General features: G+C 38.6%; 9 protein-coding genes across 16 annotated transcripts; 6 read left to right on the top strand and 3 right to left on the bottom strand.

Annotated features, from left to right (window-relative positions):
• The first annotated feature begins 3,734 nt into the window (after positions 1 to 3,734).
• LOC129764741 (pyruvate carboxylase, mitochondrial) lies at positions 3,735 to 36,028 on the top strand. Of its 4 annotated transcripts, none has more exons than XM_055764184.1 (10): positions 3,735 to 3,885; positions 25,238 to 25,590; positions 25,658 to 25,914; positions 26,062 to 27,314; positions 32,982 to 33,026; positions 33,573 to 33,970; positions 34,039 to 34,298; positions 34,357 to 35,386; positions 35,450 to 35,525; positions 35,582 to 36,028. In XM_055764184.1, the coding sequence occupies exons 2-10, from the start codon at positions 25,495 to 25,497 to the stop codon at positions 35,752 to 35,754; spliced, it is 3,588 nt and encodes a 1,195-aa protein (XP_055620159.1). In that variant the 5' UTR covers positions 3,735 to 3,885; positions 25,238 to 25,494; the 3' UTR covers positions 35,755 to 36,028. The 4 variants fall into 4 exon arrangements, with proteins under 4 accessions (XP_055620159.1, XP_055620163.1, XP_055620161.1 ...); XM_055764186.1 differs by lacking the exon at positions 3,735 to 3,885 and adding an exon at positions 17,579 to 17,681; XM_055764187.1 differs by lacking the exon at positions 3,735 to 3,885 and adding an exon at positions 17,746 to 17,875.
• A 5,673-nt stretch (positions 36,029 to 41,701) lies between these two features.
• On the top strand, positions 41,702 to 42,771 carry LOC129764742 (collagenase-like). The gene is made up of 3 exons (XM_055764189.1): positions 41,702 to 41,824; positions 41,894 to 42,350; positions 42,406 to 42,771. The coding sequence occupies exons 1-3, from the start codon at positions 41,771 to 41,773 to the stop codon at positions 42,726 to 42,728; spliced, it is 834 nt and encodes a 277-aa protein (XP_055620164.1). The 5' UTR covers positions 41,702 to 41,770; the 3' UTR covers positions 42,729 to 42,771.
• Positions 42,772 to 58,379: 15,608 nt separating this feature from the next.
• LOC129768945 (protein Red) lies at positions 58,380 to 93,075 on the bottom strand. Its single transcript, XM_055770896.1, has 5 exons — positions 92,269 to 93,075; positions 59,432 to 59,672; positions 59,171 to 59,369; positions 58,898 to 59,104; positions 58,380 to 58,835 (listed from the first exon to the last, which is right to left on the bottom strand). Exons 1-5 carry the CDS (start codon positions 92,958 to 92,960, stop codon positions 58,624 to 58,626), a joined length of 1,551 nt encoding a protein of 516 aa, XP_055626871.1. The 5' UTR covers positions 92,961 to 93,075; the 3' UTR covers positions 58,380 to 58,623.
• Positions 79,306 to 80,478, top strand: LOC129768947 (chymotrypsin-like). The gene is made up of 4 exons (XM_055770898.1): positions 79,306 to 79,448; positions 79,508 to 79,671; positions 79,730 to 79,989; positions 80,059 to 80,478. The coding sequence occupies exons 1-4, from the start codon at positions 79,401 to 79,403 to the stop codon at positions 80,352 to 80,354; spliced, it is 768 nt and encodes a 255-aa protein (XP_055626873.1). The 5' UTR covers positions 79,306 to 79,400; the 3' UTR covers positions 80,355 to 80,478.
• On the top strand, positions 91,003 to 92,102 carry LOC129768946 (collagenase-like). The gene is made up of 4 exons (XM_055770897.1): positions 91,003 to 91,144; positions 91,201 to 91,364; positions 91,421 to 91,680; positions 91,737 to 92,102. The coding sequence occupies exons 1-4, from the start codon at positions 91,097 to 91,099 to the stop codon at positions 92,030 to 92,032; spliced, it is 768 nt and encodes a 255-aa protein (XP_055626872.1). The 5' UTR covers positions 91,003 to 91,096; the 3' UTR covers positions 92,033 to 92,102.
• Positions 93,076 to 98,377: 5,302 nt separating the features above from the next.
• LOC129766284 (uncharacterized) lies at positions 98,378 to 100,932 on the bottom strand. Its single transcript, XM_055766804.1, has 4 exons — positions 99,834 to 100,932; positions 98,700 to 99,790; positions 98,425 to 98,600; positions 98,378 to 98,381 (listed from the first exon to the last, which is right to left on the bottom strand). Exons 1-4 carry the CDS (start codon positions 100,930 to 100,932, stop codon positions 98,378 to 98,380), a joined length of 2,370 nt encoding a protein of 789 aa, XP_055622779.1.
• A 2,312-nt stretch (positions 100,933 to 103,244) lies between these two features.
• LOC129769732 (rhomboid-related protein 2) lies at positions 103,245 to 112,216 on the bottom strand. 5 transcript variants are annotated; one of them, XM_055772171.1, is made up of 9 exons: positions 111,916 to 112,216; positions 111,758 to 111,804; positions 111,390 to 111,517; positions 111,073 to 111,328; positions 110,947 to 110,997; positions 104,573 to 104,681; positions 104,401 to 104,508; positions 104,131 to 104,344; positions 103,246 to 104,067 (listed from the first exon to the last, which is right to left on the bottom strand). In XM_055772171.1, exons 3-9 carry the CDS (start codon positions 111,492 to 111,494, stop codon positions 103,762 to 103,764), a joined length of 1,149 nt encoding a protein of 382 aa, XP_055628146.1. In that variant the 5' UTR covers positions 111,495 to 111,517; positions 111,758 to 111,804; positions 111,916 to 112,216; the 3' UTR covers positions 103,246 to 103,761. The 5 variants fall into 5 exon arrangements, with proteins under 5 accessions (XP_055628148.1, XP_055628146.1, XP_055628145.1 ...); XM_055772170.1 differs by having other exon boundaries at positions 103,323 to 104,067; positions 111,390 to 111,586; XM_055772169.1 differs by having other exon boundaries at positions 103,326 to 104,067; positions 111,390 to 111,634.
• Positions 112,217 to 113,408: 1,192 nt separating this feature from the next.
• Positions 113,409 to 121,413, top strand: LOC129769733 (tectonic-like complex member Mks1). The gene is made up of 4 exons (XM_055772174.1): positions 113,409 to 113,751; positions 120,141 to 120,738; positions 120,800 to 121,085; positions 121,139 to 121,413. The coding sequence occupies exons 1-4, from the start codon at positions 113,678 to 113,680 to the stop codon at positions 121,198 to 121,200; spliced, it is 1,020 nt and encodes a 339-aa protein (XP_055628149.1). The 5' UTR covers positions 113,409 to 113,677; the 3' UTR covers positions 121,201 to 121,413.
• A 3,884-nt stretch (positions 121,414 to 125,297) lies between these two features.
• LOC129769452 (tectonic-like complex member Mks1) lies at positions 125,298 to 127,589 on the top strand. Its single transcript, XM_055771737.1, has 5 exons — positions 125,298 to 126,115; positions 126,177 to 126,462; positions 126,516 to 126,579; positions 126,662 to 126,821; positions 126,882 to 127,589. Exons 1-5 carry the CDS (start codon positions 125,867 to 125,869, stop codon positions 127,110 to 127,112), a joined length of 990 nt encoding a protein of 329 aa, XP_055627712.1. The 5' UTR covers positions 125,298 to 125,866; the 3' UTR covers positions 127,113 to 127,589.
• Positions 127,590 to 140,578: the final 12,989 nt, after the last annotated feature.

Genomic DNA, 140,578 nt, shown 5'->3' with positions numbered 1-140,578 from the left:
ACTGAGCTTCTTTTCGATATATTACCTTTTTTGGGTATATACACTGAGTCGTTTTTTACGCGGGGGATACGTGCCGCGTAAACAAAAATCGTGTAAAAATGAACCGCGTAAATTCCGAAATCCGGGTAAGAAAAAAACCGCGTAAATTCCAAAATCCGCTTGAAAATAAACCGGATAATTTTCAAAATCCTTGTAAAAATCTAACAAACAGTGAATTATAAGTTCAAATTGCAACTCATATTCCAACAATTGGTTAACCGAAATTTTTTGCATGCTACAATCATAACATCTGTTTCTTCTTTTATTACTCAGTGATCCAATACAAACATATTTCATGAAAAGTCACATTAATTAGCATATTTAATTTTTACGCAGTTGATACGTGCCGCGTAAAAAATCCGCGTAAATTTCGAAATCCGCGTAAATTCCGAAATCCGCGTAAAAATAAACCGTGTAAATTCCAAAAACCGCCTAAAAATCGACTTCAGTGTACCTGATTCCTCTCCACTCACGGACTCGCAATGCAAATTTGTTGCAAATACAAAATAATGGATAAGCCTTACTTTGGTTTTATCACTTCGCTTCTAAATCTTTCTTTTTTTGACTTGATACTTTTTTTGACTCCAGTACGTGTGATAGTCGATGCTGCCAGGAAATGAATTCTTCTGGCAGCCATCATTTAATTTGGCTTGTACCTTATCTCTTTCTCTCTTTTGCTTTTCGCGGTCAGTTCTCTCAACTTTCCCTTTCTTTATCTTTTCACTTTTATTATATTTTACATAAATTACATAAAAAATAAAATAAAATAAAAAATTACATTTTATATAAATTAACACTATGGACTAATGAATAAATAAAATTAACAATACAAACGATAACACGTTTAGTCAACCACGTAATGGGTAAACACTTTTTCTAAACGAATGTTAATGTCTAGTGAACCTGTTCACGAATTAACACGGAGTTTCTATGAATAATAAATAACGGTACTCGATTTAAACAGAAGATTATTAGCGTGGAAAGATAAAAGAATCTCCATCATTTTTCAGTGTATTGTTAAACTTAAGTTTAAATAGCTAACTAGCTTATGGTGGGCCGTAATAATTATCGCCAGATGATTCAGATTAGGTATTTTTTAACTGTGAGTTTTCTCTCGTGAAGTTTGTGCGGCTTCTGTAGTAAACTATCTCAAAGGATGCTGCTTATTTCTAGGGATGAGAATAGGGAACGGACAACTGAATTTGGGATTTGTAGTTGGCTAAATAAAACCGTTAATATCAAAGATTTCTCTTACTAAAATCAATACGCCCTATTGAAAAGTTATACTTGTGTCAAAATATTTCCAATTGTTGTGGAAAACTCATATTTTCACCAACTCAAACGGAATACAAACTTTGATTCGAATCGAAAATACATGTTTTTAAAATCTGCATTTTTAGGACGATTTCATTTGAAATTGCTCAATAGAGGAGTCGTTTCCAGTTACCTGACATCCTTTCAAACCCCTACAGTAGTTTCTGGTTTCACGCCAGCAATTTACACCGTATGAACAGACTAAGGGAATCAACCGACTGTCAAGCGATTTCCTCGGGTCAGTAGCTGTTACCTGTCAAATAAGCAACTAGCAACGTATAAATGGGCCTTAACTGTCTGTCGGATAAGATCATTGATGCCAACCGGTGGAGTAGCGTGACGGGGTGACACCCGGGGGGAGGTCTTCGATATCACACCTCCAATCAACCCTTGATATCAAGTCTTTGTTCTCGTTTATGATTGAAAATTAAATTTAACGAACCAAAAACTGACAAGGTGACCACGGATAACACAACTTACTTGGATGGCACTCACGTTCTAGTGGAACTTTTGACTTCTCAGCGTAGCATTACTTGCGTCATTTTTATTAGTAGTACTTGGTTGAGATTTCTATGCCGAATACTCTGGAGTGGCAAGCTCTAGAATACGCGTGACCACAGTGCAAGCCGGAAGATTTTTTTTTTGACGAAAAATCCCCCGGCCCGAAACTGAAATCGAACCCGAGTCCCGGCATGATAGTGTGGGACGCTAACCACTCGGCCACGGGAGCACGGATAACACAATGAAGGGCTAACAAGGAAAAATATATTCCAGCATGAAAACTATGTATGTATCATTAAATTGTCCATCTGTGAGGTCATATACGCCAGTATTCAGACAATGTGTAAGCCATAATTAAAACTTTGTTGCAGTCCGATCGTCCTTAGAGGCGAATGAACTGCAAAGTTTGAAGTTTCTTAAAAACAAAGAAATGAAATGGTATCGTTCAGGCTAATTTCAGCAGTCTTCAAATGTCTATAGAAACTACAGCAGAAACTCCCGAAACTTCGGGATAGATACGTTTTCAATGAATTGTTTCAAAAATTTTAGCTACTCCTCTGAACGATTTGGATCGCTCTTATGATTTCAGATGTAAACAATCAATGCACTCCAAAATATTCGCCTTACTTTCATCCTCCATTGTGAGTCCGGTGATTTGAGCTTGAAACTAAAGAAAACGAGTAAACGAGTTCCATACAGCATATAATTTGAACAACAATGGAAGCTTGGGCAAATTTGTAAGATTGAAACATCCACTGTCAATATGGAGTCGCATGGTTTATTCCCTGCAAATGCCAAAACACGTGTCTCCAATAACTAGCTATGCGCCAACATCCAATTTATTTGCGTCTCATTCAGCACGTGAGGAGATGCCATAAGCAACAACGCAGCACATGTTTGCCTCAGAAATATGCCGGCATGCTTTGCGTCATATAAACAAATCAATCGATGATAACTTTGACTCTGAGAGCAGCAGCAAAAGCTCTTCGCTTTTCTCCACACAAATCATAGTCGTATTAGTAGACAAGCGTTACCCCGTCTGTGTTGAGTGTCTGGCGATGTCTGCTTTCGCGAAATTTTGAACTTCAGTTGTAGGTAGAACGTGTCGGTGTACGGTTCATTGCTCGGAATAGTGTGCGTCCTTGTCGATGTCGATTCTCTTTTTATAAACCCCTTTTTTGTGCCTGTTTTTCTGTAGTGCCAAGTGATAAAACGGATTTTTTATTCTACTATACTAACATCACCTTCGATTGTCGTCGTTCACGCGTAAAACACCTCAACGCAAGGTTATCGTCTGGTGCACAAATCTCGACATAGAGTATTTAGCAGATATCTGGCAAGTATTGAGAGCGGCGATATGCAAGGATACATTTTATCAATTGGACACAATTGATTTTCTGTGGCTAAATCCTTAACAGTTATGCCCAATAGCAGATTAACAATGGGCTCTGTGTTTGGAATACATCCAATAGCTAATGGCGATCGAAAATTAATCCATCAAGTGTCAAGGAAAAAATCATTGCGTAATGCAGATTTCAAGTGCGGGTATAGCGTGTGGATGTACTTCTTATTTCGGAAGAATGTCTTAGCATCTGTCGTATCACCAGAAAGCAATCCAACTCACGTATTTGATACTATCACATGCTTCGGATTTAGTGGTTATTGTTGATGGGTTCAATAGGAAATGAAGATGTGAGTGCTATAAAAACCCGCGGTGACCATCGGACGTGATCTAGATTTCAGATGTTATTTGTAAACTTTTCATTGATAGACAATTTCATGATCCAACTCTACATCAACACTCAATAACAAAGTTCATCATAAGTTGCTTATCAGTACGCCACGGAAAAGAATCATGCGAAGTCGTGAACTACCGCTGAAATCAGACATCTGTTCTGTTCATCTTTTTATTGCATTAACACGTATTCAGTTCGTACGCAAAACCGGATTCAGGATTAATCGTAATAAAATATTCGACCGAATTACATAATACAAATAACAATATGTAAATACCAATTTATTGGCGAAATTGTAAGTGTAGCAGTTTTTTTCCTGGTGTATATTTCCATCTCCAACTTATACCTTTGAAAATTTATTCGGAAAATGCGTTCATTGACACGATCTACAAACATATATCCACATCGAAACTATAAACAACAAGTAGTAGTGATCCCTGCTATAAAAACAATCGTGCGAATAGTGTCACATGTGAGTGATTATCATAATAAACACAGCTATATGAGAACCGGTTTACCTTGAGAAGAGTCATCGGGTCGTGTTTTGTGTAATGTAAAAAAATATTGTTGAACTCGTTTTCTATCTTGTGGAGAAGGTTAACGATTATTCAAAAGGATTGGTACCGCCAAGCCATTTGATTCGTCCTCTTCAGAGAGGTTGTATGAATGTTGCTAATGAACGAAAATTAAAACATGAACATATAGATGTGAAGTGCTTCAATTATATTTCTTATTTCGTTGCGATTTAGGGAATTAAATTAACAGCAACCAAAAATGTATTGTGTTGCTATAAATAATGTAACAATTTGAATTTGGTAATATTGAAGTGTTAAAAAAACACAATGTTCGTCCCACCCATTAGTGTTTATTGTAACTTTGGTGATGCCGCTTCTGATTAGTTTTCCTTTCTGGAGGCGATCTGGCGTAGCGGTATCATCCATACCTCTCACGCAGAGATCACGAGTTCAATTCTCACTCCCGACATTCTTCCAAAAATGGAAGTAAAAGTGACGAACCAGCCGAATTGTGTTGAAAATCACTATAATAAAGAAAAAAAAAGTTTTCCTTTCTACTTATCAATTAAGAGGTTTTACGTCATTATAGGATGTTTTATAAAAATAATAAATCAGAGCAGCGAAATACCCGGCCGAGTGGTTAGCATCTCACATTATTATGCCGGGTGTTCGGGTTCGATTCCCGTTCTGGCAGGAGGAGTTTTCGTCAAAGAAATTTCCTTCGACTTGCACTGTGGTCACGCGTATTCAAGAGCTTGCCCCTCGGAATACATTCAAGGCGTGTTATTTGGCTTAAGAAATCTCAACTAAGTATTAATAAATGACGCTAGTTAATGCATACGTTGAGACGGCAAAAGTTCCACAGGGAACGTTAACGCCATTCAAGAAGAAGGAGCAGCGAAATAAAATTGAATTGAATTGTTCGAATTATTCCATCTATGATCTCGATTTCTACATGGTCATCCAACATTGAGATCAAGGCGAACAGTTAAAACCAGACCAGTTCAACAGCAGCAGTCTAAAGATCATATAAAACCAGCAGTAGCAGTCCATTGCTTACCTGAATCGTGATGTCAATAGAGCATTGATAACTTCTTTTTTTACGAAATATTACATTATTGGTCATACGAAAGTATTGTGGGAATGGAGACCGCATACAATTTTTGAAGTCATACCGAAGTCCACCGTTTAGATATAGTGTCAACAAACTCGAACATAGAGAACGCAAATGATTTTTTTTCTATGAATTATTTGGCGAAACAAGACGGCAATTCAGACACAGTTCGTCGTCGGCTAAAGCTGTAAATAAAAAAAGTGAAACGATATTTGGTACCACCGATGCAGATAGTAAATTTCTAAGTTATGGCTATATAGCTGCACGATATATACAACTACTGTATACTCTTCATGAGTGCGGCTAAGTAGACACAAAGTCAAGGCAATTATCAACTTTTTCAACGCACATATGGCGGTAATCGTCGAAATAATTGACACGAATCAGCCACGGTTGTGTCGATATCATTTATTTTCCGAAGCTATCTCGTTCAGCATAGAAACCTTTATAATGATTTATCGCCGCAAATTTCGTGTGTTTTGTCCTTGAACTTATTAACGCCGCCAACTGGTGCTGTGTTGTGTCACGCTTGATATCGAGAAGCACTATATGGGTGCCGAGCCTCTTGAGTGTTATCAGTCGATTGGGCAACCGTATGCGTGTTGCCAACGCACCATAAATTAACATATTTATTGAAGAAAAGCATAGCAACAGTAGCTTCAATGGTGAACATATTGGCAAATTCACAGTTTTGTCGTTTTCTCGATCTCACAAACCGAAAAATCAATAATTCTGTTTTGAGGAGGATGAAAAATAACTATTAAAACTGAATGATGTTGAGGAAAAAATATTTTCTGGAGATTTTTCAATTATATCCTTTTCTTTAAATAAATACCAATACAGGTCGGAATCGATTATCCGGAGACTCGATTATCCGAGATTCGATTTTCCGGAATTTTAGACTCGACTATCCGGAGTATTTTATTCTTGATTTTCGGAAATTTTGAATAATTTGTATAATAATTCCATATTGAATAGCTAATATGGGTATCAGATGAAAGGGCTTGACTAGTAAAATACAGTTATTTATGAAAAATGCAAATCTAAGATGGCGGCCACTACAAAATGGCGGATTAAATATTTTCTCAGAACCCCATCAATATGGATTTGAAAGGGTTTGAATAGTAGAACAGTTATTTAAGAAAAATGTAAACCCAAAATGGCCGCCACCACAAGATGGCGCCATATATATTTTTTCACAACCCCATCAATATGGGTATTTGATGAAAGGGCTTGACTGATAGAACACACTAGATCATGAAAAATCCAAATCCAAGATGACCGGAGTTGCCAAATAAACAATTACTTTATAATGGTTCAATTCAGCTTGCCCTGTTTGTATGTAGGTTTGAGTGTTTGGTAGGATTCCTCATTAATAGAAAATTGACCCCGTTCCTGTTGAATGATTGATCTGAAATTTGGAACATACATATAATTCAACTGTCATTATAAAACTGCGTATTCCATGATCTTGAAAAATCCAATTTGGCCGCAGCTAAAAATGGCTGAATGGCTTGATTTGGCGAATACACTACACTATAAGCAACATAAATTCGAAAATGTCGCCGCCACAAAATGGCCGTTTATGTATTTTTTGCAATCCTCTCAATATTGGTATCAAATGGAATGATTTGACTAATAGAATACAGTATAGCATCAAAATATTCCGAATAAAGCTAGGTAACAAATTAATTAAATTTAAAAAAAATTGCATGGTTTTAGTGTGAGAAGTATACTAATTATACAGAGAATTTACTAAAAACTAGAAAATAAAATAAGTAAAAAAACTTTTTAAGTTAAACGGATAATGTACTAAAAGCTAGAAAATAATTAGACAAGTAGCAGTTAGTAGTTATCACATCCGTTCCTTTATTAATCCAGGGCAATGATAAGACTAAAATAAAATTGTGGGGTATATGATGAAACAACTATCTGTGGATAATGGAATTCCAACGTTTATTTCTTACATAATTTTCTTCGGAAAAATTCGAAGAAATTCGTGACGCAGTTACATCGTACTTCAAAAAGTTGGACGCTACGCACTTCGCGCTTGGAATAGAAAAACTCATGCCACTCTATGAAAAATGCCTCGAACGTTACGGCGATTGTGTAGAAAAATAGAAAATAAAACGTTGATTACGAAAATCACTTTGTTTTTTGTCCTAACTTTATTTTTCCGCGATTTCTGAGGCACTGAAACTTATGTTTTGAACGACTCTCGTACATAGAAACAGGTCAAGGTGAATGAAACCATTTAAAAAGTAAATAGTTGTTTGTGGACTGCGGCCAGCTTGGAATTGGGTTTTTCATTATCTGCTATGTTCTACTAGTCGAGAACTTTCTTTTGATACCTATATTTATGAGGTTTTGAAAACAAACATATATGGCACCATTTTGTGGTGGCGGCCATTTTGGAATTGCATTTTTCATAAATAACTATGTTCTACTAGTCAATCCCTTTCATTTGATATACATATTGATGGGCTTCTGAGAAAATGTGTAATCCGCCATTTTGTAGCAGCCGCCATCTTGGATTTACATTCTTCATAAATAACTGTGTTCTACTAGTCAATCCCTTTCATTTGATATACATATTGATGGGGTTCTGAGAAAATATGTAATCCGCCATTTTGTAGCGGTCGCCACCTTTGATTTACATTTTCCATAAATAATTGTGTTCTACTGGTCAAGCCCTTTTATTTGATACTCATATTGATGGGGTTTTGGGGAAACCCATATTGATGGAATTTTGAGAAAATATGTACATAATCCGCCATTTTATAGCGGCCGCCATCTTGGATTTTCAAGATCATGGAATGCGCAGTTTTATAATGACACCAGAGATAAAGATGTGTTCCAAATTTCAGATCAAACGGTCAACAGGAAGGGGGTTAAATTTCTATTAATGTGGTACAGCGCTACAGACAATATTACAAAGTTACAAAGTCACAAACATACAAACGGGTCAACCTAGATAATCCGTTTAATAAATAAGTGCAAATCATAATTATATTACGTTTACCGAGAGAAAATTCGTTTTTTTCTAAGACTCGGTTATCCGGAGTGAAAAAAAAACAATATTCCAGATAATCGAGTCCACTTGTAACGCCTAAAAGAACACAATAGCAATATTACAGAGACACGTACGGTCTGTGACACCGTGCGCGAGTATACGAGTTATTGCGCGCGAGTACAGGAAGGTTAAACTTAAATCAGGGTAATATATGCGCAATTAGTGCTCCCTTGGCCGAGTGGTTAGCGTCATAACTAACATGCCGGGTTTTCGGGTTCGATTCCCGTTCTGGTTGGGGGAATTTTTCGTCAAAGAAATTTCCTCCGACTTGCACTGTGATCACGCGTATTCTAGAGCTTGCCACTCAAAATGCATTCAAGGCATGTTATTTGGCATAGAAATCTCAACTAAGTACTAATAAAAATGACGCAAGTAATACTACGTTGAGACGGCGAAGTTCCTCTAGGAACGTTAGTGCCATTGAAGAAGAAGAAGATATGCGCAATTAACACTGGGATAACGATTCGATATAAGTCATCAGAAGTAGTGTGAGTCTGGGAATAACATTCTCATAAACATGTTATAATATTATTCCAATAAACTGATGATATACATTGTATTATGGCTCCCACGGCCAAATAGCTAGTGTCGACCATACCTTAAAGGTGGCTCCCGATATGCATGGGAGATTATTCTTCAAAGAAATATTTTTCTGACGGGTATCTTCGAGCATACCACTCAAAATACATTCCAAGCTTGTCACTCGGTATCAAAAACTGAATTAAATACTTATCAAAACATTACTACATTCCAATACTCAGTCAGTGCTTGACTCAGAGAAAATTCCACTAGGAACGTGAGTGCGGTGTCAAATGCGAAAAAGACTGGTTAAGAAGGTATTTTGCAGCGGAATGTGCTGTGTTCTTCGGTGAAAAACATTTTTTGCGCAATTGTGTTTCTGGAAGTATTGACGATGAAATATTGCTAAAAGGTACTGAAAAACTTCTTTGATATTCAATAAATTAAGTATTTAAGTGTCGTTCTAGATAGTGTGCAATCAACAGTACGTGTTAATGCCCAGAATTAATTTGACAATTTGCACAAGTTGGACTTTCATTGCTCTGCGAATCCTTCGCACATACATTCATCGGTCCTTGTCTGTGTTACTAAAAAATTTGCACTAAAGATTTCATTATCAATTTCGTTAACGTTCATTCTCATCGACAATGATTTCGTAGTCCTTCGTTAACAATGCGATCTTGTTTACCCTTCTTTTTTTCATTACAAGGAAAATAAAATTTTAAAAACTTTGTCTGGCATTGTCTGTTCTTTTTTGACCGCAACGTTCCTCTATCCGTGAACCTGATCAGACACCCACATCCGGTCCAACGTCATCCTCACTAATCTAGAGCAGTGCAAGCTTAGCTATCGTCGCATCAGCACGCCACTGTACAGCGGATACAGGCCTGAAGTATTCTTCCGTCTCGAATTATTATACACCCAACCTAGCGTTGCCAGAAAACATTTAATCTTCGGCAGAAAAATGCTTTTTCTTGTGCTGAAGAGTGAAATGAGCAAATAAAAGCATCTGTTTCGAAAGCTTTAAAAGGTTTGTATGTATGCTAGCAGACATCTCTCTCTTTTTTCATCTTTTTTGGGGTGGCACCCAAAAAATCCAAACTATGTCAACGGGGATCGAACCAAGGCCGGCTAGAATGCAAGGCTGTTTTACACGACCACGATATCCACATAGCTACTGGTGCTGTTGCATGAATGCGTGATAATAGTACACCTCATTATATAATCAAGTTTGAAACTGTTTTCTAAGAATAAAAAAGAGAGCATAAACGGGATCTATCTCGGTGCAAAGTAAGTGAAAAGCTTTCGTGCGTGCTTATTTGCAATGTGTCTTGGTTCGCTCGCTCATGTTGATCTTATATTGCTATACCATGTATATTATACAAATGCTATATTAGTATTTGAGAGTCTTGGTATTTTCTGTTATTTGAAGGCTCATTAAGAGGCTCCGACTCCGGTCTGGAAAGTTGAAAAAAATGTTTTTTGGAAAGCCAAAAAATTTTTGTTTTTTGCATTTTTGAGAAGCCTATGTTGTTTTCGTAAAAGGATTTTTGAATATTTGATTTCGTTGGAAAGATACATCCAAAAGAATGAGGTCACTTCAAGGGATGTAGAATTGCTGTACGAATTTTGGAACACGTATCGATATCTCAGGGTCTATTCGACCAATTCGGCTGAATTTTTTAATCAGCATGTAGAAATGAATTATTTGAAGCGTTACATAGCCGTTTTTTGATATTTAATTTTTTCGATTTTTCATGAACTTGTAAACAGCGATTTTTCATGAAAAAAATTACTCATTCATTGGAATTCGTTCTACGACATTCCGTTGCCTCAGAATCGATACCATCAACAAGTTACCGATTTTCAGACAGTATCTACGTATCCAGCTGTCAACAGCGTAATAAACATTATTCGTGGACTCAATTAATCAATAATCAAAATACCCGAACACTTCACATTCCTAACATCCGAAAAAAGCACGAAAATTCATTTTCTTACAGACTGGGGTCTCCCCTTAGTGTAATGTCGTTTTTCCAAACGGCGTAGAGATCGATCCACTGATTAAATCGGTACCAAAGAATCGATCTTTGGTAAATCAAAAGCATTGAACAGGGAATACAAAAACTCATATTTCTATTCAAACATCAAAAACATTTTGTTCCTCAGCATGAAGACCACAAAAAAAATTAAAGTCCAGAGAAAAAAACCTTTTCCAGGGCATCTTGTACCGTCAATCAGCATTAAATAAATTAATTGAAGAACCATTATTAGAATTTCAACAACTGGTATCTGCGCAGAACTCAACTGACAACGAGAACTCAACTGAGGAATTTCACAGCACTCTCTCAGAGCTCATTTAAAATTAGTAGATGTGGTATGGCCAGTGGTCCCCATGGCCTAGTGGTAAGCGTTGCCCTTGCCAAGATTTGGATCAGAAATTGCCAGTCCCCAAGAAAAGTCACAGAAACCCGGAAACAGCTCCTCTAAGCGAATTGACGCCACTATAAGCTTCTTTGCCCAGTCCTGGTGGTACTCGGGACGTAAAGCAGCAGTATCACGATGGTCCTCCTGCGAGATAGTGGGGTTGGTCGCAGGCCTTGCCAGCCGCACCACTAAAACACCAAGCAACGAACGATACACAAGAAGATTGTGAATCAGGCCATGTTGTAAAGACGTTAAGCCAAAATAAATAAATAAAAGTTGTGGTGTGGCTAATTGAATTCTCTGGAAACGAAAGAATGTTCTCTAGACTAATTAAAAAAAATGGAAAAAGAACTTAATCAGCTAATAATTCTCTATCTATAAAATTCTAATAAGTATAAGTTCTGAAAGGATGTTGTCAAGCCCATAGTCGAGTTGGCACGGAACTCATCAATCATACAGGGGAACTGGGGGTGTGTTTTCAAATGTTTTTGCTGGAATAAAAACAGACCGGAAAGTTGAACATTTTTTGTAGAGCGGGTAAAACAAACAGGTAATGTAATATTTATATGAATCATCGAAGTTTATCGCTCGCGAGAGAAGTTATTTTATTTAACCAGGGTATGAAATCATTTTGAATGATTGTTGAATGTTGAAAAACTGAATTAAAACACAAAGAAAAGATAAAATACACTAGAAATACACGATTCTCTTAACACAGAACATATTTTTCCATATATCCGCAATCTGTCAAGTGATTTTTACTTTTGGCGATTATGGACGCTTCTTATGGACGTGAGTCACTGCTTAGGATAGAATAAAAATATGTATCAAAAACTTTTTCACTGTCTGTATTACTTCAACTGGCAGCTTCCAACCCACCAGTAAAATTATTATATAATTGTTCACACTCCTAACATCCTGTGTATGTTATCCCATGGTGACCGGAATAAATCGCCACAGTAAACAACTGCAACAGAAACAACCGCTTAGAAAAAGTGTAGTAGGCTAGAAATATTTGGCGCGGGAAAAACATCATGTGCCTCACATTTCTATTATAAATTTATTCTCTTGTTCTCGTTTTTCGAAATTTATTCTGAGGACAATGTAATGGGGACGAAGTCCCCATTTGGCGAGGATAAGGAATCGAGGCGGCCCATGCCGCCAAGATGACGCAATCCGAGTCCACCGCCGACCCGCCGTCGGAAGCGGCGGTGTCTCGCACGCAAACCTGGGATCCACTGATTGCCCGGTTAGTTTGAAACATAGGATACGATCCTTTAGCAATGTCCGACCGAGCTCTAGCGAGCGTCGGACGGTATACGTCTGCCCGGGGCGTTACGTTTGCCTGGGGCGATACGTTTGCCCGGTTAATTCTTGTTTTGAAATACAATACCGCGCCACAATATTTATAGCCTACTACACATTTTATAAGCGGTGGTTTCTGTTGCAGTCGTTTTCTGTGGCGATTTATTCCGGGAACCGTTATCCCATATATTATATTTCAATATGTGAAGCGATGATAGGTATGTACCAAACTGGAATATCCAAACCATTTTAGAGTGAATTGAATTTTCAAATTAAACCACCCAAAAATCTTAATATCGAGACCGCAGAATCAATTATGACTTTCTGTTTTTGTTCACCTTTTCCACTTCTAACAAGTTGGGAATGGGAATTGGGCAATTCAAATATGATTCGATTCAAAAATGACTTGTAGGAGGTGTACTTGTTAACATTAATATTAACTTCAAAATGTAACTATTCAAATCATCCGCATGCTCATTCTACCCCAAATCATTACCCCCTAATTAGTTGTAAGCCGTGTGTCAGTCAGAAATTCTTGTCAGATGTTCACCTGGTTACATTTTGTAATTTGCGTCAACATTGTACGTCTTTCATTGGAATTAACACCGCTGCTATTGGAATTTGCGTGTATACTAAATGCAGTTTTGCTGTTCTGAAAAAGAAGTTCAACTTTATACTCATATACTCATATACTCTATAGTTCCATCATATCTAAATCTATTGAATGTTATAAACCTTTATTCCTGCACTCATAGAGTGGTGATGTACCAACTCAAACTTATTATAATGCAACTGCTTGTATGCCTTAAATGTGTTTAAAATTGTTGTCTTCTCTAACGAGATTATAATTATTAGAAGAATTCACGCTTAACTTTCCAATAGGACCTATATATTTTGATCGATTCTCTACCGTTAATAACACATCGGTAAAAGCATTTCTTGTTGTTTTCGATGATCTGGATTCTAGAAGTAAACCTCGTTCATCAAACTACAGGGTCAGATTAAACGCTTACACAAAAAATCGAATAGCTCCTTATAAAAAATTGTTTTCGCTCCGTCGATGATAACACTGCATTCCCCACTTCGGGACGATAATATTCGGCTACTCGTTCAGTCTTATTGGATGGGTTTTAGTGTCAAGATGTACAATTCACATGAGCGTGTATTTTTAGTGAAATCGTATTACTCGAGCAATCGAAATCTTAATGAAACTTTGAATTTCAACATTTCTCGTCGTCGATTACTTCCTCTGGGGATACGTGAAGGACCGTTGCTATGTTAATAAGCCACAAAATTTGGAGGAACTTGAAGGAGAAATAACTCGGATTTTCAACAGCATCGAAGTCGTAATGTTAGAGTTGTGCATGAAGAATTTTGTTCACCGTTTAAATCGCGTTATCGAAAAAAGGGGTGGTCACTTCAAAAATGTCCTAAAATAAGCTTTATTTTGGTTTTTTTTAAAATAAAAATCGGTTCACTTTTGTAAAAGTTATTAAAATTTGTTACGTGAGCGTTTAATCTGAAAGACCCTGTATCTGACAGAAATATCGCAAAATCCATCTACACGGCAGTTGTTATCTAAAGAGGGGGTCAATAAAGAGAATCGATCAAATGAGATAGGTCATACTGAAAAGTTGAGCGCAAATTCACAATTCCAAGCTAACAGTAGGTACCGTTCTGAATCATATTTCAGACAACATCATATTTCGGACACTTTGTTCTAATATCTTGAACTGCTTAATGCACTGATGATATAACTATAAAATTAATATCACAATTGCTTCTTTAGAGTAATCCCTTGGTTTCAATATCATGTCATATGAGAACTACATTTGAATTATAACATAGTCGACAAAAATCTAGCAACACTACTCATCAATATTTAAATTTCTCCCGTGTTTCATCAGTTCTCATCATCGTTAACAGTTTACTGTGATTACTTGGTACCGTTCTGAATCATATTTCGGACACTTAAGGCATATGATGCGTAAAACAGATCTAAGCTTCATGCACAGGTATCATTTGGTTGATATTTTCAATAAATTAGTTCAATATACTTTTAAGCTTTCCATGTTGGTACCTATTTGATTGAAAACATAAAAAACATCGAATAAAATGATTTTCAAATGAAGCGAATAAGAATCAAACTTCGGACACTAAATCAAATTTCAGACAGATTGAATTCAAATTTCGGACACTTTATTGTGTCATTTTTTGGACAAAAATTACATTACCCTTGATTATATTTTATAATCAACTGCGAAACACTTACCAAGCAATCACAGTAAATTGTTAACGATGATGAGAACTGATGAAACACGGGAGAAATTTGAATATTTATGAACGGGTAAATTCTACGTGCTCAGGCTGAGGAAACGTCAAACACAAACGATAATGAGTAGTGTTGTAAGATTTCTGCCGATTATGTTATAATTCAAATGTAGTTCTCATATGAAATTATAGTGAAACCAAAGGATTACTCTAAAGAAGCAATTGTGATATTAATTTTATAGTTACATCATCTGTGCATTAAGCAATTCAAGATATTAGACCAAAGTGTCCGAAATATGATTCATAACGGTATATGTTTCGCAGTTGACTATAAAATATAATCAAGTGTAATGTAATTTTCATCCAAAATATTACAAAATAAAGTGTCCGAAATTTGAACTCAATTTGTCCGAAATATGATTTTTTTTATAAATAGTGTCCAAAGTTTGATTCTTATTCGCTTCATTTGAAAACCATTTTATTCGATGATTTTTTTATGTTTTCAATCAAATAGGTACTAAAGTAAAAAGCTTCAAAGCATATTGAACTAATTTATTAAAAATATCAACCAAATAATCCATGAAGTGCAACCTGTGCATGAAGTTCAGATCTGTTTTCTGCATCATATGCCTTAAGCGTCCGAAATATGAATCAGAACGGTACCTTATTTTTGTATTACTTAATCGAAACGCTAATGCCGAACTACAAATATGTATGTGGCCATGACCTTTTGAATGTTTTTGGCATCGTGACGAATGTTTTTCCACTCACTCTTGAACTACGAAAAGTGTCTTATATGTTGTTGATAATGAATTCATGGTTTTCTAACATAACACTAAAAATAGAACCACGTGAACAGTGCGGAAGTCAATGAAACGTGGTATGCGCTTTTTTGTTGTTTTTTTCCAACTTTCTTTCGGGCACTACTTCGAAAAAAATATCCCACTATCGGTTGTGTTGTAGTGACTGTCGCTGAGTGACCTGATTCGTACAAATAAATACAGTAAAACGCCGATTAACCGCGAACGGGATTTCCTCAAACATAATTTAAAATTCTAGTGATTGTTATGTATTTTATACTATAACGAAAACGAAAGAGTACCGTGAGAGGTGTTACGATGGGAAAATTAACTAAGGTAAAAGGTGTGAGCGTCGGAGCAGACCGCATTACGGGAATATGGAGAACAGTGCATCAAAACAAAGCACCAAACATGCTGAATCTGTGTGAACCGGGGCTCTGGCAACCCTATCCCAACCAACACAAATTGAGCGTAGGCAGCATAAAGCAAGGCTCGCGCTCAGGAGGCTCACGTATTGTTTACTGATTGGAGTCATATATGTTCAACATTTGATTACGATAGTTTCTTTGGCAATCGATGTGCAGATCCGGAAGCTTCCTTGGCGATTTGAAATTAAAATCACTGCTGCATACTCGCGCGGAGCACTCCATTTTTAATTTCAGGTTATGATTTCTATGCTCATGATTTTCTGTTCTGGCTACAAAAAGATGGCCGTATAGGACTCCCCCATGGGCTTGGGAGCTTTACGATAAATTTTATAGTTGTCAGCTGGAACAAAAATTCCTCCGACTTGCATGTATTTGAAAAACGGATTCCCCAAGGCACATTGATTTTGAAGTCCGTGTTAGGGAAACACATCTCGATGTTCCGTCTGCCGGGAACTGGGGGTGGACTGTATAGGTGATGTTACTCTACTCATGGAGACAACGGATGCGTGGAAGGAGCCCTCATGTTCCTCACGCCTTAATCGACGGGTGGGAGCCCCAATGGCTCCGCTCCGTGCATGGAAAAATCGTAAACTCTTTTTAGGAAATGCTTCGGAAACTTTCTTGTGGTCTGGGTTAGAGCATCCCAGAGTGGGAACACATGATGTTCTAATGCTATCAATTGATGCAAACATCGAGTTATAAGCATTCGAAATCTTTCATTTTTTCCTGCATGGAATTCGAAAGGCGTCGTCTGCTGTCGATCGCGAATGTACGAAAAAATCTATTTCGGTAGAAAATTCACAAGACAACTTTTTTGCGATGCGAAGTTCGCCGGATCTGCTAATTCCATATAAAACCGTTAGCTGATATAGGAACATCGTCAGGTTATCATAGGCTATCATAATCATAATATTGAGACATCCCATTGTATTAGTTCTACTTACACCATTTTTGAATGTATGTATTGAAAACATGGACATTCGGCCACCAAAAAGGTTTGATCATAGAAATTATGAAGCTTCCACATAGTTTGATTTGATTTTTTCTTCGGCTGAGATGAATTTAGAAAGTCACAACTAATAACACATCGCTTGAATGTTAAAATTTTTTGTAACAGGTTGTCGCGTATCTTGAAAAATGTCGAGCAACTCTCGTTCATAAGTTTTTTTGAACTTGCTTATCAAAATACAAATGAGCAAACTCGCACTTCAAAAAATACTGATGAGGTAAGCACATCTTCAATAGAATTATGTCGTGGAAAGAAGATAAAATAAGCAGATGGACATGTTATATAAGCCAAATTCCCAATTTACAGATTCTCTGTAGAACACATGCAAAACGTAATGATGCAATCTATAATATGTTTTTAATCAAATCAAAACGGAAATTTTCAAGATTGCTCGCAATGATCATCGACTCATGCGATAACACTCCACTCGCTTCGCCGTCGATTCAACCACTGACTAATCAAAGGGTAACCGAATGCTCACCATGCGTAAAACTGCTCCATCCACCAACAAATGGGTTAGTCTTACGTTCGTTTCGCAATGATGCGCATCATAGTTGGATTCATCGTTGAAACGAAAAAGTCATAATAGAAGTTCACAGTTTATCACCAAAACTTGTGTAACAAGCAAAGGTAGCAAGTTTCGGATGTAACTACTCGAGACTTTGTTGATGAAATCCATTAACAGGTTGCAGTAGTTACGAACGTGATCGGCACGTTCCACGTTTCGTCAGGGGATTTCAAAGTAATAGCGATTGATAAGGGCAGCCGCGATCGAAACAAACAATTTTGTTTTACTACGAGGCTTAACTAAGCCATGTGTGGAGGTGATGTGCAATCTACGATAACAGTTGAAAAATCAATAATTTTTTGCGTGGTGTTTTACTGGAAGTGAAAACAAATAACTACCGAATATTTTCTGATTGTGTATGTTATCTAAATTCAAGAAGTCAATGGTTTGCACGCCGAATATGGACACAGAGCACGTTATGGATGTCATGCGAATAGGTTTTTTAATTTACGATCAACAAAAACACCGCACTTTACTGCTATATGCAGGCGTACTACATGAGGATCGTCATATCGAGAAATAGTTGCAAATCATTTGTTAAATTTCCTACGTGATTATTTTAAAGTGACAAATAGTTACAAAAATGTCTGAATGAATGGTATCTGCCAATAATGGTCGTAAAGATAATGACCGTTCTTTATACACAATGAATGATTCACTTTTTGCCGGGTTGTCTGTAGTAAACACTTCCACGTTGCAGATGTTATTCTTCTTCTAAATTGTTTTTGTTGAGTAATAGCTAGAGAGCGTTAGAGATGAACCAGCCTTTGGCTGAAAATCTCTTTAATAAAGAAAGAAAAAAAAAAAAAAAAAATAGCTAGATACTGACTCTGTGACAACAGTTACATGAATGTGTTTATGAATCGCATTGAGTGGAATAATTTGATTTCAACACAAAATTTTTTCAACCGTATATACAGTGACCGGCACAAATAAAAATCAACCCCGACTTGAATAAAAATTTGAACAATACTTACAACTTTTCAATCCTTTTTTTTTTTTGTTTTTAATGAATTGTATACAAAAATAAAACTCCAAAGCTCATTTTACCATGAAACAACGTTGACTTCTTCTTCTAAAATGAATAAAAATGATCATTTTGTTTACATGGTATGTCGTAAAAAAATCCAATACCGTATGAGTATTTTATTGTGTATTGTTCATTGGTTGTGATACTTTATTATTTGCATTCACCACATGAATTTACGTGTCGTGTGACCAGATGAATTGGTTTTGAAGATGTGGTAAAATGAACGGGCGTAAAATTTAATGCAGGTTCAAAATCTTAGAGCCCCCGCAGACTGCAGATCTTTGTCGGTCGATAGATTGGTCGGCCGACTTAATCAGTGCGGAGCGATATGCATATGTGCACACTACTCCCCCCGATTGCATTTGTTCTGTCGACCAACTATCGGCCGTCTGTTTCATCAGTACTGGCTAGCATCGATCTACGTACACACGACGGTTGATTATCGGCCGACAGTTTAATTCGCTCCTAATTTTGGTGTCCGACACATGTAAGTGTTTTGGGTGATTATTTGAGTCTATAGACGGCACTCGTACACACGCGTCGTCACTCGGATGTCGCCTATAGACGACGCTCGTAGCGGAAGGGTTAATACCGATTAGGATGACTCTAAGCAGAAAGATTTATTTTTATATTTTCGTTAGTATTAGTATTACTTGCGTCATTGTTATTAGTGCTTAGTTGCGATTGCCTATGCCAAGATTCCTATGCCAAGCCTTGAACGTGTTCTGAGTGACACACTCGAGATCAGGGATTTTCGAACAGTGTTCCGCGAAGCTTTTGCAAGTGCAAGTGGACTTGAAAACTGAATTTGGAAAAAGTCGTTAAAGTGATCGTATATTACTGCATTACTAATTTTGAATTAACATTTATGCACGTGTGGTTAGTCCTCGAACGAAGCAAACGAGAGAATGAGCTTGATGAAGTTTCATTTGTAACGTATGAGGATTCAACGCGTTCAGGACAACGTCATTCTGCGACGTCGTGAACTATGCCAATACTTCATGGTCGACATGTACGAAAGCGGTAGAGAGCGATCGGCTGCAATTCCTACGACAGCGATCAAAAAAGCAGTGTGAGGAAAAATACATTCACTTGCGAGACACTATCATGAGCTACGTCGACACAACCTAGGCAAAACGTAATGCATTGTTATGACATTACAGCACAAGTTGCTGGATGTAGGGTAACACGGGGTGATTTGGACCACCCCATTATCTCAAAAAGTACGGCTCAACTTGGATTTTTAAAAATGACATCTTCTTTTCTTAATGAACCGTATATAACTAAGGTAAAAAAAACTTTGGTAAAACTCGACAGGTGGAAGGAGATGGTAGCATGAACACATCAAGCACTTTGATTGTCAAAAAATGTGAATTTTCCGATCGTGGTTCTAAGGTTTTTCCCGCTGATTAAACAAACTTTCCGTGTATTGTGCAGTAAAGTTCTGTTCACCTACAGAAGAGGAACAATTTGATGCAGCGAAACTGTAAGTTTGATAACAAGATTTGAAGTTTTTCTTTGGTTTAATTGATTCCAGATGCCACTGAATTACAAAAAGAGGATGGGCAGACAACGTTGGAAGAAGGAGGAGATTGAAAGAGAAACGCAGGCCATCAAGAACGGATTTTCTTTGACCAATCATCGAAAGTGATTGAAAATGCTCGAACAACAGTGAAAAAAATCCATGCAGGATTCGAGATGGTATCAATCAAATTTTTCCGGTCTGGAATCTGGCCAAGACACCTAGTACCGATCCCAGAATACTGTTACTGGTTGTAACATTATTCCAAAATACTTTACATAAACATAAGTATGTTTTTTTCGATGAAACACACACTGGACCAAATCACCCCATAGATGGTCCAAATCACCCCGCATCAAATTTTAATGTCTAAAAATCATGATTAAACATTATTAATTGAGAGAAAACAAGTGTAGCTTAGCATACAATGTGACAATGACCCCCCTTTTCCCCTATAAGGCTGAATGGTAAAAGCAAGGATGACCTCATATTCACATTTTAGCTTGGTTAGCCGACAAAATATGCCCAGAGAAAATAGATAGTCTGATGATCGAATCCAGATCCATCCACTGATCAACTACTCACCCGTATTCTGAATTCCGACCAAAATTGAATTTTCCGAGCAGATCGTTATTTTCCATTCTGTAATCCTTTCGATTCAAGTTCAATCGAGATGTGTAAATGTAGTAACCTTGCCACGCAATTCGACATAGACAACTTTGAGCTTCGTGTTCTATTTCTGTGAAGCGAAAATGGTAATCGATTTTAGGCGCTTTCGAAACAAAAATTAAATAAAAACAGAAAGGAAATTTGTCCTACCGTGTCAAATATATGTTCTATGCAATAGAGTAACACATTACTCTTAATTTATAAAGCATCATATCATGAAATCTTGAACAAAAGTTGTTTCTGACTATAATTTTTATATTATATAAAAAGGTTTGACGGAAATGCAAGGAAATTAATAGAAAAATATTTATGCCAAGGTCAGGACTATCTTTCATAAGTATTCGCATAACATATTACTGGATATTACACTTGCACTTGCAAAAGCTTCGCGGAACACTGTTTGGAAATCCCTGATCTCGAGTATATCACTTAGAACACGTTCAAGGCTTGTTGCTTGGCATAGGAATCGCAACTAAGCACTAATAACAATGACGCAAGTAATACTACTTATAGCGAAAATATGAAAAATATATTCAGATTTCAAAATGCAAAAATCGATTTCGATCGAATCGTGAAATTCGATGGAAATTCAAACCAATCGAATTTCGGATGTTCGATATTGTTACCACAAACATGGCGATCAGAAACTTTTATCGACTCGACAGATGAAAACGACACGATCACAAGCCTAGGAGGATATCCAATATATCAACGATAAAATACTGATGCTAGCGTACAATCATTGAGAATCTTTGGGTGATAACATATTCTGAGCAAAACATTCAATGCTCATATTAATGTTGAGGTCTTTAATTAGGAAATGAGCAATAAATACAATCGCAAAGCCGGAATGGAGGAAGCAATATGGTTGTGTTCAAAATTCAGAATACTGATGTGAATACTACTCGAATGACAATGACGCAATAATGCGTTGCCAATTTGGTCGGTACATCGGCTCCAATGGAGTTTTCTGAAGTTTTCTCTGGTTCTCTGGTTTACTAATTAATGAACGGACCCAGAAGTTATAAATTTATTCACAATGGTCCCTATAAATAGTATAAATATTCACTCGACTTAATTTATATGGCAGAACAACGTTTGCCGGGTCAGCTAGTTATAATATAAAATTGTCTTCAAAAATTATTATCGCATGAGATTTTTTCACCTGTAAAAAGGTGTTTTTCATTTAAATAGAATACTAATTTGATACGAAGAATCAAATTCAAAATCCTGAAAATCAATTATCAATTATTATCTTTGACGCTTCCCTGAACTCGTAAACGAAGCTCAATGCTGTCAACGCGAATTACTTCAGGGGGAGGCTGTGCTCATGCACTTAATTTACTGGGCCATTCTCTACAATTACGTTGAAGATCTGTCGTTATTCGTGTCTTCACCCTTGCTACAGCATTCCACGTGCTCTCTTCGCTGCACATTTTCGGTGTCACCCACACTTTTCCGAACATCTCAGATATTTGTTCTCTGACTTGTTTTACTCTCTTCGCAGCACACGGTGTCTTCAACCAGAACAATGTCGATAAATATCATTCCGGCTATGACACATACGGTTGGCAACCCTCGGTTGAGACAACGATACCTCATATCCATATCCCTAACCTGGCCCGTCACACAAAAATTGTTGCCCCTCTAGCCTCGAGTAAACCGCGAGTAATCGGTCGAAACCTACTAACCATAGATTTAAGTTGAAATTTTGTATAAACAAATCTTGAATTAGCGGCTCCGCAAAGCTTATGCGATTGAACCCTACAAATAAATGAATTGGAAAAAACACATACGTCTTCACCAGCATTCGGTTCTGTTTGTTGATGAACGTTGCCTCCAAGCTACACAAGCGTATCTTAAAATTGATTTGGCTAGCTAGAAGGCATTTATCACCTACTACTACATCTTATTTTTGTTGTGCTCCACACTAGGAGGATAGTGCGCCTTCGTTAGAAGCTTCCATCCTGGGCGATCCGCAGCTCTCACCTTGACCCGTGCCCAGGTCAAATTTGGGTCGACTCCTCTCATCTCTTTACCTTCGTGAGTTTTCGTGGCCAAGAACTTCTGGGCCTGCTTTTGCTACGATGTCCTTGCTGGTTCCAGTCTAGTGCTTGTCTACAAATTTCAGTACCACTCCTTCGTAATGTGTGGCCGATACACCGCGACTTATGCCAGCCGGGAAGGGATCAAATGCGTGTTTACGTCGACTGTTACAACGGCAATCACGCCTATTTTTGTTTCTGCACTTTTTCGACTATTTCTATGACGTTCCTTTTGGGAACCTAATCTGCAGCTTTGAGAGTCCATGTTCGCTCTCTCACTCACTTCGTCAGCCTGTTGAGGATTTCTTTTTCTCCAGAAGTTTATCAAGTATATCCAAATCGGCCTGCACCATTCAACAGCAGTATAAGTTTCACCTCTTCCGTGTATCAGAGAATTTACCTTCATTCGGATACTTTTGTAGAGTTACTCCGAGCTTGTGTTCGCTTTTATGGCGGCATGTAAAGCCCCGTTAGAGATACCGTCAGGGCATGGTGATTTATTTCCCTTCAATCTCCTCGCTGCAACTTACAATTCTTCAGTGGTCCCTCTCTTGATATCTTCTTTCTCTTGGTCGTATTGTGTATTCGGTTAGTTCGTTGGTTCGTACTCCGGGAAGAAATGTTTGTCATAATCACTCTATACGCGTTTTTTCTGTATTATAGTCACTTTCAACACTTTTTGGCTGATTCGCAATTAACTTCCATTTTTTGGAAAATTGTCGGGAGTGAGAATTTAACTCGTGACCTTTAGCGTGGGAGGTATGGATCGCCTCCAGCTCTATACACGTTGCTCAGGGGTCTTCATCAACGGCGCGTCAGCGCACTTGAAAGCATCGTCTCCCGCTGAGTCTGATTTCGCGTTTCAGTGTGGAGTTTGTCGCTAGAAGCAATTCCTCTAGGCGTTCCTGACCCTCTGTATACTCCGCCTAAGTCGGAGACAGCTGACGCGTAGAGATTTAATCCCTTCACTCCACAAATAAACTGATTGGCGTACGTTTTTCAGCTGTGGCATTTCCGTGGCATCGTAGTGTCACATGCTCTCGTTACAACAGTACTCGATCTTCGGTTAACTTATGGAGCACCTATTCGAACTGTCCTATCGTTCACTTCGACGGTACTTAGCAAGTATATACAAAGATTTTAGCAATCACGAATCCCTCATTGAGAATTGAACCCACCTTTAACGTGAGAGGTGCGAATGTTACACCAACCACTACACCAGATCGCCTCCGGCGGCCCGGCAAGTTCAATAAGTCACAATCACGTCACCACAGGTGATGAGTCATAGATCTATATTTATGATCCGGAAACTAAACAACTGTTGAATTATGGTTCTTTCAAAGTGAACCTAACCGATCAAAAGTTGTTTGCGCTCGAAGCTCATCCGAACGAATGGCCTGTTTAAAAAAAATGTTTATGTAGTCTTAACCATAAAGAAACGTTGAACGGTCAATTCTGAATAGAAGACAGTCTGTTGTTGTTGTCAAAAGTCTTCGGTCAAGTAAGGAAAAACAACTCAAGACGACGAATTAATCTTCTCCATGACAATGCGAGCTCTCAGTCGTAAAACATACGTAGCAGCCCTCGTATTGTTGTTCGATCGAATCCTCAGAACGTTAGATATTCTGTTGAATTCACGCATCATCTGGATCTGTTTAGTTTTTATAATCGAATAAATACAATAATCTTTTTTCATCAATGCCCTAAGGCTAACGTCAAGTATATTTCGTCTGCCTTCGTGTTGGCCAGCACAAATATTAAAAGGTAATCCCCAGAGATCATGCCCCACCCCATCCAAAACAGTTGCATTGTTCCAATAGTAGACTCAGTCCATCAAAACGGTAATTAATATGTATTTTGCACATCTGAGGCGGTTACACATGAGGGGATTCGTTTTTCGTTTATTCTATATTATTTATGGATAGTTCAAACAGTTTTATTTGACGTAAATTTGTTAGTCAATATCCGAAAATATAAAAATAACCTCTATTAGCACCATCCACAGTTCACTACACTCTGATAATCGATTGTTCAAATATTTTCGATAAAATCCAGCCCGCATTAAAGATACTCCAAATACCCACCTCAACATGACTAGGATGCATAGTCCTCTGCAGACCAGCAGAGGCTGCGGTTATATTCACCAGTCGAATAATAATTTTTAATATTGCGTTCGATACAATCAGTATTATTATTTTTCATCTGCATATCTTCTTAAATGTGTACTCTGTTGGGGAATGTAATTTCAGTTTTCCTATCAAATTGAAAAGGCAAACTATCACTTGGGCTGATACCACATCTAGAAATAACTCATACCTCTAGTCATTAATTATTCTTTTATTTTTTTTGCAGACAATCAACATCTTCTGGTCCGATAGCACAAAACAGCAATAAAACCTACGAGAAACCGACAAAGCAACGAAACAGTGAATCCAAGCATCAACAACTGAAACCGTAGTCATCACGTGCCGAACATACCAAAGTGTGCGATCGACAAAAGTCCTCGATATTCCTGGCTGATTGTGTTTTCTGCAAATAGGGGAATCACAAAACGAACAGCAGGGTGTCTTAAACCGTATCTAATATAAGCAGTACAAAACATTTTCATCATGTCAATGTGTGGAGCCCAAATAGCCTTAGCGGCTCTCAAAAAAACACCACGCATCAGAATTTGGTCGATGACCAAAAATGCATATTCCACACGAGTAAGAATAATTGCATTTTTATTATCTTTATGCAAAAACACACATTTTTTCTGTTTCTCAACAACAGGTGGAATACAAACCTATCCGATCCGTGCTGGTTGCGAATCGTGGGGAAATTGCCATCCGTGTCTTCCGAGCATGTAACGAATTGGGCATCAGGTCTGTGGCGATATATTCTGAACAAGACAAAATGCATATGCATCGGCAAAAGGCAGACGAATCTTACATGGTAGGTAAGGGTCTAGCCCCAGTCGAAGCCTATCTTAGCATTCCGGAAATTATAAGGGTCTGTAAAGAGAATGACGTCGATGCCGTCCATCCCGGGTGAGTGTACATTGATTCCAACGTCCTGTTTACGATGTGCGATTTTGCACCATACAATATTGCTCAATTGTTTGATAAATAATGAGTAAGCGATCTCACGATCAAATCGTCATGATATCTGCACGAACTAACTGTCTTCCGTTTCAGCTATGGATTTCTGTCCGAGCGTTCCGATTTTGCACAAGCCGTTATCGATGCTGGCCTCCGATTCATCGGCCCGTCACCAAAAGTAGTCCAACAAATGGGAGATAAAGTAGCAGCACGACAGGCCGCCATTGAAGCTGGTGTACCGATTGTACCGGGTACCGATGGCCCAGTGACTTCAAAAGAAGAAGCCTTAGATTTTTGCAAAAAGCATGGTTTACCAGTTATATTCAAGGCTGCGTACGGCGGAGGTGGTCGTGGCATGAGAGTGGTTAGGAAGATGGAAGAGGTGGAAGATAATTTCCAGCGTGCTAGTTCAGAGGCTAAAGCTGCCTTCGGTAATGGTGCTATGTTCATTGAAAAGTTTATCGAACGACCGCGACACATTGAAGTACAATTACTCGGAGATAAAGCTGGTAATGTCGTTCATCTTTACGAACGTGATTGTTCAGTACAAAGAAGACATCAGAAAGTAGTCGAAATTGCACCTGCCCCAAGATTACCACGAGAAGTTCGAGACAAAATGACAGAATATGCTGTCAAATTGGCCCAGCATGTCGGATACGCAAACGCTGGTACGGTAGAATTCCTCTGTGACGAATCGGGAAATTTCTACTTTATCGAGGTTAATGCTCGATTGCAGGTTGAGCACACTGTAACGGAAGAAATCACCGGCATAGATCTGGTCCAATCACAAATACGTATTGCCGAAGGCATGACTTTACCAGAGTTGGGTTACAGCCAGGAAAACATCAAACCTCAGGGCTATGCTATCCAATGCCGTGTAACAACTGAGGATCCTGCAAATGACTTCCAACCTAATACTGGCCGCTTGGAAGTATTCCGATCCGGCGAGGGAATGGGTATCCGTCTGGACAGTGCTTCTGCCTATGCTGGTGCCATCATCTCACCTTACTACGACTCGTTGCTTGTGAAGGTAATTTCACACGCATCCGACCTACAATCATCCGCCGCCAAAATGAACCGAGCTTTGCGCGAGTTCCGTATTCGAGGAGTGAAAACCAATATTCCGTTTTTGCTTAACGTGTTGGAGAACCAAAAGTTCCTTAACGGTGTCCTAGATACCTATTTCATTGATGAACACCCACAGCTGTTCCGTTTTGCCAAATCCAAAAATCGTGCCCAAAAACTGCTGAACTATCTCGGCGAGGTATTAGTCAATGGCCCCACTACTCCTCTCGCAACCAAGCTAAAACCTGCCGAAGTGCAGCCCCATGTGCCTCTGCTGCCTCTGGGTAAGTACTACATTCTTGTTCAATGTTTAAATGGCTGCTGGTGTGTTATGTCATAAATACCCGGCATGTTCGTTTTAAATGCTTTTAATCGTTGTTATATCGTAAATGTGAAGCTTTTATAAAACATGCAAGGCATACTGTTTATTGGTAGAATTGTGCTTCATGCTGATTACATGAATCCTGATAGCAGGATGCTCAGATGTTTCGAGATTTTGTTGGACATAGTTTATTACATAACAGAGTCTCAGAATTTCGAATGCTTCCCAGACAACGCTTCAGCATAACCGAACCTATGAACATGATTGAAGGTCTGGTGACAACTGTGTCTGTTTCACGAGAAGATATTCTTCAAAGTATGGTGAAACCCTGATTATCCGCGAGCGGATGATCCGCGGTGCATGCTCGTGTCTGGACGTCATTTTTGGACTTTATTGCGTTATCCGCGATTTTCGTTATTCGCGGTGAACTTGCCAGTTTATTCCGCGGATAATCGGGGTTCTACTATATCATTCAATGATACATATAGGTTTTTTTCGCATATAGCGTTCTTTATAAGAATTGATCTTATCGGTCACTCCACAAAATTCGTCGATAAGGCTATCAATAAGCAGTGCTTTGACAGTAAAATTGTGCTTAAGTTCACTTTTTCTTTTTTTCTCCATTTAAAATTTATTTCTTCCAAATGTTAGTTGAAGGTTCTATTAAATTTACTCGAATTCTATTTTCGTTTACATTTCTAACAGAATGTAACATTTAACCTTTTTTAAAAAAATTAGCTGCTCTTTTACGTTGTGTTGACGTGTTCAATCAATCTTATTTATCATCTGGAGATTTAACATCTATTTTTACATATTTTTTTCCTTCATTCGATTCATTTTTTAATAACATTCCAACAGAGTAAAAAATGTATCTGGAATTGAAATATTTTGCTTCCGTTCCAAAATCATGATCCATTGCAAATTTCTAAGTTGAAGACCTTTGCAACAGAAAATGAATCGTTATTCATACATTCTGTCAAAAAGTACCGGAACTGTCAAAATTTCTTTTGTCGCAAAGTTGACACAACTGACTTTTATTATGAAGAGAAGTTCAAGAGCATTTTTTTCACAGTAGGAGAAGTGGGAGTAAAGTGGTCACTCTAAGCAATATACCAATTTTCTTCATCCACATACCGCTCCAATCCCCGTTTTTCAGAGAATATTTAGCTTAACCCTTTCGCGTACAACATCGAATCTCACTCATGGTGTACTTGCATAACATAAGGCGCTAGAACCTTGCATAACATAAGGCACTACCGTCATCGCATATCTCACTATCCCTCTGCTATGAAAGTTCATCATCGACATCACGATATGTTAGATGGTGGTAAAGTGGTAATTCGCGATGGTGCCGACGTCTGGTGGCGACTTCAAATTAGGGCCATAATTGTGCCCCAAACTCGTTAGTGTAATCTCTATCAGATTAAAAGACACGAAGCCGGTTTTTAAATTTTAAAATTTGAATGAAAATTTTCACATCATGTTATTTAATTTGACGGCGCCAGTGGTTGTATGGTTAGCGTAACAGCCTCACAATCCGATCGGCCTGGGTTCAATCCGAGCTGGCGTCGTTGGGATTTTCTGAGGCGAAAAATCTCTGGTTACGTCTTCCTTCGTAGGGGAAGTAAAAGAAGTTGGCCCTGCTCATGAGTTGTTGAGTCTGATAGTTAGGAATGGGTGGAGTCGCCTCCCGGATGTCGGTGATTGGCACCAAAGTGACGGAAATAGGCCGACGAAAAATAAGCGAAGATAAAAAAAATATTATTTAATTACTTGAAACACGTATTTCTGACTGTCATTCAACCATATGGCTATACAATTCCAAAATTGTTACTGAATGTTTTCATTATAATATAAAATTGTCTTCATAAACAATTTTTGCATGAGAGTTTTTCACCAACCGCAAACAAAAATATTTTTAATTCAAATAAAATACTAATTCCATATGGAAAAGCTGATTTTCATTCATAATTTTAATTTTGAAAACGTCCATTCCGACCGCAAATCAGCTATTCGTTGATGCTCCCCTAAACTAGTAAACGAAGCACAATTCCGCCAACGCAGATCGCTGTTTTGAAGAAAATAAATGCTTTTGACGTTTGAGAACATGGCAGGTGTCATACAGCTGGTTAAATCACTTGATGTGTGACGTATTAAATAATACGCTAAAGGGTTAAGATGTCGTACACAAATTACGTAACGCATGAAAGGAAAGGGGTTGAAGTTTCGTTACCTTATGTGACATAGGGAGAATGGGGTAGCCGTAACGGAATGATGTGTGTTTTCTGAGCCAAGACGATAAAGTACGTGTTGTGATGGTCTAAACAGTAGTCGATAGGCGGCACCAATCAATGCATTTCAAACACCGCTTTAATCTTCCAGATCATGATTTTGTCGTGGCTGCTAAACATTATGTTATTCCATCGATTATCGCAGATGCATAGGAGAGCTAGGGCACTTTAAACATGCTGCAACAGTTGGATACAGTGATTCAACGTGCAGTTTGTTCAGGAAGGCGCTGTTCTTCGAACGCATGAGCTCGTTTTTTAAAAAAAGTTAGCCAACTCCCTGAATTCGAATTTATTCGGTATCAAAGACTAATTAAGCCAGTAATCATAATTAATATGGATGGGGATCCGGACTCTAGAATACGCGTGACCACAGTGCAAGTCGGTGGAAATTTCATTGACGAAAAATTCCCCCTACCAGAACAGGAATCGAACCCGTACCCCCGGCATATTAGGTGTGACGCTAGCCACTCGGTCACGGGAGCACAAGCAGTCGAGCAGCTTAGTAAGCAGAACATTGTAAGTCGTTATCCATCACTGACTATTTTGCCCCAAACAACGAAGTAATTTCTAAGCGAATTATTCGCTCAAATATTCGATTAATTCTGCTAGAATATGTGAACAGTCGTTCAAACTGACGATTTGTCAAAGATTTCAAGTCGAATAAACTAAATTTCACGGGAAATTCCTTAAATACGATGCGCACAAAATTACATCCGAATGGCTACCGAGATAGCGATTTCTGTTTTCATTTATTGTTACGATGTAAGGGTAAATCGAGGAAGTAACGTAACAAACGGATAAACCTATATTAAACAAATTAAAAAGTAGATGTACAATTGAATTCTACGTTCTCAGTCGACTGACTATTGTCAATGACGATGACGTTTCTCCTCAATCGCATCTGATCGGTTGACAGCTATTGGGTGACAGCCGTAAGCGTTGGAGCATAGGGTCGCATCCTAAAATTTATATTTCGAGCTATACAGTTCTACTGCAGTACAGGTTGACTCAAATATCATGGAATTTTTCAAATATAATATAACTATCAATACGGTGGAGGATCCGTCGTCCGTGGCGCGTGCCGTTGTTTACGAGACAATCAAGGTCTTCACCCAAACGCATCGGCAGACGCGGCACCGAAGAAGAAGTAGCAACCGCCGATGAAGACGATGACGTGCACAGGGTCCAAAAATTCGAATATTTCGCACTGTGAACATTCGAGAAATAGGAATATTCTTACGACGAAAAATACGACATTAAAATAAATAAGATAGGAATACTCTTACACTTAAATGGCTACTGAGTAATGTGCGATTCACATAGCACGTTACGGAGAAGAAAGTCTACGCTCCGTCAACGTCTCCACCAATTCACACATGCAGTCAATGCTTCCACCAGCACCGTCACGTCAAATGCCAAACGAATGATTTATTTAATTTTATTCATGGTGTCGCCACCTACAACATTTTTAAATTGCAATGCCCTCTTTCAAATCAGCATGCCTAGAATCAGTTCTAAATTTTGAAAAATTCAATAAGAATCATTGAATTCAATTATTTAAATGCTTAAACCCCGTAGTCCGACCCTTATGCAACAATAATAATAAATAGAATAATTCTTTCAACTAGTCGCGAATGATTTTCACTCCGAAATTTGGAGCTAAGAGATATGTTGGCATAAAAAGTACAGTTAGTTACTTATAAAGCGATATGGTGAGGCACCACTCAGTGTCCCATTGGAGTCGGTTTTGACCAGTAATTGGACATTTGCGACTGGTGGCGACTTTCAATGTGGGGCCATAATTTGGGCCCCGAACTCAATGTTTACAAAAATGTCTAGAGAGGTAACTAGAGGTAAAAATGTCTAATTAAACGTGTTGCATCACAGATCTGTTCAATTAGCTTAATGTCGATGTAGATGTAAATTAATGTACAACCAAATCAAAACAAAAACCGAGACTCAAAGCCCAAAACCAAAAACCAAACGAGCCGTCCGTTTCCGTCAATTATTCTTTTCTACAAACCCTGCCGGTCGTTTTCGTTGAACGTATGCTGACGGGTCGTTACGTTGCTGGTGTATTTGAATGTTTTCATGAGAATTGCATTGTAGAATCATTGACGTATCGTGACGTGACGGGACGTGAACGTGACGTGTATGTTGTATGTGAATCGCACTTAATATACAACAAAATTATCGCAAGATAAAAATGTACACGAATAAATTCGGCTCTGTTATAGCTGGATTGCTAAATGAGTCTAATAAAATAAACAGTTGGGATGAAAAAAAAAATCTATGGATCGAATGAATGGATTCGTTTGGGTTGTGGAAGCAGTCAATTACGTCGTCGTTCTGCAACCAAGCCAGCAACGTGATGTAAATCCACCGAATGATATTCGGATGGCGTTTCGTGTTCGAAACCAACCACACACCTTTGTTCGTCAAATTCGGGTCGAAAAAGGCATTCCCACGTACACCGCCAACGTACTTCAAAGTACACTACCTGTCTACGGATGCTTTCGAATACGTGGACCTACTGTCCCACCAATCGCTATATTCGTTCGGATGAGGATTATGTTATTGCCACCGTCCAGTTCGAGAGCACTATCCGGCACATCATAAATCAGTCCCTGGAAGCCCTAACAATTTCCTTCAAGCTCGTTTAAGCCAGACCACCCAAGGATGAAAACCTGCCTCAGGTGATTGAGCACATCAACACCACGTGACCTACCAAAAAACGTACATCACAGACCCGCACATTCAAGAGTTGTTCCAGCTTCATGATCTCTTCTCCGTCACCGTTGGCTGATTGATGATGGTTCTGCATAAAGGTCATCTCGGTACGTCTACTGGTCCCATATCGATAAGGACATTGAAAAGCTGATGTAGGCGTGCAACGAATTTTGGATTGTGACGAAGACGGATCGTCAAAACTCAACAATTTTCCTCAAATAATCACCGTATTCACATGATATGGTTCTGGTTCTCCTTCCCAAATTCAAATTACTACTTCGAGGTACCCGTTTTCATTCGATGAAGGACATAAATTTCGAATAATAAAGCGAAAACTAAGGCCGACTTCACAAAATGCGGTTGAAAAGCTTCAAATAAATAATTTTTTATTTATTTATTAATAATTTTTAATAAATAAAAATATGTTTGTATTTTATTGATCAACTCCCGGTACTTTTTAGCAGAATTTATAGAAAAATCTCATATAATACTGTGCTCTGTATACTGTGTGTTTCCACTAATTGGTAATGTTTTAATTCGTAGTATATCTTATGTTTTAAGACTAATTTTTGTGTTATGCCACACCCTATGACCGTGTTTCTTCACAGATCTCTCGCCAGAAGCACTTGCCGAGGAGGAGGAAGGCAAAAAAGGTATCTGAACGACAGTAACTAACAGGCAGTCGACATAATACAGCTCTCAAATATCATTGCATTGCAAATATCTTGATGGGACACTACAGAAGTTTTCTCAAATTCACCGAAAATATAAGTTCATGCTACTTATATCCTGTAAATTTGCTTCTCGTTTCTTTAGCTTTTAAGTTTGAGAATGATTTCTGATGGTTTGTCACGTCAATTTTTTAACTCAATACTTGACTAACATGTAGATGCATAGTGTATTAAAATCTGTAAATAACTCTGAAAGTGATAATACTTCGATCACGGTAATCGTGGTTAATCTGATGCTTTTCAAAATCCAAACAAATCTATTTGAATAACTGTACTTAATGTTTTCGAAAAAAAATCAGTTTAAGTTACCGTCGATTGAATGAAAATAATATCAAAAAATTCAAAAGTCTCGAGAGATTATAAAAGTCATCATTTGAAAATCGAGCTGACGAGCGCACCGTGAACACCGTGATCGAAGGGATCAGAAAATGTCCAAAGGTTCTAAAAAAAACTTCGCTTTCACTATAGTTACCGATCCACCACGCGGCTTCAAGGATATTTTGCGCGAGCAGGGACCGGAAGGATTTGCCAAAGCCGTACGATCTCAGAAGAATTTGCTGCTGATGGACACTACCTTCCGTGATGCGCATCAATCGCTTCTTGCCACCCGTGTACGGACGCATGATCTGTTGAAAATTTCACCATATGTGTCACATAAATTCAACAATCTTTACTCGCTGGAAAATTGGGGAGGAGCTACTTTTGATGTGGCGTTGCGATTCCTGCATGAATGTCCGTGGGAACGACTGGAGGATATGCGCAAGCAGATACCAAACATTCCATTCCAAATGCTGCTGCGTGGTGCAAATGCCGTTGGCTACACCAACTATCCGGATAACGTTGTACACAAGTTCTGTGAACTCTCGGTAACAATCTAGAGATAACCATGCATAATATATTTTCTGTTTTCCTAACCTGATTCTCCTGCATGCAGGTACAATGTGGCATGGACATTTTCCGTGTGTTCGACTCTCTCAACTATCTACCCAATTTGATTCTTGGAATGGATGCCGCTGGCAATGCTGGAGGAGTGGTCGAAGCTGCGATCTCTTACACTGGAGATGTGAGCGATCCGACCAAAACAAAGTACGATCTGAAGTACTATACGAATCTTGCTGATGAGCTGGTGAAGGCTGGAACGCATGTGCTTTGCATCAAGGATATGGCAGGACTACTTAAACCACAGGCAGCCAAGTAATTCACCGAACACTCATATTTCTCAGTAAATGCTAACTAACCGATTTACCAACAGGCTACTTATCACAGCTATCCGTGAAAAACATCCTGATGTTCCTATCCATATCCACACTCACGATACCTCGGGAGCAGGCGTGGCCTCGATGTTGGCATGTGCGGAAGCCGGTGCTGATGTAGTGGATTGTGCTGTAGACTCAATGTCTGGGATGACCTCCCAACCAAGCATGGGTGCGATTGTGGCCTCCTTGCAAGGAACACCGCTCGATACTGGTTTCAATTTACGGGATATAAGCGAATATTCTGCCTACTGGGAACAAACCAGAACTTTGTACGCTCCCTTCGAATGCACGTCAACAATGAAGTCTGGAAATGCGGATGTGTATCTGAACGAAATTCCCGGTGGCCAATATACTAACCTTCAATTCCAAGCATATTCATTAGGCCTGGGCGACTTCTTCGAAGACGTCAAAAAAGCTTATCGGGAAGCGAATCTACTACTTGGTGATATAATCAAAGTAACTCCTTCATCCAAAGTTGTTGGTGATTTGGCTCAATTTATGGTTCAGAATCATCTGACTGCCGAACAAGTAACCGAACGTGCCGAAGAACTTTCATTCCCGAAATCGGTTATCGAATTTCTACAAGGAGCTATCGGAACTCCTCACGGAGGGTTCCCGGAGCCATTCCGCTCGCGCGTACTCAAAGACATGCCACGCATCGAAGGCCGTCCAGGTGCTTCCCTGGCTCCACTCGATTTTGGCAAATTGAAAAAGGAACTCCAAGAATCTCATCACGACGTCTCGGACCGTGATGTCATGTCAGCTGCCTTATATCCTCAGGTTACAAACGATTTCCTTAACTTTAGAGACTCCTTTGGGCCCGTAGATAAGTTAGACACACGCGTATTCCTTACCGGACCGAAAGTCGGTGAAGAATTTGAAGTCACAATAGAAAAGGGTAAGACCCTAGGGTTCAAAACACTAGCCATGGCTGAAGATTTAACAGTTAATGGCGAACGTGAGGTCTTTTTCGAACTTAACGGCCAGCTCCGATCCGTTCTTATCCGTGACAAAGAGGCTGTCAAGGTATTGTGTTTGATGTGAAATAGAAAACGTAGATTTGTTCACAAATGAAAATTCGTTTTTCAGGAACTCCATATTCACCCCAAGGCAGCGAAGGGAAATAAGGATCAAGTGGGTGCTCCGATGCCAGGCGCAGTTATTGGTAAATATCATTTAATTTTCAATGTTGCCATTAGTAATGTATTTTCTCGTCCGCAGAAATCAAGGTAAAGGTTGGAGATCGTGTTGAAAAGGGCCAACCACTAGTAGTTCTATCCGCCATGAAAATGGAAATGGTTGTTCAATCCCCACGAGCTGGCGTAGTAAAGAGCCTGGACGTCAGCGATGGTATGAAGCTAGAGGGAGAGGATCTAATTCTAACGCTCGAATAGGTCGGATAGAGAACTTAGCCGTTCAAAATGGAATGGAAGTTCAATGGGAATCGTGCTCTCGATAATTGCACCTGTTGTTAGAACTTAAAAATGGGGAAAAGTGATAAAGGGTTTATCTTCTGTGAAAAAGCTAGAAAGTGAATATATACTTAAAGTTTCCGTCGTGTGTCTTTGTTCATGTTTTAAGCATATGCACGACTTTAGGTCTTTACATTTTTTTGCTACCAATGTTTTGAAAAATATTCAAATGTAATAAAAATGTATGCTTATTTTATGCGTATGTTTTTTTCGGTACATAAGATGTTGTTTCATTCTATTTCAGTATCATCGGTCTTAAATTTCTTGCCAGCGAGCGTTCTCTTCAGGTCTGCGAACAGAAAATAGTCGCTGGGGCCAGATCTGGAGAATACGGTGGATGCGAAAGCAATTCGAAGCCCAATTCATGCAATTTTGCCATCGTTTTCATTGATTTGTGATTTTTCCATTTTTTTCACAATAACAAAAGTTGCTTCACTCTCAATGCTCACTCTCAATCCTCACGAACCAATCGACCGATTGCTATCAAATTTTGACACGTATCCATTGAAAGATGGCGCTTTGTGATAGTCAAGTAGATTTTTGCAAGAGACGCCATCTAGACGTCAACCTTATGAACTTTTCAGCCGAACTGTTATTAATTATTCGTCAATGTCTGATGTGTAAATACATAAGAAGTAGACAACACCTAATCAGTTGAAGTTCTCAGCATGGACTTTAACGTCTCCTCCGATGAACCAGAGGACGACGAAACTCTGGAAGAGATAAATGTACTTCTGTAAGTTGATCGTACTATTATACTCTCTAGTACATCAAAACACACTTGACCATCACTGAGCAAACCTCAATGGTCTCTATACATAATAAAATGAACAGTAACCCTCGACAGGGCAGAGAGGGCAATGTGAACAATTTAAACGACGAAACAAACAACCATTCTATCATCGACATTACCACATTGGATAGCCGGGGCCCTGCCAGTGCGGAAGTCTTTGAGAAGCGGAACTGGCAGAAAACCCCCGACATCCATCGGAAACAAGCGAGACGGACAAGCGAGTTTTACCCCCGTATTCCTCGCAGGACAGCGAGGGAACCATAAATAAACTTACCGAAAACTAGACGGACAAGCGGGTTAAACTCTCGTATTCCTTGCAGGACAGCGTGGGACAAAAAAAGACAGACATAGTGGACAGTCGGAGCCCCTCCAGTGCGGAAGTTACAGACCAACCGGAAGTGGGGAACACCCTCCAGCGCCCGGTGGACATTCTTGATTTCCTTGAAATAAATTATCTTCGACGATCTGCGAGAATCGCGGGGCGGAATATCATTCCGCCAAACGCAACAGTTGACGCCAATGAATACGACCAATGGAGGGCAAAGATCGAAAATTACATAATACCAGTTGCTGGACCTTCACGAGTATCTCCCACTTTTATCGCGGCTCCCTCATCTCATAGACCCGTCTTGGTTTACTCCAAGACGGGTCTATGGTACTAGGTGAGGCCGTTTCGTCACTAAGTTGGTTAGGGGAGCGGTATATGAAAACAGTACGGAAGAAAGCAGAAGGGGAATTATTTCCTTGAAGCGTGAAAGAGACAGACTGATCACGAGCGAGCTCCGGCACAAGCGTATTGTGTTTTGTTTACAAACAAAACACAGTAGATTTCCAAGATGGCTGAAGAGTGGTTTTAGCAAGTTGGCCCACCTTAGGGTAGACTTCTACGCGTCTCGGTTTACTCCTCTCTCCGATTCACTCTCGTCTGACACACTCCATGTATTTTTCGCAGTGTTGTGTAGACAATCTCATCAGGAGGCCACTCGGGCAAGCGGGGATAGATATGGAAACGTGTGTGTGTTTAAAAATTGAAACAGAAGTTGGAAAATTAGTGAAGGAAATTAGTAGTATGGCAGAATAAGTGAAACTGAATGGGAGAGAACAAGAAATCAAACAAATGAGCAAGTAGTATTGTTACTCCGTCTGTACCAAGTAGCAATTTTCGATCACGGAGGAGACCTAGAACTGAGGACCTTCATGTTCCTATCCCTGGGGAAAATAAAGTAAATGAGGCAAGACGCACAATTTATGCTGATATGCTGGGGAGCGAGAGATCAACTCCAAAGCAATGAAAAAACAGAGAGCCCTGTAGTGATAGTTCGATCGAAGAATGTGAAACAATCGGCGATAACCACAAAGCAAAGTTTGAAAGAAAAAATCGATCGCTCCGCAAATCAAATCTAGATCAACATGTCAAAAGGGTCTACCTTCTTTGATCGATTCTCTTCACCGTCTTTCTCTTTCAATAACCACGGCCTTTCAGACAGATTTTGCTCCAGTTTTGCCATGTAGTTTGATAAACGAGGTCCCATTTCACACTCCTTGTCGTCGAACACATCAGGAAATCCTGTTACTACTGCTGAGTTATAAATGGAAGAGAATGTAGATCAAGAGAATCGATAAAAGAAGATATACCCTTTTGACATGTTGATCTAGAAATTAATGCTGTACGGGAGGGACGGGATGGCTCTGTCATTCTGGAAGCGAAAGCAGGGGGGAATGTTAACTCTTCAGTGAATTCGGTTAAGGAGAAATATGGGGAAGAATATGACGTCATAATTCCAAAACCAATGTGACCAAGGCTGAAAATTATAGGAGTGTCTGATGAAGAACAGTTGATCAAAGCTTTGGAGGAGCAGAACGATTTACCGAAGCGGTTTGAGTTCAAGTTGATAAAACGCTACAAAAATCACTCCTCATTCATTGTGGAATTGTGGAATTCTATGCCAAGAGTCACGAAACACTTCTCAATTTAGAGAGAGTGAATGTCGGTTGGGAACGATGTCAGGTTGCAGAGTATTTTGGAATCATACGGTGCTTTAAATGATGTGATTTCAATCACAAAAGCACGATTTGTACAAATTCTGAGACTTACGCAAAATACTATCATCCGGTGATCTATCTAAATTGTCATGGATTATCTACAAATTTCGTTGAAGTTCGTTTTCTTGTAGAAACTCTGAAACCCAAACTGGTTATGATCAATGAAACATAGAAGATGATTATTTCCAGATCAATGGATACAAAATAATAAGTTGCTACTCGGACTCAAAACATACCGGTGGAGTCATGATGTACGTTCATTCTAGCTTGAGACATCGACTAATCTTCAGAGAGCAAGCCAACAAAAACTGGATCGTGGCGATTTTGATCCTAGATAGTATGAAGCCCGGTCATCATGGAGTTTTATATCATTCATCGGGAGCAAGCGATTCGATATTCCTGCGAATTTTGGAGGATTCGTGGTTGGAAGAAATCGTTAATCTATCCAAATTCACACTACTTGCTGGCGATTTCAACATCAACTGGTTCAATTCACGAGATGCTTCCCAGTTAAAGCTTGTGGCTGAAGCGAAAGGACTCATGCAATAAGTCCAGCAATGCACACGTTATTTGAATTTATTAAGGGAAAAATTGTCAGAAGCAGTGAGTTTAAGCCACTTCCACGAGAAAGCTAGAGGCTTCATTGATGTAATGAAAATATGTGTTAATCAACTAGTGGTTGTCAAGTTTGTTAAATTGAAAAACACGAACAAGTGGTACACTGTAGTGTTACAGCGGATGAAGCGGAAACGAGATGCTACATATAGAAAATTCCTCCAACAACGCTCTGACAAACAAACATACAAAGTCCACCGCAACGAATATGCATGTACACTGAGGAGAACAAGGCATGAATACGTGCAGTAATCGATATAAGTAAACAAACATAACACCAAAAAGCTATGGAAGATCTTGAAAAAAATTATCAAACCTAAGCTAGTCCACCCTCAAGCTATTAGCTTTAATGGAGAAGAAGTTAGTGACGAGCAGGTCATTACTGAAAAGTTCAACGAATATTTTGTGAGTAGCATCGAAGATATCAGTGACTCAATAGATGAGGTGGAAGAACCTGTAGAACTGACAGAAAATTTCACTGGTAGTAAGCTGTCGAAGTTTCAATCAATCACTCTTGAAAAACTCAAAACGGTGGTGTGGTCGCTGGATGACAAATCAGGATCTGATGAGATCAATTCCAGAATCTTGAGAGATGCATTTGAAGCTATTAAAGTACCCCTGTTAAATATAATTGGCCTCTGGAAATGTGGAAAAAATTGGTGGTAGTGCCCATCGAGAATGTGAATGGAACAGTGAAAGCAGAAGAGCATCGCCCGATAAACATGCTTCCAACGTACGAAAAAGTGTTGGAGCTAATCGTCAAGGAACAGTTGCTGGAATACAATGTAGTAAATAACCTTCTAGTTCCTGAACAATCTGGATACCGTGAGCAACATTCTTGTGAAAGCGCTTCAAATCTAGTCCTTGTGAAATGGAAAGAGACCTTCGATAAGAAGCAAAATGTGATTGCGGTGTTTTTGGACTTGCAAAGGGCTTTCGATATCGATATCGAGAAGAAAACTACTGAACACTCTTACAAAGTATGGTATTACTGACACTGTTCTACAATGGTTTGTATCCTTCCTTGACAGCCGAACTCAAAGGACCAAGTACAATTATGTGATATCCAATACCAAAGAGACAAATATTGGTGTGCCTCAAGACAGTGTATTAGGTCTTCTTTTGTTTATTTTATACATTAACGACTTAAAGAGCATTCTAAAACACTGTGATATAAACCTATTTGCCGACGATACTGTGATATACATTTGTACCGAAAATGCTATTGCTGCTACTGAAAAACTGAACTGTGATCTCTCAAAAATTGCCAAATGGTTGAAATTAATGAAATTGAGGCTGAAAATTGACAAAACAAAATACATGTTAATTAGCAATAAGTCAGTGTATAGTGAAAGCGTGAATGTGACGATTGATGATCGTGTGTTAGAACGTTAGAAAGATGATAAACTAAGCTTCAAAAACCATATTGACCACACAGTGAAAAAAATTGCGAAGAAGTTTGGAGTACTCTGTTGACTAAAGCAAGATTTATCGCAGTGGAGTTTGATTCACTCGTACAAATCCCTGATATCCCCGCACATAGACTTCTTCCCTTCAATCTTGTATTTCGCCAATGATCAGCAAATGCGTCGCCTCCAGAAAATCCAAAACAAGATAATGCGAATAGTCGTGCAATGCGATCGAAGGACTCCTATTCTGTTGATGCTTCGAACTCTCTAATGGCTCTCAGTAAAGCAACGCGTGACGTATCTCACGCTGCTACTGATACACAAAATTGCGAAAGGTTCAGCTCCAGCATACTTGACGTCCAGGATAGTAAGAGGGAGAGACGTCTACCGATATAGTACAAGATCTGCTAATAACATCCGTACGACATCGTTTTTGCTAGCAATCACTCAGAATTCACTCAGAAAATGTAGCAACAGAATCGTTTTAATTATGGTACATTTTGAATTAGAGGCAGATTAAGGCGAACGGAGGCCAAAGCAATAATAGTTCATATCTCTGTTATATTTGAGATTCGATTTTTTTCCTTCGAATATAATCTTCCTTCACTTCTTGAAATATGCCAGTTGAAGTACCTAGTTCCTCCTATATTGTTTTGTATACAATTGTAATTATATAATTGTATATATTTTATCACTTTTCATTCTACCAACATCATTTCGTGGTAATCTTAGTCAGCAATAAGTTTCACGTTCACATTGTCATCCACGTTCATTCACTTGAACCATTGTGGATGACGGAAATTTATAGTGAATTCCGAAAATCGGGAAAACACAATTGAATTTAGCCCAGATCGAATTCACACTAAAGTTAATTGGAAACAAGTGTCTTTTCGTATCTTGGAAAACGAGACACAATTTTAGCATTTAATGAAGCAAAGATAAGATGGAGCAGAATGGGCAGACATCACAGGTGAATGCTATAAAAGTTATCGCATAAACATACGTTCGGATCAGTTGTACACATTTTGCATTAATTCGAACAAACATTACACTGGATACGTGCATTGCTCGTGAAAGCATGGGAATAAGTATATTTTTATGGGCTATGGTGGCAATTGCACATGCTGCAACTGTAAGTGGAAATTAGCTATCTACTAGTAACAATCAGGAGAGCCAAATTCACACTATGGTTTAATTAAAGCACGATGTAATTCCAGTTCCTAGAAAAGATGTTCCTGTTATCAACTCATTTAGCAAGGTGGTGAACGGACAGGCAGCGAACCATGCCCAATTTCCGTGGCAAGTATCAATCCGGGCTACCCTTAGCCATTCGGTAACCGTCTGTGGTGGCTCGCTTATCGCACCACAATGGGTTCTAACGGCTGCTCATTGCGCCAAAGATTATACTGCGTTTCAAATAGGATTTGGCTCTATATATCTCAATGTTCCCCGTCTTACCATGTCGACCGTGACGAAAGTTGTTCATCCCGGGTTTGATCCAGTCAGGCTAAATAATGATCTTGCCGTTATAAAGCTCCCTTCGCCTGTACCGTTCAGCAATGAAATTCAACCTGTACAATTACCACCCGTTTCTTACGCTACAAAAACGTTCCAAAATGTTTTAGGACGGGTTTCTGGCTTTGGTAGAACCTCCGATGGTAAGGGGATTTCCACATACAATTCATGGTTTTTGCAATATTCACTTCTTTTCAGCAATCCAATCCATTTCAAGCACATTAAAATTTGAAAATATGCGAATAATTTCGAATACAGAATGCGCCACTGTCTATGGGACGTCTGTTATCCAGAACTCTACTATGTGTGCTCTTGGCTGGGATCAAACGAACCAAAATGTTTGTCAAGGAGATTCTGGTGGCCCACTAGTTGTAAATGATAATGGAGTATACATTCAAATAGGGATCGTGTCGTTTGTCTCGAACCGTGGTTGCAGTACTGGTGATCCATCAGGATACATCCGAACAGCTTCATATCTCTATTGGATAGCTGAACAGACCGGTGTTAATCTTCGGAATTAGATTCCATGCAGCTGAACTACACATCTTAAATAAATAAATAAACCGCTGTCATTGGATTTTTCTATTCGAAAGCTATAGTGAAATATCACATACGAGGTTGGGCGCTCCCATACACATCTGATCTTCATTTTTGAACGATGATCAATTTGTTTTTCGATTCCATCTTTATGGTGACTTTCGATGACTCGAGCTAGGACTCGGCAAAGTCATATTCAACTGACGGGATTACGAAGAAATCCACCTTCGCATGGAAATGAGTTTTGGCTTCTTCCAGCAGTTTCTCCGTCAACATGATTCAACAGTCTCTATCTCATTACATTTTCCCCCTTCAAACGGAGTTCATTGCATATTGAATTTATTCGCCCAGACTGAATTCGTTTCTCTTTCTCATGTATCATGTACGGATGTATCGATGTTTGAGTTCACGGTGGTTAACAATGGAGCTGTCCATTAATGGTGTAACTACTTTTTGGCATCAGACATAATGTTTTCGTTTCACTTCATATGAACGTTAAAATAAGATTGTGTATGCGGGAAACGAGATTCAAGTCGGGTAGGGTAGTAGTGGTGGATTGAAGTCTGATTGAATGAAGAGGCATGAGGAGCCTTTGAGCCAGTAAGTGAGTAATCACACGTATATTTCTACATCCTTTCAGGCCTTCGTGATCTGCCTGTCGTCATGATTCTAAAGGCTGATTTAGACGATGCCAGTCAGCGCTCTAGTTGAAGTATCCAGTGAACAAAGAACAGACACTCTGTTCAAGTTACTTGTACCAGTATCGAACAAGTAATTGGCCTCTAACTTGAACAGAGTGTCTGTTCTCTATTCACTGGATACTTCAACTAGAGCGCTGACTGGCATCGTCTAAATCAGCCTTAAGTTTTCACCTGGTTTAGGTCAATCCCGAAGAGCAACTACGAAGATTGTTGAAAGAAACAACGAAACGAGGAAACAATCCGTGCATTGCTTTTCCACAAGTTCCTTTTTATGAAAAAATAAAGAAATAAATTTAGGTAAAAATAACACAAATCGATAAACATATTTCCTGAAATGTTCCAATCAGCTAAATGTACCGATCGGCGTCATTGTTTACGTTTGTGAAATGCCCATTCAGTACAAATTTAACCATGTATCGATATGCGTCGGAAGCTCAACAACCGTTATCCAGATTGAGATCCAAAATGGAAACTGGATGTGAAACATTTATTTTGATAAGTTTGAATGTTTAACAAAATCTGAGCTTTATTTCTTTCCGTTTCAACTAGGGCAGTACTAGTTTTGAAAATATGAAACATGATATTTTTGGGTTTAGATAGGACATGTTCAAAAAACCTTGAGAAAAAGACCAATGCTACTCGATTTTAAGGTACTTATTTGTTTCAAAACTTACTAGAAACCTTTAATCGAAATAATTTATACTCCAAACACTATTTCTGTTTTATTTATTGTTAATGCTATGATATCTTATAATTTACGTTATATCGAGGTTGCTTTATTCATCAAGACTAGTGTCAAATGAATTACCACAAATAAATACATAAATAAATAAATAAATAAATATCGAGGCATGACTGTATTTCTGTTCTTCGTTTTTCTTTGCTGTTAACAATGTGATGCTCCATAATTTATTTTTTCGCTTTCTCTCGAGACTACTTAATTTTTTAATTAATTCTTTAATCCTTATTTCAGTTTGAAATCACAAATCATATGGTCCAAAATAATGAAATACATTGTCGGTCCGATTGGTTTTGAAGAGGTTCTCTCGGTTGCATTCTCGGATTTCGCGCGGGAGGCTCTCCGCCGTCGCGATTAGGAATCTAAGGAATGTCTTTGCGGTGTGCCTGAAGGGGTGACCGGGAGGGCTCCTCTGGAACCAATCGGATCGGCGAAAAAATGTACACGCGGTGAATCATAGAACATATCGCCAGGACGATTGTTACTAGAGAGGTTTTCTCGGTGACCTTCTCAGGTTTTCCAAAAATAACTCTCCGTCTTCGCGATTAAAGTGCGATACAGAGGGCCTGATTACGAGCGTCACTTCACGGTGAGTGCGAAATGATCAGATCAGATCCAGAGTAGATGTGATGAATAACGGAACATATCGACGAGTCGATTGGCCTTGGAGGAGTTCTCTCGGTTACCTTCTCAGGTTTTCCACTATTAAATCTCCGCCAACGCGATTGAATTTGTATGAAAAGTACATGCGATGAATACTAGAATATATTAATATAATATGTTATATAAAATGTATCAATTTTACAGGTTTTTCTTTTCAGGATACCTAAAGATAATCTCTGCCGCGTGTTGTAACACATGAGATTTTCAGATTTTTGTTTCATCGAGAGGTCAGTTGTTCGCATTTACATAATCGCATCACTTACTTCAGTGAGTTCTGATTCTTACCTTTCCCCACTAACAACTATCCAATCCATGATAAACACTAGGGAACCACGCTATAGAGGCGACCCTTCTGGCCTTCAGGCGGCGAATATCATACTAACATTCCTTCCCTTCCTCTGGTGACTGTAAGGACGTGACTGGCGTCGTTATTGACTATTCAAAGTTCGAATCACCGAAACTTGCACAGAGAGAATGGTTTCCTACTCTCAAGCGTTATTCGGTGTGTTCTGTGTGCAATTTCGCTGGTTCAGGTCAATCACGGAGAGCAACTACGAAGTGTAGAGTCTATCCAAGCTCAAGCTCGCTGCACTGTTCTATGCAAAGCTTCCACTTCTAGCCGACGACTCGAATTGAAAGGTTGGGGTTCTGTTCAAAAGAGCATGTCTCATTTTTCCGTCGTCGCTACAGTTCCCGGATCCGATTTTCCTCCGATCCAGGCTTTCTGGTTATCGATGAACGTTCATCGAACATTTTCGTTACAGTTGATTTACTACATTTAACAACATTAAACACTGTCTGCTTACGGGATACTACAGGTAAATCACTTCACAAACTCAGCTGGACGGTATCTTAACTTGACCTTCGTCAAGTTGACGTGCTTGAAGAAATAGAGCAACAAACTATGGAGATGAAGTTCGGATGCTACAATTTCCACACATTAAATGCTATTCGATCGTCGGGCGGCAAGGATTCCGACGAAAATGTTATTTTCTTGGACCATCGACGCTATAAACATATCGTCATTCACGTCTGTAACTTCCGTCGATATGGATGCGTCAACCTTCAATGAAAATTGCTTGCAATTCTGGAAGAACATGTTTCTGGTCACGCAAGTGGTGCATCAATGTGAAAGCCTTGGTGAACTGTAGAGCTTCGCCACTTAAGGAACGCGCTTCGGAAAATGAGAAAAGATTCTTCAAGTCGAGAACCACAGTCAACTTGAGCTCTCTCCGTAACATGGAAGACGTAAAAATCTTCTTGCTGAACTCACAGGGTATCTATACAAACTATACCTGAACCATTAATCTTCGAAGCTTGAATTTTAAGCCTGCAGGAAGAGCATCCAATGCTCATTCTCTCTTTTATTCATTGTAAAATTTACTAGTGGACGTCATCCACTCTCAATAGTAAACTGAATACAATCGCTTGAATGTAATTCGGTTCAGTAGAACTTGAGGTATCGTGTATATCAGTTTGAAAAAAAACTAGTTTTGAGAGAAACGCGTTTGAAGTCTATTGTTATGGCCGTATTATATCAATGTTATGAGATAATAGTAACTAAATTTTGAAGAAAAATGATTTAATTTGTGTTAATGAGAAATTATTGATTTTTTTCTTATATTCGGTATCCAACCGGATAGCAAATATTGGTCGGATAGGCCAGATCCTGATAGTTACCGGATATCTGTTTCATATGTAGTACATAATCTGTTTCGTTTGTACTTCATAGTAAGTACTAAAATATTGTGCACAACGAGAATGATTTGCTAGTCCCAAGCGTCATTCTGTGTGTTCTTTGTGCAATTTGGTTGGTTCAGGTCAATCACGGAGAGCAACTACGAATTGTACAGTCTACCCAAGCTCAAGCTCAAGCTCATAGTAAGTACTAAAATATTGTTACATGAAGACATAGAGCATTGGTGTATATTGTATTAGACCAAAACCATTTATAGTAATACTTAGTTTAGGCATGGTAGAGTTTAATGAATGGCACAACTTGACAAACTTGACATAAAAAATTGAAGCCAACTTCTGAAAAGTTGGTTTTCATTTTTGGTAAATACTGCGTTATCGTAGATAATACAAGAAACGTTGTCGCTGCTGGGAATTTACTATAGGAGTCACAATTGGAAGACTACATTAAAATTAGAGGCGACTGAACTGAAAAGTTGAAAGCCTTTATATTTCAACAACTAGCTACATGTAAATTATGAATAAGCCGATTAGGCAAAAAAGCGATTTATCTGTTGACTCACGACGAGGATGACGATTTCGATCAGTTCTATACTATTATTAAGGATTTCAGAATGCATAAGATAAAGGTTCTTCATGGCCTACTATGCTCAAAATTCAGGAACCTCAATCAAATATCTTTGTGTGTTATTCTAGCTACTACGTCCACACAACAATCATCAAGTGACGGCGATCCAGCCCCTCTCTGCTTACTCACGCTCTGCTGCTTGCATCAAGAAAAACCGGTATTTGGTGCTATTAATAACACAACAATGAAAACCTCATTAATGTTCCGCTCCGTATGGTCCAACTGTGAGCAGTGGAACAATAGGAATACTCTTATTCCGAAAAAGCGACATTGTATTATTTACCACATGTTATCGATAAGATAAAAATATACCCGAAGAAATTGGGCACTCTTACAGCTGAAGTGCTAATGAGCCTAAAATAAAATAAAAACAAATAGGATTTAAAAAATATGCATACGATAGAATAAATAGTTCAGTATATGAATGACAGTTCGACAGATGAACTTGACATTGATAAATAAATACATGTATGTTAGAAAATACATCATATTGTCCCTATTAGAGGAAATTTGATAAATTACATTTTTATTTCTGATGATATACAAACTTGTAATGCAGTGTGTCAGCACCTTTGACACTTACTGTGTACACCAAGCTGGGCTGTTGTTTAAATTGTGAAAAAAAACTCTACGTAATCTCTACACGTGTGCAGAAAATAAGGTTCTCATTGTTATCAAGTAATTTCTTGGGGTATTTTTCTTTCCGTGAGTGTTCACATTTCTTCCAGTTTGTCGAATCAGCAGTGAATTTTTCTCATTTTTACTCTAGAAATATTGATGAAAAAAATAGTTCTCCTATCTGGTAAGACGGATACTCCACCGAAGGGCAAGAAAAACATTTTGTTTTGAAAACAATTCGACTATCTCTTCTATCTTTTTTAACAGATATTGTTACGGTTCGCTAGCGAAACCGGAACCATGAAAAAAAACAAATTTAATGAAATGATGAATTGAGAAAAAAAAACAATCTGTAAGTTAAATAAATAAACACTCGTTCTTACCCACTTACCATCAATACTTACCTGTTAAGGCACAGCATGCTGTCAAAAGGAAAAATAAAACCTCTGTGAAATTAACAAAATCTTAACAACAGTTGACCCATTACGGCCCAGGTGTAGGTTATGTTCACTTTGCGACTTTTGCGGGAAACTCAAACTTTGCAAGCTTACACAACAAAACAACAAAAATGACAGATAAAATGATACTGACACAAAAACACTCTTAAATTGGTCATGTGGTATCATTTATTTTATTTTATTTTTTACAAACATCAACAGGCTTAACATGTTTGCGCTAATGACCGAGAATTAATTATTAAATAATAAAACTAAAAATAAAACTATAGAATTAAATATTAAACCTATAACAATTATAACTACTTAAGAACAGCAGAATAGAGCGCTTTGAGGGTCGAACGGGAAAGGTGGTAATCAAAAGACGAACTACAAAGATTGAACACACGACACATACTGGTTACGGGTTCATTGTAGCCGAAATTTGTTCGAGATGGTGTAAGGTACAAGTAATTACGGGTACGCAAATTGCGACGACTAATGTTAAAATTAATTAAGTATAGCAATTCGGGGCAATCGATATTTGATAAAATAATATCAGATACAAAAAGCGCTTTGGTAACATTCCTTCGAGAGCCCAATGAATCCAATCCTATGAGACTACAGCGATCCTCGTAGCTGGGCAGATTAAATGGGTCATTCCATGGCAGATTACGCAAGGAAAATCGAACAAATTTTCGCTGAATCGACTCAATACGTTGTACAATATTTTGGTAATATGGTGACCATACAACGCAAGCATATTCTAGAACGAATCGAACCAATGCACAATATAGGGCCTTGATGCAATGTACATCTGTGAATTGCTTCGTGACACGGAAAATAAAGCCGAGGACTTTGGATGCTTTAGAAGTAATGTAAGCTATATGATCACAAAAGGTTAGTTTAGAGTCTAACATAACTCCAAGGTCTTTAATAATGTCCACACGTCTCAAAATTTCACCGTGTAGTCTATATTCAAAGCATATCAATGTGCGCTTTCGAGAAAACGAAATAACCGAACATTTGGATGGATTTAAAATCATTCTATTCGTTGCGCACCATTCAGCAAAAATATTCAGCTGCTCTTGCAGAAACTCCGCATCTCCAGTGGAATTCACACGAAAAAACAACTTGAAGTCATCGGCGTAGGAGAGCTTCAGGCACTTCAGACGAAAATTAATGTCATTAAGGTATAGCAGAAAAATATATGGGCCGAGGTGGCTCCCTTGCGGAACACCAGACGTTACACGAAAAGGAGAAGATATAGTGTCTCCAATTTTCACCGACATAATACGATCAGTGCGATAAGACCGTAGCCAGAATAAGAAGGGACCTTTAAAACCAAGACGTTGAAGCTTAGCTACAGCGATGTTGTGGTTGATTTTGTCGAATGGTGCGGAGAAATCGGTATATACCGCATCGATTTGCTGTCGCAGCTCAAGTGATCGAGCGATGTATGATGTGTACAGAAGAAGATTCGTGGAAGTCGACCGTTTAGACACGAAACCATGTTGTTCCTCGACGATGTAATTGTTGCAAGCATGGGTGATAAAATCCAATACGATGTTTCGAATAGCTTGGAGATGGCACAAAGGCACGCGATTCCTCTATAATTAGTTACAGAGTTACACGTTACATCCTTCCTAGAGCCTTTTTTGAAGACAGGGAAAACAAAAGAATTTTTCTAGAGCAGGCATCTTGTACAACTTTATGATTAATCGTAGGGCAGGCTCCGACCGATGACAGGCTGGGTAAATTTTTAACGGTTGCAGAGACTTGATCACTATCAAGACTTTCACTGACAAAAACACCACTGAATTGCTTACGAAACAACTCGCAAATGCTTTCACTGGTGGAAGCTTCAGTATCGTTACGTGTCATCACGGTGGGTAAACCAAACTTTCCAGAACCCACTTGGGAGAGTACGCAGATTCGTTTGAATGCCATTTATATAGTCGGCGTGTAAAACTTTGTTCAGGCGTTTGTAGGTTTTGTTCACAAAAGAATACTGACTTCTCCAAAAATCATTGCGACACTTAGCAAATTTTCGAAGGTATGATCTTTTCAGTGACTTCAAGCGTTTGAGATTAGCATTTGTCCACGGAGGGTTGAGCGACTTCTTAGTCTTCTTCTTAGGAACAAACTGTTCAATCGCGTAAAGTAAAACATTGGACATTGATGACGTGGCGTTGTCTATATCCTGGTTCTCCAAAATATCATTCCAGTTGATATCAAGAAAAAAACGGTTCATTGACGAGTAATCAGCTTTTCGATAATTGTATTAAGTTGATTCAGCAGTGTTGGCGAAGACGAGCGGTGGCGAAATAGATATAGATATCAGAAGTGGGGGATGATGTCGACATAATTTCACCAGAGGAGCGGGTGCTTCAATGACTACCGTGTTGTGAGCGAGTTCTGAACTGATGAAACACAAATCAAGAATGTGGTTGTTGTTATTGAAGATATGATTCTTCTGACATAAACCGGCCGTGCTGACACTATCAAGAAGCCGTTCCGACAAACGATTCAGAGTAGAAAGTGAATGAACTGGATACAAGTAATCCGAGGCGCTCTGTGTCCAATCGATACCGATTTAAAATGCGCTTAACATTTTAGTTTCATCAAAAACAGTTTTTCAAAAACGGGCAATTTTGCGTATTAAATTTCATACGCTGGGCACTAATGGGTTAATTTACGATCGGAAAAGAAAGAAAGGAGGAGGGAAAAAGTGTGAGAGGAGAAAATAACTGCGGGAAGAGAGATGAATAGGAAAGAAAGTTTGACAAGAAGGAGGGAAGTCGAAAAAGGGTTCGGATGATGACCGACTCCTTCTTCTTGACTCACGGACAGTCGAAGAAATCGGATCGATCTAGAATTAGCGAAAAATTAGAAGTCGAAGTTACTTGAAAATTTAAAGTAAAAGTGCGAGAGATAATAGGGATTGGAAAGTCGCAACTCCTAGGAGCCGTTCGCGTCGAGTGACATTCGCCCTCCTCGCAGATGTCCGACGGCAGAGGTACCTCGAAAAAGTGCCGTTGGCCAACGAGCCCCGAACGTCATCGTTAGTCCACATGCATTCGGGTGATTCGATCGGAAGATTTGGAGGTAACAGGGCAGTGAAAACCAGGCTGAAACCAATGGGATCGACCACCGTCTGCGAGCACCGTGCGTTAGTAACACCTGGAACGCCATGCCAAACCGATGTAGTGGTTCTCAGATTTCCATGAAAAGTGGTAGTTTTGTTATTTATCGCAAAATATTAGGCCCGCTTTTTTTATTTTTTTCGTAGTAGTTCAAATGTTATGATTTTTTGAAAAAAGGCATTTTTGGATAAAAGAGGAAAAAGTATTTTTCGGACCACCGGTTGACTTTGAAAAATAACATATCAAAAACGAAAAAAATAGCATCTCTGATATCGAAGTATGTCATGTAAAAAAACCTCAGCTTTCAAGAAAAAATATAAAAAAATATATAGCTCTAGTACAAGGCCATGAAAACAATAAAAAAACGACTACAATCTATAATTACGAAAATACATTTTTTTTTTCAAAAGTTCAATATTTTTTCATAAAAGGCTAGCTCATTTACTTCAATTTGATATGTCGATAATCTAAATCGGTTCAGTGGTTCAGAAGTTAAGAACCACCCTAAAATGGAAATGGGCACCTCAATATAAACATTAAAAACACGGGTCTAGTGTTTTGCGATAAAGAACAAAATTACCACTTTTGACGAAAATTTGAGAACCACTATACCAGTTTGGCATGGAATGGCTGTATATACATATAATACTTACCATTCTTTTCTTACTGTACACAAATCCTATGATATGGTAATTCTACCTTCTATCGTTTAATCCGTGAGTCCGCTTCGTGTTCCTGGTGAACTGCCGACCCTGAGGTAACAGTTACTTGTGAGCTAGCCGCTACTAACAATGTTCATTAACTAGGTTTGTAAGAGCAACCAGATGTCATGGACGAATTAGCAGAAAAAAAAATTCTAATTTTTCATCACAGCTAGGACCTCTTCCGATCAATACAGATTTATCTGGAACGGTACAGATTTTTTCGTTATTTTTGGTATAGATTCTGTACGATACAGGGTACAGATTTTTTCCACGTGTGAAATTTCTTACATTTGAACAAAGCAACATCAAGGTACATGACGACTTTTACGTCACAGTATCGCCTGGTGCTGCTGATCATAAAAGCATTTTCAATGCAATAATTGATCAGTTTCAAATGGACGGAATTCTTAACAAGGATCGTCTGAAAGGATTCACGTCGGACGGTGCGCCCGTGGTGATGATGGGGTTTTGAATTCCGCAAAGCGCTTGATAAAAATCGATTGTCCAGATCTATTAGTCGTCAAATGTCATTTGCTGGCTTTGTGTGCTAGTTATTTATGTGAGAAAATTCCTGACTATCTTGAGCATTTATTGAGGGACATATATTAAGGTGCCAATGAAAATGGTCATTTCAAATTTCAAAAAGTTACCCAATGAAAAATGTTTACGATGTTCTCAGTAGAGCCGTTAAAAAACACCCTATGCAAAATATCAGCTCAATCGGACTTAAAAGAGAGCGGCGCAAAGCGGTCAAAATTTTAGTTTTTTGAAAATTGGAAAGTCACCCAAGGCGGGAGTAAAGGAAGTCGGTGTTCCCCATAAAAATTTGTTGATGCCAAATGTCTTAAAATTGCATGAAACGTCGAGATCTAGTGTCATCTCGAAAAAATATTTTTTTGTCATAAATCGACACTCTGGGACTTTTTTTCGTAGTTCGAAACGAAAAGTATGGTCTTGCCAATAAAAATAATTACCCGATTTTGAATTCGGAACTTGCTACGAGATGTTGATTTGGACGATAATATGCCCTATGCAAAATATTAGCTCATTCGGACTTCATTTACTCGTGTCACAAACGTTAAAATTTGATTTTTTTTTGAAAAACTAAAAATCACCGAAAATCGAGGTTTAAGAAAAATTTATGCCAAATGTCTTAAAATTGCATTACTCGTCGAGATTTACAGTTATCTCGATTTTTTTGTCAAAATATTTTTTTTGTCAAAAAAAATTGTTTTGGTGTTTGGCCGTTATTCCGCCTGGAAAATCGATTTTTGAGAATTTTTTTTAGATGACTGTAAATATCGACGTGTCATGCAATTTTAAGACATTTGGCATCAATTTTTTTTTAAACACCGATTTCCGGTGATTTTTCGGTTTTCAAAAAACTCAAACTTTAACGTCTCCGACACTAATAGAGAATTCCGAATGAGCTAATATTTTGCATAGGGTATATTATCGTCCAACTCAACATTTTGTAACAAGTTCCGAATGAAAAATCGCGATAATTATTTTTATGGACACCCAAAACCATACTTTTCATTCCGTATTTCGAAAAAAAAACTAAGTCACAGAGTGCCGATTTTTGACAAAAAATATTTTTTTCGAGATTGGCCGTTATTCCGCCTGAAAAATCGATTTTTGAGAAATATTTTTTTTAGATAACTGTGATTATCGACGTTTCATGCAATTTCAAGACATTTGGCATAAATTTTTTTTTCGAAAACTCCGATTTCCTCGATTTTTTTCTCTACATTCATTGGCACCCTAACATATATATCCAATAGCCCAAAAAGGACTAACGAATTCGAGATTATACAGAAAATTTTGTAACTCAAGCCGCTTAAAATCCTACACACTTCGGCCACCCGTTGGCTTCCGTTAGCGGCGGTGGTGAAAGGATGCATTTCACCATTTTCAGAAATAATTTTGTTTTGACGTAGGACTACGTCTTTCATTTCTATACCGGGGTGTAAAACCAAAGTTTCGAGAACGAAAACATTACGCTGGAGACCGAGATTTTTTCACCATTTAATAAGAATGTGACAAAAATCAGACTGCAGACCAAGGATGCAAAATTTCGAAAGAACATGTTGAAATCGAAAAGCATTTTTTATCAGTGCAAAATATTTCCACCGACACTCTTCTCTTCTTTCTATCGCGGTGCCGCGGTGCCTATGACTGCTGGCTCACCATCACGTTTGTTTTGACATAGTTTTCGTTCCATCGAAAGAAATATCAGTTCATTCTCGATGTCAGTGAATGCTCAAACCGAAAATATCTCCTTTCATTGCGTCCTGATGAAATTTTCGTTGGTCATACACCCATAAACTCAGCACCCGAATGTTCCGTTGCCCATCGATGTGTGTGCAATACGCGGCACAAAAATGGGACCGGGCTAAAAACATACCAGGAAAACATACACACGAACACGCGTTCAAACGTCTGACGCGGTGTCAGTGAGATGATATTTCTCTGGATGGATATTTGTTGCCTTCCCCTGTCAGCTGATCGAAGATGCGTATGAATATTTCGGGTATCCATTCTCAGTGAGACAGTGAAACGAATGAGTGTGTGCTTAATGCTTAATATCTTGCGCTGTCAGTAGAATGAGTGTGAGATTTTGCTACTCTGCTGCAGACTGAAAAATTGACTGCCCTCAAAGATTTAATGACAAAACCTCTGTTGCTTTTTGTTGGAGTATGTTTTGCCCCTGATCTGTGATGAAAATCACGTTGTTTCAATGTCCAACGTCCAATGACTTGAAGGTCATTTGAAAAACGGCAAGAATTTTTAAGTGGAATAGCAGCAGAAGAAACTATCAGAACAATGGACAGCGAAAGACAGATCATTTTCAATGATATTTTTTGCATTTTTTTCGTGAAGCAAATGAGAGAAAATTTTGATTTTGATGATCCGACGCTCAAGACAATTTTGAATCCCAGAAACTTTTCCAATTTTACAAGCATTAATGTAGTATTAGAGACGTTCTCTACAAACTTTACGATGGGAAAATACAAGATCTGGAGAATTAATTCCGTAACCTAAAGATAAAATTACTTCGTAAGGAAATCACAGTTTCAGAAAACGAGCATGTGCAAGCTTGGTGGACAAAAATTGGATGCCTAAAAAGAATTGACGGTTCGCTCGCATTTTCGGCGCTTCGATGTCTTGTTTGTTTCTTCCTCACTATGCCTCACTCCTCTGCAACTGCTTGCAATTGTTGCGATTTTTTTCTGAATATAATCAGAACAAAAATAAGTTTAGAAATCGGCTTAGCAACGATACAATGAACGCTATTTTGAGATCAAAAGATTTTAATTTCATTTAATTTATTCAAAAACGTCAACAGGCTTTACATAAGTGCCCTAATGATCGACCTTACTACTAATCTACAAATACTTCTTACAACTAACTTATTGGTAAACTAAATCTATGTGAGGACTACAGAGTACAGAGCTTTAAGGGACAAACGAGAAAGATGACAATCGAAACAGGAACTACATCGGTTAAACACACGACACATACTAGAAACGGGTTCATTACAACCGTAATTAGATGATGGGAGGAACAAGAAATTATTGGTACGCAAATAACGCCGGCTAATGTTGAAATTTATCAACCGAAGAAGTTCATTACAATCAATGTTTGATAAAATCAAATCTGACGTAAATAGGGCCTTGGCAACATCTCTTCGAGAACGTAATAAGTCCAACCCAATCAGTCTACAACGGTCCTCATAGCTTGGAAGATTGATAGGATCATTCCACGGCAAATTGCGCAAGGCGAATCGGACAAATTTCCGTTGAATTGATTCGATTTGCTGAATGCTATTTTGGTAGTATGGTGACCATACTACACAAGCGTACTCGAGAATTGAACGTACCAATGCGCAGTAGAGTGCCGTTATGCAATGCAAATCTTTAAACTGCTTTGAAACGCGGAAAATGAAGCCAAGCGATTTGGATGCTTTAGACGTGATGTAGGAAATGTGGGCACGAAATGTCAGTTTGGAGTCCAACATGACGCCAAGGTCTTTAATGGTGTTGACACGTTCCAATATTACACCATGCAGCTTATAATCGAAGATTATTGAAGAGCGCTTGCGGGAAAACGATATCACAGAACACTTCGATGGATTTAGAGTCATTCTGTTATTCACACACCATTCGTCGAAAATATCCAACTGTTTTTGAAGAAACTCGGCGTTTACAGTGGAATTCACAGGAAGGAATAATTTGAAATCATCTGCGTATGAAAGTTTCAAGCACTTCAAACATAAATTGATGTCGTTAAGATACAGAAGGAATATGTACGGACCGAGATGACTCCCTTGCGGAACACCGGATGTTACAGGAAATGGAGTAGATAGGGTATCACCGATCTTCACCGACATGACACGGTCGGTTAGATAAGAACGTAGCCAGCTGAGAAAAGAGCCGTTGAAACCAAGGCGCTGAAGCTTAGCTACAGCGATGTTATGGTTGATTTTGTCAAACGCAGCAGAGAAATCAGTGTATATTGCGTCGATCTGCTGTCTCCTTTCAAGTGAACGAGCTATGAACGAGGTATACAAAACAAGATTTGTTGCAGTTGATCGTTTGGGCATGAAGCCGTGTTGTTCCTCGGCGATGTAATTATTGCAAGCATGAGAAATGAAGCCTAACACAATAACCTCGAAAAGCTTGGAGATAGCACATAGGCATGCGATTCCTCTATAATTCTTAACATCCTTCTTGCATCCTTTTTTGAAAACAGGAAAGATGAATGATTTTTTCCATGCATTCGGAAAGGTACCACTAAGGATGGAGCGGCTGAACAAGATGCTCAGCGGTAACGAGAGGCTGTTAGAGCACATCTTCTGTTAGAGCACATCTTGATTTGATTAATTGGTAGCTCGGAAATTTTAATAAATTATATGCCATCAAGATTCAGATAAACTTTGTAAAAGCATCATCAAACACACGAATGACTTGCAAATGTAAATGTAGAATTTGTAGTGAATAAATGAGTACTTTTTCATGCTAATAAAATAGATTTTTCTTTACAACGAATTTTTCCGATGGTACAGATTTTTGATACAGATTTTTGGAAGAAAAAGTACAGATGAAAATGTGGCAACACTGCTTCCGACTTTTTTCAGTTAGCAGCAGAAACAAGAAAATTCAAATAGAAGTGACAGAATGGTTGTAAGTATCAACATCTCCTCGACATAGAGAGGAGATTCTAATGGAAGTCAGAGAATTGGCTTTCGAACTGACGGAAAAAGACGAACTGAAGCATTTGTTCAATAAACCAACTTAGATGTCTGGAAAAGTCTGGCTTAGCGGTTTTTACAACGTAATCCGATTCTGTCATTACAAATACCGGAAGCTATTTTAGACATGAAAAATGAGAAAAATTACAAGCCCCTTCTAGGTGATTTTAATCATCTGTATTATGAACTTCTACTAGTCGATATATTTCAACAAATACTGTACGCAATTAAACGAATCGAAGGCCACTATGATAGGAGTCGAGTTCCACTAGAGGAAGGAAGGAAGGTATTGAATTAGAGAGACTTTAAACTCTGAGAGTTCATTCGTCTCTTCCCACTAGAGGAATGGCGTTACTCATGTTTTCTCAACAACCCGACATTTTAACATTGCACTAGATTTAAAAGAATCATCATTCTATCCAAGGGATGAACACTCATTACACAAATAGTGAATGAGATCTTTTTTAATCTCATTTGTTTATTAATTTAAGCTCATTAGCTTTTAGCTGCAACAGTGCCGGATTTGATTGTATACATGTTACATGTTTATGGTATCAATAAATTTTGAATTAAACAGTAACCATTTATGAGTAAGAGTATTCCTTCTGTTCTTCCATTGTTCAGTAAACTAGACAGCAGAGATAATTGATATAATCATTGTTGTGCTATAACACAACAGCCCAAAGTTTTTCTTGTTGCAAGCTGAGTTTGCATATGGATGTAGAGAGGGCTAGACTCCGACCATGAATCGATCTCCATCGCTGATTGTTGCGCAGACGTAGTTATTGTATAACAACACAAAGATCAATTGAGGCCCTTGAGCTTTGAACTCACGATCGATTGCTTAGTAAACGAACGCGCAAGCAATGTGGCTACGAAGACCCCCCAAGGAGGCTTTTGTTGAGTATTGAATTGATAAGTTTAAGTTTTTGGATTTTGTCGTTTTGAGAATTTCTTTGATTAGCACAACCCCACATTTTGAATTTTTAGAAACGAATGAACAGCAAAGTTTAAAGACTATTAAAAAAAAGGAGTCAAGTCAATCACTTTGAATCAGTATCAAGACATTTTATTAGCACTAACATCTCATTTGAGTGACCCATATATCATTCAGTTGTAAAGCAAATTTGGTAGATGGAACGAAATATGGATTAAGAAACAGGGAAATTCAGAACGTCGTAATCCAGTTTGAGGATGCTTTTTTTAATATTTTTTCGAAAAAACAGAAATAGCGACTAACATCAGCTTTAACAGTTTTTTAACTGAGCGATTCGTTCCATTTAAATAATTAATTTACTTATTGTTTTGCCTTTTTGAAGTCAATCTCACTACTAGATCCCTCTTTTGCTTTGCGCTTGTGAATGATATTCTGAATTTGCTGCCATTCGCGATCCAGCTCAGCTTTCTCATTCTTCTCTGTCTTATGTTTGCGCGTTTTACGACCATCCTGCATTTTAACGCCATACTGGAATGCAGCCTTCGGAAGAGCTTCTTTGCTACTCATATAATCTACAAGTGAAATAAAATTGGTGATAACTCTTCGTCCAAGAATAAATGTAAGGTCATAGTACCCGAATATTCCTCTTGCGTATCGAAATCCCATCGCCCAATTGGCCCTTTTTTATTACCGAGATCCATTTTAGTGTAGTCGACTTCATCATCAGAATCGTCTATGGCGTCGTTCATTTCCTGCAAACCTGGATAACATTCTGCGTATCCTTCGGGTTCAGCCGTTAATTTCGTTATCAGTTGAGCTGATAGCTTAGGGGGTGCGGGGACTGTGAACAAACAATGGCATTTGAATCAATATATTGACTTTTAACAAACACAGGTATACTGCATACTTTGAATAGCTCCGACTTCACGCTCTTCTTGTTCGTTAGAGTTTTCGAAATATCTATGCTTGACTTGGCTATCATCTGCTTTCGATGAAGATGATCCTGCATCGTAACGTCGAGTTGGTTTATATTCACCGATGTCGCCATAGATGGAATCATCTATGTTCTTGTCTTCCGATAACTTGAACAGCGGCTTATCTTTGTCCTGTGTAGTATTAACAAAATTATGAACGTGACGTGCCGTGATTGATTATCAAAAATACCCACTCTGCGTTTGTTCTTCTTGCCTCGCCCACCTTGACGTAGATAGGACAAAATTTGGGCCAGTTTGTTAATTACGATATCATTTGTTGTCAGCGTTTGGGTATCGCCCGCTACCAGCGGAACCTCTGCCTTCGAACGAATCACCGTTGTTGGTATATCCGTTTCTGCGTTCTCATCTTCCAGCTCGATATGATAGGCCATCCGACCTGGAGCGAACATTTCATTGCGTTCAACATGTCGCGATCTATGGATGTAAACATATGATGTATGATATAATGTAACGATTATCATTATCTTAGTTGAAACAACGTTAAAAGCTTCGAACTTGAACGAGAAATAGGGACGAATAACCGCCTGTCGCGAATCAATTTATCGTTTGCAAAAACTCTTCCAAATCGTAGTGAGAAGTTCTTGTGACGACTGTCTGACGAGCATCGCAGAGTTATCCAGTGTTCGGCTTGCCATAGAATCGAGCATTTCGAAATTTGAATGACGTATGGCACGGTTGAATTTTATGGGTATGGGATGAGGAATTTGTTCGCACGGATTTTATCAAGCGTGTATACATCGAACCGCTCACATGTAACCAAACTTGATGATAAAGCAGCATGTTGAGCGCTAATGATTTCTCTGATAGCAGGAACAATAACAATGATTTTAACAACCGTTCTTAAATGATGTCAAAACACATGTTAGTGAAAGTGAATTCATTTCGGTGTCAATGTGACTCACGCTGCAAATATTCAAGTTATTCAATGCTGATTAAAAATATGTCAATCAAAGAGAAAACATTGTCATCGAAAGCCTCAGGAACACCCATCAGTGATAATGAAACGTTTTTTTTTTGTAATTTCGTTCATTTTTACAGGCTTTAGAAGGTTGCGTATGCGAGTTTCAATGAAGGGTTGTTATTTTCATTTTAAAAGTAAATTTTAAGTAATGTGAATTGATTGTGCAAATTATTTTTCTCAAACATAGTCATGAATAGAACAACAGTGATGAATGAGAAATTACAATTTTCTAAAATCAAATAATGGGACCTATTATGTAATTATAGAATTATAGAATTTTACTTGTTAGCTTTATTTTACTGTTATAGATACAGTCGGGTGGAAGCTGTCGGCATAAATTTTCGAGCTGTTTGGTTTGTTTGTTACGTTCCTGAACCTTTGCTTTGAGAAACATTTCGGGGACGTTTCAAGAAAAAAAGTTTAGAGGAAGAACTCGATTCGATAAGATTTTATCGCTTTACAAAATGATAGTGATAGTTAGAGGAATCGAATTGTTCGTTCGATTCAATTTACATAATAGGGGCCAATATTTCCGATAGATAGTTCTTATACGTCTAGTTAATTGGTCAATTGGTCTCACAGAACGAGAATCAAGTATTTTCATTTAATTAGAAAAAGTGATTCGCCTCTAATTGGTCGACCTGTAATGCGACATGAATAATTGGATGTTTTGATATGATTGGACGATTTTGTAAACCTTTGTGTTGTTTTGTAACAACACGATGAATTTTTAGGAGTGTTTTCAACCATTTTACTAGATTTTGTATTTTGCACACTTTTCTAGTGATTATTTATTAGATTTTCCTATTTTAACTTATTTTTCACAATGTGCTGTGTTCGTTGATAAGTCTAATAACAGGTTACAATCGCCTCTATTGCGGCACTGAGTTTTGTCTCGGTATGAGACATCAGAGGTAATTCTTTTTTTGCTTTGAATAAATTCAAATAATGCCTGAAAATAGCATCAGCAAAAAAAACAATAGTGACACAAATTGTATTTTCCAGTGCAATTGTTGTGTACCGTTATGGAAACATTTATTTTAAAAAAAATGAAAATTATTATTAGGAATGCAACAGCTGTGCAAATTATTTTTCTCAAACATAGTCATGAATAGAACAACAGTGTTGAATGAGAAATTACAATTTTCTAAAATCAAGCACATGATTTTCTCTCATGGCAGCTCGAAATCTTCTCGTTACAGTTTTATGGGCCTACCACAAGGCTCCTGCCTAAGCCCCCTCTTGTACAGTTTTTACGTCAATGATATAGATGATTGTCTAACTAGAGACTGCACGTTGAGACAACTTGCAGACGATGGAGTTATTTCCATCACGGGTACTAATCCCGTCGTTCTGCAAAAGTCGTTGCAAGATACCCTGAACAATCTGTTCACGTGGGCCCTCAAGCTGGGTATCGAATTCTCTACGGAGAAAACTGAAATGGCCGTTTTTCCTAGGAAGCACGAACCCGCCCAATTCCAGCTTCACCTATCCGGCAAAACGATCCAACACTCTATGTTTTTCAAATACCTGGGTGTATATTTTGATTCTTAGTGTACCTGGGGGAGACACATTGCGTATTTGAAACAGAAATGCCAGCAAAGAATCAATTTTCTCCAAACAATTACCGTAACATGGTGGGGTGCCCATCCAGGAGACCTCATCCAGTTGTACAAAACAACGATATTATCAGTGTTAGAATATGGCAGTTTTTGCTTCCGATCAGCTGCCAGGATTCATATTCTCAAGCTGGAGAGAATACAATATCGTTGCTTGCGTATAGCCATGGGGTGTTTGCATTCGACACATACGATGAGTCTCGAAGTTTTGGCAGGAGTACCCCCACTTACTCTTCGGTTCACAGAATTATCCTCCAGATTTCTCATCCGTTGCAAGATCATGAATCCATTGGTGATTGATAACTTCGAAAATCTACTCCAACTGACTCCTCAGTCAAGTTTTATGTCTTTATACCATGAGTACCTTACCCACGACGTGCACCCTCCACCAGGCATCTCCAACCAAGTTTGCTTCCCATACCTCTGCAATTCCTCTGTCATTTTTGATCTGTCCATGCGACAAAAAATCCATGGAATCCCAGATCACCTACGCTCCGATTCTATTCCGCCGATATTTTCGGCAGAATATGGGAAAGTTAGATCTGATAAAATGTTCATTACTGACGGTTCATTCATAAACGGGTCCACTGGCTTCGGTATCTTCAATGAAAATTCCAGTGCCTCTTTCAAACTCAAAGATCCTTGTTCCGTGTATGTCGCTGAACTGGGTGCGATATATTACGCATTAGGGATCATTGAAACATTGCCCATCGACCACTATTTTATTGTTTCAGACAGTCTCAGCTCAATAGAGTTGATAAAGTTGATAAATGCTCATCTTATTTCCTAACAAGAATAAGACAACTATTGAGTGTTTTGGTCGAAAAATTATTCAAGATTACCTTAGCATGGGTTCCCTCTCATTGCTCGATTCCGGGGAATGAGAAAGCGGACTCGCTAGCTAAGCTGGGCGCATCAGAAGGCACACTATTTGAAAGGCAAATTGCTTATAATGAATTTTTCCACATTCCTCGTCAGCACACGCTCGTAAGTTGGCAGCGCATGTGGAGTGAAGATGAGTTCGGTCGCTGGTTACACACGATTATCCCTAAGGTCTCGACGAGTGCATGGTTCAAGGGATTGAATGTAGGTCGTGATTTCATTCGCGTACGAGGCTCGCAGCAAACAATCTTTGTGATTGTGGCGATGGCTACCACGACATCGAGCATGTTGTCTGGTCGTGTATCCGATTCCATGCTGCCCGCTCTCAGCTCACCAGAGCATTGAGGGCACTAGGCAGACAATCGGTTATCCCCGTCCGGGATATCTTAGGTAGTCGTGATCCTTATCTTCTGCTTCATCTATACCTGTTCCTCAGAAACGCCGATGTCAACGTTTAATGATGTTTCCTCTGTATCATATCCCTCCTATCCGATCGATAAACTTCTAATTAGTCGCGGCAATACATACACATACTCTTTACAGATACACAGGTCAAAGGTTGTGCAGGCCACTGAACATTCAACAAGAGCCAAAGGTTGTACCACTCATGACAGCTCTACACGAGCTGAAGATTGTACCGCCCAGTGACCATTCTACCCTGTATTCCTCGAGTCAAGAGAGATGCACCACGATTGATATGAGGTACAGACTAGGGGGCGTCGCTGATTTATGATCAGTTGCACCCCTATAGGAAGTATCCCATGTCGGCCACACGTACATAGTACTGGAGACTGCAACATCCCAATTATGAGAATCATTGTAATACTAACCTCGAGCCAACCGCGAGTAATCGGTTACATATTACTAACATAGTCGTAAGACAAAAATTGTCAAAATATTGAACTTCCGGCCCCGTCAGGCTAACGCCATATGTGCCTTAATAAAATATATATTTTGGAAAAAAAGAGGGAAGCAATGTAACCACACCAATACAACTCAATGTGGTTGTTACTTTCACTTTTGCATACAATTCGTACGACCACTTTTCTGCATCCAGTGCAGGGATACCACGTGATTTTTTCAAATGTCTTCACATGGTACGTAAAAATGTCTTCAAATCTTCAATAGCTTACATTTGAAAAAAAGTTTGATAGCTTATTCAATGTTTATATTAATTGGCATTGTTATATAGCGCATTTCACTAAACTTGCCTTGGGATTTTGAAGTTTATTTCAATAAATGATAACAAAAAAAAATAACAAAGAATATATTTCATAACTGCGAACTAAATTTCATGAGTTTAGAAATGATAATTAACCTGATATACCGTTGATTGAGTGAATATCGCCCCGATTTTTCCACAAAAACGGGACTGTGATAACCCAATTTGTTTATTTCAGCTTTGAAGTTTTTGTTGTAGCTCAAACCATATCCATAAAACTGATTATTGAAATGATGTGTAACCGGAAAACCTTCGTTTTGTGAAGTGGACGTTTGAAAGATCTAGGCTAATGTATTGTAGAATATAGGTCCAAATTAATAAAAATACAATGTCACAATCATTCATTCTAGAAGACATTAGTTCATTCTACTGCAAATGAACTAATGTCTTCTAGAGACATTAGAGGCCCCTCGTTGTTGAATTCATTCTATATACTTGTGGATTTTCTGCTTGGAAAAGTTCGAAAAAAAGCGAGTGAATGACCCAGAGACTAGCTTTGCTGTTCATAAAGAACAGCTCGTTTAGATGAGCTGAGCTGATCGGAACTGTTCATCATGATGAGCTGGATTGCACGCCCCTAGTCATAACCATTAAGGTTTATCCGAGGTTGCTAGTTGAACATAAAAAAAACCCGAGGCAAAAGTCTCTGTTGATGACCAAGGATGGAAAACAAGGGAGCATGATGTGATTTACGATTAATCGCAAACTGCACAGATCGCAATCTGTGCAAACTGCGACTAACTATTAATCCTCACCCATCATAACCAAATGATTTTCTCTTGGTAACTCTGAGTTAACCAAAGCATTGCTAGACTGAAACTAGTTCGAATAATTGAGTTACTCTCCTTCCTCGTTTTGTTTACAACTCCTAACAAGAATTTGCTCCATGGGAATGAGTGTCTCTATGACGTACGATTCTCGCTCTCTCGTCCGGGCGTTCGCGCGTTTACTTCGATGAAACTGGGTAAAATAAAAAATGCGCTACAGCAGATAGGACGACTTTAATGTTTCATGTTTCTCAGAGGATTTCTCAGATGGTGTTTAAATTAATCAAGAGACTACAAACAATAATCCCCCTCAAATCACTAATTTTATGAGTTAATGTAAATGCGTTATTGGCCAAGGCTATTACGACATCGAACACGTGGTCTTGCGAGATATATTTTTCCGCCTGCCCAAATACAGACCACTTTTTTCGGGGCCGAGTAAACTGGTGTCTAGAAAAGACCTTGATTACCTTGAATTAATCAAAAAACATAAATTAGCGCAATTGACATATTTGCGCTAATTTATGTTTTTTTGTAAGCACGTAAATATTTGCTCATATTTTTTGACGTAGGACTACGTCTTTCATTTCTATACCGGGGTGTAAAATCAAAGTTTCGAAAACGAAAGCGTTACGCCGGAGACCGAGATTTTGAGCGTTAATAGCTCCTAAACAACTGAACGAAATGGTATGATAAACATTTCATTCGAAAGATAAAATGTCTACGCATTATATACTTGTTACTTTTTGATCCAAAAACTTGTTTCAATAGCCTTAAAATTGCTTTCAAAACAGGCCATTGAAATCACCAATCGGTATATAAGCGAGCGCCGCTCGGAAATCCACTCAGTTATAATTGAACAGCGATTGGAGCATGTTGTCGCTGTTGTGGTGAAGATAATTTCGTTTATCATGGAAGCGCTGATGAACGGTGTCACCAAGAGCCTGTTTGTGCATCTTAGGCCAGAAGAGACTCCATCAGGAGGAGAGTGATGTCACTTAAAAGGCGACCAAGAGAGTATCAGCATCGAAAAACGGTTCCGCTTGAGGCATCGGAGCAGCCGCCACACACACACACATACACGCGCGGAATTCTTTTCATTTGGTTGCTATCTAGCATCGAGAAGATTCCAGAAAGATGTCATCGTTGCTGAAAAATAATCTAAAAATAATCTAGTTCCCTTTAGAATTGAAAAATACATTCTAGCGAAAGAGTTTATTTTGATGTTTTCTGTCCATATAACTCTGCTGTGATCGAATACATTTGGTTTTGTGATTTTTCAATCAAGTGCTATTAACATCTGGTTATCGAGTTAGCATCAACCACTGGTTGGCGTCGAGTATCGAGTAGAATCTGCATAGATCTTATCGTTGCTGAAAAATAATCTGCCAGTTCCCCTTGAAATTGAAAAATACATTCAAGCGAAATAGTTTATTTTAATATTTTCTATCCATAAAACACTGCGACCAAATACATTTGGTTTGGTGATTTTTCAATCAAGTGCAATTAATTAGCAGGAAAGCTTCTGAAGATTATTCTTCCCCATCAGTAGGATATTTTCGTATCCGAAAATCATATAATTTTCAATCGATTATTGCTCAACCGCTGAAAGTTTCAAACTCAGAGAGTTCATTCGCATCTAGTTTGGCTTCCAAATTGCCATCGTAAACCACACCTTCTCTCGATTCAATCACGGACAAAAAGCATACTTAAGCGATATTCTTGTGGTGAAACTCATTTATTTTTCGCGAGGACATCAACTGGACAATATCGTCGCTGGACGAGCTAGACGGCGAGGGAACGAGTGATTCATTAACTGACCTGACTTGAAACGCATTCAGTATGTTTCGAACTGTGAGGGAGCGCAGAAAAGCCGATCCATCGGGAGAAGAGAAGGCAACCAAGAGAGTATCAGTATCGAAAATTGGTTCCGTTTGATGCATCGAACCAGCCGCCACACACACATGTTACATAAAGCTTGTTATGACTTTATTTATATCAATTGTTTCTTATCGGATCCGCACATGGGCTCACCAATCAAACCATCCGGCAATCACTCATTTCAGGTCCACATAACCCCAAACCGGTTCTTTTCAGGACCACTTCACAACTTTGAAAGAGTTTAATTGAAGTTTTCTGAATATATATGATCATTTCATACAAATAACTCATCCGCTCACAGATTTACAAGAAGAATTTTCACCAAACTTGCAATTTATTCTTTCATCCATTCATTGAGATGCAACTTCAAACAAATGATCACTAAATCAACGGAAGTCCTACGTCACCCTTGCGGTTATACCACAGATATAACCCACTTCCTGTTTTTTTGGATTGTGGCACTCTACATAATCTGTATGCAGATAGACTATCCACAGTTTGTGGGAATACTCATACAACTCAAATGGATAATGATTATCTGCTATCACAAAGCTGAGAAATTTTTTGACGTTTTGTTTTACTATTGATTCATTCAAAAAAAAAGCTTTATTTTTAAATGTTTTCTTATCCTGAGACTGGCTCACCATATTGCACTGCTACTAAAACCGTAGGCTAACTTCAAGGATATTTTTTATTCATTTTCGGCGAATAATCAATAGAGTGCCGTGTTATGAAACATCAGAATGATAGCAAAAACAATATTACGATCATAAGGTGTTGGACAGGTTATTCCAGACGACATTGGAATATATTCCATCTGATCATTTTTAGAAAGGTTAATGACCTTCAAAGGATAAATTTATCTTGGGCACATTGAATTGATGTTCATGACTTCCAGTCGGACGTTTATTCGCTCTGATAGTAATTGTGTGGTCCTCACAAAGCATATATTCCAATGCCGTCAGTTCACTGAAATTATTCGCATACCGTTTGATGATAAGGTAGGATATTGATAATCATTTGCTGCGATACCTATTGTTCCAACAGTATTCATTCGACAATATGAAGACTGAATACCTGAAATTAACCAGATTCAACCATGCAAATCTGCGGTCAAAGCAGTATGTACACTTGAGAGATGCAACAAGTTTGAAGGGATATTAAAAAAAACATTAGTTGTTCGATAAATCTACTGCCACATATGTCGGAAGTCCACGATACATGAATATCATACGTCCATACTATTTCATTACATTTATTCGCAACGAAGAACGTAACCAAACAGAATTGAATTAATCAAATATGTCATCCGTTTTATCTACAAAATAAAAAAGGGTCTGAAATTCAATCGAATTCGAAAGGTGTTTCGTGAAGTCACTAATTGAATTACTATTGGAAAAATTATTTGGAGAGAAATGTGAATGTTCAGAATTATTGGAATCTAAAAACGATTTTGGGCGGGATGAGATTCGCCCAAATCTGCTGGTAATAAAATTAATCAATTGCATCCATTACCCGTCTGCTGTTTATCGGGCGGGAGACGACAGCAAAATAAAATCGACACGAGACTGAGTCAGCCACTCACTGCGGTCTGTGCAATAGAGAATTAAAAATCCCTCGATGAGTGTCGTAAGATTTCAGTTGATCGTCTCTTGTTACACTTTCCGATCAAGAACTCATCATCCGCTCTATGGAATGGGATTAATCGTTTGTGGCTTGCACTCACGATAAAAGACGGGTGGGTAATGTCGGGGACATAACCGAAGTGACGTAGGACCGAATATGGTATGTTCTGTAGGCGGGTTTTCTTATTGTCGTGAACAGCTTTGCAAGCCAACTCGAGCACTCCGGCGGCCGAAACTCTATAACCGCTGTTAGGTATACTGGTGCTCCGGTACCAATCCATTCGGCCTAGTTACCCTTGCGGAGCAATCAGTGAATGCGACCAACAGAGAACTGCAAACCTGCACGGTTCGAGTGGGACTTTGCCTTTCCCTTAACTTGTCCTCCTTTGTCACGTCCACACGTCCACGTTGCTGCTTGTGTTGTTTTGTTGATGTGATGCGATGCGATGTGAAACGATGCCATACAACCACATTGATTTACAGTTTGAATGAGAATGAGATATTTTTCAGCGGGTCCGCGCGTTTTGTACTTTAGCGGTACACGCTCACAGGATAGAGACAAATCGGCAGACTCAGCCAAAGGGGCGAGTTCAACGAGACGAACGAATGAGCGTTAAAAGGCAGCGATGGCAAAAAAATACACATACTGATTTTAACCTCCGACCGAGAAGGTCGCGTTTTCTTTCAGCTCGGCAGTTTGGCGTTTTGGACAGCGGACTAGGACGTCTCCCCCTGGCGATTCCGAAGGAGTTAATTTTAATTATTTTTAAGTGACAGCAGAGTGGAAGAAAGCAACAGCTCGCGTCAACTGTGGAGAGCGGGCGCTTGCCGGCAAACCGGAAAAGCGCGCGCTTTTCAGCGTCACAAACGCCATGCCCCCTTTTCGGGCAGTGTTGGCAGTTTAACTGTAGTGTTGCTAAAATTAAAAATATAATTAAAAAGAAAATAAACACGCATACAGACAGTGAAGTGGCTGAAACGATTAGCACAACAAGTGAATTTTATAGTGATTCGCGTCAATTGGTGGTTTTAAAGTGCTTTACCGGAACAAAGTGAACTTTCGGGTACATTTCCCACAAGTGAAGATCCCTCAGGATTTTTTTTGTGATTATCACACTTTTTTCTGCAGACTATATCAGTGATATAGTCAAGCAGAAGCATGGCTTCTAGTAGCTCCGGGCCTCCGGGAGGCCGGGCTACAAACTTCTACGAGGGCATGCCCACCGAAGCCACCGCTCTACTATTTGCGGACCCCTCAAATGGCAACCTTCAAATACTGCTTCTCAGAGCTACAGGAGACAAGGTGCTTCCAACGAACCCCTTCACCGTGAGCAAAACCATCAATGCAGTTGCAAAAGATTTCAACAGCGCAAAACCACAGCGCGATGAAAAGAAGAAACTGCAATACATCTTGACAACTAGGAACGAGGATGTTGTCGGTAAGTTGCTTTCTATTACTAAACTAATAGACAACACCCCCGTAGAGGTGATCTTCCACCCAACTTTGAACCAACGCAAATGCGTGGTAACATGTAGAGACGTAATCGATTTAAAAAACGAAGAACTAGCGAAAGAGCTTTCCGATCAGAAAGTGATCGACGTTAAGCGCATAGTCAGAAAAGACGGAGAATCCATTATTCCTACACCAACACTAATCCTCACAATTCGCGGAACCGTGGTTCCCGAATTCATATATTTTGGCTTCATTCGCGCTGGGACTCGGAACTACTATCCGAACCCCATGCAGTGCTTCAAGTGTTTTAATTCTGGGCACACCAGCAAAAGATGCAAACGCGAGGACCCTCTATGCAGAAACTGCAGCAAAGAACATCCTAAAGACTTCGATTTTAAGATATGCAACTCTCCAGCACTTTGAACAATTGCCAAGGAAACCACTCCTCTTCAAGTAGGAAGTGTCCTAAATGGCTTGAAGAAAATGAAATAACTAGGACAAGAATAGATCGAGGAATCTCTTACAGAGAAGCCAAGAATCTACTCACCCAAAACAACGGTCCAACCTTTTCAAGCGTCTTACAAGACAGACTTAACAAAAATCGGGCACCAATAGCCGGCTGCAAGTGCAAATGCAGCTGCGCCTCGGCCGCTTCGGCCGCTTCTAGTCGCGAAAGCACTCCCTCAGTTATGGACACAATCATGACCGAATCGTCTACCGAAAGTTCGACAACCGAATCAAATAGCGAATCGGTAATTTCAATGGATACATCCGAAGCCCCGAAAAAAAACAAAAGGAAAATAAATAAAGAATCATCTTCAGAATCAGAACAAAAATCTGAAGATGAAACCCAAATTAATAAAGAAAGAAAAAGAACAAAAAACGAACAAAGAACCACAACACCAACGAATAACAACAACACAACCATAACAAAAAACAGCAACAACAACGCACATCAAACAAAAAACAACAACAACAACAACGTACATACATCAAAAAACAACAACACACACACAACAAACACCCCAAAGACCTCCACACCAAACAAGAACAACAACACCCCGAAGAAAACTTCTCTTTCCAAGGGTAGAGGACAATCGAACTAATCCTCTTTGGATAGTCCAAACACAACACAACTAAGACTTAGGAATTAGAGTTAAATCACTCTAACACATTCACTCCAATACAGAAATTCGGGATACAATGGAATATCAGAAGTATCCGACAAAATATTTTAGAATTGAAAATACTTATTTCGAGCTCCAATCCTACAGTCATAGCCCTTCAGGAAACAACTTCGATAAAAATTTCATTCCAAAGTTCATCACATACTTCAAAGAGGGTCCCAACCCATCAAAACACGGAGTTGCAATCGCAATCAAGGATGGCACTCCACATGATCTTCTTCCCATTACCACTGACCTTCAGGCAGTGGTAGTGCGCATTAAACACCCCTTTCCAATCACCGTCGTTAGCATCTACATCACTAATGATTCCGATCCGAACACTCTACGCGGCCAACTGGACCATCTGTTCGCCCAACTTCCCGCCCCAATCATGCTTATGGGTGATTTCAACGCCCACTCATACGCCTGGGGAGGTGCATACCTCGATCGAAAAGGATCCATCATTGAGGATTTCATATCCGACCATTCTCTTCTCCTTCTTAACAACGGCCAACACACCAGAATACATTATTCTGGTACTACTTCAGCCATCGATCTCACTATAGTATCAGACAAACTCTCTTCAAAACTTTCTTGGAACATCCACGATGATACTTGCGGAAGCGATCATTTTCCAATCTTCACTTCCTTCGGCCAAACTTCTCCAGAGTTTTCAACAAGGCCAAGATGGAAATTTGAATACGCTGACTGGGCTGGCTATCAGTTTGACATTGAAAACCGCCTCTCCACTAAACGAGATTGGACAGCCGAGGAATTCTCCAAAGTTGTCCTAGAAGTTGCAATGGTGCACATCCCCAGAACCAGTGGCATTCCTGGCAGGAAATGCGTCCCATGGTGGTCACCTGAGGTGAAGGCAGCGATCAAAGGTCGACGTAAGGCCCTTCGCAAATTAAGAAAGGCCAATCCGGCCCACTCTGCTTACAGAGTTCCAAAGGGCTCGCAAAGAAGCTAAGACTGTAATCAACTCAGCCAAGCACAACAGTTGGGTTAAATTCGTCAGCGAAATTAATCCCAACGCGTCAACAAAGGAGTTATGGAGTAAGATTGGCAGGCTTCATGGCAAGAAAAGGAGCAAAGAATATAGTCTTCTAATTAACGGTCAATACACCAATGACCGGAAAATCATCGCCGAGGCGTTTGGAGATTTCTTTGCATCCGCCTCCTCCAATCAAAACTACGACCAAACCTTTCTAACCCACAAAACGGAATGCGAAAGAATTCCCATCGTTTTTCAAACCGATGTGGAATTTGACTTCAACAAAAACCTCTCCCTCAAAGAGCTCGATTGGGTACTGAACAAAGTCAAACAAGGATCCACAGGACCTGATGACATCAGCTACCCTATGCTTAACAATCTACCCCATCTCGGGAAAAAAGCACTTCTGAAGCTCCTCAACAAAGTCTGGGACAGTGGAACCCTCCCCAGTTGCTGGAAAGAGGGTTTAATGATCTGTATCCCGAAACCAGACATGAACAACCATCTTCTTGACAATTTCCGCCCCATCACACTTCTAAGTTGTGTTGGGAAAGTCATGGAAAAAATGATCAATCGACGCTTAAACTTTTCTAGAGTCAAATAAGCTGATTGATCCCAGACAATTCGCCTTCCGTGCGGGAAAAGGTACAGAAGATTGCCTTGTAGCAATCGAAAAAATCCTAGACGACGCAACTGAAAAATTACACCACATTGATATTGTTTCCCTGGATTTATCCAAGGCCTTCGATCGGGCATGGAGGTACCCAGTGCTGAAAAGCCTTCTCGACTGGGGGATTCGTGGGAGATTAGGTCTCTTCATTAAAAGTTTTCTAGAAAACCGGTCTTTCAAAACCGTTATTAACAACCACCAATCTTCTCTAAAAATCCCAGAAAACGGCTTCCCCCAAGCTCAGCACTTTCACCAACCCTCTTCAACATTGCCATGCAATCTCTATTCGAGGTTATTCCGGACCATACAAAAATCATAGTCTATGCAGATGACATCACTCTTATCTCTACGAGCTGTTTCGGCTTAATTCAGAGAAAGAGGCTTCAAAAAACCTTAGACTCCATCCAAAACTGGGCTCAAAAACAGGTTTCAAAATTTCCCCGGAGAAATCCAAACACATACATATCGGAAAAGCTCTCAGAAGGAGAACCTATCTTCAGCTCAACAAAATCTCGATCCCTACAATGAGGACATTGAAAATACTAGGGGTTACTTTCGACAAGAAACTCAACTTCCTATCACATTCTCAAAAGACCAAAATAGCCACCAGAAAGAAACTGAACATCATCAAGGCTATCGCAGGCAACCTAGCCTCTGGTCATAGAAAGACGCTGCTAAATGTTGTAAATGTTTGGTTGGTCCCACAAATCCTTTACGGAATAGGCACCTTCAGCCGTGGAGGGGACAGGGTGTTAAACACCATTCAACCAATTTACAATAAAGCAATTAGGCTCGCAATTGGCGCTTTTCCCACCAGCCCTACTCTTGCTGTAATGGCAGAAAGTGGGCAACTTCCCTTCACCCATCTGGTAACGAAAGCCATCACTAATAAAGCCATCCGTCACTTGTCACTCCCCGAAAGCGACCACAATGCCCCATTAATACATAGGGCTAAAACATGGTTCAAAAATCTCACGAACAAAGATCTTCCCGATATATGTGAACGTTCATCTGCGACGGGAAGAATTTGGAACGTCAAACCGCCGAACATTAACCTTGAACTTCTCAAAGCAGTTCGGGCGGGAGACCCTTCTCCAAAAGTCAAAGCCTGCTTCAATAACCTCGTTGCATCCAATTTTCGAATCAATCACCAGGTATATACAGATGGGTCAGTCAGTGCCGATGGAGTTGGATGTGGAATCTTTGAGAGTAGATACACTGGTAGCTTTTCTCTTCCACCGCAATGCTCCATCTTCAGTGCGGAAGCTTTCGCCCTTTTAATAGCTACTCAAGAATGCACCCATGATTTTCTTCCTACCACAATATTCTCCGACTCAGCTAGCTGTCTCCACGATCTTCTGAGTGGAAACAGCAAACACCCATGGATTAAGCAAACAGAAGAGGCTGCTTCAAATAAAAACATCTCCTTCTGCTGGGTTCCTGGTCACTCAGGAATCCGCGGAAACACAGCCGCCGACATACTGGCCGGCAGGGGCAGCAAAATAGAACCCCCAGACATGCCCTGTCCTCCATCTGACATTGTCCGCTGGGTAAAACAGCAAGTCCGTGAAAGCTGGGACATAGGTTGGATAAACAGCCGTCCCACTCATCTTCATAAAATTAAAAATTCCACTCTCCCTTGGGAGGACCGCCTCAATAGTAGGGAAAGGCAAGTCCTTACCCGTCTTCGAATTGGGCACACTAACTTCACCCACTCACACTTGTTCTGCAGAGCCGAAAAACCCCAATGTGCTTGCAACGAAGCTCCGGTTTCCGTTAGCCATCTTTTACTTGAATGTCAACATACCAAAGATGCTCGAGTCCGACACAACATAGGTCAGAGTCTCCGAGATATCCTCAGTAGAGACGAGACCCAAGAAACCAATTTAATTGCGTTTCTAAAAGAAACCGACTTCTTTGGTAAAATCTAAATCGAAATACTAAATACCTTGGAAATTGCTTATTAAAGTTCGCCACTTCACTGTCATGTATGCGTGTTTATGTGTGTATACACATGTATGTACGGGTCGGAAGGAAGGAAATCATACATGTGAATACACGCATTTAATAATAATAAATAGCAAATAATACAATATATACTTACATACTCACATCTATCTTCTTTCCATTACATTATACTTTAATCAACTTCCTATTCCTACAGCCACACACACCAAAGAGGATAAATTCATTAAATAAACCTCTCCATTTTTCAGCTCTACTATACACCATTAAATTCAAAACCACTATATTTTATTATCTATTCAAACTGTATTTCATTTCATTTCACCCCACCCCACACCCCACTCCTCCCCTTTTTCCTTCCCATACCACTCCCACCCCCTTCCACTCCTCTATTCCCACCCAAATCCTTCCCACTCCTTTCCTTCCTATCCTCCTGAGAAGGGCCTTTTTGTTTTTTTTGTTTTTGGAACGCGCCTTTCGCTGGGTCACTTGTGCTTCGTTACTGCTTTGGTCCTCGGATCAGTAAATATTTACTTTTCTTTACAGCATATATTAAATATCTTATGAAGCATAGGATCCCTTCCTACCTTCTTCTTTAACCGAGAGTCGAGCGGACAGATCTGATGAGTGATTTTTTTTGGTTTCCCTTTCGCCAGTCCCCTCCGGGCTGGTTTTATTGTGCTCTTCACTGGGCTAGAGGCGAATGAACTGCAAAGTTTAAAGCCTCTTAAAAACAAAGAAAGAAGAAGAAGAAAAATACATTCATTACGATTTATTCGCTCGTTGGATCCACATGCAGTTGTTTCTAACAAACAACGAAGGCACCGAAGACTAGTGGAATAGTGGAAAAGCCGCCAAAAAGTTCGGCACGGCGCAGAAGAATATCTCGAAAACCGACAAGAAGAAAGAGAAGGAATCATATGCTATCTACATCATAAGGTGCTGAATCAGGATCATTCCGACACCGGTTTCTCATCGAAGGCCATGAGCGTCATTAGCTTCGTCAATGCATCTTTGAGCGTATCATAGCGGAAGCCCCGCTTCTGATCCACTACAATAAGCGGTCAACCATTAAGGCGTGGGACATTCAGATCGCAATCAATCTGTTGCTGCCCGGTGAACTTACATGCGGTTTCCGAAGGTACCAAAGCGGTGAAGATGTATACCAACTCCAAATAAAGGGCGTTTTCCGACTGCTGATTCGGAAGCAAACCATAAAAAGGGTACTTTTCAGGACCACAAAATCATCTTTAATCTAAAGAGTTTATTGTTTTGTTATCACCCGATATCCCCATCTTGTTAGGCTATACCTTCCTGTTTAGCGATTGCGTTTGCCACTCGCCACAGCTTCCACAGTTGGAAAATTTCTTCCCATCCAGCTTGGGACATGTTGTACTGTAAATTACATTTAATGCGACATGCCGAATCACCACTCAGTGTCGCATTGGAGGCGATTTTAACCTGTAATTGAACATTTGCGATGGCAGTGGTACAGCTTTCACAGTTGAAAATTTCTTCCCATCCAGCTTGGGACATGTTGGGTCATAATTTGGACCCCGAACTCTATGTTTACAACTAAATATGTCGCATCTTTCTTTCAATCTAGAAGCAATTTAAGAATTGATGAAAATTGAATAATCGGGAAAGTCCCCAACCATCAATAAGCTCAGAACAACTGCCAAATTCTCATACTCATCATATCCTGGCAAACAAATTATGAAAAAATCAATTTGTGTTCTATTATTATTTGGGATATTGTTTTAGAAAGCAAACTGTATTTCGTAAACTCTTTTTTGGAAGGTTTAATTGCCCTGATAAGCGCCGTGTTTTATGGAATGGTTCCAATGTAGAAAACTTAGTACTCGTGGTTTTGAAAAAAAACCATTTCGAACGCCCTCGATGCCGCCTTGTTCTGGCTTTGCCACCAAAGCAGTTTGTATAAAGAACAAACTTTTTTCTTCCGCTACCTGCTGCCGTTTTGCGATTGCGTTTGCCACTCGCCACTCGCTGCAACTGCCTGTTGTTGTCTTGATGTCCACCGAACCGAATGTGTTCTGTTCTGAATGCGGGTTTTCTCATCGTCGCAAGCAGCTTTGCCAGCCAACTCGATCACTTCGGCGACCGAAACTATATAACGCCGGCTAGGTGGACTGGTGCACTGATACTAACGCGTTCGGCCTAGCTACCCTTGCGGAGCAAGTGAAGGATACACCTACGGAAAACTGCAGACCAACACGGTTCGAACGGGATTTTGCCTTTCCCTTCACTTTTCCTCCTTTGCCATGTCCAGACATGGCTGCTTGTGTTGGTTTGTTGATGTGTTGTAATGCGAAACGATGTGGTGTACGGTTTGGATGAGAATGATCGTTACGGCAGCGGAGCGGGGATTTTTAAGCTGACTGGCTGGCTCTAGAATTACACATGTGTGAGACTGCGACCAATGTTTCGTTCATTTTTTTTCTTTTTCTTTTCCAATCGTGCTTCATTGTATTTCGCTGCTGCTCTGGTTGCCCATTTTGGTCGGTACGATTTGAGGAGCACAAAATGAACCAATCAAAAATGGGCACATAGTGCATTTGGACAATGCTTGATATTTCACAATTATTCAATTATTAATCTCAAGAAAAATGAAATGTTATTCGTTATGATAGATGCGTAGATATATTTCCTATCAATTGATGCAAAAACCTTTGCGATCTATTGAGAAATACTCGAATTATAAGCGTTCCAAATCTTGCATATTTTCCTACTTGTTCAGTGCCTAGATTTTCATTTTACCCCCCTATATCTTCCGGTTAGACGTAGTCCTACGTCAAAACTTGAGTAGTAGAAGTAATGCTTCGAGAGTGCAAGCAGTGGGGATTCCGCTCTCATATTGCTTTTTTGAGATCTTGGTAGCTCACCGTTCCAAGTATTCTCTCTGTGTATATATGAAGAATAAAAGAGCCTCGCCTGCTGGGGGTGATTTAAAAACATCCGACTAGAGGGATATACTTATTCATTGATCGTTGAATGTGATTTTTTACCATCCCTGTTGATGACTAAGAACGAAAGTAAACAAGTGACACTGATACAAAAGCCCTACTTCTTTTGACGATCTTTCCGGCCAATAGTTAGAAATTTATAAAAAAAAAGTGTCTCTCAAAAATTCACATACGCTATCATACTGAAATGTCTTCACATATTTCATAATGTCTTCAAAATGTCTTCACAGTAAGTCAAACACCTTCAAAATGAAGACATGTCTTCAAACCTGGCATCCCTGATCCAGTGTCACCGAGGGGCAAGCTCTAGATACGCGTGACCAAGAGAAAAATATGTTATATCTAGATTAAGAGTTTATGATACATAGAGAATTATGCCAGATAAAAAAATAAAAAAAGACATTTAAAAATGTATTTTCAAGGAAAACCGACGGAAAGAGTTTATTTCATTTAGTTTCATGTTATAAACATTCATTTAATGCTCACTTTTCTCGTGGTGTTTATACATGATCCCCCTCGGATTTTAACAAATAATTTCGATTTGATAGATGCATTCACAGTTTCTGCCGTCTCGCCTCCAAACTTTTGTTTTGTTCGCATTATATTGCGAAAAAATATGATTTCCATCACTACTATATTTGACACATTTGACAGCAGCAAAAATAGTTCAGTCCAGTACTGTTCGAATTGTCTGATTGAGTTTGTTGGTTGTTGCGTCAAATGATCAAATATTTTAAAATTATTATTGTTACAAAATCTGTATAAAATCTGCATGAATATCCAGTAATCTGTAAACTGTATATCAAATCTGTATGGTCAGAAAACATGCTGAAAATATGTATCATTACAGAAAAATCTGTATATATGGCAGCACTGGAACGGGAATCGAATCCGAACACCCGGCATGATAATGTGAGACGCTAACCACTCGGCCACGGGTGCTATTGGATTCTATAGCAAACTCAAATTGCAGTTGAGTTATTAACTAAAGAAAAAGTTGATGGAGAGAAATCGATCAAGTCACTTACACTCCTTGCATTCTCATATATCTTTACGCCCGACAAAGGAACAATACTTTTCTATACAAAGTTATACCAAAGGTTAACTCGTTATCTTTAATTCAAAACAACGCGAGCTTCAAAGGTGTGTCATCAACCAGACATTCGAAATCATTAACAAAAACTGATTACGCCAGCAGCGTTGGAGAATCTTGATTGATGCCCAATTGTTACCATTTCTACGAATCGAATCAAAGCCCGCTACATCCATAGATTAAGATTATAAACGGGACAGGAAATCCTTATTATCATTCAGCAAAATCAAAGTGTGCGATAAGATATTGTGTATGATCGTTGTTCTCTGTTTCTAATAGGTACGATTTGGGAAAAAAAACATAAGTATTATCAGATCATCCTACAATTCTTTTCCATACAAAAAAGATTCTAAAGCTATTAACAAAATACTTATGTCATCTGGACAGCAGCTCCAATCAAGTCTCAAAATTTTAAATTGGCAAACCTCGGATTATCGAATTCCACGAGCACGTTATTCAGATGTGATCAAAGTCATATTTGTTGTTGACGATAACTTCTAAAACCTCCCTCAATAAAATCGGAGACAAAACGACGAAAATCCACATTCTTTTTGGTTCACTTTCGTATGCCAATATAAATTCAAATGAATCAATTTCAATGCCACAAACACTTCACTGCAACATTCGGTTACATCGATTTCTAGAGAGCCAGCGCAATCAAATTCGTTGATTAATTGTTCGTCAAAGATCTGCTTGTTTGTATTTGAATGATTCGTTATCGACGAGGCATGCTTGCTCGTTGATAACGATACCAAATAGTGACAAACTTCAAAAAAGTCAAATTAGCATATAAAATGTGTTTTATGGCAGTTCACTCACCAGTATTAATCTAGTTGGACGGTGTCTTGTTTGACCGAATGGATAAATGTGCATTATTCGCGTTGCTCTTAGTCCTTGGAGCTCAAGTATTGCGAAAAAAACTGTGTTTATGGAGCATTCATTCAAGTATTTGTTTATTTTTTAGGCTCAGCCTCAGCGTGCTCCAAAGATTATCAATGGTCACAGTGCAACTCATCAACCCTATAATGCCTTCATTATGTATCTCAATGCTCAGAACGCAGGATTCTTCGGCGGTGGTTCGTTAATATCTGATCGGCACGTTCTTACGGCTGCAATCAATATTTTCGGGTAACATTTTTTCATTTGATTAGTGACATTTATTCATTTTTTTCTTCTTACGTAACAGATATCAACGATGGAACGTCGGTCTTGGTAGTAATATCTTCACTCAGCTTGCTACTATCACCTCGACTCAGGCTATAGCTCACCCCAATTTCAACCCTACCAACCGTGCAAATGACATAGGTGTCATAATGCTGCCGAGTTCTGTCGTCTTTACCACATATGTATATCCCATAAGACTGCCTCCGCTGACCTATATTAATCAGCTACCAGTAGAAAACGAAGAAGGTACCATTGTTGGGTTTGGCTTCACCAGTAGCAGCTGTTAGTAGCAACTAAACAACTAATCCAGAAAGAAAAAAAGAACTATAGTTTCATCACACAATTTTTCAGCGACAACCCGAGCAGACTATCTTATGCACTCATTTCAACGCGTGGTAAACCATAACCGTTGCCTGCAATTTTTCCCTGTGCAATCACCCTATCAATTTTGCGCTGAGGACAACATTGAACGTTCCAATGTATGCAACGGTGATTTAGGAGCAGGTTTTGTGACAATTGAACGTGGTCGACCGATTCTGACGGGAATAGCCTCGCTAGTGGCACAAAACTGTGGTGCCCAGAATCCCACCGGTTACACGAGGATTGCTGCATACAGACAATGGATACACCAAGTGGCCTATATTTAGAATTGTGATAACCACTATTTTTTAACTTATTTTTACAGCTTGTTCTGATGTGTAATTATTCATTCGTTCACAATAAAATCATTCATTGCGGTGCGGAGAGCGGTAGAGTCGCATCCCGGTTTGATTTTGATCGTTCATTAGAAAGGTAGTCTCCGATTTCATTGGTCGATATTTTTCTCAAACATCAATTCATTTGAAAAAGGCAAATGCCTGTTGTTAGGGTGGCAATGGATGTATAGAAATAAATTCATCATCGAATTTCAAACCCGACCATGTACAATATGTTTATTGGCCCAAAAAAATTACCTGTGCAAGATATCAATCGGACATGATTTAGGGGTGCCTCAAAGTTTTGATTTTTTAATCCACGCAAATCTTTTTTATGCCAAATAACGATTTTCGGCCAAAAATTTTTTTTCGAGATGACACCAGATCTCGACGTTTCATGCATTTTTAAGTCATTTGGCAACGAAAAAAAATTCGATTTTCCAAATTTCCTTTACTTCCCACTTGGAAGACTGTCGAGAATCAAAAAAATCAAAACTTTGATAACTTTGAGGCACCCTTAAATCATGTCCGATAGAACTGAAACTTTGTACAGGTAATTTTTTTGGGCAAATAAACAAAATGTACATGTTCGGTTTTTGAAATTTGACATGACCATTTTCGCTGTCAACGTCACCATCAATTCACACATGCAGCAGCACCATCACGTAAAATGTGAATGAATGCATTATTTAACGTTATTCACCGAAATGATTCACCCTCTTTCGAATTAGTTATAAATTATGAAAAATCCAATGAAAATAATTAAATTATATTATTTGAATGCTTAAAACACGTAGTCTCGACCCTTATTAAACAATAATAACTCTACTTAACACTTATTATCATAATAAAAAATCATTGTAGGGTACATATTTTATTCAAGATATTTTCACTTCTTCATAACATAGGATATGTAATTCATACAGATAAGATAATTTTTATGGGTAGTTTTTATTCTAAAAATGGTACCCTCGTTGTACAGGACCACATCCAACTTGGCCAGAACTTCTAGTAAACTAATTTCTCTCGCGTTGGTGCATTTTTCCCCACTTTACTGCCCAAGCATTGACATCCCTTCGTAAAACGACTGGTTTTCGTTCGGCGAGCTCCTCGGTGGAGACATCCAGCATACAGTCGAACTGTTCCATCATCCATTTGGGAGGTGCGTAGCAACTGCAAATGATACCCTCGCGAGACCTCGAGACTTTTTTTATCCTGTTATAGTTACCGGAGCGAACGCGATACGGCTCCGCGATAATAGAGACATCACAGTTCACAGTGCCTGTCGTTGACTGCCACAACCAGGGTCCGAAATCTTCGAAGGTGAAAAATGAAGACCGACTCTACTCTCAGTAGCTTCGCTTCAACTAGAACTGCTTCGGTAGTCGCCCACAACAAAAAGTGACTTGACTAGAAAATGAATTGACTAGCGTTGACTAGCGAGGATGACTGGTTAACTAGTCCAGTCAGTGGTTATTTTAACTGACTCGACTAATGAATACAAATTTGCCTCTTCATTCAACTGACTTCAATCCACACTTCCATTTCCCCCTGACACTAATTTTATACCCGCGTACGCAATCTTATTTTTACGTCCATATAAAGAGGAAGGAAAACATGATTTCTGATGCAAAAAAGGAGTTACCCCATCAATGCATGGTTTATTGTCTACCCATCGTGAACTAAAACCAACGAACTTAGACATTTATCAATTATGCTATAAAGGTCCTCGCGTTAGTATTAGTAAATAGCGTGCAAAATAGCGCATACACACTGCACGCTATTTTATACGTGTGAGTAATTTTCGTGTACGATACAAAAGAATCTAGCTCACCTGTAGCGTATGTCACACCACGTTGAACTCAAACATCGATGCATGAACACGTACATGGGAGAGAGAAAGAATTCGTTTTGAAGGAAGTCACTTCAAAATGCAATGAGGACAATTTGACTGGGAAGAATGAAATGATATACTCCAGTCGGAAGAGGAAGATAGCAACTAAACGTTTAGTCGTTTTGGCGGTGAAACTGCATGAAAAAGCCAAAAGTCATTACTAACTGAATACGGATATAGTCAGTCAGATAGTCAGCCGACTATCCTCATTGACTATGACTATGCAGAGCCCTGGCCACAACAGTTGCTGTGCGGTGTAAATGGTTAAGACTAATTTTGGTTATCTCCATCACTGTTGGCTTGCCCTTGCTGTTTGTACACAGGGCATTAGAATAATATGAAGTACTGTCCTCTTTTTCGCAGAGCATACACCTTGGTTGTCCCTTGCAGTCGCTGGCAAAGTGTCCCTCCATTCCGCATATCCTGCACAATTTGGATTTATTTGGTCCCAAGCAGTCTTTCGCCAGATGGCTGAAGTTTAAACACCTGAAACATCCAGTTGCTTGGGAACAGGAGGAATGATTCTGAAACGACCCACAGCTTAGCAGACGAAGCTCTACACAGTCATCTGTCATCGAGGAATGTTCAATCGTTTTCGAAAGATAATGTAATCTATGTACTTCTAGAACACATGAGAACTCATGGAGATGGACACCGGAGATCACTCTGGAGCATGTTTTTTCCACAATAGGCGTTGTGTGCAGATTACGTAACGCATGGAGGGGGAGGGAGGGGGCTGAGGTTGCGTTACTTAATATGACATGGGGGGAGGTAGCCGTGAACATTAGGTAACAAATTTCAATTTTTATTCCTGAATAAATTCTGGCGCCCCTATATGCTTGAGCAGCTTGCTTCGATTCTGGAACCGAAAGAGGTGTGTTTCCTAAGCCAAGATGATGAAGCACGTGTTGTAATAGGCTCAACAGTAGCTAATAAACAGGCTCTGATATTAATGCATCTCGAATATCGCGTTAATCTTCCGGATCATGATTTTATCGTGGATGCTAAACATCAGCTACTGCATCTTTCATCGCCGAATGCAGAATAAAGCTAAGGCACACTGGTCATGCTGAAGCAATTGGATACAGTGGTCCAACGTACGTTGCACTTAATTCAATGCACTCTTCTTCGAACGCATTTTCTCATGGACTCGATTTTGAAAGGGAGTGCGGGCTGCCTGAAGTCGGTGAAATTATTCGGTATTAAGGAATACTCAAGTCAGTAATCATAATTACAATGGGTGGAGGACCAGACGAGAACCCTCGTTGTGAAAAGATCAAAGATATGGTGATTCATAATTTTAAACAATTGAATCGTGAAGCAATATTCGTTGCTAAAAATGCTCCAGGACTAGGATTGGGCGATCTTGGATTGATATTTAGAAGATCGATCTTTTCTTCTCGATCTTCCGACTGATCGAATGACAGTATTTTGTCTGGCATACAAATGAAACACAAATTTCTACGTAACTCGAGAACTAATCAAGCAAAAGGAGCCAACGTGGGGGGTGTCTGTCATACACACGAAACATAATCATAACTCGAAAATTATTCGAGCAAATGGAACCAAATTTGGCATGTGGAGGTTTCAAGGGGCAAGAAATGTTGCTATGGCGATTTTGTCATACAAATGAAACACAAATTTCTGCATAACTCGAAAACTAATCAAGAAAATGAGATCAAATTTAGCATGTGGAAGTTCCAGGGGGCAAGGAATGTTTCTACGGTGATTTAACACTTCTCCACCCTCTCTAAGGGGAGAGGGGGGCTGCCATACAAATGAAACACACATTTATTTATAACTCGTATACGTGTGTACCAAAATTGTCCGCTTTCTTTTAAGTAAACGGACTGCGCCATACATGTGAATGGATATATTTCATAATACGTTATAAAACTGCATTCTTTCACTTTTTATCTTTTTGAAAAGGATTTTATCTAACGCCACTATTTCTCAAATTACACTACCCACGAAAAATATGATCTTTATATAACACTCATCAGAAATAAATATACAAATACTTCCTAATGATAAAATTTGCGTATTATTCGAATACATCCTTCTTTCGGGTGGATGTCGCATTCGGGTAGATGTTACATTGGGGTAATTGTTACATTCGAGTGAGTGGAATTCGGGTGAATGTCTTTCGACTAACTGTCTTCCGGGTGAGTGGGTTTCGGGTAAATGTGATGCAATCCTTTTAAGCAACTTATAGCATGCTTGAAATATTCAAAAAATAATTAAACTACTTTTTCGAAAGAGCCCACAAAATTTTCTTGGTTTTTATAAAATTTTTAACTCAAAAACTATAATACCTACAAAATTCTGGTCAAAGGATGAAATGTAAAAAAATTATTCAGATGTTTTTAAAAACAATACCAAAGTTTTTCTAAAAAAAAATCGCTGAAAAAAAATTATTTAAAAAATTAAAATTAATTTTTCTTAAAAAAGTATTTTTTAAATTCCCAAAAAATAATTATAATGTTAAAATAAAAATGTTACGAGTGAAAAATTACTTTTTCAGATATACAAGAATGCCATGTATTCCAGAAACTATAAAAGATAGAAATATGATGTCTTCGACCAAAGTACATGTTTTAATAAAATCTAAAACATTGTCGAATATACTATATACTATATCTTGACTTTAAACAAAATTAGGATTAGCATTTTTTTGTTGTTGTTAGAAAAACTTTTTCCCTGTAAAACTCCCCATCTTCCGGTGTATGAGTGATCTTTTGGAAATTGTAAGGACTACTCATAGATTTTTTTTTAAGAATTTAAAAAAAATATGGTTTTGAGGAAAAAGAATTTCAATTTTTAAACTATTTTTTTCGGTGAAATTTAAAAAAAACGTATGAAAATTCAATCAATTTCCTACATTTCATCCTTTGACCAAAATGTTATAGATATTATAGTTTTTGAGTTATGATTTTTTGTAAAAAATAAAGAAAAAAAAATTTGGCCGTTTTCAAAAAGTTGTCTAATACTTGTTTGAAGATTTAAAGTATGCAAAATTTCTTAAATGACCAATGTCTTTACACACACAACGTTTCACGGCTATTTGAGATGGTGCTGCCAACTCTCAAGACAAGTTGGCATAAAATCCGTCTAATACTACTTAACTATAAAACTAACCAATGTGTAAATGTTTAATGTGTAATGTGTCAAACTCCATTATTCTCATCTCATGTTTCCTAGATGATTTCTTAAGTTTTCGTGATTGTTACACGTACAAAACCGCATGCGACCAGCGGGCCGCATGTTCGAGTATAGCTGCTCTAGCGCGACTGTGTGTTGAGTGAAAAAAAAACTGATCTTCCTTCATCTTGCGCTCGCATATACCTAGAACTATGGTGATTATAGACCAAAGAGGGACCCTCCCGTTGAGGATGACGGAGTAGGTGGTGTTCGGGTTCGGTTCTTCGGTTTCGGTTCTCAAATGTGACTGTATTAAAATTACTTGATTTGGTCGGATAAAAAACACTGTTTAAACACTTAACAATATTCTTTATTAGTTCTAAGTTTATCGGTTCGATAGCTAAATAACTTTGTCGGTTTGGTATGCAAAACTAAACTTCGAGTCAAAAACACGTCGTTTTGGATTCTTATCGGGCAAAATTATTTGATGCTTGGAAGCAATCTGCCCCCAACTCTAAGAAGTCCATCGTGATAAATCGGTCGTAAGTTTCCAATACGTTTACACGGTTGATTCGATTCAATCCGTCGAATCTTATCCCTCTAATATTCATGTTGCAATATTTTAACTATCGTTTCAGTTGCCCGTTATAGCTCGTTGATCGTGTGATGACATGACTTTCTACGGACAAGCGGATTTTTCTGTCGGCAGTTGTCGATAAACCGAATGATGTTGACCATAATTCGTTGAAGCTTGCGAAAACTACTATATTTGTGCAGAAACGGAAATGGCTCTACCTTTTGGATTGACGTTGCTACTCCAACTACCAACTCAGGCAGGAGCTGATCTGGTTCACCGGCTCGTCCCATTCGAGTTTCACTTTCCACAACTGTTGAACCAACAGTTTCACTGTCACGATGACTGGAGCTATTAATCCAATCGGATCGAACAGTTTCGATTTTCGTCTCTTGTCGGAAAGGATTCGCTATGAAGAACAGATCATTCTGTAGATCCCACAGTAATCCAAGTAACTTAATTACTCCGTTCGCTTCATATTCCGGAATCGGCATTTGTTTCTCTCGGAATTTTTCAGGAATATTCGATAAAAATTCATCGGAATTTGAGCACCATTTATGAATGGCGAAACCACCTTTACACAGCAATTTTTGTAGTTGAAGATGAGTCTCTATGGCGTCGTGAATGGTATCAGCACCAGATAAAGCGTCATCCATGTAAAAATCCTCTCGCAAAACACGAGCTTCAGTAGGCGTCTCAGCAGCTTCGTCATCGGCGAGTTTCATCAAGCAGCGGCTGGCTTGAAATGGTGCGGATGCTGTGCCATAGGTAACAGTGTTTAACTGAAGCTCTCGTATTGGATCGGATGGATTTTCTCTCCAGAATATGCGTTGATATGATCTGTCATCTGGCAACTAGTATCTGGCGATACATTTTCGCTATGTCAGCTGAACACACATACAGTGGAACCCCGATTATCCGCGGAATAGTCGGGCCAGATCACGAAAATCGCGGATAACACAACAAATGACTAAAAATGAGGTGCAAACACAAAAAAAAACAGATATTTCAGTATGAAAACAGTGTTTTATCAATACAGGAATCATTGAACTATCCATCTGTAAGGTCGTGTACACCAGTAGTCAAATAATGTGAAAGTCATGACCAAAATAGAAGAACAAAAACCTACCACTCAAATTTAGGGTAGGTTCATAGAATTACTATGGAACTCGCTTTCGCGGATAAACCGCACCGCGGATCATCCGCTCGCGGATAATGAGGGTTCTACTGTACTTATATTTCCTGAAGCGCAACATGATTGAGAAAAGGTCGCGTTGCACTACAGAACCAACCATAAGCACATCATTGAGCGATAAATCTGCAGGAGACGATTCCGCACTCGTGTCGAACACTACTCTACATTTAGTGCTACTACTGGATGGACGTAGAACTGCATCATGTGGCAGATAATATATGTTTTCGGTTGATGTTTCGTTTGCCATTTCAACTTCTTCACAAGGGCCTAGAGTTTCATATTCATGGATGAAATCTTTATACTGGTCTCGCAAATTTGGATCACGTGCAAGACGCTTCTCTAGCGCAATGAAACGTTTCAGGGCCAATGTTCGGCAGTCATTCAGATATGAAGCATTCTCTTTAAACGGCAGGTTCACAATAAACCTACCACTATCATCACGTTTGCAGGTTCTCACGAAATGTTCCTCGCACAATTTTTGTTCGGCTGAATGTTTACTTACGTTAGGAACATCTTCGATTTCCCAAATCGGTGCATTATACTTTCAATGTCTTCAATGGATGCTAGATTCTAGTGTTGTGTTTCCAATGGTGTATTTGAGACAACACCAGCTACAACCCATCCTAGGAACGTTTCTCTCAATTGTGGCAAATTCTCTGCGAGGTTCAACTTTCCAGGTTTCATGAGTTCGAAAAACAATTCTGCACCAAAGAGCAAATCCACTTTAGCTGGCAGGTCACTCAGGCAGGAACTCAGGGTCAGCTAGTGCAAAACCGTTCGGCATTTCCCAATACGCAATATCAATTTTACTCGTGGGAATAATTCCGGCCACTTTCGGAGTCACCAAACATTCGATTTGGATTCTGTATTCACTGTTTCGAGAGCAAAAGCGCACCGTAATCTTGTGTTCGCGTGCGAGTGTTCGCAAAGCGTTGATCCCAGTAATCGAGACATTTGCATTTTTCTTCGGAATAGCTAATCGGTTAGCCATCTGTTCGGTGATGAAATTTACTTGTGACCTACTGTCTAACAGTACGCGACACAGATGGGGATGGTTATTTCTATCGAAAACATAAATAAAAGCTGTGAGTAATAGCACCGTTTTCGTATCGTGAGTGCAGTTGCAGGAACAGGTCGTAGAAACTGGTGATATATTCGGTGTGATTGCACTCGAAACCTCGGCTGACGGTTGTGATTCTTTTGGAATAGCAGCATTCAAACTTACATCGCGGTTTGCAACATCTGAATCGTCATGCAATTGCGTATGATGTCGCTTCTGGCATTTACGACACGTTTTCGGCGAAGGGCAATCCTTAGAACGGTGTCCCTTTCGGAGGCAGTTGAAGCATATTCCAAGTGATCTTACCTTATCAATTCTCTGAGCAGCAGATAAATCGTTCAGTTTGTTACACTGAAAATTCAGATGCTGACCACCACAGAAAGCACAAGCGTTGGTGATGGTTTTTTCTTCGGCAGGTTTCGTGATAGCAGCGTGGCTTCTCGTTGCTGGCAGCTTAACAGAAATAGGAACAGCTTTCGGTTTCGATTGTGATCCTGACGGTTGAGTTGCATTCTCACAATTCTCCAATATCTGACATCTAGATTTGAGAAACACAATCGTCGGTTCGTATCTTGGCAATCCGCCTCTCTTCAGAGTTGATTCCCAAGCCTTGCGTGTGGACCTATTTAGAGCATTGGCAATTAGATATACAACCATATGTTCAGATATACCAGTGAGGTTCTGTTGTAGATAACGCAAACTCTCAACATGGCGGGTTGCTTCATCAAGCAGTTTTCGTAAATCCTTGGGCGATTCAGTGGACATCTTGGGTAAGCTTAACAGTCCTCGAATGTGTGATTCAACAATTACTCGTTGGTTCTCATACCGTTCTGTCAGCACTTCCCATGCTTGATTATAATTACCTTCGCTCAATATTTTTGCATCAAGTACTCCAACAGCTGATCCGATGAGAGCTTTATCGAGGTGATAAAGTTTGACAGCATCACTATCACCTGACATCGCCATTAGATCTTGAAAGACAGCTTTGAATGTAGGCCACGCGGAATAACTACCATCGGAAGTAGGTATCGGTGCTTTTAATGGTTACTGTTGTATTATAACTTGGCGGCTTGGCTGTCGAGTTTTCATTCCTCGCGGTGAGAATTAAATCGTCCACAATCATTGACGCGGAATTATAAAGGTTTTCGAAATCCGCATAAATTTCTTCTTCTACCGCAACTTCATCGTCGGAAATAAGTGCCACCACTTTGCTGTGAAAGCTACTAAATTCGGTGTACGCTGACGATAAGTTTTTCGTAAAAACATTCAACTGTGCTAATCCTACATTTCGTTCCGCTTGTAATGATTTCTGCATGCGCACAACTTTTTGTTTAACCTGGTTGCGCTGACGAAAAACTGCTGCTAGCTCTTTCGAACATAATGTACTTGCAGCACACACGTCACTTTCGTTGTCAGGAAAACCATGGAATGATTCATTATGCTGCTCATCAGCATTTTGCTGTTTCGGATTCGGGGAATGTTCAAGCGGCATTGTGCCTATTTTCACCGGTGATTTATTTCGCTTTATAAATTCACACGCTGAATAAGTTCAATCACGTCTAGAAAACTTTCCACTGCACGAGGCGCAAGCGAACAAACGACGAAAGTTTTCCACTACACACGTGGAGGATCTCTTTTTTCGAAACGCAATGGTATTTTTCCACTGCTCGCGGAGTCACTTTTTCAGGATCGAACCTTTTTCAAAAACACTTTCTTCGCAAACGGATACACTTATGCTTGCGAGAAAAACACTTTTTATGCTAGCGGAAAAACCCTTTCACTCGGGATCCATTCATTCACTGTAATCCGGTTCGTTTTGGACCAAATTATGTTCGGGTTCGGTTCTTCGGTTTCGGTTCTCAAATGTTACTGTATTGAAATTACTTGATTTGGTCGGATAAAAACACTGTTTAAACACTTAACAATATTCTTTATTAGTTCTAAGTTTATCGGTTCGATAGCTAAATAACTTTGTCGGTTTGGTATGCAAAACTAAACTTCGAGTCAAAAACACGTCGTTTCGGTAGGCAAGAACTAACTCAATGAATTTTCATCGTTGCACACGCATTTCTTTCAGCGCTTGGATTTGTCGTCGCATATGTGTGTTCGCGATTCTTCTTTTCCTGTGGGTGTGGCTTACATTTCGGTTTCTTTTGCTCGGCGTTAGACCAAACAGGTGGTTAAACTTAAGTTTCTCTTCGCTACACAGAGGATATGGACATCAAACATCATCCTGCTGGTCGCCATGACTCTCTCATTGATGGAATATCGAAAAATAGTAGTGGTTTTATGACAGCAAACGAAGAGAGAAATCAGCTATAAACTACGATGTTTAAAAATCAACATGAACCATGTAAAAAGCATTTTTTTTCCATCATCCACAAATACAAAGTTATTATACATAAATAATTCAACGATGGAAATGAAATAAACCTTCCAGTCGTGATTTGAAGAATAGGATAAAGTAGCGTTCTCAAATTAAAATTACTGCTCGTATTACAATGATCCAGAATGAGATCCTATCCACTGTCTTAGTCTATTCTATGATAGCATCATTCATTTCTTTCACACCTCTTCTTCGATAATTGTTTATAAAAAATCGTCGGTCAGCAATCGACGAATTTATGTAATATTTTTTATCTAAAATGTAGATTGCGCGATACGTAGACATATCTAGGTGGTCATTTATCGGGAAAGAACCGCCCGTGTTATGATAACAGTAACACGCTGTAGGATATTTCATGGGAAACGAAATGCAATATAAAAGTGCGCCCAAATGTTATCCAATCATTAGTAGTAATCTAGTGAAAGGAAATCAGCTGAGGTGAAAATGGAACGATTTGCGCTGTTCATAACGCTCTGTGTCTTAACAGCACAGGTATTCTGAGTTCATCGAAATCCTCGTGATAGAGAGATATATAGATTTTTTCGCAGGCGTTACCAGATCGTACCTCGAGGATAATCAATGGACATTCTACCACTCACCAACCCTTCAATGCGTACGTTTTGTATCTGAATGCCCAAAACGCTGGATTCTTCGGAGGCGGCTCACTCATTTCCGATCGTCATATTCTTACAGCTGCTCAGAACATTTATGGGTAATGAATGTAAATATTCCTATGAAGTTGTAATCTACAGCATTTGCGTATAACAGATATACTCGATGGGATATTGGACTAGGAAGTAACATCTTTACACAACTTGCAACAATCACCTCAACACAAGCGATCGCACATCCCAATTTTAATCAACAAAATCGTGCAAACGATATCGGCGTCATTACATTGCCCAGTTCAGTTGTTTTCACGCCGTATGTTTCCCCCATTTCGCTTCCGGCTTTGAATGCTCCAACTCAATTGCCGCTTGAGAACGAAGAGGGTCTCATTGTTGGCTTTGGTTTTACTTCCGGCAGTTGTAAGTAGCGAAATGTCACTAAAAATGGTATAATTTTAATATTATTTCATTCATAGCAACCACCCGATCGGACTTTTTGTTGCGTTCATTCCAACGTGTAACTTCAAACAACCGATGCCAACAGTTCTACCAAATAACTGTTCCGAATCACTTCTGCGGTGAAGACAACATTGAACGTTCGAATGTTTGCAACGGTGACATGGGAGCAGCTTTCGTAACCAGCGAACGTGGTCGACTGTTTGCAGTCGGTATTGCTTCTCTGATAACACATAGTTGTGACTCACAGAGTCCCACAGGATATACGCGTATTGCGCCTTATAGACAATGGATACAACAAGTGGCCTTCATTTAAATTTGCTCCCACCTGTCGGCTAGATTTACGCAAATACAAACATTGCACAAACTAAATATCTGACTTTCTGTTCAAAATTCAGCTTAATCGTGTTTCTATCAACATGTCAAGTCGTTCTGTGGACGAAAAATGAATTGTTTCGGCCCATGACAATATTAACGATAAAAGTACATATATATACTGATTTTTTGGAATAACAACCATATATTTTTAAAAAAAAGACATATTCAGCATACCTTTGGATCTCCAAAATCCTGTGAACATTCTTTCCTAATGCAGTGCGGAATTCAATCTCGTCTTCCTTCAGCTGCTCTTTCTCGGGAACAGGATGCTTTTGGGTGGTTTCAGCGGGAACATCTACTATCTTCTCCATTTCATCTTCCTGTTCCTGCTCCTTGACCACGATCTCACTACGAACCTTTTGCAGTAAAGCATAATCGAGTCCTTTCACCAAGTGAGTATGCTCCATATCACCACCCAAAAATTTAGATTCCTGAATCTGTTGACGTCTCCGTTCCGCGGCATCCAACCCAGATTTTACATCCGGTGCCACGGCCCGATAAGCACCAGTCGAATTAGAGGCATCAACGTTCTGATAATCCGGGTTGGCCCCATCACGGCGCTCGCGAGCCCGGTCACGATATTTTTCCGCCAATTCCGCTAGTTTGTTGTCCTCCTGTTTCTTCAGTTGGGCATAAAAATTCTTCTTCTTCCGACGAGCTTCGTGCCGTTCTGATGAAGGTGGTTTCATGGTCGAAGATGATGCTGATGTCGAAGTAGATGATTTGGCCATTGCATCCCGAACAGAACCAGCCGCATGAGAAGTCCCGCTCGGTGCCCTTGGTGTCATAAGCAGCTTGCGGAAGTCGTCATTAGTTAAACGTTGAGTTGCCGGTGTTTCCGGCTCATGTATGTCTTCTCCAGGCATGGTTGTTTTTTATGAAATTGTTTTTCACTCCGAAAACTTGAAATTATTTTCCTGAAATCAATAAGCTCTCGAAAGAACAACAGTCCACTGTGTCAAAATTGCCAATCAGGAAAACAAACACATACTAGGGGTTCAACGATTGTCAGCTTAACATCCAACTCTAAAACGAATTCGAGATGCCGAATGTACCTTGCCGACATCTACTGTAATGTGAAGTAACTAACTTTCTATCTGAAATTACAGGGATTCTCCTCTAATTGGACATCTAGCTCATTGGTTAGACCTAAGTGGTGCGGACTCAATCCACTTCATTTTCAAGCAAATTCATGCATGTTTTCAAGCGATTTCTTGCAATAAATTCTCAGACCACCAGAGATGCCAGATTTACAAATATGTTTGTAAATTTACAGACATATCTGTAAAACACTTTCTATAACAATATTTCACAGGTTTTTGAAAAAATAAGACTCTGTCCATCACATCAAAGATATTTGGCTCACCATATGACATTTTTGCACAGTTTTAATACAGAAAAGTTATTATATTTAGTTTATATCAATACACATGACGTTAGTCCAGCGATACTCAACCTGCGGCCCGGCAGTCTTTCTGGTTGGCCCATCTGGTGTGTATAAAGTTTGGAACTCATACACATAAGTTCTTTTCCCCTGACATCATTGCGGACGAAAGAGAGGATGCAGTTATACACAATTAATGAAAAATTGCATTCTATGCAGGTAAGGAAAAATCTTGAACGAAAATTGTCTCTGATAATTGTTTTCTGTTCTAGATAAGATTGTTTTGCTGGAATGCAAGGAGATTTATTGAAAATTAATTTTAGGGTCAGGACTTTGTCTTCTAAATATTTGAACAACATCGAATAAAAATTTTCATTCTATGTTCAACAACTTAAGGTGGCCGTACACTGTTTGCCCGGAGGTCAAATATTTGTTATTTTTTGACAGATAAGGTTTGATTTGATATTTGTACAAACACTATTTTGTTTGCCACTCTTCAATTTTCAACAGTAGTAAACAATATCAAACACCGAACATGGAATAAATCAACTGAAATATTCAAGGTAACCTAACCATGTACCGACAGGTTCGAAGAACAGACTGAAAAAATATTTTAGGCATCCAATAATTGAATATTTGCTTGTCGTGTTTTGTGTAGAATATATTTGATCAGTACACGTTGACCAAATTTTATCTGTCAAAAAGAGTCAAATATTTGGCTTCGGTCAAACAGTGTATGAGCACCCTTACATTTGCTTTCGGGTCTGGTTATGACGAAATATGGGTTACTGTTCGGTATTGATACCACAGACATGGTTCATGGCCGTGTGGTGATCTAAAACTTGTATAGTCTTGCATGGCGGATGGAAAATATACACTGCATTTTCTTATAAATTTCATCAACGACAAGACCGCAAGCCTTGGTGGATGTCCAATATATCAACGAAGAAATACTGATTTTTATAAAAATTAACAACGCGTATGTATGTGTATGCATGTATGTGTAGATCTTTGAAACATTTAAACACACTTACAACACATAAGTTATTAAGTGGTCCGAAAAATCAATTTTTTCCACTTTTTCTCAAAAAATGACAAACGAAAATTAATTACTTTTGAACCACTGAACCGATTTAGATGATCGACATATATAAATTATATAAAATTATATATAAATTGAAACTAATGACCTAGCCTTTTATTAAAAAATATTTAACTTGCGAGAAGAATAATTATATTTTAGTATTTATTGATTTTAGTCGTTTCTTATTTTTTATGACTTATATATATTTTTTTTTCTTGCGCTATATGTTTTTATATTTTCTCTTGAAAGCTGAGGATTTCTTACATAACATATCTCGATATCAGAGATGCAATTTTTTCGTTTTTTAGATATGATTTTTCAAAGTTAACCGGTGGTTCAAAAAACATTTTTCCCCCTTTGTTCAAAAATAACTTTCTGCAAAAAATCATAACATTTGAACTACTGCACCGATTTAGATGATCGATATATTAAATTGAAGCCAATAAGCCAATAATGTCACACTTGCGGGAAGATTGGATTCTAGTAGCATAGGTCTAGTTTAGTCACATATGAATATGTTAAATGTAAAATTTACAAAATTATAACTTAAAAACGATAATTATAGCATCTTTGATATCGAGATATGTTAGGTAAATAATCCTCAGCTTTCCATAAAAAATATAGAAAAATATAGCGCTTCTATCTTTAACCGAGAAATCTATGAAAAACTAACTCAATCAATAATTACAAAAACAAAAATTCAATTTTTTCGCAAAGGAATATTTTTTCAAAGAAAAATAACTCGTAAGCTTCAATTTGATATACCGATGATATGAATCGGTCCAATGGTTCGAAAGTTATGACTTTTTGTAGTGGGAAAAATGGGGAAAATTGTTTTTCAAATCATCGATTAGTTTTGAAAAATCATATTTCAAAAACGAAAAAATAGCATATCTAATATCAAGATATTTTATGAAAAAAATTCTAACCTTTCAAGAAAAAATATTTAAAAAAATGGTGCCCCCTAGTCCAAAACCATGAAAACATTAAAAAACGACTACAATCAATAATTACGAAAATAGGATCCATATTATCTGCAAGTTCAATATTTCTCAATTATAGCTCATTGGCTTCAATTTGATGTGTCGATCATCTAAATCGGTTAAGTGGTTCGAAAGTTATAAATTTTTGAAAAAAGTCATTTTGGGAAAAAGTGGAAAAAATGATTTTTTGGATCACCCTAAAATGGAAATGGGCACCCTAATGAAAAAATAAAAAAAAATACGAGTCTAATGTTTTGCGATAAAGAACAAAATTACCACTTTTGACGAAGATCTGAGAACCACTATATTGGTTTGGCATGGAATGGTTGTATATATATACAAAATACAATCTTACGTGCATCGCGATGTACAAAGTATTAATGAATATGTGAAAATTAACGTTAAAAGACATTTCTATAGATCTGCACACTTTTATAGACTTTTCCATATTTTTAACAGACATTCACATGTTTTTACAGACTTTTTTTAAAAATCATCTGGCATCTCTTCCTTCCACTTTTTATTGAATATTTTCAAATCGCAGGAGTAAACATTTACGGGACTCTGACTTTGTTTGTTTTTATTTCGTTCGGAAAAACGTTATGTCAGAGAGGGGACATTAAAAATGCGTTGCTTAATGAAAGGCTGAGATGCTCTTTCAGAGATGCAATTGAAAAATTTAGTTCGTTCATTTTATAATTTTAATTATTTTGCCTTTGACAACAATACCTCTTTTATAGTGTTGATTATCATAAGAAAAATAACACTCCTGATCGTTGGATCTCTTTTGACATTTCAATTGGATCTTTTTTGACAGTGTCGTAATTTATACGCGGCGTTCGGAGGCGTTAAAAGAACACGTTTTATTGTACAAGTAACTTTATTAATGTCTACTCTGCGGAAGTCTTAACTCGAATGTTCGAGAACACGTAACGACGGAAGTTCAATCTGACAATCGCAAATTTCACGGATGTACATAAACGCTAATATGCCAAAGTGACAGATGATAATAAGAAATCGAGGGGTACATCTTTTTCTTAATAGGACATTGTGTGCAAGGTTGCTACAGCACGTCCATCCTGACACTACTGTCGGCCGCGACAGTTGAAACGCTGGTGTTCTCTCGCTTATCGTTTTTTTTTCGTTTACATTCATTTTATTTTACATATCAGTTGTTTTTTTACTCTTCTAGCTAATGTACTCGTTATGCAACATATTTTTCAATCGCAGTATTTGGTTTCAATTTCCACTAAAATTCATCATCTAAATATTCAACATCTTCATACTCGACTTCTGAATCTGAAAAATCGTTAATCTCATTATTATCGTTCTTCTGATAAAGTCGCATGTTCATAGGATCGAATATACCTTCAAAATATCTATTGGATACCTGAAATCCATCTAAATCTGTAATCAGATACCGATTTCGATCAAGAACCTTTCTGATGACGTATGGGCCTTTAAATTTTGGCTGTAATTTTCCTCTAAATCCTACTTGCTTGACGCTTCGAATCGATACCAGATCACCTTCGTTGTAATGCGTACGAACCTTGCAACGTTTATCATACTGTTCTTTATTATATCTCTGAAGCTTGCTAATCGATTGCGCGGCATTTTCGCGGATTGCAATTAAATTCCGATCATCTTTTTTTCGAATTCAACTCATTTACGTAATCTGTCATACCATCAGAGACATATCGTTTTTGCAGTACACCAAATAACAACCGAGAGGGTATATCTGCGATAGAGCGATTCAACGTGTTGTTCAACAAAAATTCTGCTTTTACTAATACTGTATCCCATTGTTGCTTACGAGCTTTTACTAACTTACTTAACAACGGAATTAATGTACGATTATAGCGCTCAATTTGTCCATTGGCCTGAGGACACGCAGTGGCTACAAGCTGGTGTCGAATTCCATGATCGTTTGCGAATGATTTAGATTGATCTGAGGTAAAAGCGGTACCACGATCTGATATTAATACATCTGGCGTAGAATATGCGATAAAATACGATTTCAAGTGTTTCATTACTTCACGTGAATTGGTAGTTTTCGTTGCATACAATTTCAAAAATTTAGTAAACGCGTCAACTATAGCGAGGATATGTTCGTTTTTGCCTTTAGTTCTGTCTAACGGTCCTAAATGATCAATATGAATCGTTGCAAAAGGAATATTCGTTTTGTCCACGAGGTTCAACGGTCCATCTAATTTATTCTGCTTCGGATTGAATGATATACACGTCACACATCTTGAAATATGATCTTTTAACTTAGCTCGCAAACCTGGAAACCAATACGAACGTTTAATCAACTCACTAACCTTATCGATTCCGAAATGTCCGAGATTACCATGGTACTTGAAAATGACCATGGTTTCCGGAATATATAAAAGTAAACGATTTTTATATTTACGAAAAAGCAAATTATCGCATATCTCATAATCTTTGCTCTGAGATCAGCGAATTCTAGATCAACTTTGATCCTAACAACCCTTGAATCTTTGATCTGATTCAGGTACAACGCGTTTTCAAAAACGTTAGATGATTCGTCCACTTCTTCTACTACATGACAATACATACGTGACAATGCATCTACGTGTTGCATTTTGGCGCCGGACCGATGCTTAACCGTGTAATCGAATTGTTCCAAGAAAAGTGCCCAACGAGCAATTTTCGGATTTACGTCTTTCTTATCTAACGTCGCTTTAAGTGAATTACAATCAGTCACGATTGTAAAATGTATACCGAAAAGATACACGCGAAAACGTTGTAAGCTATAAACGATAGCTAACGTCTCAAGTTCGAAAGAGTGGAGTATAGATTCGGCCGCTGTTATCTTACGTGAGAAAAACATCGTTGGATGAAACTGATTATCATACGCTTGATGCTGTACGAGTATACCACCAAAACCATTCGAAGACGCGTCCGTATGAAGCTGCGTTTCAAGTTTCGGACTGTAAATACTAAGAACTGGTTTCGATATCAACGCTTCCTTAAGTCTCTCGAATGACTCAAAATGTTTCGCTTCGAACTTAAAATCTGATCCACGACGATTCTGTAATTCATATAACGGAATAAATTTTCGAAAATAACTCATCAATCCTAAGAATCGATGTAGCTCCTTATCGTTTGTTGGTACCGGAAAATTACTCACGTTCTCAATGAGTCGATTACTAGGACGAATTTGGTTAAACGTCACGTAATAACCAAGAAACTCTACGCCGGTTTTAAGGAATGAACACTTTTTCATGTTAAGCTCAATGTGATTATCCGCTAAAGTACGAAAAAGTCTGGATAATAAATCAAAATGTTCATCAATTGTAACCGTACTCACAAGAATGTCATCAATGAATACTACAATCTCGCCCGATTCTACATATTTCTTCAAAACCTTCATCACGTACCGCGCAAATATCGACGGGGAATTCGTATATCCAAATGGCAACTTATTAAATTCATACTGTCCTTCTTCCGTAACAAATGAAAGATATTTTCTTGAGTTTTCCGCAATGTCCACGTGGTAAAATCCATTTTTCATATCGAGCGACGTAAAATATTTACGATCCTGTAGCTTCGCGATTTGGTCTTCAATGATCGGTAATGGAAAATGATCGCGTTCCACTAATTTATTTAACGGTTCGAAATTAACACAAAGACGATATTCGCCATTCTTCTTCCGAGTTAAAACAACGCGACTAGAATACGGAGAATCGCTTTCACGCACTATCCCATTGGACATCATTTCCTGCACGATTCTATTCTGCTGCTTACGTTCATAATCGCTAAGACGTAGAGGGGTTGCATTATAGTAACGATCTTCCTTTAATTTTATCTCCACGCAATGCTTAATCAAAGACTCGCCTGGTTTTTCGCGGTTCAAATAATTACGTTCGAAAAGTTCGTAAGCCTTACCACTCAGCGATCTCGTTTCGACTGTATCACCGGTGTCGAGATATACTTTTTCATCGACAAGTAAAATACTACTATCCACTTCGCCATCAAAAACATTCTTCATCGCTTCGACATCATATGCAACTTCACGACGAAACGTTAATCCGCGTAAACCATTATCCTGAAGGAATCTTCGGCCCATAAGCAAATCTACTTTCATCGTGGTATCGGTAACTATTGTCAAATTTGCGACATAAACAAATGAATCGATCACAATACTAGTCGAGTACGTACCTACTATTTGTATTTTAGAATCATTCACACCTACTAGATCCCTATCGCTAGCCCTATTAACTTTAATGAAATCCGAAATACAAGATCAAACTCACCGGACAACCTGAGTCCGCCATCGCCTTCATGGTTTTCAACCGTCCACCAATGATGACGTCACACGCCAACATCGAATTTGGGTCCACTTCCAAAAACTTGCATTCCTCGTTCGTCGTTCGTTTCGTTTTTTCCTTCACGCCAATTGTGTACGCCGTGTTTCTGCTGCTTCCACCGGCTTCTGATGATTGATTTGCCGATTCGACTGGTTGCTGACGTTCACCTCTTTGATCGCCCTGATTCCGCTTGAAACAGTTCTGCTCTTCGTGTCCAACCTTTCTGCATACACCGCACCTTGGTCGTCGTTGAGGTTGGGGACAATTAATCGAAATATGTCCCGAGCCATGACAATTGTAACACTCGTCGCTTCGTTTGATCGGGATCGCCTGTATCGATGTTTGGTTTTCTTCCTGTGGCTTCTTCGGTGTCGTATTGATAACTGTCGGTTGAAACTTCTGGCTCCTTGCCGGTAAACTACGGCGCTTGAACAGTTCCTGGTTCGCTTCACAGTATCGGATCTGATTTAGCAGCTCGTATATACTATCGTACTGCCGAGACGCGATGCTTGGATAAAGTGCATCGTACGAAAGACCACTAATTGTGTATTTGATAATCGCAGCGTTGCTGAGCTTGCCTTTCTGTCCCAGCGCATTCATCCGAAAAACGTAGTTGTCATATGATTCTTTCGAGTCTTTGATACATCTCGATAACTTCCGATGAATATCCACTTCATCTTCACGAACCGGAAAAGCCAGTAAGATCATCCGCTTGAAATCTCTCCAAGACGAAATTTGCTGCTGGACGCCCAAGAACCATTGATGAGCGGCTCCTGCTAATCGGCACGACGCGTAAAGTAGTGTTGACTTTTCACTCCACAAATACAGCTTCCGATAATGATCGAAGGCTTCAATCCATTGTTTGACATCGATTCCTTCTTTGAAAACTGGAACCAACTGCTTCAGTTCCTCCGGATGAAAGAATCTTTCTCCTCCAACGCTGACTTCCATTTTAACTTCTCGCTCGTCATCGTTATTCATTTCCTCCTCTTTCTCTGAGTTTTCTTCTTCATTTTGCTGCTGTTGAATTTGTGAGCGTCGTCTGCGAGTCATGACGCTGACTGTTTGCCGTTTTTCTTTCACACGATGGATCTAGCGCTACGCCTCCCGCTGTCGATGAAGTTCACGTTGATTCCGCTTATCGAAACTTGCCGTCAGTTTCCACACAAATTGTATGGCGCTACGCCTCCCGCTACCAATGGAGCTTCCGCCGATTTCGCTTTCGCTGGTGGATTCCGATGAACGCGTTGGAATCCGTCGTTAGATTTCTCACTTCCCAATCAGGAGATTTTCACAATTTCTACGCGACGATTGTAACAAATCTGAGCTGATCCCACTTCTGAAAATTACTGTCGTAATTTATACGCGGCGTTCGGAGGCGTTAAAAGAACACGTTTTATTATACAAGTAACTTTATTAATGTCTACTCTGCGGAAGTCTTAACTCGAATGTTCGAGAACACGTAACGACGGAAGTTCAATCTGACAATCGCAAATTTCACGGATGTACATAAACGCTAATATGCCAAAGTGACAGATGATAATAAGAAATCGAGGGGTACATCTTTTTCTTAATAGGACATTGTGTGCAAGGTTGCTACAACAGCCTATTTGGTTCAGTCCGCACTAACTAGGCTGATATAATTGATTATGTAGGGGCCGATACGAGAAGGATTTGCAGTATTTTTAGCGCAAAACACCCTATTCATCGTTTACCTAGTCGAAAAAAAAAGTTACAATACTTATAACAAGCCATTCCTCGTAATATACATAGCACATTGTAAAATGATGATTTTCTAACCTTTTCAGCGTGTAAAATACGCGTGTAGAATACATGAAACCGGGAAATTTGAAGATAAATTCTGATTTGTCTAGAAAATTTGAACGAATTTCATACCAAAAAAACAAAACATCCTCATTTTATTCGCTGCGCCATCTGGTTGTAAATCCAACGTAAATTCGTCAATCTGGAATCATACATGTTTGTCTATAGTGGTGTCATCTATACCCCCGACCAGAATCTTAAGAATAAGGGTAAGGTGACATTGGCTCGGAGTACGCTCGAAAATTTGATTGTGCGGATAGAAACAAACAATTTTGTTCGATAGAAGCTGACGAGATCGAACGAAGCAATGTAACCACACCAATACAACTCAATGTGGTTGTTTACTTTCACTATTGGCGATCTAACGCAAAACATCTGGATTTTGTTTTTGAACTAAGAAAATGATGCTAATGTAACCTAAAACTCAAAAACAAATCACGTATATTTTACTTCCGGGCTTTCCAAGGTAGTTCTCACATGCAGGAATCGTGCATTTTTCTACTTGTGTTTGATTGTGCTCTCGAATTTCCTTCTTCAATTGGCGATCTAACGTACAAATCTACACCTAGACGGCGCTGCGGTGAAAGTGATGATAGTTTTAAATTTTGCCATGTGAGCTTATGGAAGCTTTGTAGTTCTTTCCATAAATTACAATGTTATAATCATAAAAGATTATTTGATTGCGATGAGTTTGTAAGAAATTTAATTCTGCGTAATTTTATATATAACATGTTATTTATTTACCTCTTTCAGTAGTGAAAACTATAAAAATGTTGACAATGGTTGAATTAAAGAAGGGAATTCGAGAGCACAATCAAACACAAGTAGAAAAATGCACGATTCCTGCATGTGAGAACTACCTTGGAAAGCCCGGAAGTAAAAAAATATTTGATTTGTTTTTGAGTTGTAGGTTACATTAGCATCATTTTCTTAGTTCAAAAACAAAATCCAGATGTCTCACCGATCGTTTACGTTTTGCGTTAGATCGCCAATTCAACCATTGTCAACATTTTTATAGTTTTCACTACTGAAAGAGGTAAATAAATAACAAGTTATATATAAAGTTGCGCAGAATGAAATTTCTTACAAACTCATCGCAATCAAATAATCTTTTATGATTATAACATTGTAATTTATGGAAAGAACTACAAACCTTCCATAAGCTCACATGGCAAAATTTAAAACCATCATCACTTTCACCGCAGCGCCGCCTAGGTGTAGATTTGTACGTTTGTTTCTTTGTTTTTAAGAGGCTTTAAACTTTGCAGTTCATTCGCCTCTAATTTGTACGTTAGATCGCCAATTGCATACAATTCGTACGATCGCTTTTCTGCATCCAGTGTCACCGCCGCCTAAGAGTAAGGTTACATTGGCTCGGAGTACGCACGAAAACTTGATTGTGCGATAACTGACGAAAAGAAACAAACAATTTTGTTCGATTGAAGCTGACGAATTCGAACGAAGCAAATGGGAAGCAATGTAACCACACCAATACAATTCTATGTGGTTGTTTACTTCTCACGATTGTATGCGTTTCGTGCAGCCTTATTTTCGTAAGAAGCTGCAGGCAGTATCACCGCGGCCTAATGTGTTACAATCCGCTCGTAATATGAAATAAAAATTATGCTTCCTACTAATTTTATATATTACATGTACAAGTTTAATCATTAAATATTTTAACATAAATAAAACCCATCGTTATACTCGGAGAAAAATTACCGCTCAAAAATATAAAAAAAAAGTTTATTCAATACATATATATAAAAACCTATAAATAAATCTATTAAAATGAATAAACAACGATAACAACTAGTTGTGCGTAAATTGCATTTAAAATAATACATTAGTACCTTATGTTATAGCTTTGCGTTTCGCAAAATTTGTCGATAAAACAAGCTAGCCTTATCTAAAAGATTGTACAGAATAGTTTTTATGCATTTTCCGAAGTAAAATGCAATACTTTTGATCTGGAAAAGGCACTATGTCATAATAACACGCATTTTGTTTGGTGAACCGTTCTGACGCCATACACTCGACCGATCGTTTGCTTCCTGGGATTTACGCAAACAATGGATAGAAGTGGTTCGGATGGAGAATGTGGAACAGTACTCCAGCGCCCATCAGAGAGAAATAAACTGTCACTGCAAGCCACCACAACTTCCGCTCCCATGGGTTAACTTTCAGATTCCTAAGCACCCCGATTCCAACCAGGAAACCAGCAACGGCTCCACTAGCGTGAGCAATATATCCGACCTTGTCAAATGGATCGTATATGCTGTTGTAGATTGACACGCTTAGATCCGTAACGCAGAATACCAAGAACACAAACAGTTGTACTATGGCATATTCCATCTGACTCCAGTTCTGGAATAGAGAAGCGGTATTTTTATGAAAACTCATACATACATACAATAACATTTCACCAACCATTATAATAGTAGCTATGTGGGCAGTAATGAGTGCGTATACACCCCCGGAAGCACCGGCCAGAAATACTCTTGGCGAGAAAATTGACGTTCCCATTGAGCCCGCTGCAACTCCAGCTAAATAAACCAATGCCACACGCCACCAACAGTGAACTAATTCGAGCGCGACTCCAAGGAAGATCTGCACCAGTAGATTCATCACAATATGCATGAAACTGATACACAATGATAGAGAACTATACTCGAATCGTGAATATAAATGAATAGTTACCCAATATGTACAAACATATACGTTACAAATCGCCACGCTTGTTCTCGTAGTTGAGGATTGTAAATGAACAGGGTCGCCATCGGACCATTTGTGCTAGTTCCCATCTGGCTGTTGGAACATAAGCATGCCATGAGGAATAATTTTTTTTGCAAATGATTAGGGCAAAACTTACTTATTAGTTTCAACAATGTCTACTACAAAGAATATAATCTCGACTATTGAAAATACGATCATCGTTAACGGGGGTGGCCAGAAGGACATACTCCGTTCGTATTCGCCATCTGGAAGAATAATGGTTTAGGACAAAGAAGCATCATTGAGCATTTATATTGAAGACGAAATAAAAATAACAGAGATGCGAACATTAAGATAATAGTGAATAGTTTGCTTGTGTGGTGATCCCGATTCGGATCAAGTATAAGATTCGGAGTTTTGGTTTGAGAAGTATAAATTATTCTCACTTTCTTTTTGCTATTCATCTCAAAGCCTACTACTATTTAATAATGAAAAGCATAGCTTGCTTAAACTGTTCTGTTTTATTGTTCAAGTTTCACTTCAGTGGATTTGTGGAGATGTAATGTTCTGTTGGAATTGTAACAATAGAAAACAATATTCATCTATGTTATATAGCATGGGTGGTCAAAGCGTAGTCCGCGGTCTACCGGTCGCCCGCGTAGTTATTCCTAGGCGCCCGCCAGCTGATCTAGGATAGTGTCCTTTTCACATGCAATGAGTTAAACATTCCTTTACCTTTTGTCGTGATTATTGTATAAGGTGTTTTTAATTATCTCAATGAATCATATTAGTTGTGAGAGTAGATATTTCTAAGTTTATGTTTTAATTTGTTTTATACAGATTGTTAGTTATTTGATTTTTATATATCCAGTTGTTCGTCATAACTCGTACCAGTGGCGTAGAGTGAAGTTTTTGCACCCGTGCGGAAGAGTTGATTAGAGCTCCGTAATTGCATAGTAAACGATTCGAAGTTTCGCTTTCGGTATTACAAAAGCGACAAATATCATCTTGTTCGCTAGGAGAGTGTCCTGTTATAAGTTCAGTGAATGGGCCGAGGTCTTCCTTATAAAGACCCACCAATTGTAGAGTAACTTGAATACTCGGTGTGAATTTTTTTTTTATGGGTTAAGTTGTATTTCACGAACCAATTATTATTCGAATTTATCGATATAATGTATTCGGCATCGTTTCAGATAATAATTAAATATGGCCTTTGGTCAAAAACGCCATTTTTTTATCTCACATTGTACTAGAAATACAGAGTTTTCCATTCCGGGCTTCCGAAAGTATACAGCCCTGCGCTGACAACCGTTTGACATAGCTGTCAACCAAAGCGTCATATCGTTAGTTGAATGTCTGCCATTTTACAATATGTATCGTTTTAGCATCGCACAACGTGTTAATTTTGTTAAATTATAGTATAAAAATGATGAAAAACCGGCAAATGTTTTTCGAGCATTACGGACGGATTTTGGTCGTCATGGACGGTCAACAGAGCACACAATCGCTAATGTAGTGCGTAAATTCGAACAAACTGGATCCGTAGCGGATATTGTGAAACCTGTGCATCATCGTAATGTGCGTTCGGCCAAAAATATTGCTGCTGTTGCTGCCAGTGTGGAGGATGACCCGAATGTTTCGATTCCACTGCGTGCTCAGCAACTGGGCTTGTTAAACACATCATTGTGGCGAATTTTGCATTTGGACTTGCACCTACATCCATATAAAGTCCAACTGGTACAAAAATTAGAACGTGGTAATCATGGAATGCGTCGGGCATACGTCGATTGGGTGAACGAACAACAGCAGCAAAATGCTGAATTTTCGGATCAAATTTTCTTCAGCGATGAGGCACATTTCGAGCTCGATGGCTATGTGAACAACCAAAATTTCCGTATATGAGGCTCAGAAAATCCACACGTGATTGTTGAGAGGCCATTGCATCCGCCAAAAGTCATTGTTTGGTGCGCATTATGGTCTGGTGGAGTCATCGGGCCGTATTTCTTTGAAAATGAGGACGGCGAGACGGTAACTGTGAATGGTGAGCGCTATGGCCGCATGTTAATCTTTTTTTTTTTTTGCCACAAATTGAAGATATGGATGCAGGACGGCGCCACGTGCCACACAACACGACCGAACATGGCCATATTGCGAACGAAAGTTGAGGGACGCATAATTTCGCGCTTTGGTGATGTCAATTGGCCGTCCAGATCATGCGATTTTAACCCGCTAGACTTTTTTTTGTGGGGTTATGCGAAAGACCGTGTCTATGCCAACTCTCCGCAAACTCTTGAACATTTGAAAGACAACATTCGTGAAGTTATGACCGAGATACCGCCCCATATGTGCCGAAAAGTCATCGAAAATTACCTGTTCCGGATCAAGGTGTGCGAGGAAGCCCTAGGTAGACATTTGAATGATGTTGTATTTCACACATAATGGCATAAACCAAACTTTAATTTGAAATAAAAGTTTCATCGAAATTCGAATTCTAAGTGTGTTTTATTTCAATTTACTTTCGGAATTTAAAGTTGGAAAAGTTGGCAATATGTCTCGCCCAATCTTACTCCCATGATCCAATCTCAACCCCATGACCCATTCTCACTCCCCAATCAACGGTATGCAAAGTTGTTTAAATGATAATTCTAGGGTAACAATCGATTTCATGTGCCATCTATTTTTAATAAGTGACATATTTTTTATATTTACAAGTCGGACTCGATTATCCGGAGTATTCATATTTTTTTCACTCCGGATAATCGAGTCAAAACATTTTTTTTCTTTATTTGTTTTTTTTTTGCATGTATTTTTAGTTTTTTGAAAATAAAAGAGGAATTTGATTTTTAATTCATCCCCTTAAAGTCAGAAAACACCTTTCTCACATGAAAAAAAATAATTTATCTAGATTCTTTCAGACGATCATATTTAATGAAAAAAAATCCTCCTACGCATATGTTCGAATTTCAACAATGACAGAGTTATAGAACTATTTTTTTGTTTCGAACTCTGTTACTTCATACTGGCTTTACATTACAAAGTACGCTACGGAGGATGATTCTGATGCTTTCATTTGAAAGATGAGAAAATTTAGTACAGGATAAGTGGAACAACTAAATTAGTGAATTTCAATAACATTTTGTAAGTGAAACACTTAAAAGCTAATAATTTTTAATGTGTTATTATTAATTTTACCCTAAAATTTATATTAAACAAGTTTGTTTCTATCAATTAAAATGAAGTTCTTTAACCGTTCCACAATTTGTTCTTTGACGCATAAGTTTTATCTTTCCTAATTTGGCTGCAATATCGATATAAACAATTCCTGGTGAAAATTCAAGCAAAATCTTCAAAAATCACGATTTTTACCCCACTGTACATGTAATAGCCACTTAAACTTCACCTTAACGTTGAAAGGTTACATTTCTTCGTGAAATAAGTCATATTTGAAATATAAAAAAAAAAATTCCAAACTAAATATAATCGAGTCCAAAATTGTATTTAATCGAATCACATATAATCGAGTCCGGCCTGTACTGTATTCTATTAGTCAAATCATTTCATTTGATACCAATATTGAGGGGATTGCAAAAAAATACACAGTCGACCATTTTGTGACGGCGACCCATATTGATGGAGTTCTGAGAAAATATGTAATCCGCCATTTTGTAGTGGCCGCCATCTTGGATTTGCATTTTTCATAAATAATTGCATTCTACTAGTCAAGCCCCTTCTATTGATACCCATATTAACTATTCAATGTAGAATTATTATAGAAATTATTCAAAATTTCCGAAAATCAAAAATAAAACACTCCGGATAATCGAGTCTAAAATTCCGGATAATCGAGTCTAAAATTCCGGATAATCGAGTCCGACCTGTTTTAGATATTTCAATAACTTTAGTAGAGCAAGAAAGAGCAGCATTTTTTTAAATTTATTTTTTTCTTTTCCTTCAGTCGTACCAACAATACCAATACCAAACCAATTTTTTCCGCCAAAGACAGATCTTTTACTTTGAGGAATTTAATACTCTACTTGGGTGTTTTTTTCATGGAAAATAAATGCTTTATGGACATACGAAATGCCGATTTCCTTCAATCATTCTCCAATACTTAATAAAAAGATTTTCATGAAAAATATGTTTTACTTATCAATTATTTAGTAAACCAAGGAGTGTATCGAAAAGTAGTCTTAAACATTTAATACGTTATTACACACAAACGGGTGACCTTTTTTTTTGTCGTGTAATCCGAGCACGTTTACATGTCAAAAATCGAAATAGAAGTCATTTAGTCGAGGTCATAAAGTGGTTTTCGAAATGTCGCGGATTTATTTGGAAACTGAAATGAAAATTCTGCACAATTGGTGCACTGCAAAGGGTGTTACATACCCCAAAATAACAAAAAAAAAAATAAAGATTGCCCAGAAAGTGTTAAACGAATCGTCGCAAAGTTCGGTAATTAGTGTTCTTTCGAGGATTTCAGCAGAAGTTACAAATTGGACCGAAAAGTTATAAATTATACTCAGAAGAACAGGGGGACATAGCGCATTTTGAAACGAGTGATTTTTGTTCGTTTCGACCACTTTGACTTAGATTTGTTAACGAACCCAAAATTTTTACATTTCTCTACGAGACAAATTTTGCTCTAAATCTAGTACATTGAAAATATTAACTTGAAAAAGATACATAATACTGAAACCAATTCGATTTGAGTTCGAGTTACTCGTTTCGAAATGCGCAATGCCCCAGGTCTGCACCTATTCGTGATTTGGCCAAGAAGTTCAAAACCAGTACTGGAATTATTCAGCGGATTAGACAGAGATCTGGTCTAAAGACCTATAAAAGGCAAAAAGTGGCCAAACACCGGAGCAGGAAGATCGCGCTAAAACACGAGCTCGAAAGCTATATTGTAAACAATCCCAACCAGTGTATTCTACTGGATGAGGAAACATACGTCAAAGAAGATTCCAGAACGCTACCGGGACCTCAATTTTATACCAAATCGATTGGAGAGAGTTTACTATTAGCGGATACGACTGTTGCGATGGAAAAAAAATGACCAAAATGCTCGTTTGGCAAGCCATTTGCACGTGTGGCATGCGATCGTCAATTTTTTTCACAAAAAGGATTTGGCATCGGCACATTATGCCAAATCCACCCTACAATGGTTTTCGGAAAACAACATCATGTTCGTCGAAAAAGACCTCAACCCACCTAACTGTCCTCAGCTGCGGTCAACTGAACGTTACTGGGCAATTGTCTAGGCCAAGCTCAAGAAGGATGATACAGTGTCTAAAAATATATATAAGTTCAACAAGAATTGGTCCGCAGCGTCCAGAAAGTGCAAAAAGATTACTGTACAGAATTTGATGAGTGGAGTTGAATCTAAGATTCGATCATTTTTTAGAAATCAGAAAAAAGCTTGATTTTTTCATTTCGTTGCTATGCAAACTTAATATTCTTTAATAGAGATTTCACTTTTGTAAACACTTTCTGATCGTTTTCAGTTTCATTTTGATGTTTGAAAGTTTAAGAAAGTTTAAGTTCTTTTCGATACACTCCTTATAATTCTGCTCTTTTTATAGGATGATCTATCATAGAATATTTATTAGTCCCAGCAAACATTAAATCGTATAACTTTGCACATGATAAGTCACATATAATTTCGTATCAAATCACAATCGCATAAAATATCAATCAAAATATCGATCATATATATCTAAAATCGCATAAAATGCAAAAACACGATTTTCCATGTCATCGATGGATTGAGTGGTAACGTTGTCGTATCAAATCGCATATCAGTCCAAAAAGCATCGCATATCGTTATATACGGCTTTATATGCGTACAAAATATGGCATATACGTATATCGCCTCCACTTTTGTGTGTATATGCTAGTTATCTGCATCATATATCATACAAATGTGTCTTGGTTGTATGTATATCGCCTCCAATTATAGCTATTCATACGACTTAATGTTTGCTGGGGTATTATCTATATTTTTCCTTTAGCTTATATTTTAGTTTATCGTTTAGTACTTCATTCATTTTCTAATGATTCATTAACGTTGGTAGACCTCAGCCTGACATTCCAACAAATAGTCGCCCGGCATAACCAAAAGTTTGGCCACCCATGTTATATAGTGATACAACATTGTCCAAATAGTCAGTACAGGTTGTAAAATAAAGTGAGTGCAATGATGTCATACTAACTGAGTGACTCACAACAGTTTTAATCGAAGCTATCAACTTCCATACAAACTCCCCGCGTGTAATCTACCTCAATTCCAAAGATAACGCTTGCGCGCGTCGAATCAGTATTTAAATGTGAGTAAGCCTTATCGCCAAACGTAAAATGATTGCAAAACTATAACAAAGCTAAATGTGTGTATTCCTTGGAAAATTGAATTAGCAATGATTCCAAAAATGAGCGAAATGAAGCGTAAATTGATGATGCAAATGAGCAATCGATTTGTGAAAGACAGCCGTGATGAACCGAAAACCAACCGTATTAACTGCTACTACCAACCTCTCTCGGAAATAACAGTGCCAACCGAAATTTGCCTTTGAAATGCCGATCCTGCGCATCGCAAGCGTATTCGGGAGAAATAGTTTATTAATTACAAATTGAACCTAAACATGTTATGTTACATACCAGGTTCATCCGCAACAGCTGGATTCCGATTAGGCACCACCAACTTGCAATATCGCACGCACATATCTCGGAAGAGATAATTGTGCTCGCGGGACATCTGATAGAACTCTTCAAAATCCAAATGCCCATCATTATTGTGGTCGGCAGCTTTGAGCATTTGTCTTACAAATCCTTTCGGAAGATCAGGACATCTGCGAGCGTTTATCATTCGTTTGAGTTCCTGAATCGACAACAGTCCTGTTCTGTCACGATCGTACTGAAAAGAAAGATGAAATTGAGTTGCATTTCTTAGTTCTGAATGAAGCATAGTTCTATACTTTATCAAATATATCGCGAATTTTCTGTCTTTCCGTTGCCTCTTCCCTAGTGGTTAAACGTTGCAGAGGAATAATTTCGTGGGCCGGATCCATTGGACGTTGCATCCTTTGTTGATTGTTGAGATACGCTGCCATTTTTCGATCAAAGCGATTTTTTATTTACTTCAAACAATTGTTAACACTTTTGTTGAGCTGATCTAAATGGAATTGAATTAGAGGCGAATGAACTGCAAAGTTTAAAGCCTCTTAAAAACAAAGAAAGAAGATGAATGGAATTGAAGTATTTGTTAGTCGACACACAATGTATGTCACATCCAGATGAAACTTTCACTTTGTATCATGAACTTCAAACACACTGATTGACATACTTTTCAGGTATTGGACTTATCGAATCCTCGAATTCAACCGGAACAAACTAAAAACGATACTAAATGTTATCAACAATCATTTCCAAGAGCGACCACTATCAGTCATCCATGCCGAGCCGTGTCGCTGTATTGAGTGACTCATTATCAAAGCTACTCACAAGCCACAAGCCGTACGAATTATCTATGTATCCATCTCACATCACATGAACAGTTATGTTTAATTCATTGATGTTTGGTTGACATAAACCTGTACGTCATCTTCGGGGCGGTACGTAATGATATGAGGATATGTTAAGGTTTATATCGAAACAGCAGAAACGAAAAATTTCAATTCCCAACAATATTATGTTTGTCACAAGAAATTATGAAATTATTTTCTGTTTATACAGGAACAATAACAACAAACGAACAATAATAGCGTTTAAAAAATATCGGAAACCCGCAAAAATCGTGTGCCGTGATTTACGTTTACGTTAATGGGCCGACAACGTAAACAACACATTCTGTTCGCATTGACGACGGAGCGGCGGAATGGTGTCGACATCTGGATACAACATTAGTTTGTATGAGACCAACTATTCTCTATCAGATTAGTCGGCCCTAATACATGCTAAAATTTGTATGAAAATTTTTTTTTGGCCTTATTTACCTACTAAAAGTACGTTGTTCTGACCCTAATTTAAAATAATTCCTATGAATTTTCAGATGTTCTCGCCAAAACTCACCATTATAATATAAAATTATCTTTAAACGAAATTTTTGTATGATATTTTATCACTACTTGCAAGCAAAAGTGCTTTTCATTTACATATAGTGGTAATTTGATTTGGGAAAAATAATTTTCATTCATAATTTTCATTTTAAAAGTGTGTTTCATTTCCTCTGCAAACCCATATTGTTATGCCTACTCCCCCATTCCGTAATACGAAGCTCAATGTCATCAATAGTGATGTCTAAATTTTTCATTTATTCGATTATCGATCGGTAATCGGTAATGAATTAGAGAGACTTTAAACTCTGAGAGTTCATTCGTCTCTTAATTATCGATTAATCGTTGGGGTATTTTCCAATATTCGATTCATTCGAATAATCGTCTTTCAATATTCGATTAATCGAACGAATATGTATTTCTTGAATTAATCACGTATCACGATGTCATTCTGGTCGCGTGGTCTATTGACTTGTCGATGTTAGATGGTTGGATAAAAAATGTTGGATATAAAAAATTAAATAGCCTAATTCTTAGTCTGAAAATGCATTAACCTTGAAAAAGATTCCTTCATTTATTAATTCATTAATCGCGATTACAGTGACAATTATTCGATTTATTCATATTTTGATTTCAAATTATTCGATACAAAATTAATCGATTATAATTTCAGATACTCGATTATTTGAATTAATCGAACGATTAACCGACGTCTCTAGTCATCAACGCGGATAGCTTCATTCATGTCAAACTGGCACATGAATCCGAAACCAAAAATACTATACAAAAACAAAACGCGACATCTGTTGAGGATTACCCAACAATTTCTCAAACTGAAATGTTTCACACTGATGTAGCCCAAGACGGGTCTATGGTACTAGGTGAGGCCGTTTCGTCACTAAGTTGGTTAGGGGAGCGGTATATGGAAACAGCACGGAAGAAAGTAGAAGGGGAATTATTTGCTTGTAGCGTGAAAGAGACAGACTGATCACGAGCGAGCTTCGGCAATAGCGTATTGTGTTTTGTTTACAAACAAAACACAGTAGACTTCCAAGATGGCTGAAGAGTGGTTTTAGCAAGTTGGCCCACCTTAGTATATACTTCTAGGCGCCTTGATGTAGCCATGGTAACCGTCAAGGAAGCACAAACGGAATGTTTCATAAAATTCTTCCCAGACAAACGTATTCTTATTTTTTGGAAAGTTTACAATAATGTTCTCGAGTCAGAACACATTTAAAACAGGTGTTTATCGCGCTAATGGATCAGTGGCAAATTGGAAGTTTAGGTGGGTAAAGATATGAATTTCATAGCGAAACAAAGGTTATAATTTCACAGTGATAAATACAAACGTCAGATTATTAACCCCTTAATGCCCACTGTAACTTGAAACCAACTCATCACTCTAATCATGTTATGGTGCAGTTATGCCAAGCTTTGTTACGGATTTTCCAGACTTTGGCACGCTCTCTGATATCGAGCTAAGCACTCGTTTTCGCTTTATATTGCTGCAATACTCCTGATTTAACAAATGAATAAACAAATTTCAATTTGCCTACCAAGCAAATAAATCAACTGAAACAGCGCTTCAAACGTTAAATTCAAAAATAAAGAAGTCTTTCGAGGAAGACGCTAAATAAATTTCACTTAGGGGCTGGCCACTTACCACGTGGACAACATTAGGTGGGGTGGGAGTTTAGGAAATGTCCACGTTTGCCCACGGTGAGGGGGGTTTGATATTATGAAATAAATTTAGAATGAATCAACTCTTTTTTTTTTGTTTCGAGTCTTTTTCTATTTTTTAATGCACAGTTGTCCCGATCTGCACTTTCATTAGAATAATTTTAATTCATCGTTTTCTTGTTTCTTGTGGTCGTCCCGAGCCATACTTGTTTTGCGCGGTTGTCTTGATCCGCACTCTTATCATTATCTTTTTTTCGTACGGTCGTCCCGAGCCGTAGTTATTTGTGCGGTCGTCCCGATCCACATTTTTCATCCATTCAACCACTTTACTGCTCGGTCGTCCCGATCCGCACTTCTATAACCAAATCATCGTAATCATTTTTTTTTCTAATGTGGTCGTCCAAATCTACGTTTTCATCATCATTTTCTTTTGTACCTACACGGTCGTCTCGAGCCGTACCCGTTTGTGCGTCTTTAGAGTAACGTTCATTATTAATATTAGGCTGTCAAAAAAGTCCTGCGGTATTTTCGCGAGGTGTGGTTGTAAGCGCGTAGTTCTAGTTGTATTCATTGTATCGAGTCATACTATAGCTTGTTGGAAAGGTATTTTTGCGCGCTATAATATAGTCCTTGACAGTGTTTTGTTTGGTTAAGTCGTTCGTGAGTTATAGGGCCTGATTCTCGAATACACTACGAATACACTTCACGGTGGAAACGGTATGAAACGCATCCGCGATGACAACGGTACGGTGTCGACATCTGGATGCGAGATTAGTTTCCCACTAAATGTATCATTATAATATCAAATTATCTTCAGATGAAATCTTTGTATGGGATTATTATACCACATGAAGAAAACAAAGTTTTCCACTCACATTGAATACCAGTTTGATACGAAGTAGATAATTTTCATTAATGATTTTTTATTTGAAAAGTGCTCATTCTGCCTGAAAACTCATCATTATCTTCGACACTTCACTAACTCGTAAAACGTAGTTCAATGGCGTGCCGTTCATTTCGTTTCCACCGTGAAGTGTACTCGAGAATCAGGGCCATAGTGTCGCAAATATGGAGCAAAATAAAGAGAAAATCCGACATATTTTACAGTACTACTATGACAAAGGCAAAAATGCATCTCAAGCTGCCAATAAAATTTGTGCAGTTTATGGACCCGATACAGCTTCCATTTCCACCGCACAATGATGGTTTCAACGTTTTCGTTCTGGTGTAGAGGTCGTCGAAGATGCACCACGCTCCGGAAGGCCTGTCGTCGAAAATTGCGACAAAATCGCTGAATTAGCCGAGAAAGACCGGCATAGTAGCAGCCGTAGCATCGGCCAAGAGCTGGGGATAAGCCATCAAACCGTTATTAACCATTTGAATAAGCTTGGATTCACAAAGAAGCTCGATGTATGGGTGCCACACACGTTGACGCAAAAAAAACATCTTTGACCGTATCGACGCATGTGAATCGCTGCTGAATCGCAACAAAATCGACCCGTTTCTGAAGCGGATGCTGACTGGCGATGAAAAGTGGGTCACTTATGACAACGTGAAGCGCAAACGATCGTGGTCGAAGCCCGCTGAAGCGGCTCAGACGGTGGCCAAGCCCTCATTAACGGCCAGGAAGGTTTTGCTGTGTGTTTGGTGGGATTGTCAAGGAATAATCTATTATGAGCTGCTTCCCTATGACCAAACGCTCAATTCGGACCTGTACTGCCAACAACTGGACCGCTTGAAGGTAGCACTCATGAAGAAGAGGCCATCTTTGATAAACAGAGGTCGCATTGTCTTCCATCAGGACAACGCCAGGCCACACACTTCTTTGGTGACGCGCCAGAAGCTCCGGGAGCTCGGATGGGAGGTTCTTTTGCATCCGCCGTATAGTCCGGACCTTGCACCAAGTGACTACCACCTGTTTTTGTCCATGGCGAACGAGCTAGGTAGTCAGAAGTTAACTACAAAAGAGGCCTGTGAAAATTGGCTATCCGAGTTTTTTGCCAATAAGGAAGCGAGCTTCTATAACAGGGGTATTATGAAGTTGGCATCTCGTTGGGAACAAGTCATCGAACAAAACGGCGCATATTTGACTTAAAACAGATGATTGTAGCTAATTTTATGAACAAATGAAAATTCAAGAAGGCCTGTGAAAATTGGCTATCCGAGTTTTTTGCCAATAAGGAAGCGAGCTTCTATAACAGGGGTATTATGAAGTTGGCATCTCGTTGGGAACAAGTCATCGAACAAAACGGCGCATATTTGACTTAAAACAGATGATTGTAGCTAATTTTATGAACAAATGAAAATTCAAGAAAAAAAACCGCAGGACTTTTTTGACAGCTTAATATATGATCCGTAATTTTGAGTTTCAATGCGTTATACTTATGACAGACATACAGCTGTACTACCGTTGTACTTCGAAAATTGTATGTCTGTCACCATGTACAGCGCTAGAACCATGCAAGCAACTCGGTACAATCGCTGTATCTGTACCGACCTGTTTCACCGTTGTACATAGTTACAGCTGTACTGTGCGCAGCGCCATAGACGGTTAGTGGTGGGTAGCATGAACAAACCGAATCAAAACACTTGGTAAACACTCCTTTCATTGGCTTTATCTTGAGTTAAGAACTCAGATTGGAAGCTTGTTTGTTGTGTTTGATAGTTTAGACGGCAAATTAAAACATTTTTCATTGAAATATGTGGTAAAAATTGGTCAAATTTGCGATTGTCAGTTTGACATGCGGTAAAATGTAGAACCAAAGTATGTGTGTCATGCTACCGTGGTACCTGTACAACGCTGTACTAGTACAACGCTAGTACAGCTGTATGTCTGTCCTTGATATTACTGAGAAGTAATATATATGAATACAATGGGTTTACAAAACAGATATGCACCAGTATTTATTTTTATAAATATCAACTACAAAACATAGAAGCATCTAGTATTGAGCTGCATTAAGTGAAAAATAAATCGTTGTTTCTGACAACAAGTTTCAGTTTTACTATCATTCAAGTCAACCTGCAATTAAACATGGAGCATTAGAATTTCTGACAGCCCTGCTGTTTAATTTATACTTTTTTCAAATGTTTCTTTCAATTACTTCATACCTCCAATGGTAGGATAGTTCTGCTACCTGTAGTCTACCGCCGCCGGGGTAGTCCTGGACGGACCAGTCATGTCGTCGTCGCTGTGATAGAATTCCAGTTCTCGTAATTTCGACTTGTTCCTCCTAAATTACAAAACTAACAAGAGGTTGCCCTCAAAAAGAAGATCTGTCTACTTTGATATGGTTTCTAATTGTCGATGATTTTCTTAAAAACCTAGCTGATTTAGGATACGAAGTCATTGGGTTCTGACATATTCATTTAATGAGGGGTAAATGTGAGTAATACTTATGACAGACATACAACTGTACTAGCGTTGTACTTCGAAAATTGTATGTATGTCACCATGTACAGCGCTAGAACCATGCAAGCAACTCGGTACAATCGTTGTATCTGTACCGACCTGTTTCACCATTGTACATAGCTACAGTTGTACTGTGCGCAGCGCCATAGACGGTTAGTGGTGGATAGCATTAACAAACTGAATAAAAACAATTGGTAAACATTCTTTTCCTTGACTTTCTCTTGAGGTCATAACTCAAATTGTTAACTTGTTTGTTGTGTTTGATAGTTCAGACGTTAAATAAAAACCCTTTTCATTGAAATATTTGGTGAAAAATGGTCAAACTTCTGATTGTCAGTTGCCTTAACTACACACTGAAATGGTGCAACTTGAGAGAACCTAGCGTTATACCATGGACAGACTAACCGTCTATGGCGCTGTGCACAGTACAACTGTAGCCATGTACAGCGGTAAAATAGGTCGGTACAGGTACAGCGATTGTACCGAGTTGCTTGCATGGTTCTAGCGCTGTACATGGTGACAGACATACAATTTTCGAAGTACAACGCTAGTACAGCTGTATGTCTGTCATAAGTATTAATCCATCAAAAACAGTCATAAGGCATGGTACATAAATTACGTAATGCTTAAAATGCAGATTTTGGACCCCCTCCCCCTATGTAACAATAAGTAACGCAAGACGAACCCATCCTCCTTGATCTACGTAACGCCAACTTTATCTGTGCATGAAGTCAAATTTGTTCGAAAAATTTTCATAACATTTTTGCTTTTGTTAAGTATCGAAAATATCAACTTAAAAAAATCAGGCATCTGCCCAGGTCGGAATCAAATGTTCTTAGAACGAAATTATTGAAAATGTATTGAAATCATCCTGATATAGCAAATTGTAATTCTGTCCGATTCTTTGTCCGTCCAAATAAACTCGTTATTTTCCACCACTAACACCTCGTTCCCTCGTTTTGAAACTGGTTTTTCGGGGCACTGACGTGTGCCAAGTAGCCCGCTCTTGTGAAGTTTTTAGTGCTCCTTGAGCACCACTTCTGATGCGAAATAGATATAGCAATCCTGGTCAATCCCGGAAGAATTTTCGACAATTTCGTAGAGTTTTGAACAAACAGACATAAAATCCAGAGAAAATTTATGCTCACATATGTTTGCTTCCAAACCATCTGGCGTTCGGCTGAGAGAAACAACTGGTATGGCTGCTACCAGTTTATGGCTGGTATAAATTGATGTTGATTTACAAAAAAGTAATTACTCCTTGGTTCAACGCAGCAGTTCCTATCGTTATATTTCACTTTTTTCAAAAAGTACTGGGATGTCCTTAGGCGTCGTACACAAATTACGTAACGCTAAAATTTTTTTTTAAATTTGGACCACCTCACAACCCTCCCCCCCTCCCCTACGTAACGCAATTTCCTATCTATAAAACAGGAAGTGGGTTATATCTATGGTATAACCGCAAGGGTGACGTAGGACTATCGTTGATTTAGAGATCATTTGTTTGAAGTTGAATCTAAATCCATTCTGAATGAATGAATAAATGAATATTTGGGAGACTTCGAAAACGAGAGCGTTACGTTGGAGGCACAAGGTTTTATGCATCCAATATAGGATACGAAAAACCTTGTTCTGAAGAATAATCTTCAGAAGCTAACCTGCTAACTGTACTTGATTGACAAATCACAAACCCAAATGTATTATATGTATATTTTATGGATAGAAAACATTAAAATAAACTCTTTCGCTTGAATGTATTTTTAAATTCCCAGAGGTACTGGCAGATTATTTTCAGTATCGATTAGATATTTCCACATTTTCCTCGATACTGGAAGCCCACCAGTGGTTAATACTAACTCGATAACCACGTGTTAATAGTACTTGATTGAAATATTTGGTCACAGTGTTACATGAATAGAAAACATTCAAATAAACTCTTTCACATGAATGTATTTTCAAATTCCCAGAGGAACTGGCAGATTATTTTCCAGAAATGATTAGATCTTTCCGGAACTTTCTCGATGCTGAATGGCATCCAAACGGAAAGAATTCCGCGCGTGTATGTGTGTGTAGCGATGTCTTCCCGGGGAACCGTTTGTGGCATCACTCTCCTCCTGATGGATTCCCTTCTGGCCTAAGGTGCACAAACAGGCTCTTGGTGACACCGTTCATCCGCGCTTTCATGATAAATGAAGAGCTTCACCACAACAGCGACAACATGCTCCAATCGCTGTTCAATTAGAACTGAGTGGATTTCCGAGCGGCGCTCGCTTATATACCGATTGGTGATTTCAATAGCCTGTTTTGAAAGCAATTTTAAGACTATTGAAACAAGTTTTTGGATCAAAAAGTAACAAGTATATAACGCGTAGACATTTTATCTTTCGAATGAAGTGTCAATCATACCATTTCGTTCAGCTGTTTAGGAGCTATTAACGCTCAAAATCTCGGTCTCCGGCGTAACGCTTTCGTTTTCGAAACTTTGATTTTACACCCCGGTATAGAAATGAAAGACGTAGTCCTACGTCAATACACAGAAAGTGACGCAACCTCGACCCATACATACATTTTGTATTTTCCAGGATAACCCTCAAAAAAATTTACTCGCTTATCGAGATCCCACGCTTTGATTCGTCTATAGACGAAGAACCACTTGAGGAACCATCCAATAGTGAAGAGGAACACTTGGATATCGCGTGGCAAGAGAAAGTTTTCAGTAAATCTGAAATTGATTACTATAGTGCCAGAGACAACTGTCATACTGAATTGCAAAATGCGTACTATCACAAGATCAAATCGTCACGGCTGACTGAGCAGAAATCGAGAGGAAAAATTTTCACCTATACTGCGGCCGATAATTTCGCTCTTGATGAGGAATTATGTGCCACCATCGGAAACAAAACGGTCCATTTGGATGATGAAAAACTTAATATGGAAACTATGTTCGTTATGGCAGATCTTGATACGGAAGAATTGTTATTTTCACTCGCTTGGAACAGCACTGAAAACGTCCTCTTCGTTTACCCGGATTTCAATTGCATGAAAATTAATCCCTACTACAAGGAGATCCAAGGAGATAGTCGTCAAATGTATCATTTTGGAATAAAAAATCTTAGTTTCAAAAAATGGATTACATGTTCACAAGAAACCGTTGAGATTCGTGATGTCTTTGCATCTAAGGTTCATCTATAAAAAATATTTATGGCATCTTTCATCCCTAAAATTTCTTTCTATAATGTAGATCACACGATTCAACATTAGAGATAAACTGTCGAAAGACAATTTCGAATATCCAGAAAATCATCAGGTTCAGTTTTTGATTCTTCTGGAAATAATTTCTGGTACAGGATTTTCATACAGTGACATCTTCATACGATACCGACTTGATATACCGTCAGCAGCTAAAATGATTGCCGGATTCGTGGATGGAAGCACGCACAGTACAAAACAATGCAAAGGAAGATGGCTCTATGGTCATTGTCATGAAATTACACTACAATTGCCGGAAAACCATAAGACAAGCGATGGTGATGGCTCTTCCAATATTCTGATGAAGATATAAATTGAACTTTTATTTCAGATTGCGTTAGAATATACTTCGATATTATCTCCACCGATAGTTGGAAACGGGAACTATTATGAGCTGCTTCCCTATGACCAAACGCTCAATTCGGACCTGTACTGCCAACAACTGGACCGCTTGAAGGTAGCACTCATGAAGAAGAGGCCATCTTTGATAAACAGAGGTCGCATTGTCTTCCATCAGGACAACGCCAGGCCACACACTTCTTTGGTGACGCGCCAGAAGCTCCGGGAGCTCGGATGGGAGGTTCTTTTGCATCCGCCGTATAGTCCGGACCTTGCACCAAGTGACTACCACCTGTTTTTGTCCATGGCGAACGAGCTAGGTAGTCAGAAGTTAACTACAAAAGAGGCCTGTGAAAATTGGCTATCCGAGTTTTTTGCCAATAAGGAAGCGAGCTTCTATAACAGGGGTATTATGAAGTTGGCATCTCGTTGGGAACAAGTCATCGAACAAAACGGCGCATATTTGACTTAAAACAGATGATTGTAGCTAATTTTATGAACAAATGAAAATTCAAGAAGGCCTGTGAAAATTGGCTATCCGAGTTTTTTGCCAATAAGGAAGCGAGCTTCTATAACAGGGGTATTATGAAGTTGGCATCTCGTTGGGAACAAGTCATCGAACAAAACGGCGCATATTTGACTTAAAACAGATGATTGTAGCTAATTTTATGAACAAATGAAAATTCAAGAAAAAAAACCGCAGGACTTTTTTGACAGCTTAATATATGATCCGTAATTTTGAGTTTCAATGCGTTATACTTATGACAGACATACAGCTGTACTACCGTTGTACTTCGAAAATTGTATGTCTGTCACCATGTACAGCGCTAGAACCATGCAAGCAACTCGGTACAATCGCTGTATCTGTACCGACCTGTTTCACCGTTGTACATAGTTACAGCTGTACTGTGCGCAGCGCCATAGACGGTTAGTGGTGGGTAGCATGAACAAACCGAATCAAAACACTTGGTAAACACTCCTTTCATTGGCTTTATCTTGAGTTAAGAACTCAGATTGGAAGCTTGTTTGTTGTGTTTGATAGTTTAGACGGCAAATTAAAACATTTTTCATTGAAATATGTGGTAAAAATTGGTCAAATTTGCGATTGTCAGTTTGACATGCGGTAAAATGTAGAACCAAAGTATGTGTGTCATGCTACCGTGGTACCTGTACAACGCTGTACTAGTACAACGCTAGTACAGCTGTATGTCTGTCCTTGATATTACTGAGAAGTAATATATATGAATACAATGGGTTTACAAAACAGATATGCACCAGTATTTATTTTTATAAATATCAACTACAAAACATAGAAGCATCTAGTATTGAGCTGCATTAAGTGAAAAATAAATCGTTGTTTCTGACAACAAGTTTCAGTTTTACTATCATTCAAGTCAACCTGCAATTAAACATGGAGCATTAGAATTTCTGACAGCCCTGCTGTTTAATTTATACTTTTTTCAAATGTTTCTTTCAATTACTTCATACCTCCAATGGTAGGATAGTTCTGCTACCTGTAGTCTACCGCCGCCGGGGTAGTCCTGGACGGACCAGTCATGTCGTCGTCGCTGTGATAGAATTCCAGTTCTCGTAATTTCGACTTGTTCCTCCTAAATTACAAAACTAACAAGAGGTTGCCCTCAAAAAGAAGATCTGTCTACTTTGATATGGTTTCTAATTGTCGATGATTTTCTTAAAAACCTAGCTGATTTAGGATACGAAGTCATTGGGTTCTGACATATTCATTTAATGAGGGGTAAATGTGAGTAATACTTATGACAGACATACAACTGTACTAGCGTTGTACTTCGAAAATTGTATGTATGTCACCATGTACAGCGCTAGAACCATGCAAGCAACTCGGTACAATCGTTGTATCTGTACCGACCTGTTTCACCATTGTACATAGCTACAGTTGTACTGTGCGCAGCGCCATAGACGGTTAGTGGTGGATAGCATTAACAAACTGAATAAAAACAATTGGTAAACATTCTTTTCCTTGACTTTCTCTTGAGGTCATAACTCAAATTGTTAACTTGTTTGTTGTGTTTGATAGTTCAGACGTTAAATAAAAACCCTTTTCATTGAAATATTTGGTGAAAAATGGTCAAACTTCTGATTGTCAGTTGCCTTAACTACACACTGAAATGGTGCAACTTGAGAGAACCTAGCGTTATACCATGGACAGACTAACCGTCTATGGCGCTGTGCACAGTACAACTGTAGCCATGTACAGCGGTAAAATAGGTCGGTACAGGTACAGCGATTGTACCGAGTTGCTTGCATGGTTCTAGCGCTGTACATGGTGACAGACATACAATTTTCGAAGTACAACGCTAGTACAGCTGTATGTCTGTCATAAGTATTAATCCATCAAAAACAGTCATAAGGCATGGTACATAAATTACGTAATGCTTAAAATGCAGATTTTGGACCCCCTCCCCCTATGTAACAATAAGTAACGCAAGACGAACCCATCCTCCTTGATCTACGTAACGCCAACTTTATCTGTGCATGAAGTCAAATTTGTTCGAAAAATTTTCATACCATTTTTGCTTTTGTTAAGTATCGAAAATATCAACTTAAAAAAATCAGGCATCTGCCCAGGTCGGAATCAAATGTTCTTAGAACGAAATTATTGAAAATGTATTGAAATCATCCTGATATAGCAAATTGTAATTCTGTCCGATTCTTTGTCCGTCCAAATAAACTCGTTATTTTCCACCACTAACACCTCGTTCCCTCGTTTTGAAACTGGTTTTTCGGGGCACTGACGTGTGCCAAGTAGCCCGCTCTTGTGAAGTTTTTAGTGCTCCTTGAGCACCACTTCTGATGCGAAATAGATATAGCAATCCTGGTCAATCCCGGAAGAATTTTCGACAATTTCGTAGAGTTTTGAACAAACAGACATAAAATCCAGAGAAAATTTATGCTCACATATGTTTGCTTCCAAACCATCTGGCGTTCGGCTGAGAGAAACAACTGGTATGGCTGCTACCAGTTTATGGCTGGTATAAATTGATGTTGATTTACAAAAAAGTAATTACTCCTTGGTTCAACGCAGCAGTTCCTATCGTTATATTTCACTTTTTTCAAAAAGTACTGGGATGTCCTTAGGCGTCGTACACAAATTACGTAACGCTAAAATTTTTTTTTAAATTTGGACCACCTCACAACCCTCCCCCCCTCCCCTACGTAACGCAATTTCCTATCTATAAAACAGGAAGTGGGTTATATCTATGGTATAACCGCAAGGGTGACGTAGGACTATCGTTGATTTAGAGATCATTTGTTTGAAGTTGAATCTAAATCCATTCTGAATGAATGAATAAATGAATATTTGGGAGACTTCGAAAACGAGAGCGTTACGTTGGAGGCACAAGGTTTTATGCATCCAATATAGGATACGAAAAACCTTGTTCTGAAGAATAATCTTCAGAAGCTAACCTGCTAACTGTACTTGATTGACAAATCACAAACCCAAATGTATTATATGTATATTTTATGGATAGAAAACATTAAAATAAACTCTTTCGCTTGAATGTATTTTTAAATTCCCAGAGGTACTGGCAGATTATTTTCAGTATCGATTAGATATTTCCACATTTTCCTCGATACTGGAAGCCCACCAGTGGTTAATACTAACTCGATAACCACGTGTTAATAGTACTTGATTGAAATATTTGGTCACAGTGTTACATGAATAGAAAACATTCAAATAAACTCTTTCACATGAATGTATTTTCAAATTCCCAGAGGAACTGGCAGATTATTTTCCAGAAATGATTAGATCTTTCCGGAACTTTCTCGATGCTGAATGGCATCCAAACGGAAAGAATTCCGCGCGTGTATGTGTGTGTAGCGATGTCTTCCCGGGGAACCGTTTGTGGCATCACTCTCCTCCTGATGGATTCCCTTCTGGCCTAAGGTGCACAAACAGGCTCTTGGTGACACCGTTCATCCGCGCTTTCATGATAAATGAAGAGCTTCACCGCAACAGCGACAACATGCTCCAATCGCTGTTCAATTAGAACTGAGTGGATTTCCGAGCGGCGCTCGCTTATATACCGATTGGTGATTTCAATAGCCTGTTTTGAAAGCAATTTTAAGACTATTGAAACAAGTTTTTGGATCAAAAAGTAACAAGTATATAACGCGTAGACATTTTATCTTTCGAATGAAGTGTCAATCATACCATTTCGTTCAGCTGTTTAGGAGCTATTAACGCTCAAAATCTCGGTCTCCGGCGTAACGCTTTCGTTTTCGAAACTTTGATTTTACACCCCGGTATAGAAATGAAAGACGTAGTCCTACGTCAATACACAGAAAGTGACGCAACCTCGACCCATACATACATTTTGTATTTTCCAGGATAACCCTCAAAAAAATTTACTCGCTTATCGAGATCCCACGCTTTGATTCGTCTATAGACGAAGAACCACTTGAGGAACCATCCAATAGTGAAGAGGAACACTTGGATATCGCGTGGCAAGAGAAAGTTTTCAGTAAATCTGAAATTGATTACTATAGTGCCAGAGACAACTGTCATACTGAATTGCAAAATGCGTACTATCACAAGATCAAATCGTCACGGCTGACTGAGCAGAAATCGAGAGGAAAAATTTTCACCTATACTGCGGCCGATAATTTCGCTCTTGATGAGGAATTATGTGCCACCATCGGAAACAAAACGGTCCATTTGGATGATGAAAAACTTAATATGGAAACTATGTTCGTTATGGCAGATCTTGATACGGAAGAATTGTTATTTTCACTCGCTTGGAACAGCACTGAAAACGTCCTCTTCGTTTACCCGGATTTCAATTGCATGAAAATTAATCCCTACTACAAGGAGATCCAAGGAGATAGTCGTCAAATGTATCATTTTGGAATAAAAAATCTTAGTTTCAAAAAATGGATTACATGTTCACAAGAAACCGTTGAGATTCGTGATGTCTTTGCATCTAAGGTTCATCTATAAAAAATATTTATGGCATCTTTCATCCCTAAAATTTCTTTCTATAATGTAGATCACACGATTCAACATTAGAGATAAACTGTCGAAAGACAATTTCGAATATCCAGAAAATCATCAGGTTCAGTTTTTGATTCTTCTGGAAATAATTTCTGGTACAGGATTTTCATACAGTGACATCTTCATACGATACCGACTTGATATACCGTCAGCAGCTAAAATGATTGCCGGATTCGTGGATGGAAGCACGCACAGTACAAAACAATGCAAAGGAAGATGGCTCTATGGTCATTGTCATGAAATTACACTACAATTGCCGGAAAACCATAAGACAAGCGATGGTGATGGCTCTTCCAATATTCTGATGAAGATATAAATTGAACTTTTATTTCAGATTGCGTTAGAATATACTTCGATATTATCTCCACCGATAGTTGGAAACGGGAACGGTTGTTAGGGTATGTATTGTTAGATAAAGTTTAAGATTTACTTAAAGGTTCTGGAACTGAAAACTGTAGCACACTCCACTCTTTTTTCCAGGAATGCATACCTCCAAATATCGACATCGTTTCTCAATACTAGTTTTGAGCGTGACCTTATATGCAGCAAAGTTCTAAACAATGGAACAATTTTTGATAAACTGGAAGCTTTCCTAGTTGGTGGACGAAGAGAAGTTAAAACATTAAATTTCTATGGACAGGTGAAAAGATTACATTGGTTGATTGATGTGAATGCATTGAAATATTTATAACATTTACAGAATGATTCGTTGCTTCTTAATCGTTACGGAAGTCGTACCGAACAGGCGGGTCATCTTAAAATTAAGTGTCAAGTAATACAACAACATCGGCCCCAAGCGATTCACATTTCTGCGAGTACGAAAAAACGTAACAAGTTGAGCTCTAACTTAATTACTATAGAAGAACTGCTGTCATCTTATCACCAGGCTCGTGAAAGATTAGAAGAAATTGTAAAGCTTGACTATTGTTGAGTTGTGTTCGTATTTTCAAATGTTCGCATGATTCATGCCCAAAAATCTTGCTCATCTCCCACTGTTCACAAAGTGTTGTTTAAGCACCACCCTCGCGTTTGACATGTACATATATAAAGCGATGTTGCCATATTTTTGCAGACTTCTGTTATTTACCTCAATTCGTCACAGATAGCAATGATGCGTTGTGGAGTATTATGATGGTTGTTCAGGAAAAAAGCATAAAAGATAAGAAAGTACTTAGTATAGATTTTTACTTTTTTTTCATACGGGCGTACAAAAAGATTGGACAGGCGCATAATTTGGTTGTGTTTTCTTTCGCTGTATGAGCAACTCATTTTTAGATACTCTCTCCTAATATTGACATATTTGCTGAAAACCTGTAGCGCCAGAGTTCATTCGGACAAATAAAATTAGAAAATGGTTGTTATCATTGTGTGTTAAAACAGGCTAACGAATTGGGTGTATAAATTAAGAACCGGCTCTTTTGAATAAAAATAAAAGCGATCTCTAAGTAAATTAATGAAAGAACGGGTCATATTGCATATTGTCCATCGCTTTTCACTATTCAACCCATTTTTCTGGCAATATATGGATTTCGTGATAAAAAAAAACTGTTCGTCTTTTGAGACCAGGAACGGTTCAAGCATATTTACGGTACCTTGCTTTGAATTGGAACTGAGAATACGTTGCTAAATAAGCAGATAGAAGGGACAAAGTCTAGAGCATGAGGCCAGTGAGAGAAAATATCTCATCTAATATTTCTCGTGTAGTTATTAGTCTTAATAGGAATATTATGGTCTCGTAGCTCGTCGCCTTTCAGCGGCCTATACACGATTATTCGTATTGACATTAATTCAACAGAACGACATTAACAATGATCATTTAAGGTCGACGAAGTTGGAATGACTGACAAAAATGACTAAAATCTAGATTTTCTGATCTCGGTTCATCATTGGTTGATGAAGTAATGAGGGCTGAGTTCATTTCAGGACAACAAAGTACGGTGGCGGCATCTAAAAACATTTTGCCCGTTTGAAGCAATCGTAAGCTATTATGAGTACTATGCAAAAAAGCAGTTTTAAATCATTGAAAGATCAATGAAAATAATTGCTAATGGTTTTCTGAATTCTCAAAATATGCTATTCTAAACATTTTTTTAACCATTTCAAAAGATCTTCATAAGGACAATTTTTTTATATTACACCAAGGTTTTTTTACGCGGTTTTTTTGCGTGGTTTTTTACGCGTATTTTCCAATTAACGCGTTTTTTTACGCGGATTTTTCCAATTAACGCGGTTTTTTTACGTAGGTTTTCCAATATCACATCTCCCCCTCAGCTCACATTTTTCTCTCATGTTCCCTCAGAGCATATTTCGGTAATAAGTGCTTGTAACGGAGCTTAGCGCTTAGTGCCGCACTTTATCACGATTCTTACGTGGATTTTAGGTGTTGGGTAACGGGGAGCTCGCCGGGCGGTGCAACGGGACAGGGTTTTTTCGGGCAGCGATTTGTGAACGTCTTTCCGTCTACTTAGCACGGGACAGTCCAACAGTGGTACTGCACGTGCATCGGCAGTGTACAAATCACAAGGGAATCTTCTAGCAACAGCACATGCCTTCATTCGTGAGGAAAACCGAGCTACCAGTAACCAACGAAATTGCAGAAAAAAACTACGGGTTTTCGGAAGCGAGCAACACTTAACTTTTTACTTCCGTTATACATACGGATAGTCCCATTTGATATCTAACATTAGGTGACATGGTTTTTTTACGCGGATTTTCCAATTAACGCGGTTTTCTTTTACACGGATTTTCCAATTAACGCGGTTTTTTTACGAGGTACATATCCCCCGCGTAAAAAAACTGGGTGTATAAAAAATCATCAGACAGACATAATTTTCGTTCAAGATTCTTTCATAGTTTGCAGAGAACTTTTCAAAGTATCAATTAGAATATTTTTTCGATACAGAGAAGATAATTTTCATTAATATTTTGTTGTTGCGAAAGCGTGTTTATTTCTTCCACCGATATGAGTGCCTGAATGGCTGCACATGTACAAGCTGTCAAAATCGGCTTCTTTGTCGCGAATCATTGTACATATACAGTCACCCTGGTACGCTAGAATAATAATAATAATAATAATATGGATTTAAGTGAATCTCGTTTGAATATATTTTACTGATAATGTCAATGGACGAATCTAAGTTAAATTTACAACCAAATAGCGATTTGATTTGGTTTCAAATTCGGTCGATTTTTTTAGAAACATCAGAATTTTTGTTCAAATTTCCAAATATAATCATTTTACATTGTTTCATTTATAACAAATGAAAGATGGCTTGACATAAGTGTTGTAATTTACATTTTTTACTAGATAAACAATGGGTAACATGTGATGCGCTTCAAATACTGCAGATCCTTTTCGCATCGGCCAAACGGAATCTCCAACAAAATCAATGATATCAACCAACTTAATGTGATATCGATTTCATCGCCATTATTCACAGAATGAGCTTCTGAAAAATGTCCGAAATATGCATTCTCAAACTTAAAAATTTCGAAGATTGACTTTGGTAAAATCGGACGACATTCAATGGTTAAAATGAATTTAAATTGAAATTAATCAAAATAATAACGACCGAATGATTCGTCTTCCTAAGTTCGAAGCCGCCGGACGCATATATATATCGTTATCGAGCAAGGAAGTGATACCGTTATTCTCGTGGCTGGTGAAGTGATCATCGCATCCTAACGGGATTCCCTATATTGCGAGTGGATTGTATCGAAGCAATCACAACAAGCGGGAAGAAGAAGGCCTGCACCGCGGGCGCTGTGTGCTGGTGAATTTGTCGCCTCTCGTGATCGACACCATCATCGTGCTGTGTTGCGATACACCGGTTCAGCTGTACTGAACGATTGACACGCGATTCGAGTTGGAAACCATTGGATCCGCACTGGGTGCAAAATAAGTATTATTAATTTCATTAGGTTAAGGTTATTAGGTTAAGAAAAAATAAAAAAAAATTGAAAAGATAAGTGAAAAAGTACATCTGCCACTTTAAATGGCAGATGAAGGAGGAACCGTTGACATGGAGATTGAATCCACTGTCTACCCCCCTACGGGAGCTGGAAAATCGCTTAAACGCGTTCCCCCCTCGGAAGATATCTCTTTAGAGGAAAAGTTAATCCACCTGAACAAGCCCCCCTCAAAAAAATTTGCAAACCTTTCCTCTTCACCCCCCCCCCCCAATCTCCCGCTTCCGCTCAACTCCCGAACTTGCCTCCCAGCCCTACTGATCCCGCTCCCGCTCAACAATCGACCTCGTCCTCCCCCACAGTTGCTTCCTCTCCCCGTGTCAAGGTCTATCCAGAAGATGCACCTGGATCTGGCCCATGGATTGTTTTCTTCCGGCCCAAACCAAAGGGAAAATCCCTCAATGTCATCCAAATTTCGAAAGATCTGGCAAGATATTACTCTTCCGTGGTTGAAATTTCCAAGGTTAGACCGAACAAACTGCGTGTTGTCGTGGCTAATCGGAAGCACGCTAACGATATTGTTGTCGACAATAGGTTTGTTATAGAATATCGCGCCTATGTGCCCTGCCATAACGTAGAAATTTCGGGGGTGATTACGGAAACGGGTCTGACGAGCGAAATAATAAAAAAGGGAGATGGCAGATTTAAACAGCTCCCTTTGAAACAAATTAAAATTTTGGACTGCCATCAACTAGGAAAAGTTTCCCAGAATGGGGAAGAAAAAAAGTTCACGCCGTCCGACTCGTTTCGAGTAACTTTTGCTGGTTCCGCCCTCCCTGACTACGTTATGGTGGATAAATTAAGGCTTCCAGTGCGACTCTTCGTGCCAAAGCCCATGACTTGCAACAAATGCAAGTCAGTTGGTCATACAGCAGACTATTGCGCCAACAAGGAGCGCTGTGCCACTTGCGGAGAGCAACATGAGGGGAAATCCTGCAGTGCGACTGAGCATAAATGTCCATATTGCGGGGGATCCCCACATGAGCTCTCAGCTTGTGAAACTTATAAGAGTCGCTGGGATAAACAGAAGCGCTCTTTGAAGGAACGCTCGAAGAGCACTTTTGCGGAAATTTTGAAGGGCGCTTCTCTACCGGCTCAAGAACAACAACCAATCAACACACAAAATGCCTTCTCCACGTTGCCCGTTGACGAAATGGAAGCGGACATAGCTAACGGGGGCACACCGTTCATTTTCCAAGGGAATCCCCGGCGCAAAAATGTGACCACTCCCAAAGTTCAAGGACAAGTCCCTCCGGTGACAACCCCTGTTAGCTTGCCTAAAAATCGAGTGCAGCGGACAAGCAAAATCAGGTTCCTCCTGGCTTCCGTGGCAATAGTTCACCTTCGAACGACCCAGCACTCGAGGGGACATCAAAAACCCCAACTGTCCCTATTTTTCCGTCCAGTTCAACTTCCCAATCGGGATTTATAAAGTTGTCTGACCTTTGGATCAAATCTTCAAGTGTTTTAATGTTTCCGACTCCATCAGAACCATTGTCATCTCAATGCTTCCAGTATTAAAGACAATAATGTGAGTGAGCACATGTCAACAAGTTGCTGCGGTTAGCCGCAAGCAACTTGTTGACATGTGCTCACTTCTTCCTGAGCCACGATTGATCTTGGGAGACTTCAACTCTCACGGAACTACCTGGGGGGAACAGTACGACGACAATCGTTCATCGTTGATATATGACCTTTGTAACAGCTTCAACATGACCGTTTTGAATACTGGGGAAACAACACGTGTTCCTAAACCTCCTGCTAAACCAAGTGCTTTTGACCTCTCGCTTTGCTCGAATTCACTATCGTTAGATTGCAAGTGGAATGTAATCCAGGACCCCAACGGTAGTGATCACTTGCCAATCAAAATTTCCATCACCATTGGGTCGAATTATTCTGAATCTATAAACATGGCATATGACCTCACAAGACACATTGACTGGAAAAAATATTCGGACGCGATTGCTCTAGCCATCAATTCCAGAGATGGTTTGCCTCCATTGGAGGAGTATAACTTCATTTCTCGTTTGATCTATGACAGCGCGGTTCGCGTTCAAACGAGACCCATCCCAGGCTCCACTATTCGTCGAAGGCCTCCCAATCCATGGTGGGATAGCCAATGTTCCAAGCTTTATCAGGATAAATCGAACGCATTCAAAGCTTTTCGGAAACGTGGAACCATTGAAAATTTTCAATCGTATTTGGACCTTGAAAATCAATTTAAAAACTTGATCAAAGGGAAAAAACGTGCTTATTGGCGAAATTTCGTGGGAGGTTTGTCACGAGAAACGTCAATGAAAAAATTATGGAAAGTGGCTAAAAACATGAGAAATCGCTCTTCATCGAATGAAAGCGAAGAATATTCACATCGATGGATTTTTAATTTTGCACGGAAGGTTTGTCCCGATTCCGCTCCTGTGCAAAAAATTGTTCGAGATATACCACAAGATAGGTGCGATCTTGATTCCGAGTTTTCGATGGTAGAATTCTCTCTTGCTCTCCTTTCTTGTAACAATTCGGCTCCAGGAACGGATAGAATTAAGTTCAACTTGTTAAAAAACCTCCCTGATGTGGCGAAACATCGCTTATTGAATTTATTCAATCGGTTTCTGGAGCATAATATTGTTCCAGATGATTGGAGACAAGTGCGAATTATAGCTATTCAAAAACCCGGAAAACCCGCGTCCGACTTCAATTCGTACCGCCCAATAGCAATGCTGTCTTGTATACGGAGATTGTTGGAGAAAATGATCTTGTTTCGCCTTGATCGATGGGTTGAAACGAATGGCCTACTCTCAGATACACAATATGGGTTCCGCAGGGGCAAGGGGACGAATGATTGTCTTGCGTTGCTATCTTCAGAAATTCAAATGGCTTACGCCGAAAAAAAACAAATGGCTTCAGTATTCTTGGACATAAAGGGGGCCTTTGATTCTGTTTCAATAGAGGTTTTGTCAAACAAATTACACTCTCGGGGTCTACCACATCTATTGAATAATATGTTATATAACTTGCTTTGTGAGAAACATTTGAATTTTTCTCATGGGGATTCGACAGTAAGTCGGATCTCCTACATGGGAGTCCCCCAGGGCTCATGTTTAAGCCCCCTTTTGTACAACTTCTATGTAAGCGACATCGACAATTGCCTTACACAAAATTGCAACCTAAGACAACTTGCAGATGATGGAGTGGTGTCTGTCGTAGGATCAAACGAATCCGACATGCAAGAACCCTTACAAGATACTTTGAACAATTTTTCAACCTGGGCCATTGGGCTAGGGATTGAATTCTCCACGGAGAAAACAGAGATGGTGGTTTTTTCTAGGAAGCATAGACCAGCAAAACCAAAGCTTTAACTTTTGGGTAAACCGATCTCTCATGCTATGTCATTCAAGTATCTTGGGGTCTGGTTCGACTCCAAATGTACTTGGGGGGCCCATATTAGGTATCTGAGTAAAAAATGCCAACACGTACTTTCTTCGTACAATTACCGGCACCTGGTGGGGGGCCCATCCCGAAGATCTTATGATGTTGTATCGAACAACTATTCTCTCAGTGATGGAGTATGGCAGTTTCTGTTTTCAATCAGCTGCCAAAACACATCTCATTAAACTCGAGCGAATTCAGTATCTTTATCTCCGTATTGCGTTGGGATGTATGACCTCAACGCATACCATGAGTCTCGAGGTTTTGGCAGGCGTACTCCCACTAAAAGATCGCTTCAATTTATTATCTCTTCGGTTCTTCATCCGGTGTAAGGTTATGAACCCATTGGTGATCGGAAATTTTGAGCAACTGATCGGGCTAAATTTTCATTCTGGATTCATGACTTCATATCATGAATTCATCTCTATGCAGGTTGATCCTTCTTCGTCTATTCCCAACCGTGTTTGTTTTCCTGACTACATCAATTCCTCTGTATATGTTGATCTGTTCATGAAGGAGAAAATCCATGGAATTCCAGATTATCATCGATCGGGGATCGTTCCTACGATCTTCAATGCAAAGTATGGGCGTATCAATTGTGATAATATGTACTTTACTGATGGGTCCTCTATGAATGAGTCCACAGGATTTGGAGTGTTCAACGAATTTTTTAGCACCTCCCACAGTATTCAGAATCCTTGCTCAGTGTATATTGCTGAATTGGCAGCAATACACTGGGCGCTGGACAGCGTCGCCTCACGACCTGTTGAACACTATTACATTGTAACGGATAGTCTTAGCTCTGTCGAAGCTATCCGTTCAGTGAGGCCGGAAAAGCACTCGCCGTACTTCCTTGAAAGAATACGAGAAATTTTGAGTGTTTTAACCAGACGCTGTTATGTCATTACCTTTGTCTGGGTCCCTTCACATTGCTCAATTCCGGGTAATGAGAGGGCTGACTCATTAGCAAAGGTAGGTGCAATTGAAGGCGAAATTTACCAGCGTCAAATCGCCTTCAATGAATTTTATTCTTTAGTTCGTAAAAATACCATTGTTAACTGGCAACGCAAATGGAACGAAGATGAATTGGGCCGGTGGCTCCACTCAATTATCCCTAAGGTTAGCCTCAAACCATGGTTCAAAAGTCTGGACTTGAGTCGGGACTTTATTCGCACCTTCTCCCGACTCATGTCCAATCACTGTTCGTTAAACGCGCTACTCTTTCGTTTTGATCTCGCCGACAGCAATATCTGTGCCTGTGGCCAAGGTTACCACGACATCGAACACGTTGTTTGGTCGTGCGAGGAGTATCTTGTTGCCAGATCGAATTTAGAAAACTCTCTTCGGGCTAGAAGAAGGCAGCCCAATGTGCCGGTGAGAGATGTGTTGGCTGGTTTAGACCTTGATTACATGTCCCAAATATATGTCTTCCTAAAAGTTATCGATCTTCGTGTCTGATTGTCCTTATATCCTTATATTCTCCTTTTCCTTTTCCTTCGCGAGAAATCAAATCCCTTCTCATTAACAATAGAATAAGGTGAAATGTAAATACATATTAGATATAAGATAGGCTTAAGAATTGAGTGTAATGAATGTGAGTGTGAATGTGAGAGTGAACATTGTTAACATATCCTTTTATCCCTTCCTTTTCCTGAAGAAAATATGTCACCCTTCTAAACTCGAGTAGACCGCGAGTAATCGGTTTTCTACACCATTAACATTAGAATTAAGGAAAAATGTTTATATATACTTGTAACAATACAGTCAGGAGTTTGGCTCCTTTAAACTTATGTAACTGAGCCTGTAAAAATAAACGATTTAATAAAAAAAAAAATCACGACCGAATCTCGCTTTAAAGCATAGAAATACAAATATCAATACTTTTGTGGTTTTAAGATCTAATGTAGGTGTCGCATAAGCTTTTGCAGCTTTGCGTATATTCGTCAATACGGATGATCGTGTAAGGCCGAGATGACATTGGACCGGAGTGCGCACGAAAATTTGATTGTACGATAACAACTGTCGAAGAAAAACAAACAATTTTGTTCACTACACCCAAACCAGCGTTGGCTGAAAACATTTCAAAGGTCAGGTGAAATGCTCAAATAATGAGCTGTTTTAAAAGCCTAAAAAAAGGCTTGTGTGTATGCGAGCAGACATCTCTTTCTGTTTTCCTTTGGGATTGTGCAAAAAAAAGCCCATACGACGTCAATGGGGATTCAACCAAGGCCGGCTGGAATGCGAAGCTATTTCACACGACCACGCTGTCCATATAGCTGCCAGTGCCGTTATATAAAAGATATAAAAGCGTGAAATATTACACCTCATCATAAAATGAAATTGGAAAGTGTTTTCTAAGAGAATAAAGAACATGAACGAGAATATATCTTTCTCTGTCTGGGCCGTGTATTTGGCAAACTATACTATATATATATATATATATATATATATATATATATATATATATATATATATATATATATATATATATATATATATATATATATATATATATATATATATATATATATATATATATATATATATATATATATATATATATATATATATATATATATATATATATATATATATATATATATATATATATATATATATATATATATATATATATATATATATATATATATATATATATATATATATATATATATATATATATATATATATATATATATATATATATTATACTAATGATAGACACTTATTGGGGAGTAGACCATTTCCTGTTATTTTTCGGCTCATTTAATGTAATAAATTGGGATACCATAACATGTGCTAAAAGGAGACGTGGAACAGACTCGGCCAAGTAGTCCGGAGCCAGGAAACTGAAAGATGTTGAAAATTTGGAAGACAATTTCGTTGAGAAGAAATTCAAAGATAAGTTGTGGTAAGATAGTGAGTTGAAAAGCGACATAACAAAAAGTCTTACAAGTAAAAGAAACGTGACTGGTAGTGTGTAGTGAAGAAGTTGAGAGGAAAGACCATCTTCTGACCACCTGAATAGGTCAGAGCTAAACCTTTCTCTCGTGGGTTCTGTATAGGAGCTAGGAGCGACCTCATTGGCATTGGATCACGACGAGTTCATCGGTCAGGACGAACAACCTCCCAGCAGCAACGATGAACAGCAGTGCGACGAAAACCACCACAAAGGACGAAGCGAGGGGCCCCAACGATCACGGTACCATACTAACCCCTCACATTGAAAAAATTAAAATTTGAAAAGTATAACTTTTCCTTCCACATCTATCACCAAAACCATTCCTTTTTCCATAGACAACCACCTTTATTATTGTTTTCGAACGAATACAATACGTTCTAAAGTATGCCTCGCACTGAAATATAAATGATATATTGGGTTGGGGAAAAAGAAATGTCGTATATTGTTAATATATGGCAACACTTAAACATATCTTGTGTTGTATTTATCGCATCGGGTCATACTATACGGCTATTTAAAGACGACAATCTGTGCTACAAGTGTTGTTTTGACAGTGTTGTGATGGTCCTTTTCAGTCTCAAGTTATAGCGCGTCAAAGATGGAGTCCACCAAGCAAAAAAATCGCCATGGTTTACGTAGTTCGGAGCCAAACGAAGGCGGCCGAAAAAAATAGTGAAGTTGCCTTCTAAATGGCAACAAGTTTGCGAACAAAACGGCGCATATTTGTTTTAAATTAGATAATTTTAAGTAGTAATTTTAAGTAATAATGAAGTTGCCTTCTAAATGGCAACAAGTTTGCGAACAAAACGGAGCATATTTGACTTAAATTGTATAATTTTAAGTAAATAATGAGTCAAAATTCGATCAGAAATACGACATTTCTTTTTCCCCAAACCCTATATTTCAAAGCAAAACTTAACCTAACTAAAGGATCGTCTCCTATGTTTCAAACTAACTGGGCAATCGATGGAACACAGGTTTGTTTGCGAAAGGCCGCCACTTCTGACGGCGGGTTGGCGGCCGACTCGGATTTACTACATATATTAAATTTATATCTAGGTGCCAACTCCAAGAAGTTCTAGATTCCAGAGAATCGATCTTTGCCGAACAAATCTTTGAAAAATCTAAATTTTTTTCTCTAATTTACCTTCTTATTCTATATGAGTGTCGACTTTTATTTGAACAGAAAAATTTAATATTTTTATTCAAACATCGAAAGCATTTCCTTTTATACCTCAGCATGAAGGCCACAATAAATTTTAGAATCCATTAAATAAATTAATTGAACAAGCATTTGAAATTGGAAATTCAACAAATGGTTTTTGTTCAGAACTCAAATGACAACGATCCCAACGCCGCCTGCGAATTACGGATCTCTATAGTAGCATGTCCGAAAAAGATCCTGAAGCTATTGTGAACCAGAGCAGAGGGTCCAAAGCCTCTGAGGAGGATGGTTGTAATATCAGTTATCCATGGTTATTACGCAAAGAATGACATGGATAAACCCCTAAGCCAGGAATTTCCTCTGGGATCTTCTCAGGTTGAATCATATATAGTCTATTCGGGGAATATTGTAGGAGTTTTTCGGCAACCTTCTCGGGTTGCCAAAAATAATCTCGATTGCTACGATTGAAGAAATTGAAACGTAATACGAGTAATACAAATAAAAATATATAGTTCAAAAGTTCTTAAAGGAGTTTCTCATTGAGGTCAGGAAAAATACCTACGTACTACGCACGATGAATAACGAAATGTATGACCGACCCGATTAGAATGGATGAATGGATATTATTTCCAAAATCTCGTTTCGTCCAATTGTCCAGAATTCGCGTTTTCATAATCACATCATTAACCATAGTGAATCTTGAATCTTCTTAACCTAACATGATTCAATATTAATCGCAAGGGAACTACGCTATAGAGGCGACCCTTCTGGTCGCGAATATCATACTAACATTCCTTCGTAAGGACGTGGCTACAGGGTCTTTCAGATTAAACGCTCACGCAACAAATTTGAATAACTTCTACAAAAGTGAACCGATTTTTATTTATAAAAACCAAAATAAAGCTTATTTTAGGACATTTACTATGTGACCGCCCCTTTTGAGATAACGCGTTTTACATGGTAGACCGAATTATTCATACAAAACTCTAACATGACGACTTCGATGCTGTTGAAAATCCGAGTTATTTCTTCTTTAAGTTCGTCCAAATTTTGTGGCTTATTAACATAGCAACGTCAGGCGAGAAATGTTGAATTTCTTAAGACCATAAGAGGACAAAGTTTCATTAAGGCTTCGGTTGCTCGAGTAATACGATTTCAATAAAAATACACGTTCTTGTAAATTGTACATCTTGACACTAAAAACCATACGATCAGATTGAACGAGTATCCGCATATTATCGTCTCGAAGTGGAGAATGCAGTGTTACCATCGACGGAGCGAAAAAAAATTATAAGGAGCTATTTGATTTTTGGGTGAGCGTTTTATCTGAAAGACCCTATACACTGTCTCGATTTTATAGAATTTTAGACTCGAATATACAGTTTGATTTTTTTTTACAAATATGACTTATTTTAAGAAAAAATATATTATTTCAATGTTAAGGCGGAAGTAAATTGACTACAATAAGTACAGTAGAGTAAAACTCGTGATTTTTGAAGATTTTCATTGAATTGACTCACCAGTTATTGTTTAAAATGATATTGCAGCGTAATTAAGGAAGATAAAAATTGGGTGTCAAAGAACCAATTGTTGATCTGTCAGAAAGCTTCAATTTGGTTGATAGAAACAATCAAGTACAGTTTTGGGATAAAACTAATAATAAAAAACCTAAAAAACCACTAACTTTTAAGTTTATCACTTCCAAAGTGATATTTAAATCTACTAATTCAGATGTTTCACAGCTTTATCCTGTACTAAAATTTTCTCGTTTCTCAAATGGAAGCAACAGTTCACTAACTCCGTCACTGTTGAAATTCGAACATATGTGTAAGATGATTTTTTTCATCAATTATGATCCTGTACTACCTCCTGAAAGAATTCGGATTTTTTTGTGAGAAAGGTAATTTCCAACTTTAAGGAGAGAAATCAAGAATTAAAATCTTCTTCATAAAAAATGTGTATATAAAAAAAATTAAAAAAATGTTTTACTCGATTATATACAGTGAAAAAAGGTGGAGGCTTTATAATCGAGTCCGCCCTGTATTATTAAACACATTTTTCTTTAATTTTTTTCACAATTTTTTTAATAAGACGTGTTACTCTATTCAATATGGTAAAGTTATTTTCATTCATGATTTTTATTTCAAACGTATATTCCACCTTACCACCACCTCCATGATTGTCAATGTCGCTTCTCAAACTCAGAAAACGAAGCTCCATGTCGTCAACACGAATTGTATCGAAAGTTTCTGAAAAATACGAATATTGAATGATGCTAAAACTATTTTTCTGGGAAAAATAGGCATATTCCAGCTTCTTGACATGGATGTCAGTTCAGAATGAATGGTAACCAAACTTCTCCGGTACTTTTCATAATTCTTATTCGTCTCGTATGATTGCAGTCTGATGTCGCATAAAATAAACGCATGCAGAACTGTGAAGGTGGATAGTAACTGCGATTGTAAGCGCCGTAATTTAAGCTCTACATATGTATACAATCAATTCAATATTACCATTAGCATTCATTCTTCAGGTATATGAGTATATCAACGATAAAATCAACTTTCGTCGTTATACGTAACTGATGTTTGCAGCTCTCTATTTTTCCGTATTCCAATCATATGATGTTCGTAAACGATATGAATCCTACACAAAGCATAACAACAGAGCAGTTTATAGAACTCACACTCAGCCAAAGAATTTTAGCGAGGGCCTGATCTCCAATATTAATCCTCCTAATACTTCATGAGATTCTTTCTTGGCATATAGTTAGGTGCGTTTCATGATTTTAGTATGAAAAACAAGTCCAACAACGCGACTTATTCATTGTATGCCTGTTGATCTATCAACATTCTTTCGTGTTAGGGGTAAAGTT

Source organism: Toxorhynchites rutilus, chromosome 2 (assembly GCF_029784135.1).
Source record: "Toxorhynchites rutilus septentrionalis strain SRP chromosome 2, ASM2978413v1, whole genome shotgun sequence".
Classification (NCBI taxonomy): Eukaryota; Metazoa; Arthropoda; class Insecta; order Diptera; family Culicidae; genus Toxorhynchites; species Toxorhynchites rutilus.
This window is presented reverse-complemented; position numbering and strand designations above follow the sequence as displayed.

Excerpts from the sequence above, each read along its gene's own strand:
- LOC129769452 (XM_055771737.1), top strand. The coding sequence starts at position 125,867 with ATGGAAACTATGTTCGTTATGGCAGATCTTGATACGGAAGAATTGTTA. Across the intron at positions 126,463-126,515 it reads AAACCATAAGACAAGCGATG|ATTGCGTTAGAATATACTTC; the intron begins GTGATGGCTCTT and ends CTTTTATTTCAG. Across the intron at positions 126,580-126,661 it reads AAACGGGAACGGTTGTTAGG|GAATGCATACCTCCAAATAT; the intron begins GTATGTATTGTT and ends TCTTTTTTCCAG.
- LOC129766284 (XM_055766804.1), bottom strand. The coding sequence starts at position 100,932 with ATGACTCGCAGACGACGCTCACAAATTCAACAGCAGCAAAATGAAGAA. Across the intron at positions 99,791-99,833 it reads GAAGGCGATGGCGGACTCAG|TTAATAGGGCTAGCGATAGG; the intron begins GTTGTCCGGTGA and ends ATTTCATTAAAG. Across the intron at positions 98,601-98,699 it reads GTAATCGACTCATTGAGAAC|AATCGTCGTGGATCAGATTT; the intron begins GTGAGTAATTTT and ends TATGAATTACAG.
- LOC129764742 (XM_055764189.1), top strand. The coding sequence starts at position 41,771 with ATGGGAATAAGTATATTTTTATGGGCTATGGTGGCAATTGCACATGCT. Across the intron at positions 41,825-41,893 it reads CAATTGCACATGCTGCAACT|CACGATGTAATTCCAGTTCC; the intron begins GTAAGTGGAAAT and ends GTTTAATTAAAG. Across the intron at positions 42,351-42,405 it reads CTTTGGTAGAACCTCCGATG|CAATCCAATCCATTTCAAGC; the intron begins GTAAGGGGATTT and ends ACTTCTTTTCAG.
- LOC129768947 (XM_055770898.1), top strand. The coding sequence starts at position 79,401 with ATGGATAAATGTGCATTATTCGCGTTGCTCTTAGTCCTTGGAGCTCAA. Across the intron at positions 79,672-79,729 it reads GCTGCAATCAATATTTTCGG|ATATCAACGATGGAACGTCG; the intron begins GTAACATTTTTT and ends CTTACGTAACAG. Across the intron at positions 79,990-80,058 it reads TGGCTTCACCAGTAGCAGCT|CGACAACCCGAGCAGACTAT; the intron begins GTTAGTAGCAAC and ends ACAATTTTTCAG.
- LOC129768946 (XM_055770897.1), top strand. The coding sequence starts at position 91,097 with ATGGAACGATTTGCGCTGTTCATAACGCTCTGTGTCTTAACAGCACAG. Across the intron at positions 91,145-91,200 it reads TCTGTGTCTTAACAGCACAG|GCGTTACCAGATCGTACCTC; the intron begins GTATTCTGAGTT and ends ATTTTTTCGCAG. Across the intron at positions 91,681-91,736 it reads TGGTTTTACTTCCGGCAGTT|CAACCACCCGATCGGACTTT; the intron begins GTAAGTAGCGAA and ends TTTCATTCATAG.
- LOC129769733 (XM_055772174.1), top strand. The coding sequence starts at position 113,678 with ATGTTCTCGAGTCAGAACACATTTAAAACAGGTGTTTATCGCGCTAAT. Across the intron at positions 113,752-120,140 it reads GTGGCAAATTGGAAGTTTAG|GATAACCCTCAAAAAAATTT; the intron begins GTGGGTAAAGAT and ends TGTATTTTCCAG. Across the intron at positions 121,086-121,138 it reads AAACCATAAGACAAGCGATG|ATTGCGTTAGAATATACTTC; the intron begins GTGATGGCTCTT and ends CTTTTATTTCAG.
- LOC129768945 (XM_055770896.1), bottom strand. The coding sequence starts at position 92,960 with ATGCCTGGAGAAGACATACATGAGCCGGAAACACCGGCAACTCAACGT. Across the intron at positions 59,673-92,268 it reads AGGATTTTGGAGATCCAAAG|ATCGCGACATGTTGAACGCA; the intron begins GTATGCTGAATA and ends TTACATCCATAG. Across the intron at positions 59,105-59,170 it reads TGAAGTCGGAGCTATTCAAA|TCCCCGCACCCCCTAAGCTA; the intron begins GTATGCAGTATA and ends GTTTGTTCACAG.
- LOC129769732 (XM_055772170.1), bottom strand. The coding sequence starts at position 111,524 with ATGGCAGCGTATCTCAACAATCAACAAAGGATGCAACGTCCAATGGAT. Across the intron at positions 110,998-111,072 it reads AGCTGTTGCGGATGAACCTG|GATCGGCATTTCAAAGGCAA; the intron begins GTATGTAACATA and ends TGCGATGCGCAG. Across the intron at positions 104,068-104,130 it reads ACATAGCTACTATTATAATG|AACTGGAGTCAGATGGAATA; the intron begins GTTGGTGAAATG and ends TCTCTATTCCAG.
- LOC129764741 (XM_055764184.1), top strand. The coding sequence starts at position 25,495 with ATGTCAATGTGTGGAGCCCAAATAGCCTTAGCGGCTCTCAAAAAAACA. Across the intron at positions 25,915-26,061 it reads GTCGATGCCGTCCATCCCGG|CTATGGATTTCTGTCCGAGC; the intron begins GTGAGTGTACAT and ends CTTCCGTTTCAG. Across the intron at positions 27,315-32,981 it reads TGTGCCTCTGCTGCCTCTGG|ATCTCTCGCCAGAAGCACTT; the intron begins GTAAGTACTACA and ends GTTTCTTCACAG.